The sequence below is a fragment of the Oreochromis aureus genome, linkage group 11 (assembly GCF_013358895.1).
Source record: "Oreochromis aureus strain Israel breed Guangdong linkage group 11, ZZ_aureus, whole genome shotgun sequence".
Classification (NCBI taxonomy): Eukaryota; Metazoa; Chordata; class Actinopteri; order Cichliformes; family Cichlidae; genus Oreochromis; species Oreochromis aureus.
Window position 1 is genome coordinate 5,176,032 of NC_052952.1, and position 144,179 is coordinate 5,320,210.

A 144,179-nucleotide genomic window follows, 5' to 3' on the forward strand; every position below is an offset into this window, starting at 1 on the left:
TGAAAATCTTGTTTGTGATCCATTTCAAAGGATATGCTACATCTCGAGCATGGATTCCTTTTTTTTTTTTAAGGAGATGCCAAATAACTTTAAAAGAAAATCGTTGGTATCATGCTGTTTTTCAAAATCCTTCTCAAGTTGTTGTAGAGGCGATCAGACTGAAGGAAAAAAAAATGAGCTTGTAGCATAAAAAGAATGAACTTTTCTTGATTAATTCTGCAGCAGCATGAAAAATCTTTTCTTTCCTTTTAAAAGAACAGTTCCACAAAGAAGGAAAAGGTTGAACGTCTGATTTGTGCTATTTACATTATTTCCACTGGATAAAGTCACACGCACAACACTCGCTGCAGTCATTTGTACGTACAAAGGCGCACAGTTGAATGAGCACAACCAAGACAAAGACACACACACACAAACACACGCTCCAAAGCAGGCTGGCACTCGTCTTTGCCCGTCTCGCGCCTTTCGCTCCACCAACACAATACTGTCACATTTTGGCGTGTCACATGGACTCGGAGACAGACAAGGCTGCATTATCAACAACTGGCTGGGGATGTGTGTGTGTGTATGTGTGTGTGTGTGTGTGTATCAGAGCTCAGACTCAAGTGTGTGCGTGAGAGTGAGAAGGAGTGTTAGAGTTCAGGTTAAGGCTGAGCCGTCAGCGGCAGACAAGCCCCATCAAGTCTCCCTCCTCTGTCTAACACACACTCAGCCTCTCGCCTCAGGAGGTGAGAAGCCGCTAATTGGCAAAGGGCGAAACACACACACAGACACACAAACACGCTTGCTTTAACACTACACACACACACACAGACTGACGGTCAGCTACAGTCATACACAGACTAGTACGAACAAAGAGACAGAAATACAAAGAGACAGATGGACAAACACACACACGAGTCTGGCTCTGAAAGGCAACACTACAGTTTGTGTCTGCTGCGCACAGCTCGACCTGGTAGACGCGCGCACATTACTGTAGCTAATAATACACGCTGTCTGCCTGCTGACTTTCTCCTCAACTTTCCCACTTAGTTATTATTCCATGACTTGATGGTTTTTATTCACTTATATATTAATAGACTCTTTGAGTTGAGCCTGCGCACAGAGCTGACCTTAAAAGAGGGAACGCTCATCCTCTGTTCTTTGGTTTTCAAACAAAGCTCAATTAAACCAGAGACTCCAGAGCTTCAGCTGCCCATGAAATCAACTCTTTAGAAACAGTTTTTATGAGATTTATACAGACATGTCATTAAATGGGTCATATTAAATGGGACTAATAATAGACAAATGTATTTTTCCAAGTTGCTTGTTGTCACTTGCAACATAAACTGCACAGTTTTAGGAGCCGCTGTTGCATACATTGATGGAAAATTTGAACATCTAAAGTCTCAGAACAAACTGGGAAACTATAATGAATGACATTGTGTTGCCAACAACTTTGATCCTTCGCATTTAAAATGATTTAAGTTATTTCATAGCCATGCACAGAACACCAATGAGAGTAGGGCAGAATGGTAAAACCTTCCAACCAGCCACTAGTGGCCCATTCAAACCACTACGCCAGGAAAATACTACAACAAAAAACTACAACTACAACCAAATTACAGAAAATGTCTCCTAAAAATAACAATCTGGTAATCTAATTACCAAACCTCTGATGGCTGATATATATTTGTCTAGTCGTATATTGCAATGTTCTGGCTTCTTCCCCTCTCTCTAAGACTGAGTACAGGTAGCCTATGTGAGAAGCTCATTTCTGCTGCTTGTATCTTATTGTTTTGGTCACTACCCCACAGACTGTTTTCATTGGTAAGAGTAGGACCCAGATCCACTGGTGAAACACAGCTTTCATGCTCAGCTCTGTCTTTACCAAGGCATCTATCAGTCTTCTAAACCGCTCACCCACATCATGCACAGGACCTCAAGAGACTAGTGGAATAGACCCTATTCCAACTAACACTGCCCGAGATGTGGGATACAGTATTGGATAGGCTGGACTACCCAAAGAGAACCTACACAGGCACATGGAGAAGAAGCAAACTCTTTACAGAAAGGCCCCATTTTTCTTGTGCCGGTGACAGTACTAACCAGTGTACCAACATGCATGCAGCCACGGCTGTGAGAAGTTTAGACAGCAAACCAATAAAACCTATGTTTAAACAATATTGTGTGCATGTCTCTCACCCTATGAGAGCTGGAGTATTCTTCAGCACCCCTGCTCAACAAGCTTTACATCAACACCTCGCTTCATCACTGCTGCGACAAAAGGATAGACACGAGAGCACCCACTCCACACTGCTGCATACTGCTGCCACAGCCCAGGACTCTGACACGGCATCCAAATGCGTGAGTGTGTGTGTCAGCACTTTGTAAGGTTTGTACATGAGGGAAACAGAAGGGAGCTGGAACTTGAGAGTGTGCGTAGTGGGGAGGGTGGGGTCACAGACAGGTAAGTAGAGAGGGAGAGGGCAGAGCCAAAAAACCCCACCAGTGATAAGCAGCACTAAATAATGCTTCAAAGCTCTTCTACAGGTCTTGCACTGAGACCTTCAGGACAAGGAAAGCTGTGGTTGATTTGAATCATCTCTGACTGCTTTATGTACGATCAGCCATGCAGGCAAGGAACAAAAAAATGGCATGTGCTTGAATTCTCTCTACCAGACTCACACAGGGGGAAAAAAACACCCCTGCCCTTAATGCAGCTCACCAGAGAACAGAGCTCTGTAATAGAATTAATGTAAACCCGATCAGTGGGCTGGAATACAGTAAAGGCACAGAGCAGTGCTCTGCTCCTGCACAGCATCACATATATATAGATCAGCATGTTTAAAGACTGTATTCGGTTGAAATTTGGATCCATGGCTTTCTAAGATGTTGCAGACACTGTTTTTTATGCTACTGGACCATTTCTGCAAATCTCTGCAGCAGAGGTTTAGGTTTAGCAGAGCCTGGGTTAAGATAAAACATGACCATGCAGAGAGTGTGGGTCACTTCGGGAACACTGTAGAGCACATGCATGACGTGTGCTTATAGTTTAAGCTTCATCATCACCTTCTTAAACCTCCAGCCAGGAAGCCAGGGTGCACTACATGAAGCCTGGGAGGGAGTCATGGGGTTCCTTAAATAAGTATCGGTCTCAAACTGGGAATGATGGGGAAGATGTTTCTGTGCTCCCTTATCACCCTACTCTGTTGCACAGCTGTGGAACAACTCTTGCCTGATGGAGCTTCTCGTGAGTGGGACGAGCTTACGTGCACCGCGCACCTCATTTGCATAGGGAAAAAGTTGGAGAGCCTGTGGTCTGAAATATGAGTGACAGCTCAGGGGATCACCTTCCTAATCTAGCTTCCCGGCTAGCTTGTTCATCAAATCACAGAACATGACAGCTAACGACACAGGATGCAGGCAGGGGGGAAAGCAGACCTCTCAGTGTGTGTGTATTCAGGGCGATAAATGTTAGAGCAAGTGCGGAGGTCACGGTAAGTGGGAGAGGCGGCGGTGCCCCGCAGGGACAGAGACATAGCGGACTGCTGCTGTGGCCCCGGCAGGATGGACGGCTGCCAGAGCTAGCCTGCTCGCTGCTAACTTAGCTTAGCTGTGCTGTCTGGCGCAGCTTGGAAAAGCGGCTCCAACTCTAACCAGCAACTTAAACAGTCTGGCTCAAAGTCAGCCGCCCCTCACGCCGGCACAGCCTCGCTACCGTTTTTAGCCACATCAGCTAGCATAACCAGAACATTCCTGCAGCCGCCTACGATCACACACTGTGCATTTACCAAAATAACACATATAAATTACTCAGAAAAGGTCTCAGGCTTCCTACCTGTGAATGCAGCCGCTAACTTGCAAAGCCACCGGGTCTGCTTTTTTAAAGTCTGATGTTGTGTTGCTAGACGTCAAGTCCAACTGCACTACAGTGGTTTCCAGTCTGGGAAGCAAAATAAAGCCCAGCTGTCCTACTGTACAGTACATGCTGCTGACAGCCGGGCTCTACACAACGCTTTGGCGACACCTGCCGGGCACACGGCATTTAACAGGTGAAGTAGTAAAAGTTTGATAATTCGCTGTTCCAGAGGTCACAAGGGTCAGGAACAGATTTGCAGCAACATTCCCAGTTCACCGCTTCACTCAGGGACATTTCACAGTGATGTGAAATCTTCTCATTCAGCTGCACTTTAATACACAAGGTAGTATTGTAGCTATTTTCCCCTTAAAGCACCTTTCAAACCCAAGGTTACAAGGTGGACAAAAAAAATATTCCATTATTATTACACACAGCACTTATAAAACACATATAGTAAGGCCTAACCTACAGAAGTATGCTTTTTAGAGAGTATCTCCCTGCGTGTGGAACATTTCACTGTCAGATCAGTTGGGTCTTGGTGCAGAATTTAAAAGAGCTAGACCATGCAGTGCTTTAAAAGGAGCTGATACAATGTTAAATCCAGCATGACTGATCAAACCGAATACAAGAATGTACTCTGTTGTGCCACCAGTGTGAAGGACAGTACAGTCGTTAGGTCAGACATATGATGTAATATATGTATCCAAAACTGTATGCTGATCGTGAGTTTAAGGCTTTCCTTTATTCTCATTTGAATTTTTAAGGATTTAATGGCTTAATTCTCACCATTTTTATTCCAGCTTAGTCAGACTTTTATTTCAGGAAGTTTGCTTGAAGAAATCTGGGATTTAAATAAAGCTAACCAAAAGCTAACCAAACAACTAACCTATGACTTTAGAGTAAGAAACATTTTCACTGTTCACTTGTTATTGTTAATGAACATGATGCCCAGAAATCCACTTACTAAAGCTCATTACATGGCAGCCAATCTTAAGTTATTTATAGAGTAGTGCTTCCACCATGTGGAAGCTAGCTATGTCACTTATCCAAACCAATTAACAGAACTTGGATTTCTGAAAACGCATCACCTTCTTATAAAATAACTGGGCTTTTGTTAGATTCTTTAACAAGTCGTAGCGTTAAGTGACAGCCTTGTTGTACGTAAAGTCTGATTGAATGGACAAACAAAAAACAAGGTGAACATGAATATAAAGCTAGTGTTCAAGAATATGTTTCATAAATCATCTTTGTCCACTTTGATACCTCTCTGACAGCAATGTGGGCTAAGGAACAAAAGACACTGCACTTTCAATTGTCACAAAACTTTATTTAAACATATATTACATACAATATATTACATAATTGCTATTCAAAGCATGTGCAAATTGTAAATCAAAACATGTTGGGATGTTTAACAGTACACTGCCTTCATGTTAAAACCCGCTACACAAGTAGGAAAAACTGTACAAAAGAATAGTGTTCTTCAAAGTATTGTCACAATGTGTGGCACTAGCAGGTTAACAACACCTCCTTGATAAAGTTTCCCCATTTCCATCCCCTTCAATATCAAAACTGATTATGGAAGCAAATCCAAACCCCCCCCCGAGCAATTTTGGCCATTTGCCCCAGAGCCAAAAGAGGAAACTGGGAGCTAATTTTCTGTGACTGGAACAGTGATTAACACCAGTTTTGCCATGGCAACCATACTGAACAGACCTGGCAAGCTGCCGAATGAAAACCCCACCAGAGGAAACTCTTTTAGCATGTAATAACAATCATTAACCATCCTAATGTTGCTGTGAGCTGCCCTGAACATGACTAAATTAAGTACATCTGGGCTGTTTGGAATGAGCCTTGGAGGTTGTGGGGAAGTCAACACATGGTGCTGACAAAGGCTACTGCGCAGGTGGGCCCTGCAAGATGAAGAGCCATCTCCATAGAAACAAACACGAGTACAGAAGATTAGGAAAATGTTGTGAGATGCAGACAGAGCTAGAATAGCAGTTTTAAAATGTACTCCAGGAAAACTGAAGCTTTAAATCTATTCGGGTCCTTGTTTCAGTTAGGAGGTAATGGCAGAGATGACTCCACCGAGTTCTGAGACAAAAAGGTATCTATCCACTATGTAACACAACAAACAGGCAGAAATGTGGCTTTTCCAAAAACAAAATCCCTGCAGTGCTGTTACCAAACAGCAAACACAGGCATTCCTGCATGCCCATCTCCAAATAATTCCAAAGTATCTCAGCTGGTGCCGCTACTGTCCGACAGACCATGGCAACAGCAATGCTACTTTGTGACATGACTCAGAGAGAAAGCGAAACACCAGATCCAGAGTCAAGTGACAAAACTTATTAGCTCTCTGGAACGCCGGGACCGTGCAGACTAATTGTGAGCTGGACAGATTCAAACTATTCAGGTTCAGGCACAAACAGGCGCAATCATTTTTCATCGGCCAGCTGAGGACACCTGTGCCTTATCCACAGGCAGCTGGGGCTGTGTTGGCAGGAGTCTCAGTCAGTCCCCCTCAATCAGCTATAGCGTGCATCTCCAAACATGACAACAAGGAAGGATTTAAATCCAAATGCTGACATTATTTGATCCTTAGCCCTTATGCCTTTTATTCTGTCACTCTCATCTCTCCCACAGTGAAGAGAACAGAGAGGAGCACCACCCAAAGCCAGGCGGCACGACGAGGTGGCGTGGGATGGTTAAAAACGGTGGATTCAAGGCAATGCCTCACCAGTCAGCTGAATAACAAGACTTCCGCTTGTTTCTGACTGGATGAGCAGCAAGCCGCTGTGCCCGCCTGCGGTACTGGGCTTGAACTGGACGGGTAGCTTCAGATAGTGCTGGGATCTAAAGGGTGAGGAAGAACAAAGACGGTTACTGAACGGCTGTAACAATTTGAAATGTGTGTGTGAATGCATAATGTGAAGAAGCACAAATATAGATTCAAAATGCATTCAAATATGCACTGCACTCATCTAAAAATAAATAAAATCCTACACTGTCAACGTTTCATATTGTTTAAAGTATAATTGATATCAGTCACAACCACTTTGCACTGTTATGGAACACTTGAACCTGAAATGACTAGTCCGTCTACTATTAATGTATCTTTTAGCCATTTTGAATCAAAGTTTTAAAAAGTATTTTATTTGTAGATTAATTACTGTTTTCTAATGTTGTACAGAACAAATAATGAATCAATGGTGGAAACAATCACATGATGCAGCCATATATCAATGACTAGCACTAATAATCCATTCATAAACAGCAGAAAATGAATGCAGGGATTAACTACAGCACTTTAAGGTCCAGTTTAAATTTTAGATGAAGTTAGAGAACTACTTCAACTACACTGGTTATATATTCAAGTTGGCTTTTGGTCAGCTTTAGATACAGAGGTATTTCAGAACTAAATGCTTATACTAAGACCCATACAAGGGAAACTGGAGAAGCATTTCTTTAAACCTGTGGTCATCGTAATGAGATCCACAACATGCTGGGAACACCACAATCACAAATCCACACACAGCAGTGCTCACAGCACACCTATCACAAAGCTGGGGGAGGTTCAGGTTGTGGCATTGTTTCACATAACTGTCAAGCTTCACTATGGAATGTGTCACAGTACTTTCATTTTGTTGATGAAGCAAATGCATTTCAGTAAGTAATTCATTTCCACACTAGGCATCATTTTAGCCACTACAAAACAACAAATAATGTGCACATTCTGAACACTGTTCCTCACCAGCACAGCACAACACAACTGGTACCTGTGACCAGGCTGCCCCTCCAAACGCCTTTGTTAGGCAAAACATCCCTCGTACTCAGGCCCCAAGTATATACTCTAGATAGTAAGATCATCTTCCAGGTCCCAGCTTCTCATAGGACCTCCCACAGTGAGCATTCACAATGGGAAAATGACATTGCACAGTCTCCGAGTTAGACTACAGAACATCTTTTTGATTAAACATGATCTAACCAACTACTCAGTTGTATGATAATAATACCAGAAAACCTTCAAGAGCTCCAAATAAACCTAAACCAAGTCTAAAAGTAGCAATCAAAAGGTTTGTGTTTGGTGTAATAAACATCAGACTCACCTCAGAGAATATCTGGAATGCTTGATGTAGAAGGGCTCGCTAGGGTTTACAAATTTCAGCTGCAAGTCAATTAGAGAAGCCACACATCACATATCAAATCCATGCAAAGCACAGTGACAAGTGTTAGGGGTTGTTACTGTATTTTTCACTCAGTATAATTACATCAACTCAGGCATGCAATTTCTTTTAGTGGTACAGAGAATCACAAATATAGTCAAGGTATCTCTACTTCTGCTTCCTTAACACATTATGTCATCTCCAGAGGCAGCTCAAACTTAAAGAATGACTTCTTTTTAAACAGTCTCTCATCTTGTTTCCTTGCTTGTGTTAACCCTGTGACAACTTCACTTTTCTGACATGATCTTACTGCATTTGCATGGAAGTGAACTTCAGTTTCTGCTGCAGTAGGCAAGAAAAAAAACCTTACACTTTCATGAGAATAAATTATGCCCCACCTCATGCGTGTCGGACGAGTTGTTGCGGACGTTGACCTTTAGAGAGCTGGACTCACCCACCCGTGTGGCAGGGAAGGTGTACAGGTCCTGTGGTGAATACACACCCCTCCGCACGGCCTCCTCCTGGCTGAGGATTACAAAATGTGCCACTTTAAACAGGAGGCGTCACCATCATGAAACAACCAGGAATTCACAATGACTCAGTGTTTAAAAACAACATAACTATGGTATAAATTTAGGTTGAAAAGGGTCCTATAACGGCTTTAAAAGAAATATATATATGCTGTCAGACTCGGGGATACTCCATTTAACAATGCTCAAGTTTAAAAAAATAAAAATGTTTGTATGAGTAATCTATGCACAAGTCTCTGGCTATGACTACAGAAGCCCAAACCACCTGTAATTCAAATCTTCTGTTTGTGAGTAGCAGCCAATCAGTTGGCCTGAAGGGACCGGAGCTAAAAATCACTCCATGAACTGAGAAGCTGCATAAAGGCCGAGTACAGGATAGATAATCATGCAGAACTACTCTAGCAGGGTACTGGGATAACTGTTAGAATTCAATTCTAGCTCAGTCATTTAGTAAAAATCATCTTCCATGGTGATGTTTTGACATCTCGATATTCTTGATTTCCTCCCATCACTATAGCTAATCTAAATTTACTAAATAAACCCACATGTGCTACATAAAACAATATTCTTGTGTTTTTCCTGATTGGGATCTCCTCCATGACTAGATTTAGGTGGAGTTACCTGGTTTTGCTAGATGAGGACTCGGGTCTCTTCTTGGTCTTTACTGTGGCCTCTGTCTTCACTAGAGAGCAGTCTCCTTCCTGTGGTCCTCCCACTGGTCCAGACTTTGTTCCCTTTAGACATAGACATTTAAGATTCAGCCTGTTAGCTTTCAGTGCAACTTAAAAACTGCTTTATACAAAAACAAAAACACCTGAATACTAACACCATTCATCCCTGGGAGACATACAGCTACATGCTGGCTTACTAAATTATATGCAGAGACTTTGACTTAAGAGTGTTAGCCGTAGAACTAAATATGAGTGTTATGTTTTGCATTTTGTTTTTCCAAAGTTTTACAAACTAGAGTCACAGATTGGTATTTAACTCTACTCAAAGACTCGGCGTTCCACTTTAAACACCACATCTAAAAGACAAAGCAACAACAACAAAAGCACTAGCATCACAGCCACTTAACCTACTCATGTGGAGCCATCTCTCTGACATCCCACTTGCTGTGCATGTATGCTCTTAAGTTAACTGATTCTGTCATAACACTTCACTTTAAAGTGTTACACACAAGAAGCCCGCAGGCCCTTCTCAGCAGGGTGGCGCTCCTTCCCATCCCACAATCCACTTGTCTCATTTGTTAATTCTGTCACTTACACTACAAAGCCACAGTCAAGGTACTGCTAATGTGTGCAGCTTATTTTAAAGTAACTGAAAGTTAACATCACAATGTGCTGCTGTAGCGGAAGCACTGGCCACGTCCACATTCTTTAGACTGAATATCAAATATCTATAGTAAAGTAGATTAAAAGTTGTCTAAAAGTACAAGTTTGTTTTCTATAGCACAAACTGAACTCCGTTTTGTTTTTAATGCCATTTTTTTTAAAAAGCTGAAGGTGTACCAGGATTCCTGTGCCTCTTATGTACTACAGAAGAACAACTTTTATTGTCCCTCATTATGGTTTTGAAAAACTGCATGATTAGTGTTGCTACACAGGAAGAGGGTCCTGGGAGTGGTTTCTGTGTGTTTTTTTCTGAATGACTGAAAAATAACCTGGGAAAAACACTTTCAGAGAATAGACTCTATATTGTGAGGAGTCTGCTTCCTGGTTTAAGGGGGAGAAAAAAGAAGAAGAAAAAAAAAGGTCCTCACGGTGCCACAGAGCTGGAGGCGGATTCGGGTTTTCTGCTGGGGTTCAGACACAGGGTGGCACTCCAAGTCCCAGAACTGGGCATAGTCCCCTCTGTCCCTGGGCAGAAAAGTGATGGGTACCTAAAAAGATAACAAAAAAAACATTCTAGGACACAAATGGATTTTATTTAACCTCATAAAAACATCTTACTACAGAGTTATGCTTCTAGATGAAAAGTATAAACTTCCTAAATGTCTCCTTCAGTGTTTGATCTGACCAAACTCACAGATGTGATACATAACAGAGTAACATAGAAACATTATTTTGAGTGCGTCACTTGACTAAAAAGGGAATTCCAATGTGAACAGTAAAACTAATTGCACATTAAAACTGTATTTGGTGAAAGGAACAATAAAATTAATGAAAGTTTTAATAGAACACCAATTTTAAAATGTAAAAACAATAAAACTAGATTTTATAGGTTTTATGATTGGCAATGAGATTTTTTTTTTTTTTTTTATTAAAAAGGATCCGATGTCCCTTTATAATGACCTACTTTAAATATTACTGGCAAGTCTACTGCAAGTACCTACCTGCATCTTCTCATGGGCTCCCAGGGTTCCAGAAACCCTGGAGCATCTGAAAGCCGTGTAGGTGGCCCGGTAAACGTCTCCGCTGTTGTCAACCCCCTGAAGACAGGAAAAAAAAAAAAAAAATGAGAGAGAGAGAGAGCGAGAGCGCGAGAGAGAACCACAGTTTGTAACATAAGCTTTATGTATTAGAACAACATCAAGAGTGTGAACAAGTACAAAGTAATTACCAAAGTAGTTCATGAAACAAAACGGATTTCGCAACACTCACATACAAAAGTAACTTCAAAATAAACTACAAAGCCGTAAAAGCAGAGATCTCCAAGAGAGATATTCAAGAGGAGCAGGAGAAAACAGCTAATAGAAGAAAGAGATAATGAAGGGAGGCGAAAAAAAAAAAAAAGCACCTTGACATATGGAGGAGCAAATGATGACAGGTACCACCTCACTTCCACGTTCCCATTCTGCACCTCCAGCTGGGCCTCTGAAGTACAGGAGCAACACAGAGACGTTCAGTCTCCCACAGGAATAGATGCATCACGTGCTACCTACAGACCACGACTAAAAACTGACAGCCTGGAAAGTATTTCATGTTTAAACTGAAAGATAATTGTTGTCAAACTGTTCAGACACGAGCACAATGTAGAGCTTTAATGTTCGTCAGCGCAACTTACTTCCAGCGGTAAGCCATGTTCCTACCTGATGTCTCCCCTGAGGGCGTGGTGGGGAAGACGATGGTCTTGTTGTTGATCTCTACCATGGCCTGAGGCATCTGTGGGGTAAGCGATGGCCTCGTGGTGAGCCTGCCCACAGGCAACAAGGGGGTAGCAGCCTGAGGAGGCAGGGCTGACAAACTTGAATCTGCTGGGGCTGTAGACACATCCAGAGCAAGGTCTCGACGGATCTGAACCTTAATAAACTGAAACCAGCTCAGATTTAGCTCATGTCAGTTTCTCACAGTCTGAGTCAGTGTTGCATGGAAAAAAAACAAAAAGTTGCTAATATCCCATACCTTCTGTTGACCATCACACTGGACATAAATCTGTCCACTCCAGGGAAGCAGGGAAGATTTAGTTGCCAATGAGGGGTTGGGGCTGATCAAGATCTGCAGGTGGCACCTTGGTTTATGATAATGACAAAATTAGACGCAAACATAACATTTAGCAGATTTATGCACACATTAAATTAGGATTTGCTTGTCCGTTCACCAGCCACTGTAATGGCAAAAGTTATGGAATCAGACATGTAAAAGGGTTACCGCATTAAAATCTCCCTTATTAAAAAAATAAATAAATAATTTCTGCCAGTGTATGAAAACAGTAATACTTCAGCTTGATTTTCGGTTGCAAGGAGGAAAATCTAGTGATAGTGGTAGGTGTGCATGTTTTTTTTTTTTTCTAGGACAAAACTCCTGCATTTTCAATGTGCTCTGTGGTGAAACAGGATGACACAAGCCACAGTTCTGCAGAGACCGTCTCACCCTGAGGGATGAAATCAAGGTGCACGCTAACAGAAAACTGCTGAAGGTCATATCCTGAGAAGCAGCTCCCATGATCATTCAGGATGGTTTCAAAGAGAAGTCAATATTGTCTTTTTACTCTACACACAAACCTTATGTCACACAGAGAGAAATGCTTCAGAACAGGAGTGAATGAAGCCAGACATGGTTGAGAAGATGATCTTGTAGATCGACAAATTTTAAACCAGGTACATTTTTTGTTTTTTTTGTTTTTTTAAAGACTGATTTGTGGAATATTTTGATTACACCTCATATTACTAGAGATGGACTGATCCGATATTACGTATCGTATCGGTCCGATACGGACCTAAATTACTGGATCGGATATCGGAGAGAAATAAAAAATGTAATCCGATCCATTAAATATCAAAAAAAGCACCTCACAAAACTTGCGACAAACCGGCATTTCATCTCCGAGGAAGTTATCCCAGAGAGAAGTAAAGCAAGTGTGTAAGTTCATCTCTGAATGTTTGTAAAGCGTTCCAGCGTTAAGCTTAACAACCGATATATAGAGTGACTGCCTCTCATTCTCTCCCCCTCCCTCTCCTGTTGCTACTTCAATCGTGAAACTGATCAATGATCAGCTGATCGGCTTTTCTGTCGCGAGTCCGTCTCTCTTGTTTGTTTATTGCCCACTTCGCGCCAGAAAGAGGAAACCAGCGGCGGAACAACAGCAGCACGTTTAAGCTTGATAATCTGTTGTAGGAATTTATTTAATATTACTTTCTACACCAGGATCCTTTCTCACGTAGCTGACGGCTGGTAACTGTGCAGGGGCGGATCTAACAGCAAAGTTTAGACATACTTTTCTTTCTTATAGGGTCTAGCATGAACAGAGAAAGATGTTGAACCTATTTAATTATTCTTGAAAAATAATTGATTTCTGTGCATTTTTTTTTTTATTTTTTTTTTTCCACACTGCATCAAATTAAAGTTGATTACATCGATTAAGCATCATGAGGTGGAGGGTGGTTCCCTATTTTTTTTTTTTTTGCTGGGAGTTTGCAACCCTTATTAGTTAGGTTGCTTACTCTTTAAAATACCAGAATAGGGAGGATGGTGTAGGTTTAAGTTTAGATTAGATTGATCAGTGTTGCTGAACTATGAAATATTTTGGGTGCAGTGTATTTTTTGCATACAGGTATAACAGAATAGCTTTAGTGTTTGTTTGTTTTTTTAAACCTGAGTATGAACTTATACAAAATGCAGGAATATATTTAAAAAAAAAACAGTTTTATTGATTAAAAAAAAAACACTATATCGGATTCATATCGATATCGGCCGATATCCAAATTTATGATATCGGTATCGGTATCGGACATAAAAAAGTGGTATCGTGCCATCTCTACATATTACATATGTGGAAAAATCCACTGGACCTCATGCTAAAGTGTTCCAAATATTCAGTTGATGCGTAACGTGATGTAATCACATCAAGTGTGAGAAATGCAGAAAAAAAACAAAAAAACAAAACAGAAAACAGAGAATCTGTAACCCAAAACTCTTGACTCAAGGGTATTCTTACTGAGGCTCGATAACTCCATGCTGTGGGGTGATCGTGAGGCAGTGGGCGGGCCAGGACAAATCAAAGCTCAGCTCTCTTGAAGTATTGTTTCGGATCTGAACTTGACTGGTGGTGGATGCACCATCTAAAAACAACAACAACAAAAATTCACTGGTTGCTTCAGCCAAACTAACAATCAAGCTTGCTTAGTACTCTTGAAATCTGTATTCAACTCACTGATGGTGGGAGCTGCAAGGACGAGCTGTTCTGGGTGAATAGTCCAGGACTCGGACTGTTTGTGTAATGGCTCTGAAGCCTGAAGAGGGTAAAAAGAAGATAGTCTACAATTAAAAAAATGATACATTTTTCACATGAAATAGAGTGAAGCAAAGATCTAAATCTCAGTCAGCTTAAAAAGCCCCAAAGTAATCAATAGTCATTGAAAGAAACCATTAAAGTTGATTAAGAAGGGCTTACAGTACCTTTAAGGAAGGCTCTGCCACTCTCAGTGCTGGACCCTGGGGACCTTTCACTGGCAGCACATCCAGAGACACATTGCCATTTGAAGACCCACTGGGAATCACACAAGACCATTAAACTGTGCATTCTCATCAATGCAGAGTTATCAAATAGCAGGAATACACAAAGACAATTGATATAGTTTCATCATAATTTTGAATGTGTTTACTAATCTAAATAAACCCAATAAAATGAGTATGCTGTACTTCAACCAACAGTCTTGCGTTTTCTAACATGTACTTGGATCCCCATATTGGTGATCACACTGCTATTAAGATTGAACAGACCTGTGTATATTCCAGCAGGTTACCTGTCTGTCTCTGAGCTGGACTGTGCAGATGGCAGCAGCAGAGCATGCTCGCTCTCCTCAAAGTCTGTATTCTTAGTACTTCCAAGCAACGACACTACCACCTTACTCATGTTGCCGTAGAAGATGTGGGCTTCATTGGGCCGCTGGGGCAGGTCACAGGCTACACGGGAGGGAAATCATTCGTCAAATTTTAAGCAGCGAGTCAGATGTAAAGATGTTCAGAATCAAAATATGGATCTCTGCTGCGCTAAATTTTATGTTCGTGTTCTCTTAGGCTTTATTCAGCCATGCAACTTTGTCCTCGGCTGAGTGATTTCTGCTAAACAGTCTTTGCTCAACTTGTCCCAAAGCTTCAGAACAATTCTGCTTTACCATTAAATCTGACATTTCTAAAGCATATCTGGTATTAAGGTGCTACCTTTTAATACCACTTTCTTATCACTGCTAAAAAGAAAAACACCAGTGGTATTCTTCAGCCTCCTAGTAGCTACACTTATGGTATTAATTTGAAGGTCCTACATCTGCTTGTTCCAGTTATCGCATTCACAAACTCGGGTGTCCATCCCACCCGCCCAACATCCCTCAGTCTTTTAAAAGCTGAGGGGTAACAAGGATGTTGGTTTGTGCACAATTTTTCCTCAATGTCAATATGTAGATATTCTACTACGCCCAAACTAGTAGGGTTTTTTTGTTTGTTTGTTTTTTTTAAATAAAAGGGTAAAAGGCTGTTTATTTCCATATGAGACACTTAAGTTAAATTGTTCTAAGTTAACAAAATGGAACGTGAAATGTGCAGATTATTACCATCATCTATGGAAAGTTCTCAACTGCTTTAACCTTGAGATCAGAAAGGAATTCCCCTACCCAGCATGGTATCTTACCCTCTGCAACATTTTCTTCTCCCAAGAACTTCTCATTAAAATCGATGTTTTTCAGCAGACTGTTGTCAGACAGGGCCTTCCGTGCAACTTCTGGCTTGCTCTGAAGCAACCTGAAAGAAAAAAATAAAAGATGCACAGGACTGAAAAAGTCCTGCCAAAAGCAACTGGAAAAGGCTCTGCAAACATTTTAATGATTCAGAAACGATTTACGGCTTTGTTTGTGCATAAGCGTCATCAGTACTCTACTGCAAGGAAAGAAGAAAAGAAAAAGAAAGATGGACACTTAAAAAAATAACTTTAATTGCCCCCCTCTGGACTTAAAGTTTTTATTTTCTACCTTAAAGGAATTACTGATGCAACAATTTCAGTTCCTCTTCATTGCTCTTATTGCAGCATTTGTAAAATCAGTTTACAGGGCCATATATATTTTTTTCTGAACCTAATACAAACTCATATGGTGATAAAGTTAATCTATTTAAGTACTGCTCTGGCCATTACCAAACAGAACAGAAGGCCATTTTAACGCTGATGCAAAGTGACACAGATAAAATCCCTTCCTTCCACAGAGATCCATATTATTTGAAGCCATCTTTACTACAACAGAGCTTTAACTTCTCCTAATGATCGTTTAGATTTAATTAAATCACTATCAATTTGAATCCTGTGAACTATTACCATTAATATTCAACAGTCCAACTACAAAACTAAATGCTGGAAGGTCTCACCTCCTGTACTGCTGTCTGGAGACCTCATCTCCACAGAATAGATAGATTGTAGCCAGCAGTGCACTGGCTAACTGACAGAGGTTCTGCTCTCTTTGGGTGGACTTCATTAGCACAGTGATCACCTGAAAATTCAGATTGATAACAAGTTCAAGTATACACAGAGAAAATCAACACAAAAAGAAGCTATTGGTAGTGAGGATCTCTTACCTCTTGGGTTCTTTCCTTCAGTACAAACTGTGAAGGCGCGAGGCTGATGACTGAGGGCTCCATAAGTGATTGTATTTGCACATCAGAGAAGGCCACAGCTTTGATGAAAGCAGCTCTGGAGCCTGTGTTCCTCACGCACAGACACACTTTGCTCACACGGCCAACAGCGATGTCGGTCAGTGTTGCTACGTAGCCATCTGCACGTTTCCTCTGGTCTTCTAGGATGATGTTGCTGGTGCCGCCATAACCCGACAGTGGAATCTAAGGATCAGAAACACAGGAATGAAATTAATCACAGACGCAGAAAGTGAAAAGAGCGTGACAAAAGAAGAGTAAAACTGTGATAAGAGAAACTATAATGTGTTTGATGATTTCAGAGAAAGGAGTACAGAATGGTTTTAACGGTTACATCCTCACAGTGAATTTGACCCCAGGCTGTGAAGGTCGAACTCCAGATTGTTTGATCTCCAGCTTGGCCAACATGCAGGCCACTCTGGTGGGAGCAAAAAGAAGGTGGACGGTCACATCCTCTCTGGGACGGATGGACAGCTCTCCATGTCGGGTTAGACGTTCTTCAGGACTGAATAAACTCTGGAGCTGGAGAAGAAATGGATGACCAAATTAAGCAAATTCAACAAATGTTAACTACACCCACCATTCATAACATTACGACCATCTGCCTAATATTGTGTTGGTCCCCCTCCTATAGACTCCAACAGACCCCTAAAGGTATGCTGTGGTATCTGCACCAAGATGTTAGGAACAGATTTGAGTCCTGTAAAGTAGACTCAAAGGATCTGAGGCTGGGTCTCCAAGAATCACAACTGTTTGTTCAGCAGATCTCCCAGATGCTTGACTGGATTAAGATATGCGGAATTTGGAGGCCAAGTCAACTCGTTCTTGTGCTCCTCAATCCATTCCTGAATCATTTTTGCTTTGTGGCAGGATGCACTTCGTCCTGGTCGCGGAACACTGGACCAGCTCTTTATCCTCTCAAGGATACTTGAGGGTGCATGGGAGTTTGCCCAACCAGTCTACATGTGTTTTGTGGACTTGGAGAAGGCATTCGACCGTGTCCCTCGGGTGTCCTGTGGGAGGTGTTGCGGGAGTATGGGGTGTCTGGCCCATTGCTACACGGGCCATTCGATCCCTATACAACCGCTGCAAGAGTTTGGTTCGCATTGCCGGCAATAAGTCGGACTCGTTCCTCGTGGGTGATGGGCTCCGCCAGGGCTGCCCTTTGTCACCGGTTCTGTTCATAATTTTTATGGACAGGATTTCTAGGCGCAGCCAAGTGGCGGAGGGCTTTCGCCTGTGGCCTCAGAATCTCATCTCTGCTTTTGCGGATGATGTGGTTCTGTTGGCTTCATCAAGTGAAGGCCTCCAGCTCGCACTGGAACGGTTCGCAGCCGAGTGTGAAGCAGCGGAATGAGGATCAGCACCTCCAAATCTGAGGCCATGGTTCTCAGCTGGAAAAGGGTGGAGTGCCCACTCCGGTCGGGATGAGTTCCTGCCCCAAGTGGAGGAGTTCAAGTATCTCGGGTCTTGTTCGCGAGTGATGGGAGAAGGGAGCCGGAGATCGACAGACGGATTGGTGCTGCGGCTGCAGTGATGCGGACGCTGCACCGGTCCGTCGTGGTGAAGAGCGAGCTGAGTGTAAAAGCGAAGCTCTCAATTTACCGAGTCGATCTACGCCCCTACCCTCACCTATATGGCCACGAGCTGTGGGTAGTGACCGAAAGAACGAGATCATGGATACAAGCGGCAGAAATGAGCTTCCTCCGAAGGGTGGCTGGCCTCCCTTAGAGATAGGGTGAGAAGTTCGGCCATCCGGGAGGGGCTCAGAGTAGAGCCGCTGCTCCTCCACATCGAAAGGAGCCAGTTGAGGTGGTTCGGGCATCTGACAAGGATGCCTCCTGGGCGCCTCCTGGGTGAGGTGTTCGGGCATGTCCCACCGGGAGGAGGCCCCGGGCAGACCCAGGACACGCTGGAGAGATTATATCTCTCGGCTGGCCTGGGAACGCCTTGGTGTTCCCCGGATAAGCTGGAGGAGGTGGCTGGGGAGAGGGAGGTCTGGGCTTCTCTGCTTAGGCTGCTGCCCCCGCAACCCGGCCTCGGATAAAGCAGATGAAGATGGATGGATGGCAGGATGCACTATCCTGTTGAAAGAGGTCACGGCCATCAGGGCATGAAAAGGTGCATGTGGTCTGCAACAATGTTTAGGGGGTAGGTGGTACGTGTCAAAGTAACACTCAAGGTTTTCAGCAGAACGTTGCCTAAAGCATCACGCCGTCTCCACTAGCTTGCCTTTTTCCTAGTGCCAGGTGTTCCCCAGATAAGCGATGCACATACACCCGGCCATCCATGTGATGGTCAGGTGTATGAGAAAGAAAACGCGATTCATCGAGTAAACCACGTGCTTCCATTGCTCTGTCATCCAATTTTGATGCCCATTGTTGATGCTTTTGGTGGTGGACAGGGGTCTGTGGCTATGCAGCCCTATATAAAACAAACAGTGATGAACTCTGTATTCTGACAACTTTCAATGAGAACCAGCTTGAACTTGACCACATGGGCCAGCCTTTGCTCTCCATGTGCCTCAATGAGCCTCAGCTGCCCAGGACCCTGTCATTGGATCGCCACCATTCCTTCCTTGGACCACTTCGGATACATACTGACCATTGCAGACCCAACAAGACACCCCAACTCACTCAAATTGTTACACTTGCCCATTTTTCCAGTTTCTAATACATCAACTTTGAGGAGAAAATGTTTACTTCCTCCCTAATATAGCGCACCCACTAACAGGTGCCATGATGAAAAGATAATCAGTGTTCTACACTGCAGTCAGTGGTCAGAATGTTATTCCTGATCAGTGTAGATTCCACTGTGCCAGAACCCCTAATACACAAGAAAAGTAGTAAAAAAAGAAAAAAAGAAGAAGACACAGTTCCAACCAGCACATCAGGAAAAGAAAAAAAAAACAAAAAACAACCAAACAAACAGTATGCGCTACTCACAACAACACACAACAAGAATAGAGATGTGCACCTGAAAACAATCTTGGTCTTGGCCTCGAATAAGCAGGCGCAGCTGCTGTGTGGCGTCAGTCGAGTTGTTCCTAAGGACCAGCTTCTGTTGGCTAAAAAACAAGCGCTCTTGGTTACGTGACAACAGTCAGTGTACACAGTGTTCTCCGTCTAACTGGACCTTTGACAGACTTTGAACACTGACAATCATTTTCCTACTTCGTGTACGAACAGCTGGGTCAAATCTGGATCTGGCTAAAACTTTAAAGAATACTTATTGAGGGGGATTTTGCCTTCTTACTGCTGTCTCTTCTATGCCGCCCTTCAGTGAGTATAAATAAATTGTGCATTATGTTGAAATGGCTTCTGAGGAATAACACTCCCGGTAGATGCCAACTGTCCCGTCTCATGAATAACATTATACAAGTCTTAATAGAATAAGATGGACCACTGGGCCTTGAGATTTTTATTGATTACTTTCCAATGAATAATTGATACCTATAACAAGTTTTTTTCTGCAACAGTGTAGCAGTGAAATTAATGAAAAACTGAAGAAAAAAAAAAAAAAAAAAAAAAAAAATTGCTTACACAGCACGTCCCAGGGTGACTCCTCCCCAGGCTACAAACTGCTTATTAGAGAGGATTGGTGGGACGTTATTGGTCAGACCAGGGCCGCACACAGCTGCAGAGGGGAGTGCATGTTTTCCAGAGTCCTCAGGGGTTACTTCTCCTTTCAGTGTTACCTCATACTGAGGGCCGGACAGTAGCACCAAAATGGTGAGAAGGCTGGAATATAAAGTTAATTATAAGGATTGAGTTTACAATATATTACAACACTTTGGAGGGGTTTCAAAGTTACAATCCAGGACTGGTATATGAGTATAGTGCATTAAAATGAAGACTCATTAAAACAAAGATATACTTAGAGTCCTAAAAGGCACAATTATATACATTTGCTGGTAATTTCAGAGTCAGACTGGATTAAATTATATTAATACTAAAGATACAGGGTTATAAGTCATTTTAATGCACGCCTCACATCACTCAGGACTGCTGTCACAGCCATTTTTTCATTTTAAGTCTAGAAACCGGGGTAAGCATACAGATGTTATACATAGGCAAATGTCAATTACAAGCACTCTACAAGTAATCCATTTGTATTATCACAGTTATTAAAATCCTTTTCAGAATGAAATTGTGGGTTTGTGTTTAAATCTGGTTGCTACAAAAAGAACCTCTTACAATCATGAAAAAGTTATATACCTGTCTCTACATTTTCGGTTGCCCTGTGCTTTGAAAGACACAACAATGCCGTGTTCCTCTCCCACTCTCAGGGTCAGTTCATTAGGTGTGACAGAAAAACTGTCCTCGTTGTCACTGCACTGTAAACAGGGATGAAAGTAAAGGCAAAGGAAAAGTGATTCCAGTTGAATGGGCAACAAAGAGGAAGAAATGTACAGTGGAAGGGAAAAGAAAAAAAAAACAGGAGCACAAAGAAATAAAGAAGGTGAGAAAGAAAGGGAAACATTGAAGGTGGAAGTTGAGAAAGCAAAAAAAAAAAAAAAAAAAAAAATTGGCAAAATATCAATGGATCCCTGCTGTGTTTGCCACAATCTGAGCCCAAAATGTCACAGAGGCTTACCCAAACCCCAAATCCAATAAGAAAAGTAAAGGTCAGAATTACCTTGAGTTTCAGCTGCACATCAATGTTTCCTGCATTCTTTAATGGCAGCGTCTGTTGACTAGATTTACCCAGTGGAGCGGACAAGCTGACAGTCTAGACAAAGAAGCACAAGAAAGAAAAAAAACAGTTCGCTACCAACTCAAAAGGCCAGTGTACGCCAACAGAGTGATAACTTATACATGCTAACAAAAAAGTTTGATTTATTATAATAAAATAAATGAATGTGTCCACTCTTAAATGAATGAGTCATTACTACATCATGACATTTTATGAAAACAGCCTTTTTTTCTCTTTATAAATGTGGTGTTTATATGCTGTTCAGCATAAATAAAAAAGGAGGGTTGCTGGAGTCAGGCCATGTGCACTGTGTAAAAACAAACAAATAAAATCTGTCATACTGGTTCCATCTACTCCTGCGTTAATGTCTTCAACATTTAAAATGATTTAAATGTTGAAGACATTGAGTCTTGAAAAAGAGTTCTGTTAAATCTGCCAAAATCAAATTCATTCAAATCTTTTCATTCTTCCACAATGACAAAATTATTTTACAAATTTCTGAATCAGAATACTTTATTACTCCCTAGGGAAATTACGTCCTCATCTCCTCTTCATTATCTATTATGTAAAAAAACCCAAAAGAAAAAAAACCCCCATACAAATAAAATACACATTTCATTAGCTGAAAAAAAGTGTTCTTGGCATGTATCCTTGGCATGTACATGTAAAGCATGTATTCTTAAACTGGTTAAGTGCCACAGATTTTATTCAGCACATACACTTATCCAACAACAACAGATACCCCATTGTTGATTTTACTTACTAAACGATCCTTGAAAATGTTTCCTTACTTCTGAAGATGCCACAAACATATTTAAAGACATAAGATCACACAAACACCGCCATCATTCAGTGGGGGAAAGAATTTTTCGATTCCCTGGTGAATTTATAAGTTTTCTCAGTTAAATCTACTTGAGTTTGTTCTGCTTTACCCTCAAAAACGGGGGAAAATATTATTTCTTAGTGCATATTATAATTGATAGTTGCAAAAACCATATTAACAAGGGCTGTACATATTTCAATATCATATTCAGGAAGAAATGCTAAATGATGTTAAGCTAGTTCCTATTAGTTTAAGAACAGCCACACAGCAGCTTAGTTACCTGCAGATCTTTAGGAGCATGGACCCTTGCAGTTCCAGACCTGGCCCTGAGGGGAATGCTCCTGATCACACGACTGGGACCAGGGGAGTCCACTTCAATATCCACACGAGCACTGTACTCATCAGCTGGACCTAGCTCTGCTAAAAAGGACAATAACACACAGTTAACTTTAGTAGGAAACAACTTCTGTTTTATTATTTTTGTTTCACCTAAACTTCTACTGCTCACTAAGAATATCATGGGTTAAGTGATTTGTTAAATATATTCCAAAAAAACAAACAAAAAAACTTTCAGTATAATTATTGTGTCCAGACTGGTTACCAGAACAAGCTGTGTATTTCTGAGGGGCCTTGAAACGAACCCAGACCATGAAGCTTTCTGGATTCTGGAAAAAAAAATGAAGTTTTATTTATTATGATACATCATTAGGTGAACTTCAGGTGAAGACTGGGGAAGAATAAAAAGTCAGACAGGACCTCTCACACTGAAATAATCATGTTGAAATGCTCTGCTTGAGTATCAAGTGTTTAAGCAAGCCTTTGACTAACTGTGACACAAACACGTGCAGCCGTGAAATACTTTAAATGGCGGACTCTGACAAGGATTATAATCATTTTGGCAACTCAAACCTCTCCATAGTTGGCATGCATCACATGATTCATCACAGAAGGAGAGGAAACGGGGGTCATGTGTCCGGCCGGCTGTGTGCCCTCAGATGTCATGGTAACAGGGTGCTTGGAAAAGGTGAAGCATCTCCATGCTGTGGCGTTCTGTTGGAATAAAGTTTAGAATGTAAACCACTCAGATACGTTTCATTATACCAAACTGTGTTTCTGCTGAACAAAGCAATGCAGGAACTGGTTGTTATTAGTCATCTATGCTCCAGTGCAGACACTTTCTTTTTATAATATAGAAACATTCTCTGACTTTTGCTAGATCATTAGCTTTGATGTGATATTAACTTTAGATTGAGTCTTTTTGTGTTTTAACCCATCATTTGAACCTCGACCCTCTATCTCAGAGGTTCCCAAAGTGTGGGGCCCGCCCCCTAGGGGGGGCGCAGAGCCATTGCAGGGGGGGCGCGGTATGAAAATTTAAAAAAAAAAAAAAAAAAAAAAAAAAAGAGCGCTTGGACACTGTGGACAGGTTTTTGACGGGGCTCCCACACAAACGCAAAGCAGGAGATGAAGCATCGCCAAATATGTTTCAAACCAACTTCCTTCCAAGCCAAAGACTGGAAAATATGGTGAAGCATATCTTCCTTTGGCTTCACCTGCACAAGTGCCAAGGTAGGTCTCCCCTGCAAAATTAGTTTCCCTGCGTCAGGAGCACGCGCTGTGCTCTCCAAATCACGGACAAACAGGATCCCACATTCTTGATTTTTAGTTCACAAACACTTCTTATAATAACTAACTACTCCTGACATTTAATGTCAGGAGTAGTTAGTTAATACAAGAAGTGTTTATGAACTATCAAGAAACATGATGTTAGCTCTTTATGCAGTAAAATTACAGTGGGATACAAATAATATCAGGCTGATCCTGCCGTAATTTGTTCCCCCTGTTCAAATCACGGACAAACAGTATCTCACAGTTGTTTATGTGTTTAAACCTATTTTGCACAGAGAGGCATTTTTTGAAAAATGTATTGATAGCAATGTTGAATATTATTACACAGGAAAAAAAAAAAACAACTACATGTAAAATAATTACACCGTGATGCCTCTGCCTTTCTAAATGGAGGGACAGTAACTGCGTGTGTATATGTAAGCGTGTAAAACCTGAAGATAGTCAGATTAACAGTATTTTGTCTCTGCCATTCTGCAATTCATCTCATGTAAACAATAACGTGGCGCACAGCGTGACGTGAAAAAAGGCACATACCTTTGACGTTGCGTGATTTAACTCTGTAATCCTCGTCCACACGTAAACGCAAAAAGGAGTTTTAAATAATCTCCGTTTTCGGTGAATCGCAACGCCGTACGTGTTGACGAAAAGCCCAAACGCATAGAAACAGCTGAGTTTTCAAAAATACCCGTGTAGTTGTGGACGTGGCGTAAAAGAGTTAGTAGTATATTTTATTACTACCTGTAATTTATTGCCGTTTACTTGTATTTGCTTAATTGTTTACTAAATGTTTGAGGTGTGAAATAAACCGCAATGGAGTTTGTAAACAAAATATGGGTGTGTGTGTTTGGAGGATGTGTTTGTGCAGGGGGTTAGGTGGTGGGGGGGCGCGAACATTTTTCTTGTAAAAAACGGGGGCCTGGCAAAAAAAGTTTGGGAACCACTGCTCTATTTGATTCTTTACACAAATACATCATCTTGAAACTGGACAGCTACCAAGCATGGTCATTGCAAAACTACTATGGATCAGCACATGTGTTTTTGAGTGATTTAAAAAGATACATAATCATTTTTATAGTTTCATTATAGTACAGTGACTTACTGCACTGATGACCAGTCGGATGGGTACTGTGGCATGTGTCCTGTTGAGCAATTTCAGAGGAAGAGATTTAGCACCGCCTCCAGGCAGGTCTCCAAAATCCAAACAGCCAGATTTGCCCACTTCAACCTGAGAACCAAAATGAATTTGAGTCTAGTTAAATACTGTGAAATGCATTTCATAGCAAGTCACTAAAGAAGAGAAAAAAGAAAGTGTCTAAGAATATTAGCTCAGCTAATACTTTTAGCTTTTTTCTTCCCCCTGATTTTCATTTTCATGAATTTTCTTTTAACAAAACACTGGGGAACCTCACCTCCAGAGCCGGGTTCTCCGCTATGGCAACAAGCACCACCCTTCTAGCAAATATGTTAGCCCTGGCAGCCACCTCTGTCTCAGCAGATGCTGGCCAGGAGCTAACACTGAGGACACACTGGTAGACACCAGCATGGGGAGGTATGAACAACACCTTCTGCTCCTCTGTACTCTTTGGGCCAATGATTGTCTTGTTCTTCACCATTAGCCACTGGTAAGGCAAGCTGTCCACCTGTACGGAAAGAATGAAGCACATGTAAAAAATAAAATACTGAGTCATGGCAACTCAAGAGATTTAAAAAAAAAAAAATTTAAATAACATGCTGTGACACAGGGGATTCACCTTTTCTCCATCAATGGCCAGACTATTAACGGTAATTGAAACTTGTTGCCATCTCTCAGACGGGTTGAAAAGGCTGAGGGAGGTCTGTGAGGCTATGCCCACACAGCAGGCATGAGGGAACCGTAGCTCCTCTGGCACCACCACTTGGCCTGAGGATGACAGTGGAACAGTAATACATGACAGAGAAACACAAGTCCTCACTGCAGGAAAGATAAGGCATATACTTATTACAAGTATAGACAATGAACTCGGTGATTTATGACTCTTGCCAACAGGCATGACGAATGTCGGTATGAAGCGCATTAATAGCCTTATCTAAAAAAATAAAAATAAACAAATTAATTAATTAATTTAAAAAAAAATTGAGTTATGCAAGTTTTTATAACTTCTAGAGTGTGTACTGATATTTCTTCTACTATTACTGATCACTGATAATGATGATAAAAACACTGCTACCTCTCAGTTCTTCAAGACCGCTTGTCACCAGAGGATCTACAGTATACTGACTGAAGGGTTTCCCCATCATTCCAATGTCCTGCTGGCTCTGATGTGGTCTGGGAAGGAGATGGGATCCAGCAGCACCAGAAATCCCCAGAGGACCAGATGTTGTGTGGATGTGTCTAACCGGTAGATCACTGTTTGGTATGCCTGCCAAAAAGGAGGAAGGATTATTTTAAGCTTATATTGTCTGGGTTTAACCGTCATGATGTACCAACACCTCAGCATGTTTACTTAGGAAAGTGAATGATGGCAGACCTGCTGAGGCCACAGTATAGAGACCGCTTCCTGTTGTTCCCACATAAGCAGCTGGATGTAGCGGAGCTTCAGGTCCCAGATACTGCTGAGCCAGCTGAGAGTTGAAGAGAGCACGTCCAGTGAGGAGGGACTGCACATCTCCTTGGTGGGGAAGGTCAATCATGCCAGGACACTGAGGCTTAAAGCTGGGGATGGGCACATAGTGAAGTCCGTCCGATGAAAATGTTGGAGGCATACCGAGGCCTCCGGTGTACACAGACGATGAAACTGAGCTAGCAGTACCCCACTGCTGGGAGCTCTGAGGAGCTGTGGAGCTGCTAGTCTGTTGAATGTTCAGATTGCTACAATATCCCGAGTCCACTTTAGTGAGCTGCCTTACATTAGACTCAGAGAGGTGCTTGTGATTCCTGCAGCTGGTGGAAATGTCACCGCTTCTGTTCCCAGGACAGTGGTAGTTACATTCACTCTGGCTGCGGGTGCAGCTCAAAGCAGAACCACTACGCGAGGGCTCTGGGCTTTTATGTGGCCGGGGTGGGAGTGGGTCTAAACTTCTGGAATGCTGTGGCTGCACCTGATCGAGGCTTTTGGGAAGGCCTGGAATCTCCATGCAAGACTGTGCATCTGGATCCACAGGTGGGGTAGGACTGAATCTGATGATGGTGGTGCTCAGTGCCATGCTAGAATTATTCTGTTCAGTGCAAACAGCCCAGCACGGAAAAAAACAAAAACAAAAAAACCCACAAAAATTAAGACAAATACAGTACGACACTCTTTTCACCAAGAGCACAACCAGGAAAAAAAATCTAAATTAATCATTTCATGTATTTAAGCTGGATCAAATTTTCAATGCTGTTATAACCCAAGTCAGGCACAATTGACTTTTTCATGGTGTACCTTTGGTTTCTCAGGTGTAGGTACGACAGTGCCATCATTCAGTGAGATGTAGGTGAGCCTGCTGAGACTAGGGCTGGAGCAGTTACTCTGAGGAGAAAGGTCGTGACCTGGATGTCTGTTTGCCAGACGTCCGGCAGATGAAGGTGGTGACAACATACTGGGAAGGCAAGACAACATGGATAAAGTAACAAATGAATAATGGCTAGTAATAAAGACATATATTAAGTGTCCGTAGTGATGAGTTTTGACTAAATAATAAAAAGATGAATGACATACAAGAGAACAGGGTAGACATTTGAAGACTTGAGCTAAATTTAAAATGAGGTCATGCTAACAGCACTGCCAACCAAAAACGAACATTGAAAACATTTATTTTATAGAAACAATATGTGACACAATACCCATCTGCACTGGGAACAGAGGTCTGACTTGGAGAGGAGTGGGTAAGAGGAGAAGTGGATGGTCTGAAGTTACACTGAGTCTCCTCTATACATGGCTCAGAAAAACCTTTCGTTCAGAAGGAGAAAAAACAAAAAAACAACAACAACGACAAGAAAAAAAAAAACCTTGTAAATATTCCAACTGCAGCAATCCTTACCAAAAATCAACATTATGGTGGATACCAATGCTTTTAATGTACCATGCACATTATTTATGTTTGTTTTTGTGGATTTCACGCACCAGATGAAGGGTCTACAGAAGACTGAACATTTCTGCCAACATGCTTCTCCAGTGGGGCCGGAGCAGCAGAGATATTCCTGGGCGGTGGTCTCTCACAATTTCTGGATGTGTCCGCATGCTTCTGCGTCACGGGAGAGGAACCTTTACGGCAAGGGAGGACTGACTGCCCTTTCATCCAGCCAGGGGAGGTTCTGGGCAAGCCAGGTGAAGCAGCAGAGCTTTTATTCGTTTGGTGTGGGGATTTAAAAGGGCTACCGTTGGATGCTTCTATGTTCACTTCTGCTGGTTTGACTCCACCTAATGAAGTACAGGTAGTGGCTGAGGAAGCAGCATGAGATAACACTGTGTCTGCAGGAGGCTTGTGTGTGGAAGAGCCCACAGATCTCCTGGCAGAGCTCAGTGACTGTTGAGGGATAGAGCTACCGGGCGCTATCGTTGACTCTCCCCTGCTGTCTTTCTCCATCACGCTTGTCTTACCGTCCACGTGCTGAGCTGCATTCCCCCATTTTTCAGGATGTCCTGCCTGAGGCTTCCTCTGAGAGCTGCTGAGATTGTTAGTCCAGCTGCTCAAGTCAAGGGTGGTATGAGCCCCCAAGGAATCACTGCTGCCAGACACATCAACCTTTTTCAAGTATTTCTCCATATCAAAGCCAGTCATCTCTCCTACACAGGTGCTTCTCTGCAGTGTGTCTACAATGCCACTGTGATCTGGCTCAGGGAGGATCTAGATAGAGACCAAAACAGTGTTTCAATTTTTTAATTTTCATTTTTTAAGTTAAACACTGAAAGAACATGTTTAGAACTTTAACCATTCCTTAATCTGATATACAAGTCATAGATATAACTAACACCCTTAAACATATTGTTAAATAAACAATCAACGCTTACATGCAGAGCTGAGGTAGGTTCCTCAGTGCTGCTGACAGCAGGTCCAACTTTTGCAGACTCTGCACGATTCCTCGCCCTACTCTTCTTGGACAGCTCCATGATCATGGCAGCCAGCTGTGACGGGTCGTTACTGATGGATGCATCTGCAATGGCTGAAGCAATTGTACTGATACTAAGCATCAGCGGACTGCTGTTATTGTCAGGGATCGCATAGCTCTGATTAGCCAAGCTTGAATCAGAACTGGGGCCATCACTGCTGTCTGGATGTGCAGCTCTAACACCATTTTCCTAAAGAGGAAAGTGATTTATGTCATAAAACTGTGCATGTAATCTTTAAAATATTCAAAATATCATTTAAAAAAAAAAAAAAGAAAAAAAAAAGAAAAGAAAAGGGATCTACATACCTCCTTTTTACAAGAGTCTAGATCAGTGGTCCCTTTTGGTGACATCCTTTCAACTGGAGCTTCAAGAGTTTTATCTAGTTCCTCTGCAAGAAGATGAGTGTAAGCAGAGAAGCACAATGTGGATCACTGCAAAATGAACAAGACACAGAAAAGATTCTGTTCTGTTCTATAAGCCTTTAAAATAATGCTCCAGCAACAGCAATGCTACAAACACACCTGGGTTGAGAGTTTTGTCTGCTTCACTGAGATCCGTGGTGTCACTGGAAGGAGAGCCATCTCTATTTGAGAACTCTGAAGGGTGAATCAAGGGAAATGGTTCCCTTTTTTCTGGAGAGGTAATGATGTAGCCAAAGGATGGCTAGAGGAACAAAAAGTATCTTTTTAATAATTTCACACTTTTTGCATTCCTTCTCCTCCTCTCAGAATTTGTGTAATCTTCAAGCAAACAAAAACTCTTTGGCAGCTGCTTCTGTCCATGCCCACCTTTATGTAGTCTTAGTAGTCTCCCAACTTTGTTGAGTTGGGGAAAAGAACAATTTTAATTTCTGCAAAGTAGCTTTTACTGACCCTTTTAACTAAATCACTGAAGCTTCCCAAACAGCCCAGAGCTTCAGAACGCTGTCCAAAAAACTGCCCCAAAGAAAGTCGCAGGTAGCTTTCATCTCCTTGCATAAATTCTGATGAGACCTGGGAGGCCCTCATTAGGATGTGGCTGTTGAAGGGCAATTTCCAGGACGAGTCGCTGTTAAAGGTGCCGTTGCTGCTGGCTGGTTCGATCTGTTCCTCCTGAATGATACATTACACCACCAGAGATCATTCTTTACACCAAAACAGTGCAGCAGAAACTTCAAGTTACCTGCTAATACCTTCATTTATTGTATGGCAGTAGAAAACTGCTCTAAATAGTATGTCAGCAAAAAATCTGGCGAGGCAGTCATATGTACCTGCATGAACTGGTGCTCCTTTTCAAATTGTTCTTGATCCTTCACTATCTTGTCCATAGCGTCACCTGCAAGAGAAGGAAACATCATCCAAAAACTCAGTGTATATTACATACAAATGAAACAGTGTAGTATATAAATCTAATATTATAATAAGGTTGTGGACCATACTTGCAGGAACAAAGTCCTCTGTCTCAAACTGGGCAGCACTCTCTGAGGCCTTTCCAGCAACCTCTTTTTCAAAGGACGAGTAATATGCCAGGTCTGTCACCCACTGCCCCTCTTCATTCTGATACACTACATTATGAGTGGCATTGGCTCCTGAGGGGAGCAGCAGTGTTCTTAACATGTTACATCAGTCTCAGATTTTTACATCAGAATTAAGATTCTGTATTTATTCAAGAATAACAACCACCTACCTCGTTGAAATTCCTGCTCTAGGTTGTCTGGGCAATGGTTCCAGCCATCATCTGAATCATCCTGCTCCTGGTGGAAACTTTGAGAGAAGTACTTAGCTTCCAGGGATGTAGAGAGGGGATTGTTGTCATCCTCGCTGGTACTGTCTGAAACCTCAGCAGTAGTAACATCACCGCAGGGTCCTCCTCTTAAGCCCAAGGAGGGCCTGGCACCATCAGGCTCATCTATTCCATCATCATCATCGTCATTCTTGTCATCACAATCTGGAACCAGCACCTGAGGCATAGGTATTGTAAAAATATATAAAATCAATCAAAATTTGTATGGTCATTTGCAAGTTAATTTTTAATTTTATTTACAAAATGTAAATAAATAAATGCTCAAAAATAGGACTAGCACAGTTGGCTTTAAACGGGCACTTAGGTCTACAAGAGATTTTTACCCCTAACCTCCATTTACCTGGGAGAGGTGGAAGCTCCCTTGGGTTCCTTGAAGGTGAGACACAGTAAGGTTCGTTGAATCTTGAGGTCTTCTCAGTGCAGCTCCGCTCCTCAGGTAGACCGAGTCCAACAGTCTGTCAACTGCAGGCCCAGAGTCTGTGCTCTCCATGGCATCCTGACATTCATAATTAGAAAAAACATGAGCAAATATAGCCTTTAAAGCTCATTACAACTACAGGTACCTCCAACGTTTTGATTGATTACCAAATCATTCAATTTAGTTTGAAGCACTATTTGTTATGTGTACGGAAAAGCCAATATTTAAATGTCATAAGTGAAGTAAAAATACAGGATTCATAACTAAGAGAATAAAAACAGCAATTTAATGTTCTTGAGAATCAGATGACACATAACTTTGCTTTTTGAATACCTGAGCATCCTGAGCATGAGCTCAAACCAAACACTGAATGAAAGCTCTGTTGAATATTTTGTTTCAGTTGTTGGGGTTACCCATCTTTCAATTATTAAATCACCTAAAATTCATTGTTAGGTTTCCTTATGTTTTACTTTTGTTTTTTGCTAAAATAGAAGCCAAATACAAAATGGTCCCATTCAACTTTTGATTCTGCAATCCTAATAATAATAATAATATTGCAATATTAATACTGCTACTCTGACTACCAAACAAGCACATTTTAATAAATAACATCCTTGCTTTGTCAGTACATGACATATAGTGTCAAGTACTCAAGGAGAAAGCACCAACAATTCAGTTCAACAATATAAGATAAATGTGCAAAACACTATTACAGTGTTAACAGCATAGTATGTACAATATATAATAAGTATAGCCATGCGTGACTGAAATGACCACGAGCTGGTCAACTGCAGTTACATACAGCACCTGTACTTACCAGTGCCTCCTGTCTGTCCAGGGCCTTGCTCCAGCTGACATGAGAAAGCCTCTGAGATGCCCCAGACATCCCCAGAGAGGAGCTGGTCTCTCCTGTTCCAACAGGACCCACACGGTCTCCCATCTGAAAATAAAAAAAAAAAATACAATTTTTAATTAAAATTAAAGCAAAAAGACAAAAAACAAACACACCGTCAAGGCCAAGTCATATTCTCCATCTATCAGGGGTCCAAACGGTGAAAGACTTGATCGTGAACTTCATGAACAAATGAATGTGTTTTTTTGCTCATAGCTATTGCAAAGGCTTTTATGGACTATCAAAAAGGTAAGACTTACATTTGGCATTGATAAATAGATTTCACAACTTCTACAGCAAAAAGAAAAATATTGGCGTTTACCACTACTACCCCAAAGCTTCCTAGTAGATGCACCTATGGTATCAATTTGAAAATCCTAGGTGCCTTTCAGAAAACTTGACCTCTAACCTTGAGGTCAAGGTCAGTGGGATTCAAACTCACCTGAGATTTCTAGTAGACACACCTATGGCATCAATTTGAAAGTCCTACATAGCCTCGTTCTCGAGTCATCTTATTCACAAGAGTTTCAGAAAACTTGACCTCTGATCTTGAGGTCACCCTCAAGATCAGAGGTCAATAACCCATCAACCTTTTATAGCTGAGGAGTAATAACTATCAAGCTTAATTCAATTAACCTGTCGTTTTCAGAAAGCCGGGTTCATAAAGATCTGCATAAGGGAATTATTCTTAACACTATATGGATTTGAAATCAAGCAATCAAGATATGTTTTAAGTGTTAACTTTCACTTTTACTTCAAGGACAACTAAAAAAGAAAAAAAAAATGGCATCAAACATTTAGGAATGACAGAAATTGTTAAGGGCTTAAACATTTCATGTCTTAAAACCACAGTCACGTTAACCATGACATAGAAATAATTATTTGCCACCAACTACCGAGTACAGAGCCCCATTCGTACCTTTGTATGTCTGGGAAGGCTGATTCTTCCATGTACTGGAAGACTGTTCAGATTATGGTCCTCATCTTCACCAACAGCACTGCTACCCACAATCCCCAACCCACGCAGGGCATCGTAGGTGGTCTGGACATTAGTTGCTGGTGGAAGAGGGATGGTCGACACTCCTCCATCGTTTCCACTTTCTTCACTGCCACTGCTCCCATCCCCACCTCCTCCATCTCCTGATGTTACACAGCACCAAACAAAAAACTGGGTTATACAAGAGGCTCGGGAAATTTGTTTCTCATTTTCACATAATCTACTGCTGGTTTAACAATATGATGGGATTGTGGAATGACAGTTTTGTCACTACTACTACTACTACTACTACTACTACTACTACTACTACTACTACTACTACTACTACTACTACAGCAAACATTGAAGATGGGTGTTATACCTGTGACAGGAGGGTTGATGACTTGCCCTTCAGCAGATCGCCTGTGTCCAATCCCAGACGAGGATGCACCACCCCGACCACTGGAAGCCTCATCCTCAGAACTGCCTCCTTCTAGACCTGGCCTGAACGTGGGACGGTTGCTTTGTCCAACCTGTCGATTCACACAGAGAAAAACACATGCAGTAAGTAAAACAATATTGAGAATGCTATTCACTTTGATTGAAAATAAAACAGTGGATCTACTGGTGACCAATATAGACATGAAAATGTAAAAATATCTGATAATATTTCTTTTTGTATTTCTGACCAGCTGTCTGGATGTGCTTGGCAGCAGCCGAGTCCTGGCAGCATCACTGCTCCTTCTTGCAGATTCCAGCTCATCCTCAGTGTCCTCATCACTGGCTGGACAGGAGTCCATACCTGTGGCAGCCAGGCGCACATCGGGCATCTGGAAATCCTCCTGATTTTTTTTTTTTTTTTTTCCAAAATTGAGAGAAAGTAAACATGTGGCTTTCAATATCCAGCCCAAATATGATTAAGAAAAGTACAAGCAAACCAAAAGTCAAGTAAACAAGGTTCTTGCTAAACCCTTATTTTTAAGGTCAGCTGTCTAAACTGACCTGTAGTTTCAAACACAAGTTATCATTCTCTGCCTAAGCCAGGGGTCGGCAACCCGTGGCTCCGGAGCCGCATGCGGTTCTTTAGTTCTTATTTTGCGGCTCCGGGTGGTTTGGGAAAATAAATTAGAAGTATTTCGCTGAAGTGCCTTTTATTTGTGTTTAGTTCTTTTTTTTAACTTGTAGTTCTAAATTGGAAGATTGTGATTTTGAAATATAAAAATAAAATTATATCTTATTATTTTTTTCATCGCTCAAAATAAGCGTTACACTCGGGGAAGCCGGTGTACCCGCAGAAACGCCGTGCATTTATCGAGACTTTCAACCCCAGATAGGCCAATTATGGATCTTCGGATCCACATTACGTCGGCAGCTGTTCTCAACCGTGAACTATGTTAAAAACAAACACCGCTCCTGCCTCACAGATGACAGCTTACAGTCCTGCGTAAAGATGAATGCCCCGATTTGCAGACGCTGTGCGCAGAGGTTCGGGACCAGAAGTCTCATTGTAAACATATCACGGCAGACCTGACGATGTTTTACATGGACATGCTTTTCAGCATCTCTTTATTGACTACTTTTCACACACGGTTGCTGTACGCATAAAGCCGGCTGTAGCTTTTCAGCTCACAGCCCGACACACACCAACAACAGCAGAGAGAGCACAGACTTTAAGTCGGCGAGGCGTGATTGCGGGTGCCGCTCAGGTGCGTCCGACTCCCATGCAGCGGCACTGCAGACCACGCCCCGCCACACACATTAACAAGGTAAAATAGATATTTAGGCAGAATTTTGCATCTATTTTTTTTTTTTTTTTAGCGGCATAGTGCTTTTTTTCCCCAATTACTTTTTAAAAGTCAGGTCAAGGCTCCAAAAGCCCAAAGGCGATATAAGGGTGGCGGCTCACAACAGTTTTTGTTTGCTACATGGATCATTTTAGTTCAGCTGGGTGTCTTTCCTTTTGTTATATTTCTTTAAGATTTTAAAATGTGTTAATTACATAAATAAAATGTAATTTTCTCTGTAGCACTTCATGGATTTCATAAGCAAGACACCTTAGTTGCTCTGTGGATTCTTTTAAAAAGCAGTGAAAAACTTTTCTGTTCAAACAAGCCTTTTGTTGATCTACGTATTTTATATTCTTTACATTATTTACATTTGATCTTTTACATTGTGTATAATGTCTATTGATTGTATTGTTTATTTTAATATTTATGTACAGCGCTTTGTGACTGCCTGTCTGTGAAAAGCGCTTAATAAATAAACTTTACTTACTTTAGTTGTTCACACAAAGCACAAAGGTAAAAAACAATATATACAGTGTTATCTTCATTTTAGATTTCAAAAAGTATTTGCGGCTCCCAGTGTTTTCTTTTGCGTGGAAACCGGGTCCAAGTGGCTCTTTGGGTGTTAAAGGTTGCAGACCCCTGGCCTAAGCTGACATCAGCACACAGTCACAAAGCAATGTATCAACATGCTCACCTGATCAGACTGATCAAGGAATTGATCTCTGTACTGTTCAGGCTCTGTAGAACTTGGGTTGGACAGGACATCAGCAGCACCTGGCACTCCCTATGAAAGATGTACTGTGTTAGTGAGAACTCTGAAACAAATATTTTAGCTTACATCTTTTTAAAAGTGGTACTGGTAAAATGTATAAGTCAGTAAAGTCAGCAAAGTAGAGCAGAAAGAGCCTTACTGTTGCAGGAATCTCCTGGCCCTCCACTCTGCCTCTCTGCATAGCAGGAGGGACCAGCTTATTGAAATACAGCTCCAGCTCATCATCAGGCATGTTGTTTACATCAATGTCATCATCTGGTGACCAAACACCAAGTATGTGTGTGACTGAATCACAAATATCACACCTGCTCGGTGTTAAATTTATCCAACTGAAATAGGAACGATGTACAAAGCGTGATTCTAAGGACTTAAAGGTCTGACTTACCTGTTAGGTCGCTATTCATACTATCCACAGACATGAGCTTCTCATTCGCCAGGAAGCTTGAGTTGCTGTCACTAAAATGGTCACTGCCCACTCCTTCACTCAGCGCCTGGTTGTCTTCAACTGTAGCTGGTAAGGCCTGAACCTGTATGGACTGAACAACAGAGGAATGCAATGAAAGCAACTTTACAGAAATGTTGTTAGCAAATAAAAAAGGTGAGTTTGATTACAAAAAAACCCAAAAAAACCCCACTTGTAACAAAAATACTGCATTGTAGAAAGAGCTAGATATCAAGACATTCATAAGTTTAAAACAAGTGAAATAATGGCTTTTAAACAGTGAGTCTAACTCTGTATTTTGTACATTACGACAGAAAATAGAGAACACAGAAAATGAGTAGGGAAAGAAATAGTCCAAATCTTTGGACAGCAGTCGCATGACACATCATATAGATATAAATCAACAGGAAACTGATCAGCATGTATGGAAAGGTGGTACCTTTTTGTCTGTGACATCTTTATGTCCAAAATGAGCAAATGTCAGAAGCCCTGTTGACAGATCTGTTAGAAGAGACACAAACAAGTTCATCAGTACCACTTTCGTACAGGTGGATCAAATGAGCATGTACACATTGCTCCCTCCCCAAAAAGCCTCAAGCAAACAAAAAACAAAACAACTTTAGGCAAAAACGCTTACATAACAGATCAGTATGAAGTGGTTGATTTATAAGAACACGCAAACTTCCAGTTATTAGCTACATTTAAGAGCCCTAACTCATGTGTACCATGGTTCTTTGCATTACCACAACAGCAACAGAAAGAACCATGGTACACATTCAAGTAGTACATGGCTCAATTTTACATTGTGTGCCAAGTCTGAATGGAGAATGGTCACTTAAATAGACTGATGAAGCCAGAAATATTATTTAATGTGTGCCTGAAAAAGTCAATAGAGCCAGGGGCACAAGAATTTACCTTCTGTGGGACGGCCACAGACTGAGCCTGTCTGCGTAGTACCAAGGCCCAGCATGGAGCCTTGATTTCTGGATGCACTCTCATCCAGATTAATCTTCAGAAGCTTGTCTGAAAGACGATGGGCTGCAATGAAGTCATCTGCATTATCCCTGTAACAATGACAGGGATGTAAATAATTCAGAACACATTAGTAAAACACGCCAAAGGAGAGTTAAAGTAATTACTTATCTATTAGTCAGTTTTATACTGTGTGTTTGTGTGTGTAAAACATTAAATTCATACTAACAACAATAGCTGTATATCCACTTCACTGCATTTGAAACATTTTAAAGAAAAAGGGCATTTATTTTCACCGAGATGACAAAGGTACACACCTCAAGTAAAATCGACACTAAAGATCAGAGTTACTACATTTCAGTATTCGGTTTCTCATCCTTCAAACTTCAAAACATCTATCCTGACTGTTGATCCAACAATTGGAAGTTGGCTGCAGTATTACACACTACAGTTTTTTGGGTTTTTGTTTTTTTTTTTTTTTAAACAGATTTCACAGGCAACAATGAGCAGCGTGAACTACATGTATTTATATACTCACATGTCATCTTTGAAGCTGAGGGCAAACTTGGGCTGTTCTACTCCAGATAACTGTAGACCAGCCTGCTGCAGCACTCTGCCATCCAGGTATGAAGCCTCAATGGGATCGTCTCTATAAAATGAGCAAATAACGCAAAAAGCAGCTTGTTAACACAAAAATCAACTTTAAATAATTATTAGTACCTTTAATTACATTTGGCATCTATATGCTCACCCAGAATTAATATATTACCTATAAACTTTTTTTGAATATGTCAGAGACCACAAAGAGCTGCTTTCATTGACAAATATACACAGTTGTTTGTTTTTTTAGCAGGCATTTTTGCAATACTGCCATCCTTGCATTGCAAACAAAGAACCTGAGATCTATTTTTAGCCTCAGAGCATTTCTACACAAGTCACATCTGTCCAAAGCCAACAGCATACTCCCACCTGTTGTCAGATTCGGGTCTAATTTTAGCCACAGTAGAGGCAGCCACCGGCAGTCCTGGGCCTGAACCCAATGTCACATTTCCCAGTGTGGGGCGGCCACTGGTGCTGTCCAGAGACTTGCAGAGGAAACTTGGAAAGGCTTCATCTTCCAGTTTGTAAAAACTGTCTGCCATTGCTTTTGAAGGGAGCAGGGTGAGTGCCAAATGTGGCTTAGATTCCGTTCAGGTGATGACCATCTGTAATGTCTAGGAAAAATGAACGGTAGCAATAGAGGACAAGTTAAAACACATCTTGTGAACATTTGTGTGCTTATATAGCAATCATCAGCTTCTTAATACCACCTTTCAATCGTGAAAACTATTGACTTAAGTATTTTCTTTGGGGAACGTCATCATACATGTTGTTTCGCAGGTATACGGTTCAAGTCTATTGAATAAACAAATTAGAGAACTTAACTAGCCAACTACACTAGGTGGGCTAACTTCTAAGCTAACTGGCTACTTGCTAAAAACAAGAGGGTCTGTGGAACTCGCCAGCACGCTGCAAATTTAAGCTACCCCATTGTTTTTGGTTATTTAAGTTAGAGTGTGTAAAAAGACATTTTGCAAACAGCACATATAAGTGAACAAGCTTCACCTGCTCGATAAATATTTCTTCTTAGACTGTTATACTCCAGCAAGGGAATTCAATTAAAAACGTTTGTCGGACTTCAACTCACATTCAACACTCCAGAAGTAAGCGGGCCCAGGGATAAATAGTTTTTCTCCAACTCGAAATTTGTCCTTATAAACGGGTTCAAATGCGATACCAAGTGTAGCTAAGTGCCAAATGTAACTTCGAAATAACTTAGACTCATCATTATTACTTAAAATCTGACATATCAAACAAACCGTACAATAGTTCGCAGGACCAAACAGCGCCCAGAAGCCACAGGAAGCCCGCGTGAGCGTCATATCACAAAGGTGGGACTTAATCAGTTTTAGACGACGCGGATTGGACAGCAAACCTATGAGGGAGGAAATTGCCAGAGATGATTGGTTACGATTTATGTCATTCCAATGGATTTGGCAGCTTGGGACCAATGACTGTATGCTTGGGGCGGTTAAGAAAAGTGCTCATTCATTTATCAGTAAAGCGCTTGTCCTCAGATGAATGAAAGACAGAATGTGCTCTTTTGAACTCCAGCCATAACGTATCTGATCATACGTATACCACTAAATTATCTGCAATATAACAATAGGTTGTTATATTTATTTTGAATTAGCGCCTAGATATTAAGCAAAGCGTGTCTTAACACAATTAGTTAATGGCCAAGTGAGGATTTTATTGTATCGTATGTCCTGCCAAACAGCTGCAAGAGTGCCGAGGCTCGCAAACAGCTGACTGCTGAAAGAGTTGTCATCCCATGCGTTCCGTTTATTAGGAGTGCCACGATATGAAATGTCCTCCCTGTCAATGTTATCCTTCTGTGACAATACTAATGGCATATATCGTCAGTTTTGCCTAATTTTGGAGTGACATTGGCAGGAGAATTCCCCATTGCTGACACGTGATAGCACAGCCAAAAGACAGCTCTTCACACTAAAAAGGAAAGAGTTGTATAACGCAATAGGCAACTAATGGCTAGGCTCTAAAGAAGCACATCAGTGTCCAGGAGCTACCAGGTATCACCAAGTTTTATAAATGGCTAGGACAAACATAGATTCAAGAGCTTGGAAAAAAAAATTAAAAACTTCCTGGCCCAAGATGACCATCCTGGCCCAAGATGATTCCATCATAGCCATCCCAGCTGTCATAGGGCGAGAGGCGGGTACGCCCTGGACAGGTCGCCAGTCTGTCGCAGGGCCAACACAGGGACAGACAACCATTCGCACAGATTCAACATTTACACCTAGTGGTAATTTGGATTATCCAATTAACCTATCCCCACAAGCTGCATGTCTTTGGACGGTGGATTCCAGTCATCCATCCATCCATCCATTCGCAGTCAGTCATGTGAAATCACTATGCCTTTCTTCTTCTTTGATTGTAAAGGAGAAGTAGTCAAAAATAACACCCACTTTATATCATTTATTTCTGAGTCTTACTTCCACCCAGGCTAATTATAGACTTCCATAAGCAGAAAGACAAACATCTCCTCCTTTCAGACACAACTGACTGAAGTTTTCCAATTTACCAGCCAACAATACCCGATGATCGTCCCCCCCCCCAAAAAAAGATATCAGCTTAGTTTAAAAATGCTGAGTTTATTATTCACACAACACCATATACATTATTTAAATGACTCTCTTTACCAATGCATTCGTTCTTCCAAAGGTGTTTTTTTAATAATATGCAGAGGGGAAAAAAAACCCATAACAAACCTTTAGAAAAGTGAAAAAAAATCTTTATTAGAAATTAAAGGAAATTTTATTGTTCATTCAAAACTCTTTGAAAAAACGATACCATGTCTTATTTAACTAAAACACACAGGGGAAGAGGAAAAAAAAAATAAAAATCATTGCCCTTCAGCTTCTGGTAAGGGCAGCAGTGCCCTGGAGGACAGCCTGTGGGGAAGAGGCTGCTGCTGAGGCTGAATGGGCTCAGTATCACAGTGCTCTATTAGGGAGGAAGGAGGCAGCAGGTGACCATACACAATACCTGCTCTAGGGGGGTCCAGAGGAGGAAAGAAATACCTGAAGTAAGAAAAAGGAGGAGGAGACAAAGACGACAAATACGTGGACGGGGAGAAGAGACAACAAAGGGAATATACAGAGGGTGAACAAATAAAAGGAAGCAAAAAAGGAGAAATTAAAAGGAGAAGGATGCATGTTTGGTCCAGACACTAAAAAGGTAAGAGGGAAGCAGACAGTGACATTAAAAAAAATAAAAATTAAAAAAAGGTTTAAGCACAAAAAGAAAGGAATCACAATTTTTTGCAAGGTTCACGCCAGGTTTCTTGCCAAAAATGAAAGTTTCAATCAGTAATACCCAAGTATCCATTTGTGAAACGTGTTACAGAGTCTTACATTTTAAATACGGGCAAGTGGGATCTGATGCACAAGACACGTTAGTAATATGCGGGTGGCTGGTATATCTTTGGAGAGGTCAGCTGCCGCAGGGGAGGAGCAAAGGGAGCTCTCTTGCCAATCCTGCATGCAATAAGCAGTACAACAGCACATTACTTCAAACAAAGCTCACTTCACACTTGTTTCTGATACATGAAAAACTCTACACGCTGCTCTGCAAACGCCTTAATTCAACTGAACTGAGTTAATTGGCTTACAATACACAGATATTGTGTTACTCAGGTTAGAGGGGAATCACAAGTTGAGTCAAAAACATGTACGTACAAGTTTTTGTTAGTTCTGTGGTTATGGAGTTGAACATAAATACAGCCACACTCTGACGCTTAGACACAATTTATTTATCGTTCAAGTTTTTCTCATGCGACAACTGCTGAGGCTTCATGTGCGAATGAGGGGGGAACAATGAATGCTAAAAACAAGAACAGCTGCTGAGCCAGCAGACCAAATATGGTTTCAATAGGAAGTAATAACAGGTGTGGATACATTTCATTTGTATAAAACGAGGAATGTGTTATCATTCCATTCAAGGCTCGCAGTGGCTGTATTCATACTCGTTCTGTGTGCGTTTACACTCTGTTAATAGGGCTCATTCAAGCTGTCCTTTCTGCTCAGCAAAGAGTTTGGCACTACTTGTTCAAGGATACATTCAAACCCAAAGGAGAAAAATAAGGAGAAAATATTCAGGATGCATTCATATATTGGTCAAATGTCTGTATCAGGTGATATCGGCATGTCTGTTAATATAAGATGGTACTTATCCACATCAGCAGCCGATATTCATTTTGTGTTGGCTAAAAAGACCAAGCAGAACTAATGGGAGGAACAAATAACAAAAACAGTCAGTCATGTCAGTCAAAAGACTGACATTTGCTATCGGCTCAGAATCTAATGATCACAGAATTTCTGCTCCGCTTCAGTTTAATCACGATATCAAATGTTGAGATGCTGTTGACTGAAGCTGATCAAATTCATTTACAGAATACAACCTAAGAGCACAATGTTTCTGTTCTGTATCTGTAAAATAGCTCTAGAAAATGAAATAACGGCCATGTATCAAATTCATATAAACACATTTATTTTCCTTTTATATATTAAGAAAACAGTTAGCCCTTGCACTCACAGTGCAAAGTGGAACCATTCTTATTACATGCATCAGTATAAATTGAGAGGAAGTCACTTAGAAAACACCACCACAACACATCCGGCTCCACAGGCACAATGTAGATAACCTGTGTGGTGAAAACCAGAAGCCAAGCTCTTTGCATGAGTGCAGCACGGGATCAGTGCGAGTCCAACACGCTTGTCAGTAAGCAGCTGTACTCCCAGTCAGGGTGAGGCATTAAAAAAAACCAAAGTTGTCAGTTCTGACTGGCTTGGGTAGGGCTGGGTGAGTGGCATCGGATGCGCCACGCTGCCTACCTTCCTGCAGACATCCCGTTCAAGGCATTCTGGGAGGACTGAACAGAGGAGCCCAACACAGTACTCATGGCTGAGGGCTGACCGGATGAACCTGTAAGTGGACTTCCATCTCCTTTCAGGATGCCGGTGCACTTCCAGTTGTCCATGTAGTTAGCTGCACAGAGACAGAAGGAAAAGTCGGCATTTATTTCCCACACGAAGGAGAAAGGGGACAATCTGACAGCTGAACTTTTCACCGTCATAGGCTTTACTTAGCTGTTCTTCTACCCTACTTTAAATCTATGACTTTGCATGTGTTCAAGTGGGGCTCTTTTCTCCACTTGAATATCTGGTGTTCCTCCAGACCAGTGCATTTTGCTGAAGCACACGAATCATTTAACAATCTACTAGTTGCTATGAACACAGTTACTGCACAACCATTTATTGTGAGGGGACTTATCAGCTTTAGCGCTTTGAGCTCATTCCTTTCAGATTTTTGAAGCCCTCTCTCATCTGTGTCAGTGTAAAAACTATCACAAAACCTTTGTGTAATTCTGGTTCAGCAACAAACACCATTTAACAGACATGGACTCGAAGGTAGCACTTAACAGCTTTAAAAACATATTTCTAAGAAAAAGAGAGCAGGATGTAGAGAACAAAGCAGAGATAAATTCTCTAATGCTGACAGACTGTGTGACCATACTTGCGTATCACCAGATGTACTATATGCACAGAGTTTGTAAAAATTGACACTTCTATTAAGCCCAACTTTTAAGACATACATTTCATAACAAAACAAAAAGAAATATCTTAACCTGGAAAAGAGAAGCTATGGTTTTTCCTGCTGCTGATACAAACAAATAAATGTGAATCACACAAATAAAGAGGTAAGCTCAGTCAGGATGCTTGGTTATGAATATAGAAACAAAGTCTGCTACAGCGCAAACAAACTGTTAAGATCTTTTAACATTGGTTTCTAAAACCAAATAAAAAATAAAATAATCGTTCCCTGACTCCACCAGCCTGAATACTCGGGAGTGTGAGTGTGTATGCAGATGTTAGAAAAAAAAGATAGAAGCACTGTATGAATGTGTGTTTTGGTGAAGCACTTTGAGTTATAAACCAAGTAGAAAGATACTATACAAGTAGCAGTCCACTTACCAGTATATAGACACCGCCTGAATAAGACCAAACTATGGATCAAGGTAGATCAAACAGACCCATCCAGGTAACGCCCAAAGTTACAGACACTATAGCATCCCATCTATCCAATATTTTTCAAACAAGAAGAAACTTCATATAAACTTATGGACCAATTCCAAATGATCTGGTGTGGAATGACTTGAATAACTGGACAATTTAACCTATGACTAAATCATTATTCCTAGTATTAACAGCAGCAACTGCTGCTACACAGCTACAAAGCCTGAAGCTTGGTAGGAGGGCAAAGGTTTCCTAACTGGAGGACATAATGGTTGCCAATATCAGTCTGCTTGATTACTGGGATCAATACTCTGAAAACAAACACGCTGGTTAACCTGATTACAACATATTCACAAGTAGGTATTTGCACCTCAGTCAGTAGAGAAAAAAAAAAGCTGTTGTGGTTTGATGAGAACCTGTGCAAAAATGTCAGCTTTCTTTACACAGCTGAACCAACAAATCCTTTATTCTGGAAATGACCAATGGCAACTATGAGTGAACAAAAGTCATTCAATGCCTAGTGAAAAGTACTATTCACTGAATATCCACATTAAATAGCTTTTACTAAAGCTGTCACTGAAGTAAAAGGAAGACAAACAAGCAGTTGTTAAGAGCCCCCTCACCTTTCCAGAGGCGCACACAGCCATCATCCCCAGAGGAGGCCAGCAGGGTGCTGGTGATATTCCAGCTCACACGCCACACCTGAGAGTTATGGTTGTCAAACTGAGCCACAATCTGCACCTCAAATTTGGTGGGTCCTGTGGACGTGCTCTCCTTCCTGTCAGGAGGACACAGGAAACAGGAAATTGAATTTTTATTTTTCATTATCTTAAAAAGAGAACATCTGCTCAGGAACTGCATGCAGGGCTTCAGTGCAGTATTTGTGTGACTCCACCAGTTTCTGTGCGTTGTGACCTTCCATAAGACAGAGTGCAAACACTCACCTCATCGGAACTAGCTTAAATATTCGAACATCTTTTGTTGCAATGGCGAGCACATGGAAAGATCTTCCCAGGTTTGGAGCAAACGCGATGTCATGAACCGCATCAGTGACCGTCATAAGTGTCTCTGCTTTGCCATATTTCCTTTTAAACAGATAAATATTAAAATCTATCATTTATTTTGGTATATCTTCATAATGCGATGGTTAGTGCATCACTGATAATGAATACCCACCGTGTGTTTTCGTTGTACTCGTAGATCTGAACCTTCCCACCGTATGTTACATTGCTGTCGTCACTCCCCACAGCAAACATGGGAGGATGGGCACGTGAGCTGTTGGTAGGAGACAACGCATGGTTACACCAGCAGACTGTTAACAGCATGGTGTTACATACACATGAAAAGGTCAAGTGATACTTGCACAGCATTATTCATTATGTTGTTATACCTGCATGTCTATAAGTCACATTAAGTCTAGCTGTAAGCTGTTTTATTGAAAGAATTAGTGGTAGTAATTGTGTCATTTCATAAGCACATTAACTGAAAACATGGTCTAACATATGCAAGCAAATAATATAAAAGCACTACACCTGCTCTCTACATTTGAATCCCATCTTGGTTTCCTACACAAAGTAAACCAGCAGTCTAACCTGGAGGGGTTCCAAGAGATGCAGCTGCAGCTGAGCTTGCAGGAGATCTCATGCTGCAGGGACCACTGACTCAGGTTCATCACATCAGGAGCCTCGTAGATCCTCACCACCCCATCCGCAGAGCAGGTGGTCAGCATCAGACCCATGTGTTTAGGAGCAAACTTCACATCGGTCACTGAAGTTCTACTGTCCACTAGCGTGGTTCTCTTAATCTAGAAAAGCCCAACATGAAACACTCAGGTGAAATCTAACAAACAGTTATATTAAATGGGAAATGCAATGCAAGCGTACTAACCCAGTGGCTAAGTCCCCTCTGCTTGTCATTGGACTCTCCTACAATCTCCTCCCAAACAGCAGCTGTTCTGTCAAAGGAGCAAGAAGCTAGAACCTGTCCAAATTCTGGATGCGCCCAGGTCACTCGCCACACTGATCCACTGTGTGTCTGGACATAACAACATTCATCTATTAACTCCATCGATACTTTGAATGTAATGCTGTGTCCATACTCAAAAAGACAAACATAAAGTAATAAATAAAAAAGAAAAGGAAATTATGGTGGTTTACCTTCCAGCTGGCTGTGCAGTGCCACTCTCCGTTCTCACTTTTGTCCCAGACCTGAGTGGAATAAAATCAGTCTTGAATACTGCTCATGTGTCTGTGCACAATTATCACCGATTTTGCACTGACTTTTGTATGTACGTCCTTTATTATGTCGTCACATAATAAAAAATACACCGATAGCTCTGTCGGAAAACTCGGCAGTGCTTAACTACACTACTGTGGTATAGAGCTTATCTGTAGCCAGCCTAGCTCGTGTGCTACAAGCACCAGAGCTAACAGACTAGCATTTTAAACTGAGATAACTTCCCTCGAGTGTAATAACCAGAGGAAGATTTTTCAAACAACCTCATGCCATGTCTGTCAGGAAAACGAGTCAGTAATTTCAGTATGAAAGGTGAGAGTGTCGGTAATGTGGGCAAGGGTATCCTGCTAGCTGTAACGGCTAATGCTAACATTAGCAAACTATGATGTAAAGCTTACCTTGACACTTTGGTCACTGGAGCAAGTCGCCATCCTCCGGCCGTGAAAATCATACGATACGTCATGAATTAGATCTTTATGATCTGCTGCGATACTACGCGCAACAAACATGATAACAACTATGTACCGGCAACTCTAGCTGGGACGATTAGCTGGCAGGCCTGTCATGTGTCTACTTATGCTGTGTGTTTATTTGGCGGTAATGTGATTGTGTGTAGTACAAGTTATTGACCACACGGCGGCGCATGCACACAAATTTTAAGCAGCTCAAAGCGACTTTGGGATTCTTTATAAGAAGATAAAATATATCGAAAGCTATTCCGTGAAAAACTGCTACAGCTAGAGTTACTTTGAAGATACGTAGTCAGATAAACAGACAGATTAATAGGTTTATTAATACATAACTGCCAAAGTAAATATAGTAAGTAATATATTGTCAAAATTTATTGCCGCCTCTTGCGCGGTTGCCAGGTTTGATCCAACTGACAGTTTTTTTCTTCGCTAACTTTATTAATAAAAGTTAATTTCAAGTAACAATATTTAAACAGATTTGTGCAAAGGAATTTTGTAAAGGCATAAAATAATAGTACTTAAAAACATTCAGTAAAGAGATTGTGAAAGAACTTTTATGCGTTCAATAAGAGTATTGCATTAATTAATTAAATTAATGCATTAATTGAAATACTGCAACATATCTTGTTTTTTTGTTTTTCGTGTTTTAAGTAAGGCCAGAAGAATCTGCCAGTTAGAAACAACTGAATAAAACACTGAGCTAAGTGTCAATATCCTTGCGTATGTTTTTTTTAAATATTAATGTTAATATCAGATTTTTGTAGTTTAGTGTCCAGAGGATTTGTTTTTTGTATTTTTTTGTGTGTGTGTGTGTGTGTGTGTGTGTGTGTGTGTGTGTGTGTGTGTGTGTGTTTGCGGAAGGCTGTGATGAACGCATATCTGGCAACCCGGGTCAGTCAGCGTGCAGGCAGCAAGCAAGCAAGCAGTATTGTGCCGGAGCAGCAGACTCCCCGCAGGGATTCCTAGGGTTACACACACTGCTGTTTAGATGGCTGACAGAAAGGAGTAAGTTGGTGAACGGTGCTGAAAACACTCTGAGATTATTCCGGCAAGTGTCTGGGTTCACTAACTACAACACAATGGAGGAAGAATTTCAAGACATTGATTCGTCGGGGAGATGGCAAAACCTTTACAATGTAAGTCGGGACACTGACCGGGCCTCTCTTGTTTCTATGACGATCAGTTGCTAACTAACTTAGCTAGCTAATTTGATAGCTATCAAGTTAGACACCACTTCGAGTTTTTGGTCACTTTCCCGTCCACGCTTTTAATTGTGTAAATTTCTACACTTCGTGACATGACTTCCAAGTTCTTTATACATATTGGAGTGCACTTGGTAAAGACGAATGAGTAACTAGCATTTCGCGCTAGCTGACTTCCGTAGCTGGAAAACGTGCATCGGCACGATCTTCACTTCGGTTAGCTGGCTGACGCTAGCAGACGTCAGCCGCAGTTTCTGAGAACTCATCAGGACTTCCACAGAAAAGCGTGTTGTGTTTTACCACGCAGCACAGCATTTCGTTTATAATATGTCTGTTCCGGTTAAACTTTGGCTATGACCCTGCAATGTGCAGCTGCGAACTACAAAGATGCCATGTAACTAGAGCTGTTTGTTCACACATGAGTGTTAATAAATTAAGAAGAAATGAACGTGCACACTTTATACATTTTTAAAAAATGTTTTTAAAAAAACCTTTCAAAACCTTTTTTGACAGGGAGCGGGGGTATTTATAAAAAGTGTATGGATAAGTAATTTCATAAAAGATCAAATTTCTTTCATGCAGTCCAGTCCTACTGAGAATTTAAATGGGACTGAACAGACATGAGAATACTAACACTTAATTTAATTTCTTACCTATTTTAAGGATAATGTCGTTAGCATGATAATCTATTTAAACCAATAGTGCTCATTGTACATAATGATGCTTTTCAGTTCCATATGTTATGGGATTATCTCTGTCAGTTTACTTCTAATATGAGTCCCAAGCTTGAATAAATGGGGAGGTTTAAATCAGGAAGTCAAATATGCAGACCAAGAATACAGCATCATGTCTTAGTACATCTATGCACTGAAACTGTACTTTGTGTACTACTAAAAATTACTTTTGCCACTAGTCTTATCCATGGTGCTGTAGCTCAGTGGCAGTGAGGGGACACGCCCCTGCTCACGACAGTATTCTTGGGAGTGTCAAAAATAATTTTTGTTCTCTTTTATTCTTTTCTTGTGTCCAGTAAAACTGCTTCTGTTTCTCTAGAATGAAATAATAATAATAGAACTGAGTTCGCCCTTTGGCCTTGCCCATGCAGACTGTGTTGTAAAAGGAAAACAACAGCCTGAGGCATTGCAGTACATTAAGTTTGACAAATGACAATGAAAACAAAGCAGACCAGTTGTAATGAATTGAGTACAAAGGATTGAGGACCTTTGATCTCTGCGTATGGTTTTTCTTTTAATGTCATTACTGGTCACCACTCCAGTAAAACTGGAGGTACATGAATTGAACAGGTTGTGTCACAGTTTCCTGTCGCTGTTGTCTACTGAATCAACTCAAAGTGATGCTTCTGAGTTCCTGTTTGGTTTCTCATCTGCAACAGGAGATCCGTAACCAAGCCAGTGAATATTCCTACAAAGTGGCAAAGCTTCCAGTGAACCGGAATCTGAACCGCTACAGAGATGTCAGCCCATGTGAGTGTTACGATGGTTAAGGCTCTCATTGATGATATGTGCTGCCGAGAATGATGTCATCATAATTGCTCTGTGATCTCTTGCTTGGTTTCAGACGATCACAGTCGGGTAAAACTTGAAAACTCTGAAAATGACTACATCAATGCAAGTTTAGTCGATGTGGAAGAAGCCCAAAGAGCTTACATTCTTTCTCAGGTATGTAGATTGTAGGACAAGCAGTGTACACTGAACTGTCTGCACGGATATCTGTTGAACACATCTGCGTGCCACTCAAAGGAAAATACACAGGATTTGAGTTTGACATTTTGGGAGTTGTTGATGATCTCTGGATGTTATTCATTTATGTGGATTTTCTACTTTTGCTTTGACAGGGCCCCTTGAGGAATACATGCGGCCATTTCTGGCTGATGATTTGGGAACAGAGTTGCAAAGCTGTTATAATGCTCAACAGAGTGATTGAAAAAGGATCTGTGAGTACACTAGAGCACCTGCTAATCATTACGTTCTGAAGTCCCCCTGCTGGCTAGGTTGTTTGAAAGTTTGAGGAGACAAATCTTTATTAATAGATGTAGATACATTTGCTCATCCCAAAAGGTTTGAGATCCAATGCCTGTTTCCACTGATGCTAAAATTCTGTGCATTTACAAGATGAAATAGAATCCAAGATACGTTTTATTGTGTTTTCTTTCTAGTCTATCCACTTTTATCTGGTAGACTAGAAAGGCTTTCAGCCCTGTCTTGGAGTTTTCAAAAAGATGACCAGATTTACTATAAAATTTAATTGGCTTGTTTTTCGTGCATGTACCATCTCTTCACCACGTTTCATGAATTTCACCCTGGTAGGTGTAATCATGCTGACAGACAGATTGAGAATGCCACAATTTTGAAAAAGTGAATTGAAATACTGAAGAGCTGCACATGTTTAAATTCGTTATGGATCAAAGCCTAATTGAGATATTTTGGGCAGGAATCATGACTCAAATTCCTTTACTTGACAATGGAAAAAATTTATTTCCTTACATTTAAAAAAAAAAAAAAAAAAAAAATCCAGTTTAAAATGTCTTTTTCTTGCTCTGTGGTGTTGTACTTCATCAGAACTCTGTGTTTCACAAGATTGTCTTAAGCTCTGTGGTCATGTTTTAAGCTGTACTGTATGTAAAGTTTCAGTTCTGTTGTTTCCATTTATTTGAACTTTTAACCACAGTTCCAGGAAAGTTAATGATTACTTAGTTTCTTTTTGCATTTAGTTTTGAATGTGTTTTTTTTTTTTTTTTTTTTTTTTTTAGTTTCACTTGTATTTGGTTTTCATGTTTCAGTTTAGGTTTTACTCTGAAAAGGTTTCATTTTCAGTGAGGTTTCATTGTTGTGTATTTCATTGTTTTTTGGGGGGGGGGGGGTTAAGTTTTTTTTTCTCTCTCTCTCCACACTTTGGTTTTTAGTTGAGTTTAGTGTAGCTAACTATAATGGCCTTGGTTCCAAGAACAACCTATGGAAACTGGAAACAAGCTGTCAGATACTTCGGTGTACACGAACGTAATTAGTTGTGCTCTTCGTACACGGTTTATTTTCTGAATCGGAGAAATGGTGTACATATGTGCAGCTGTGCCCAGTATTTAAGTCAGAAGTTCTTCAAATGGCTCGATGCACATGACAGCCTATCCATGAATAACTGAACGTATTTGTCTCAACAGGAAAAGTGCGCGCAATACTGGCCTACCACCGAGGAGCTACAGATGTCTTTCACAGACACAGGGTTTGTTGTGAGGCTACTGTCAGAGGAGGACCAATCCTATTTCACAATCAGATTGCTGGAACTGCAAAATACAAAGGTGAGTATGCAAGGGCACCTATTGGTTAATGACATCTCTCTCTTTCAGCATGGTTTTAAGCACTGCTTAACCAGTCTCTTACCATTTAAGTGTAATGGCATGTAGCTGAAAAAAGACTGTGATTTCAGAGTGTGTAATGTTTTCCTAGTGACAGTCAGCTCAGTCATGCAGAACTGTGTCTATACAATGCTCCAGTCTTGACCAAACATTATGCCTACTACAGACAGGGGAGTCGAGAGAGATCTATCACTTTCACTACACCACATGGCCTGACTTCGGTGTTCCAGAATCCCCTGCCTCCTTCCTCAACTTCCTCTTCAAGGTTCGGGAGTCTGGCTCGCTGGACCCAGAGCATGGGCCCTCAGTGGTGCACTGCAGCGCTGGGATTGGTCGCTCAGGGACCTTTGCCTTGGTGGATACCTGTCTAGTTTTGGTGAGAAGGGGAGTGGGGAAATGTCACTGAAAGCCTGCCACTGTTAAAGAGAATTGTTTCGCAAGAGGTTCACATTACAATGACTAAAGTCTGATGATGGTAAGATGAGGCGTTCATGCTCTGATTGTACTTGCATGCTGATAACATGCTTACAGAGGAGTGTCGGCGTGTAGGTATTCAGCGTGAGTGTGTAAAGTCTGGAGTTTTTTAACTGGAGCAGAGAAGAGGCCCTTAACTGATTATTTCTTGGGAAATGTTTCTCTTCCTGTATGTCAAGAATAACTTTTAAATTACCACAATTCCACATGTGTCTGCAACTATATGGAACTAAATTCCTGATTCTTATCATGGCTTGATGAGTTTTAAAGCTCTAAAAGTAAAAAAAAAAAATGATGAATCTTATTTCACTAGAAAGTTTTGCAAATTTCCTGTGGCCATTTGACTTGTCTGTCAACCTTGTTAACATGATTTTGTTTGGCCAGCTGTTAGGTTAACCAGACCTTAAGTGCTGTAGGTCTTTGATTATTGTTCAACACTACACCACAAGTAAGTAGCGAGTTGATCAGAATGAGATTTTTGGCCTCTTCTATTAATCAAACACAGCATATGCAGGATGTCTCTCCGTTATCTGATTTCAATTACCTAAAGATGATTATGATCATTATCACCTGCAGGGCATTATCACCTTGATAATACAGCCCAGAATGCTAAACTAACACAGGCAGAAAGCAACACCACTACAAATCCGTGATGTGTGAGTGTGATAGGAAAATCCCTGTACAGTAGTGCAATATTAAAAGCGCTGCATGAATGTATATGCACTTTTAAGTGCTTTGGTCAGTAAGACTGGATAAGTGCTATATTAATAAAGTCTAGCCTAAAAGGAGCCAGGAGAAAGGAAGGTGGCTAGAATGCACATAGAGTTACCAGGATTACAGTATTGTATTAAGACTTGGAAGAATTCTCTAATCTGCATAGGGTCAAAGGTATACATACACACAAATCTACTAGTCATAAAGATTCTGTAATATCTTTTAACTCTACAAGGCCAAGGGTTATAGACATCTTCTTAGTGATCATGATTCCAGACAACTGGCAGTTTCTCTTTGGTGCGATTAAAATGATTTGTTTGACAGCACTCATTGGACTGACCAGAACAATGGGAAATTTAGAGGAACTCAGTGAAGCTCTAAGAAGGAGAATTGTAGATTTAGACAAATTGGGAAGGTCTCTCGGCCTCTTGCCAATTTTAAGTTCATCAGTTCAAACAGTTATATGTAAGATCAAGTTACTTGGATGTGTCACAACTTTTCCAAGAACTGCCATGAACTGGAAATTGCTGGAACACCAGCATAACTATCCACAGTGAAGTCAGTTTTACAGAATCATGGACTAAGAGGATGCTGCTCATGAACGTAGCTCCTGCTTCAAATTCAACACCTTCAAGCTTATCTGAAATTTATAAAAGTCCATATGGCCAAGGCAAATGCCTTCTGGAGAAAAGTTTTATGGGGCTGGTTTTGGAAACTTACCCACAAGCAAGAATTCCTTCAGAGCCTTGCCCTGCTTTTTAAACCCCAAATAAAAAATTAAACAAATTAGCCTTCTGGCCCATCACCTCAAATAACCTTTGAATGTCACCCTGTGCATAAACAAACAAAGCTATCTGTCAAATGTTTTGTGCCGCTCCTTCCTAATAAAGCAACAAGCAAAAACAGCCTCTTTGCTCTTGTGGCTTTTAAAAGTTGTACAACAATGGTGCTGTCAGAAAACAGCAATCAGCCTTCAATGCTCCGAGCCCCACCTCAAAGGTTCCTGAACACTTAGAAAGTATGGGTGACCTGTGCACACCTCGGTGCAAATGAACACCTTCATACTGTGGATAGAATCATGCCAGAGGAAAGTGAATCTGTCCCTGCTTGCAATATTTTTACTGGTCAAATTGACCATTCTATACAGGCTTTTTATATAACCATTGTACGTTAGGACATTATCACATTTATTCTATGTCAGATATTGATTAGAAAGCTTAAAGTGTAAAGCTGTCACAATGTAGGAGGCAGAACCCACAAAAGAAACAAAAACAAGTGGATTCTAGTGGGAACTTCTTTCTGTTCTCACTTCCTAGTAGCACAGGTTTAAAGAGCCTGAAATTTCTGCCACGTATCAGAATCAATAAAGTATTCTGATTCTGATACGTGGTAAAAGCTCCCATAAATAAAAACGGATTTTGTACACATCATTTGCACTGCTGTGTATTTTAACTCGCCTGTTAAATACGCAGTTTGAGTTGCGAGTTAAGATTTGGAACAGCTAAAACTTATTTCTTCCCAGCACTCACATCTTTAGCAGCATTAGACTCTGAGACAGATTGGTAAGTTGTTTGGACATGTGCCTTAAATCAAACCACTCCCTCACAGTTATATTAGAAAGATTACCTTTCTCAAATGTAATACATCTTTTATAACTTCTCAATATTATAGCTCATGACTTCCTAAAGGAAAACAAAGGTGTGATATCCTGTGCAACTGATGTGATTCTCTATTAAGTGGTTATTCCACAGTATTCCATAAATGGGAAAATCTGTGTTTGCAGATGGAGAAGAGGAAAAACCGGTCATCAGTGGACGTACAAAAGGTGCTACTTGGCATGAGGGAATACCGCATGGGCCTGATCCAGACCCCCGACCAGCTCCGCTTTTCATACATGGCTGTCATTGAGGGAGCCAAGCTCATCCTGACAGACAACTCAGAAACACAGGTAGTCACAAGGCTGATTGAAAGCTTGTAAAAGTCTGGCTCTAAATAAGCTTTTGCACCAACACCAGAGTTATCTGAATTTCAGTAACCACCCGAAGAGCAGTGTTACTCCAATAAAAGACAGAGGCATTGTTGTGGTTTGAAGTTTTACTTTCAGTTTTGCTCAAAAGCCGGCATCAGAGGCTGAAAGAGGTGGTGATGACTGATTTTGATTGTTTCTTTGACATTTTCCGGGAAAGTGAAGCTAATAATTTGGAAGCGTTAAAGGGAAATGAGAAATTTCAAATATAGATATGTAGCACTTAGGTTGAGAAACATTGCCTTGTATATAAGTATATTACAATCATTCTGTTTTACTCCAGAGAAGTGAAAATAAATATAACAGTAAAGTTTAAGGTGACATATGGGCTCTCTTGGTTTTCTACCATCCTTTCACGGTCTGGTTAGCTTGGAAACGGGTCTTGAATTGCATTCTTTAAGGCATTAAAGTCTTAAGTTTTCAACTGTACATGCTGAAACCTGCAGCAATCCTGTCTAAATGTTCTCTTGCTGCATCAACACAAAATTGCCTTTGGCGCAGACTGCATAAAACACAATCTCACAATAAAATGAAGTGATTACCAGAGTTTCAAGCCCTGCCAGCTGTAATTTTAAATGTTACAAACTTCCTAATTCCATTTCATTGTATCGGTTTGAATTTAGCTAATCTTAGACTCAGACTTTAAGGTGTGATTATTATTATTATTATTATTATTATTATTATTATTATTATTATTATTGTTTTTTTTGGGGGGGGGGGGTTTAATAGAATACTCCTGATGACACTTTAAGCTGTTGTGAGTGATGAAAGCTGATGATGACTGTTCTTTCCAAATGTCTCAGTGTGACGATGAGCCAGTACCAGTAATAGTTACAGTACCAAGGAGCTAAAGTGAGTCTTTATTCACCAGATGTACAATCAGATCATTGGAAGGGATAATTGTTTTTGAGTGCCCAAATGATCACTTCTATTTTTATTTTAGAATTAAAATAATAATGGGGGAGGGGGGTGCTTTTAGTCAAACCATTTTCACACATGCAGTGCAGCTTTAAACTTTTCATTACTCACCGGAGGAGGTTCATATGAGAACACAAATGTCCAAAACCTGCTAGCTCCTTACATCATCATGTACCACAGCTAATATTCAGGCCTGTTCAACACTAGCGAGTGGGTGTCACAAAAGGTTCCTGAAGTAGAATGGGGGAAACTAGAAAATATCCCAAACAGATTTTCCTGTCTGTTCACTCTTCCTGAAAGTAAATTTAAAGCTGCTGAAGCTGCTGGGTTCCAGATGTTTGTTTGGTGTTTTTTTTTTTTGGGAGTCTTTCTTCAGAGCCATCCGAAAGTGTCTAATTAAAGTGGTGTGTGGGTGCTTTCCCATAACAACGAATAGGGCCTCTTTAATTTATAAGGTAACTGTCAAAAATAATGGCCAACTCACTTGACAAACTAACTAGATCCTCACACTTGTTATGTAATGACTATACAGACGCTCTTTGATCATTCGCGTCTTGCAGGTGCCCTTTCTTTACCAGAATTTTAGTTTTGCCACTTGCAAACTAAATGATGAGAATGTGAGCCAACATATTTAAAAATCATGAATTTAAGCTTTTATTTTGGAAAAGGATCACTATTCTCTTCCTCTCTGTCATAAGCTGACAGTACACTGAAATTTTCCTTCTTGGTTGTCTCTACATGTCATCCTCTTTGTTAGAACAAGCTGACACAGCTGTCCAGAGATGACCTGGAGCCAGATCTACCCCCTCCACCACCTCCACCTAGACCCCACCTTAACGACAGCAGACCCAACGGACCCCACCTAGAGTCTCAGGCCCCCTCAGGAGACGGGCTTCCAGGAGAGCCAGATGCCCAAGATCACAATAAGGCAGAAAACTCTGGGCAGTAAGTAACAGAACTGAAGTTTGGCAGATTAAAAATTAAGCGTTGAAATCTGCTGACTTGTTTCCATCCATGCGCTGAGATTCAGTTGATCTTTTAGAGCACATAGAAATCAGGCTTCACCCTTTTGTCTATCTTTGTAGTAAAGCTTTGGTACAGCAGTGGCACAGTGTGTTGGATTAAAGTGAGTATTACCCTGTTGTTTATTGTTGGACTGCTGTACACTCTGTCTATTTCAGGGTCCGAAAGCGACACCGTGAGGAAAGGATTGCCAGCACAGCACAGAGGGTCCAACAAATGAAACAGAGACTGACAGAGTCTGAGAGGAAACAGGAGAAGTGGCAGTACTGGAGACCCATCCTGTTCAACGTCGGCGCCGGCGCCGGGGCTGTCTTGGCCGTAGGCCTGCTGTACTGGATGTATTCCCAGTGAAGCACTGCGGGTCATTTAAAACTGACTCCTATTTTGCACCGGTACCTGGGATTAGGTACTTCTTCTCGACATAGATTTAGACAGTAATATGTGCAGAATTGAGGGTATTTATTTCTCAAGGTCAAAATGTGGGAGCGCTAGATCAAACGAGCGTCTGTATATTTTTCATGTAAGATCGAAACAAAAAAATAGTAACATCTCAGGATCTCGGTGCCAGCACGATGATTTAATTTCCTTTCCTTCTTGTCACTGCTCATGAATGTACTGTATCATAGCAAAAATGGCTTTGCAGAAACTTACTAAAGGTGCAGTACAAAGAAAAATATATAGTGACAGGTTTATTTTTACATTCTTTATTTGTAATAGTCAGATATGTGTCGATCAACACGTTTTACATTTTGCATTTCAGAATGACTTGTTCATCCTACTGTAGACTTGTAGGAAAACTCCAGAGCCAAGAGGTCAGCTGTAGGGTTTTACTTTTCTTTAGTTTTAATGTAATATAATGAAATGCATGCGTTCTGTGGTTTTCCAGACCACCACTTGTTCTTCCATTCACATTTAGCAGGGCATCCCAACACGGCCAGAAGAATATTTTTGTGTGACTGGACACTTCATAGGGAGCTTCCTTGCCAATGTTTCACACTCTGCTAGAATGTTCATTTTCTGTTATGTGCACACTTTTTTTTTTTTTTTTTTTTTTTTTTTCTTTCTTTTGCCTGCATTTGTTAGCTGCCACATGGATCATAAACGTTGCCCCCTAGCAAGTTATTTACCCACTGGATGGGTTGGTCTGTGTATGTTCAGGTGATCACGCTTTTTTTTTTTTTTTTTTTTTTTGTTGTTTATTTTAAGAAACCAAACCTGTTTTTAGGAAGGTAACAGTCAGACAAGCTCCTAATGATGAACCCTCGTATACTCCCCTCATGTCGAATGTATATTCTGTTGAATCCCTCTGTCATAACTGACACCTGTATTACAAAATGATGCTAGTACCGTTCTACATTCTGTCCGTGTTTTGAACCCACATGATCGCCGATTCGGTTTTCAATTGACTGGGACCAATCCAAAGCTACAATAGTGCAATTTAGAAGCTGAAGGAGAGCACCTTGGATTAAATTTAGAAGAGAGTGATGTCCTTGTGGGCTGGTTGATAAAGCGTTTAATGTGCCTTGAAATGTGTTAAATAGGGAAAGGAGGAAAAAAAAAAAGTGCGCTCCCAGAATTTTTTTTTTTTTTTTTTTTTTTGGGTGTGTGAGCAGTACAGAAAATTGTCATGTCGCACATAATGTGAGTAACATGTTTGCACTGCAATGACCAGATTAGAGGTGGTGTACAGTAACATGTGTTTGAGTTGATTGAACATTGAATGTGTCATTAGCATGTATTGACTCCTGAAGTGAAATTTTTGATTGGCTACAGTAGAACATGGCTTTTATTTTATTATTATTAATATTGTTATTTTCTTATTTAACCCCAGAGAAGTGTAACATTCCATTCATTTATTGTTTTCTGTGTACAGTTTTCAGGGGAGTTTTGTACACTGAGCTGCAGTGTGGAACATGACAGAAGAGTTTTGATGAGAAAAATGACAAAACCAAACAAAAACATTAAATACTTCATAAAAAATAAAATTTTCTTTTTTTCTTTTCTTTTTTTTATAAACCAAACTTTGCTTGCCTGTTCTTTAATTCTGTATCCGTAAAGCAGCTTTACCCACAGCTCTTCCCATCTCACCCACTTTCTGTGCTGTTACTCATAATTTCATTCTGACCATGAGCTAAATCAATGCAGACAGACTGGAGACCTCTCACTGTGGATTCCAGGAATTGATTCAATATTTCAAGAAGAGGCCATGCTCACATTGACTGCTGTAGTAATTTCATTTTCTCTTGTCTGGGACTGTGTGTGTATTTTGTGTTGAATGTATTTTGTGCCTTTGTACTTATTTCAGCTTGTCTGTTTGATGCTGGCTCGATCTCTGCTTTGTCGTTATGTCGTACAGCTCCTCCTAATTCTTTCAGCCGGTCCTTTTAGAGGTCGCCACAGCGAATCATCTGCCTCCATCTCACACTGTCCCTAGCATCATCCTGCTCTGTCACACCAATCCTCTGCATGTCCTCCTTCCCTACACCCATGAACCTCCTCGGAGATCTTCCGCTCTAGCTTGGTCACTTCTAGCTCAGTTTCCTTTTTGTCGGTGCCACCATCTCAAAGAGACGATATGTAAACCTTCCCTTTCAGTGTTTCTACCCTGCCTCTACTCTGTTCCTCACCTCTCCTCTGCACTGTCTGCTTTTGGATGGTTGACCCCAGGTATTTAAACTCTATCTTCACTCTCTCTAATTATTGTATGGTCGTCTTATCACCTGTCTCCCTCTCATTCACACTTGTATTTTGTATTACTAATACTGACTTTAATCCTCTACAGTCCATACCACCACCTCTATGGGCTCTCATCCACCTACTCCCCAATCACACTACAGATCAGTGTCATCTGCAAACATCATAGTCCTGCCTGACCTCAACTGTCAATATACGCCCTGCCCTTCTGCAAACAAGAAAGGGCACAGAGCAGATCCTTGATTGTAACTCCTACTGCATGCATCACCACTGTCTCATTGGCCTCATACATGTCCTGCACTACACTCGCACACTTCTCTGGGCCTCTTGACTTCCTCATAAAGTACCACAGTTCCTCTCTTGGCGCTTTCTCTAGATCCACAATGGCACAGTGAAGCACCTTCTGACCTCTATACTTCTCAATGATTACTCTTAAATATAACATCACATCTGTAGTGTTCTTTCTCTGCATGAGGCCATACTGATGCTCAATGATCATAACCTATATTAATTTAGCTTCAACTCTTTCACATATCTTTATGGGCTGACCCAGCAGCTTTATCCCTCTGTAGTTACTACAGCTCTGCACATTACCCTTGTTCTTCCCCATACCTCAGGCATCTCTCACTTTCCACGGTTGTGTTAAACAATCTGGTTAAAAAGTCCACTGTCCTCTCTCCTAGACATCTCCATACCTCTACAGGTATGGTGTCTGGACCAGCTGCCTTTCCACTCTGGATCCCATTGTAGCTGCCCTCCCTTCCTCCTTACTAATCCTTGGCTCTTCCTGATTCACTAACTGTCCTCCATCCATCCTCCTCTCTCTCTTATTTTCTTCATTCATCAGCTCCTCAAAGTACTCCTTCAGTCTTCTCAACTCCATTTCTTCACTTCATATCTATATCTGTCCTGAATCACTCTAACCTGCTACACGTGCTTTCCAGCTCGATCTCTCTGCCTAGCCAATCTGTCCCTTTCTCATCCATTAGTATTTGGTCTCACATACAACTTAAGACTTTACCGACCCACCACCTCTTTGTAACATCTGTTTTCCTCACCATTCTTCATCCATTGAACCCCGCCCCTCCCTGAATGACGACACTCTCTACTCATTAACAGAATTTAAACAATAGGTCAGTTATAATGCAACCATATTCACCATAAGTGTCTTTTTCTTAAAACACTTGACTGATATTTGACACAAATCTTGCCCCCTACTGGCATAATTATAAGTACTTATAATACGTACGAGTCATTAAAGCTTACAAAGTTACGTTTAAATTTTTATTCCTTTGTCGATAGGCAGGATATGCGTAATTTGATCCATTTATGTCTTGCCATAGTATGAAAACGCCTCCACATATAAAAAATAAACATAAAAATAGTGGCTATAATTTAAACTACAATTCAAGGGTCTTTCACATGTCGTCGCAATTCGTGACGCGATTGGGGTACGTAAAAATATCCCTGAATAAAATGGGGAATATTTGGTGAGCAAAAATGAAATAAAACTACAATAAATGCACCACCAAAAACACGTATATCGTGGTTTATATGGTGATTCTTATAAATCCTGTAACTTTAGAGCAAAATTGTCGAGGTATTGATTTTTTTTCCGGAGTATGGTGTCGGGCATCAGCGGAGAAACCTTCCCGCTCGCTTTTCCGCCACTGTTTGAACTGGCAGTTGTTGCTGTCAGAAAAGAACATTTCTGCGAAAAATGGCGAATGCACACAAAGTTTCATTATAACTCAACGGCGTTATTTATTGTTTCTACCAGTACCCATGTATAAGCCTGGCTAGCTAGCTTAGCCTAAAAAGCACAAATAATAGCAATAATGTCGCTGCCTCCAGAAAAAGCTTCCGAGCTGAAGCAAATCATTCACAACCATCTGCTCAAGGTGAGAAAACTACATAGATTTTATGGCTATTCGTGTTGTAAACAATGTACAGTTGAATGCTGAAGTCCTTAAGCAGCATGGTTACACGGGTATTTTTCATGAAGGGGGGAAGCTAGCTGTTTATAGTGGGCAAATAGATTTTTTTTAATGTCACAAATTCCTATTTCCTTGCATTTGCACATCACAGAGAAATCACATATTACCACCTAGTTGGTAAGATTGGCTGCACCATCTCTTTATACAGCATTATTTAAAGCACCGTTGGGAACCCGTGCTGTTTTCCAGCCAAGCGTCTATAAGCAGATAAAGTACAAATTCACACAGCAAACAAGACCAATTTCGATCTTACATTTGTTGCTGATTTGAATGAAAAATTGATTTGTAAAATGTAATGAATGAGAAAAGATTTCGCATCAATAATGCACCGAATAGACGGTACTTATAGGTCTACTGATATAAAACATACACACACACTTCCCAAAATCAGAGTTTAAATGGGAAAGGACTGTTTTTAGAGGATGTTTAGAAAGCACAAACACAATTTTTAAGTAGGTGAAGGAATTTTGTTTTTCTGTTTGTCAGATGGATATCCATGGGAAGATCCGAGAGGTCCTGGCTGAGACTGTGAGGGATGATCAAGGCCCAGCACGTCGGTCTCTGTCTGAAGCAGATTTCCTGCGTGCTCTGCAGCGTAGAGGCATCATAGATGATATGATGAAAGATCTTCACTTTACACAGGTTTCACAGCTTTTTTGATGCAATTTCAGACCTGCATTGCTAATTGGTTTTTAATATAGAAGTATTTTTCATTCCATCCATCAATCAAACATCTACAATGTATCAATCCCCTTGATAGCTACGTTTTACTTTCACAGTTTGCCTTCAGTATGGATTAAAAATATCTGTAATACAGTGTGTCAGTTCTGTCCCATCTTTTCTGACTGTTCTGTCTTGTCATTTTGGCGTGGTAGGAAGCCGGCACAGAAGCAGAAACGGGATCACCTACAAAACCTGCTACTCATTTTGTTGATAAAGATATCACTCATCTGAAAAAAAGTAAGAAACATTATTTGCATACCAAGCAAATAATAATATGATGCACAGATTGTTTTGCCTAACGTTATTCCTCTTCTACTTTTCTCTTCTCAGCCAATATTGACCCATCAAGGCGATGCCTGTATCTCCAGGTGCTTGGAGGGAAAGCCTTTTTGGAGCATCTCCAGGAGCCGGAGCCCTTACCTGGTCAGGTGTGTTCTACCTTCACACTCTACCTGCACTTCCGCAACCAGAGGTTTCGATCAAAGCCAGTGCCCTGTGCCTGTGAACCTGACCTCAAGGAGGGCTTCCTGTTAGAGATCCACAGAGACGGTATAGGTGTGTGTTAACCACAACTGTTTGTGTCACTCGCAAATACTGTTCTCATTGTATTGCTTAATAAACCATCCATGTACAGAGTATAATTTTACAATTTTTGTATTCCAGGGGAAAGTGGTAAGATGGCAGATGCGACCTCCATGCTGTCAGTGTGTGACCCAGTGCACTTTGTGCTGATAAAAACAGACACCTCAAGTGAAACAATGCTTGTCTCATCCTACTTCCTGGACTGGAGGACTGTCCTAAGCTCGCCCAGCTGCAAGACCTGCTTTGCTGTAGAGCTGATGGGAGTTGGTGAGCAACAGACTCTCTCTGCACAAAGAGTTTCTAATGAAGAGTTTCTAATGAAGGAAGTTCTTATCTAGATTTTAATGTGTTGGTTGGAAATGAAAATGATCAACCTACAAAGTGCTGAATTCAAAGACACTCCCACAATAAAAGTGAAAAAATGATGTGGCAGTGCTCTGGGGTGAGGTGCTCTGTTGGATTTAGGTGAGCGGAGGGGTCAGTCAGTGGTATAAATTCCTTCGTCCTCCAGCCTGCATACTCTCACCCCATGAGGCCGGGCATTGTGTTGCACCAGACGGAATCCATGACCCACTGTATCAGTGTAGGGTCTGACACTGGGTCCAGTGATTTATTCCTGATATCTAATGGCAGTCAGGGTTCTGTTGCCTAGCCTGTAGAGGGCTGTGAAGATATGGCTCCCCTGACCATCACTCACTGACCACCAAACCAGTCATGCCAAATGATGTTACAGGCAGTATCATTCTCCAAACCCCTTCGCATCTGTCACATGTACTCAGGGTGAACCTGCTCTCATCTGTGAAAAACACAGAGCCATTAGAGGACATCAGGCCCTCAGGCCACTCTAATGAAGTCTGTTTCTAATTTTTTTGTTAAGAGACATTCACACCAGTGACCTGCTAAAGATAATTTTGTAGCTCTGGAGTGCTCATCCTGTTCCTCCTTGCATAAAGGAGCAGATACCGTCATGCTGATGGGTTAAGGATCTAAGGATGTCTAGCTGTCTTAGACATTCCTGTGTCCTGGAATGTCTTCCATGCTCTTGAGACTATGCTGGGAGACACAGAAATCCTGACAGGGATTATTGATGTGCCATTCTGGAGGAGTTGGACTAACTGTAACCTCTGTAAGGTCCAGGTATCACTCGTGCTACCCTCACCTATGGCCACGACACTGATCGCGGACTTCCTCCGACCAAGGTGAACAGTCAAAAACATAGATTGAGGAGGGCATCTGACAACATGTGAGGTGTTCATGTCCCACCGGATTATACCTGTAAAATAAGCTGGAGGAGGTTATTCCTATTTTGCTGGGACCCGGCCTCGGATAAAGCGGATGAAGATGGATCTGGATGGCATTCTGGAGGAGTTGCCCTAACTCCATTGCACCTGTTAATTTCAATAGCATCAAAGCAGCAAAAATGGAAGGAGGGAAAACATGTCAGTGGATTATACCTGTAAAATTATTCGGCATGAACAATCTCCTGCTACTTAACAGTGAAACTGCAGCTAACTGACAACATCAATATCCTGAAGGTTTAACTCACTTGATGCTATACTAATTAAAACGTTCCTGTAATTTTTTGAGTAGTTTATAATGGAGTGTAAGCTATATAATTCCAATTACATAGCATATAGTTAGGGTGGGACATAATATCAGTATGGTAACATTCTGTTGTTCGTCCTGTGATACATTACCCTTAGACTTGGACCCAAATATCAATATTTGCGGACACCCCAATTACTGACCTGCCAGTCTGACTTCTTCATGGCTTACTGTGGTGGAGCTATGGTGTGGAAAAAGAATAATACAGTGTAAAAGTGGCAGACAGTGCAAACAATAAAGGAAAACAAATCAGAGAGCTAAATCAATGCAATGACACATTTTAAAATTGAATAATGGTGGTGGCACACCTAGAGAAACACGATTTACATAGGGCCAATATTTAAAAGGGACTTAGAAACTGCCCCCTATGCCTGCGTCTCATGGGAGTGGTCTGTTTTGCATTCCTGTAGTGATATCTGTGTTTTCCAGTAATAATAATCTGATGTTACTATTGCCACTTAGTAACTTTTTAAGACAGCAATGTTTTTAACTGAACGCTGTATTTATTTAATCATGCTTCAAGATTTGACTCTTTTGATGGATTTTATGAATAGGTCTCTGTGCTGTGCAGGAACACAAGCCCTCCAGAATTTGCACCCCAAGTACTGTCCTAACTTGCATATATATAAGCCAGTATAGTTTGTGTACCACTCATGCTGGAAGAAAGGTCTGGAAAACACAAAAACGTTTGGAAAAACACCAAAAACTCAAAGAAAATTTGATTAGTAATGTCTGATAAAACTGACTGTACAAATTACAAACCTGGCAATTTTGCTTTTTGCTTATTTTTCTGGCAACATCTTTCAGTAAAGAGTGTGTTTGTCACCAGGAAGTGAATCCAAAGTCCCAGCTGGTGTTTTGACAGTTAGCCTGGAGCTCTACCCTCCTCTCCCAGAGATTCTGAGCGCTGACATCATCAGCACACAGGTCAGCATCTATTTATTCCTCTGTTTCATTATTCATAAATCAATCTCTGTGAACTACCAGTGACTCATTACAACAGAATCCCATTAATGCTTTTTAAGAATCAGTCGTCCTCAGAGTGGAGATAAAGAGGCTGTAAAAGAAACATCAGAGCCTTTGTTGTGAGGGAGTGATGTCACTGTGTTTTTCATTTAGCAATCACTGGAGAGGCAGAGGACGGCCGAGAAGGAGAGGCTCTTCTTGGTTTATGCCAAGCAGTGGTGGAGGGAGTTCCTGGAGATCCGTCCGTCACATCAGACCAAGCTGGTCAAGATTTTTGCACAGGTTTGTCCCACGTATTGACCCACGGCCGGCCCCTCGAGAAAAAAAACATCTTTATCACTTCATTGGTTGATCGTGTTTTTAAAAGGAAGCATCTGTGCTCATTCTATTAACATCATAACCAGTTCACCAAATATTTCATGTCACCTTCTTGGCCTTTCCTTTCCTCTGGGTGTGTGTCTGCACACTCTGCAGGATGAGAATGGCGTCAACAGGCCAGTTTGCTCCTACGTACGTGTCCTCCGGGCAGGCCGCCTCCTGGAGAGCCCTCGGCAGGCAGCCCGCTTCGTCAGCCTTCTAGCCCACGAGAAGGCTCTGGTGGTGGGAGGAGGAGGCAAGCAGGAGCAGTGGTGCACATTAATGGCTTTCCTGTGTCGAGGGAAGGTAAGGAGAGGTTCCCGGCCACTTGGCAGCCTCAGAGTAGGAATGATTCATTTTCCATTTTCCAAGACAGTGCATCCTCTGTACTGTTAGATCTCTTATTGCCACAGATCAAAACAATGGGAGATAATTACATTTGTTACCAAAGTTCCAGTAAACTGATATGTTACTTTTTTTTCTTCTAAATTAAATTTGTCATTTATCTGCCACTCACTGGGACTGTACTCAGATCTCAGAAAGTAGAAAAGCCATTAAACACTAAATAAATCCTGGGATGGGATGCGACAAGTCAAGCGAGATAGTTCCTAAAGTTCCAGCTGTACTATTATGTTTTGGGCTGTAGTTAATGTTTACTACAAGTTATCTTCAAGCAAGTCCAAGGCAAAGTCTAGATCTAAAAACAGTGCGCCGCCATGCAAATGATGGCATCACTCGGCTGCTATTCAAGAGCTTGCTGATGCAAACACAGACTGTGTTTCAGCTGATATAAATGACAAATGAATGCTTCAAAAGGGGATGCATTGTTTCATGTAAATCGTATACTGATGCGTTAAAAGAAAGAAACTCTGCATCAAAATGTCAGACTTCTTTTTCAGCACAGTGAAGGAAATCGCAAGTTTACATATCTTTGGCAGGACATGGGTTTTTATCCACATCATACTAGCTGATAATGCCCTGCATTCGTCTGTTGAACTGAGACCTCCAAAAAAACAAAAAAACCCAACAGTATAGCTCTGCAGTGACGATGTTAGATGGAATGAAATTGGCTGAACAGGAAGGAGAACAACAGTGGAGTTCACTGTAAGGCCTGATTTTAGGCTTGTGTGAGGAACCTTTATGTAACCCACAAAGTGGATGATGTTGTGCTGGTGCATTATGTGTTTTATATCCGTGGTCCTCTCACTGTATTTCATATGCAGTCCCAGCCGATAGAAACAAATAAAACGTTGGGAATTTTTTCTCTTCTGGGTCCTCACTCTTTTTTGTGGTCAGTGTAGTTGGTGTAAATCTATTTGCCCCTTATGTTATTCCCTCACGTCCACTTCCATAGTTTCAACAACGTCCCTTTAGGAGTTTCCTGACATTTGTGAGTTCCTTTGTTGATGCTATGATTATTAGTCCTGAAGTGATGATCTTTATTTTTCTCACTGACAAATCTAAAAGGTGCATAGAAAAAGTAGCTGGAAATGCACAGGAGGATTTAACGGTACTGAGCGGGCCAATCATAGTTGTCAGGCTGCGACAGCCCGATGTGTAGTTGCGTTTCTAGGAAAGTGAATGTCAGGTTATGGCGTAAGGTTTCAGAGGGGTTTTGCCGTTACGACATAGCTGCTGCGTAGATTTCCCACTGAAGCATAAATTCCAGTAAAGAAGATGATCAATGTTGAAAAAGGCACATAGAAATTGTCTTGGATAATTTTGCACTGTTTTTCACACTGTTCCACTTCACTACAAAATATCTTAGTATATTAGTTTTGTCCTAATGTATGGCATGGTGGTTACCACTGTTGCCCCACAGCAAGACGGTCCTGAGTTTGAATCCACGATCAATGGATCCTTTCTGTGTACAGTTTGCATTTTCTCCCTGATACTATGTGGGTAATCAGGCTTCTAGTTAGTGGTGTTAGGGTAGGGTGTTTGGTGATTGTTTGGATGGTTGTCTCTGTCTCTGGGTTAGACTGGCGACATGATAAGTGGAAAAAGATTGATGGACTTGTGGGCTAAGCTAAAGGACAGCAACAGTACCAAGCCAAACATAAACATTAGCTGTGTTTCAAATGTTTTTGACACTTTCACCTTGTGGCATTTGAAGCCAGTTAAGTGAAATACAAGAATTAAAATAAGGAGCTGGATTGAGCACATTCAAGTGAATAGAATTAATACAGTTGTACACACACACAACCTAGCCTCACATGACCTCAGTCATTTTCCTCTGGCTACACTGTACATTTTCAGTGAATTCACAGGTTTGCGTTGTGTTGCCCCCTAAAAGTAAAGTTTTGTTCCACAATCACAAAGCTTGATTTGGCCACGTTTACACTAACCGCATTTCCGAGTACGGCTGACTGTGTGGTTTCTGAGAAAGAAGGATTTGTGCACAGTTGACTGACTGCTGCATTCTCATTTCTCGACTAGATAGCGGGGAATTTCCCAGACCACCACAGGATAAATGTTCCCTGCCTCTCCTCTGTGTGAGCGGCTGGCAAGACAGACACAACACAACTCTCACAAAGTGGCCCTTGTCAGCTGTGATTTATGAGTTTCATTTGAGGGAAAATTAATTTAGCCTCATCAGTCCTGCTCAGCCTGTTCCGATGCTGCCGTCCATATTAGCACTTCTGGGGAACATCTATCATTCTGACTTGCCCGTAGCCCGAGCCAGCACGCAGCAGCAACAGTCCCCAGCTCAACCCAGGCTTCTTTACAGGAAAACTTGTACGAATGAAACAAGAGTTGCTTACTGTCATGGACAATTTAATGACTCCAGAGCTTATTTCCTCTCCAGGAGGCTTCTTGTTTGAATTGGGCACTTCTGAGAAAGGCTAACTGTGTAGCGAGAACAAGATATTGTGTTTTGTTTAAAGAGACTCTTGTACTGACATGAGGAATTAGGCAAGGTCGGTGTGAAAACAGAATTCTATCTGCTTAAATATCAGCATAAAATTAGCCACATGCAGCCAGCGTGAGTTTAGGCCACACCTACACTTGTTCTGCTGTAGGAGATTCCAGCAGAGTGTAAATGCTGGAGGGAATGAAGAAATCAAGCAATCACCGACCTGAATTTAAATGCATAACAAGGACTTTACAAGGCTGTATACAAGTTGGCAGCCAGAGACGCTCGTGAGATGAGCTTCAATGAACGGGAGTTTGTGGGACTTAGATTGGATTAAATAACAAATATAATTATTTGAAATGTCTTTTAGATTCCTAAAATAAACAAAAATGCATTTTATGATCCTTTTTACCAACTCTTATATGCCCAACATGCTCCGCCTCTTTGTTTTTTCTTATTTCCCAAAAATCTGAAGCATTCTGTCAGTGGATCCTGACATCATCAGTTAGGATTCACGATGTGCTGTTAACCTGAAACAGGAACTACAAGAAGCACTGAATGTGTCGTTAACTCGAAGCAGGAACTTGCATGGCAATAAATTCCCTGCAGCTGCTCGTATCATGTGGGAAATTTAAATGGCAACAAATACAACAGAAACAGAAAAATCTTAAGAAAATGAGCTATATTTATTTTTGTCTTCTATAAAAACAAAAAAATTCAAGAAGAATTATTTAAGAAGAATTAGATATTATAATATGTTGGAATCAAAGCTTCAATGATTTGGAATTAAATTAGTATTGTTTAGGGAATAAAGCCAAAATATTTTTAATGTTTTAAAATCAAGTCTGAAAGTTGTTTGACAAAATAGTTAAAATATGTTGAGAATAAAGCTGAAAGGCTGCAATGTTTTAAAGGGAAAAGGTTTTAATATTTTAATAGTAAAGGTACATTTTTGAGAATAAAATTAATGTTATGATATTCTGAGAAAACAGTTGTAACATCTCAGATTTAAAGCAGTAAAATGTTGATAGTAAAAATCATAATACTTTGAGGTTAAAGATTAAATCTTTCCAGATTCAACTCCTGTAATTGTGTGTCGTGCAGCCTTAGAGATAGAAACAGAGGCTCTGTTGAACATCATTCTCCAGCCACTCACTAGCTTTCTGTGATTTCAACTACATCTCATGATCTTCTGAGACGGGAGCGTGCTGGAGGCTCTCTGTTTAGAGAAGTCACATCAGGATTAAAAGTACTGCCAATAACTCTGCCTTAGATATATGACCTTAATTGAACCAGAAGACAAAAATGAACATTTCTCTTAAAGCACAACAAATAGCTGACTAATGTGATGAAGATATTTAGTTCACTTTAAATTCCTGAGCAGATCCCAGTATAACACTCTGTCCTCCGCAGGGGGACTGTGAGGATCACGCCACCCTGCTGTGCAGCCTCCTGCTGGGTTTTGGCCTGGATGCATACGTGTGTGTGGGCACCAAAGCCAAAGGAGTGCCACATGCCTGGGTCCTGACCCGTGGTACTGACGGGAGCATCACTTTCTGGGAAAGCCTGACAGCGCACAGGTCTGTTTTTTTTGTTAATATAGTTAACGAATAAGCAAAGTAACTCCACCCCCTTTCACGAGACCTTTGAGGGTCAGATTTAAACAGGACTTTTCTCAAAAGAAGTACAGCATAATTAACGTATCAGGAAATGAAATTAGTTACTTTGGACAGGATACCACTCTGTTATAAAAAAGGAAAAGCTTTTCTTCTCTTCTCGGTATCCCCTTTAACTAAAACCAGACTCAGTCGGAGTTACAGTGAGCTTTTTGTGTTTGCCTCACTTACTTCATTAAACGGTCTTTGTGTGTTAGTCAGCAGGATCTCTTGGAATCCCATGAGTGGATTTCTATGAAAGTTGGTGGCCAGGCTTTGAGCCAAGGAACAATTGATTACATTTTAGTGTTTCTTAAGCTCCTCCTCACCATGAAGCACTGGCCTAATGGAGCATGTTTTTCATTAGTTTGAATATCTGAGCCTAATATGATGTGAATTAAAGGATATATGAAGGGCAAGGAACTATCAATAATTTGTCACACTTATGTTACGGTATTTAAGAATCATGTACATCCTAAATATGAAAAGGTCAAGGAAGCTGCCTAAAATTTAAAAAAAAAAGAGAACAGACCATAGACATTTCTCACTGAGTAATATTAGTGTTTTGTTTCATTTCTTAATACTTTTCTTTGCATTTCTTGTGTGTGATCAGATACCTGCACCGTCCTATAGATCCAGATGCTCCACCTCTGGCTCCCCAGCCTAAACCTTCCTACCCATACCGCACTGTAGGCTGTGTCTTCAACCACCAGACCTTCCTTGCCAACTGTCAGCCCTCTGATGCTGTGGAGCTCTGTGTCTTTGACTTCCAGGTAATATAATGCACATCCGCTTTGGGGGTATGGCTGGAGGATAGCCATGTTATATTGCTTTCCATGCTCCATTGTTGTATTTATTAATAAGAAAGTTACTGTAGCTATTAAAGAGTGCCAGAGAAATATTACGCTGTTCACATTTGTTTCATTGGCAGGTGTTGTCTTAATGGTTCACATTTGGGGTTTGGCAAATGAGCCTCAATATGAAAATCCTGCCGCAATATCAGATTGGCCAGCGTAGAAAACCTAATCAAATAAGTACTGGTGATTTTTAGGCAGACAGAGGGCAAAGGTAGCCTGGAGCAGGGTCCTGTGGGCACAGAGCTCGCTGGAAGATTGCCATCTTCAATCAACAGAACAGGAGCCAGTTTGCGGGAAAGGAAATTGAATCTGTAACAGTTTCATTCATCAGCAACTCCCATTCTGTCACGCTGGCCTAAAGCAAAGCACCCAGTGGACAATGTAGTGGGTCTGTGTGAATGGGATTATCAGCTAAATGCCTCTTTTTCTTCCCCCCTACCTGATTTTCTTCAGAATCAGTCACGGTGGAAAGCAATGAGTGAAGAGGCTCTGAAGTCTGTTTGCGCTCCAGGCTCCACCACCTCTCTGCCCCCTCTGCCTCCACTCTGCTCCTCGTCTCTGGATCCAGCTGCAGCCAGCAACCAGCTGGAGCTGGAGATGCGCTACCTGGTATCTGAGCATAGGAAGGTAAAACACAGTGATGGAGTTGTTGGATGGTGGTAAACTCGCCTGCGCTCTGGAAAGAGGCCTGATTAGAGCACTGAGAGAGATGAGAACACTGATAATTCTTTAAAACATCAAAATACGAATAAGTCATGATGTATGTTGTTTAAACATCACTTATATTTACATTGAAGAGATGAAAACAATAATGCCAGATGACCATTATAACCTTATTTCACCTTTAGTATATAAGTGTAGTTGCTGTGTAGTTGACTGTAGTGGCATAACATGTAACCATTACTGAGGAATGTATCCACTCTGTGGGGTGCTCTCCTCCAGGACCTGGATCTGGTGACGGTGTGGGACGACCACCTGTCCTACCTGCTGTCCTCAGCCCTGTCAGCCTATGAGCTGGAACGCTGCACCGGTGTCTCCTGCGGCAACGAGGAGTTCCAGGACGCTGTGAGGAGGGCTGTGCCAGACGGACACACTTTCAAAGGCTTCCCTATACACTTCCTTCACCGTAACGCTCGTCGGGCCTTTGCCACCTGCCTCAGGTAATATACAACTAAACTAAATGTTAAAATATTACAACTAGAGAACAAAGCTGTATGAAAACTTCAATGACTTTTGAAAGGTTGCCAGTGATTATGTGGCCTCGAAGCCCAAACTATTGCACAGTAGTTTAGTCTCGTCTTTACCTGTGGCTTTCCTGTAGAGGATGTAAGAGAGAGAAGTGCTGCACACAGACCAACAAACATGTTAATGTCTATATGTTCTAATAGTGTCAGTATGGACAATAAATGATGCACACACCATCCACTCTAAAGCATGATGGGAAATAGGCTCAAAATAAAAAGTGACCCTGTAAGCTCCCCGGTCTTTTCCACAACATATACTGTAACAGTTTCACATGTTATACCTCCTGCCAGAGCTGAGAACACGAATATGATCATAAAAAAATTAGTCTCAAAAGTAGGAAGTAATGGCATGACTTTTGAGACTGTCATTGACAGGTTTCTAGATAACCTGTGCACATTCACAAACACTCAGCCTTCAGTTTTGTCCCTTTGTCACAAACAATCCAGAATATTAAACTGGTTTTATTCCCTGAATATTTTTCTCACACATTATTTTGCGTTCCATGCTCTGAATTTCTTATTTTTCATGCAGGTCCCCCTTCTGTGAGGAGATAGTGTGTTGTCGTGGCGATCACGTGAGGCTGGCTGTCCGCGTTCGGGTGTTCGTTTATCCCGAGAACGCGTGCGCAGTGTGGATCATGTTTGCCTGTAAATACCGTTCTGTACTCTGACCAGCAGATGGATGGCGCCCAGGAAACCCCGGCCTGTGTTGCACTTTGACCCCACACTGGATTTTAGGACACCACAGGGACACACCGGGACTCACAATGAGACTAAATTGATATTAAGCTCTAATATTGCACAGACATGTTTGTGGCTCTGCTTTGATGGTCAGGCCTTTATTTTGTAGTGGACTCATTTGTACAGACATTTACATTATTTATTTTTCCAAATAAACCCAACGTTGTTTATCCTGCTGTGCATTTTTTACATGCTTTATTAAAGCTATTTAAACCTGTGTCACAAACATGAACAGGGTTGTTTTACTGCAGTTGCATGAAGGATTTAAGTAATACAGAATTACCTGCTTTGGCAGAACCTTCATTTACAGCAATCTCATTTAATCAAAAATAATGAGATACTGAGGAAATGAGTTGCTCCAAGATTGTAAGAACTAAACTAAATGAAATAGTACAGAATATTAGAAAGATGGATAAAGATACAAATGAATGTAATGAAATTATGTCTTTGAGTTTAAAAACATTTTGCCACCATTTAATATAGACCTGTCACACAATTAAAATATAATTTTATGTTTATAAACTACATGTGACTACATGTGAGACTACAGTAATATTTAATAGCAGAAAGTATGTGAATAAACCACGCTGCATACCACTGGAACAAACCAAAAATCTTTAAGCAACCCATAAAGCCAGCACTGTCAAAAGTTTGAAATTTATGCCCATGGTGTGAAAGAAATTTATTGGATTTAGTCTAGTCCTGAGGTGCCAAACACGTGGCTGGGGGGCCAGAACCAGCCTGCCAGAGTGTCCATTGTGGCCTAGAGTCTCCCTATTGACACAGACATTACCCATAAGCTGGCATTTTACCCCATATCAGTAAAAGGTAAAGTGTTAAATGATAAAAATTGAGGCTTTTTTATTGTTAGTATCTCATTAAATAAAAGAATATTTCCTTTCTTCACTATTTACTATCTTCTCTGTTTAAGGAGATCTTTTTCTGTAAAAAAGTATTAACGTATTAAAAATCTGGGTAATAAGATGTCAGTACTTTTATCTGTAATATGAATATATTTCTTAAAATTTACTGCTGTACAGTATTTTTGTGTTTTTTTGTGGGAAAATTGAGCAATTTATATTGAAATCATCACAGGGCTGCTCATCATCAGTATTATAAGTGGCGGGTCAATTATTTTGACTGTACTTAATAATTAAACTTTGTTACAATAAAAGAAAGATGTTTTTATGGGTTGTTAGGCAGCAGCGTTACTGGTCCTGAGTTTAAATTGGGGTTTTATGCCCCACAAAGTAAAATACGTTTGACAGCCCTGGTTTTAAAGGCGAGTATGTAAGGAGAGCACCTTGTGTTTAAAGATCATTAAATTAAATCAAACTGACGTAATTAAGCTGTCAGTTTGTCTTTTTGCGAGAAGTGTACGGGCAAATTTAAACTTGTATTAAAGTTGTTGTATTGCACTTGTAATAACTGTGATCAGCACTAGATGGCGCGTTAAGACAAATATTGGGAAACTGGAAGCAGCTGCAGCTCTGTGCTCGCCACAGCAGCCCTGCACGCATAATGCTTTGTAGGTTTTTTGAATAGAAATAAGACTGGTTTAAATGTCTCGTTGATCATGCATAAGAGTAGATTATGAGTTAAACTATGGGGGTTAAAAGACACAAAATATAACTAGAAAAAAGGTAACGTTATTAGAAAAACTTTAAAGACTGACTTGATTGAATTTATGTCCAAAATCATACCGTCTGTAAAAAGCAGAAGCCACAATAACATCATTATTTCAGCTTGTTCGCCGCTGAAAAGCCACAGGCGAACACTGTCCTCCAGTTTGACACTGGCTGATTATGAAATTGCAGCGAGGACGAAGTGACAGGCGCCTGGTTGAGTGAATTATTGTGTGGTTAGGAGAAGTCAACTCGGGAAAGTTTTGCCATAATTGAAGTGCTTTATTAATTGATGCGCAGAGGGTAGTTTTGTTGTTATGGAGTGCTTTGCTTTGCTCATTTGTTTTTCTCTTTTTTTGGTCGCCCCCCTCCTCCCTGCTGTGTTCCTCTACTGTGCAGAGCTGTTCTGGAGTTGAATCGTGGAGGGGAATCGTTGACACGTCAGCCCAAACTTTGACAAGAAGCCTGTGAGGATGGCCAATTAATTCGATTTTTCCGGGAGCTAATTTGCAATTCTGCATTTGCCCCAGAGTTGTTCAACACAAGGATCAGGAGGGAGGCTGGAAGAGCAAAATAGAAAGCTAATGAATAATTCCTGCTTTTTTCTGAATGTCACACACACACACACACACACACACACACACCAACACCTCCACTCCGCGCGTTACTGTGTACCACAGGAAGACTGCAGCAAAGGAAGTGTTTGATGCTGGGAACTCAGGTATGTTTTCAGCCCATATTAAACAGGAACGCTCAGGTGTAATTGACTAATAGGTCCTGTGGGAAAGGAGCTGCTCCATTAAAAACAGGAAGGGAAGCGGTGGGAGACTGGTTTCACCTTAGATCTGGTGAGCAATGTTTGCATTCAGGTGAGACGTTCAGATGCATTTTGCACCAAGCCATGCGTGTAAGTGGAAACACAATGTAAATTTGGCTCATGAATAAGAAAAACTAATTGATTATGTGAAACGAGGATGGCATAAGTAGCCTTACAGGAGGTTTTGTAGTTATAAAGAAGAAACCTGATATGGGTGAAAAAGTCTCGCGTTGTCGTGAACGAACTGTTTTTCACACACACAAATTCATCTTCCTCAGATGGCACAAGCCAATAACGAGTGCTTTTCCTTTCTCAGACATTTCACCTACACTTAACAAGTATTGTCAATAACATCATCAGGCACTATAATGGTGTTGATTGGGAGAAATATACTGTAGCTGAGAGCCATCTTTAACACATTACTGTTTAGTTCGCCTGGCCAAACAGGAATTTGAGGGGGGAGACACTAGAAAACATTTTTGAACACATCAAGTACCACAGTGGTTTACCACATTTAATTATACTGCTAGCACATCGCACATTTTTTAAGAAATAAGGAAGAAATGTGTGCAGCTATAGAGCTGTCAGTAAATATTTTGTTCCTTTACTGAAATCTCCAGCGCAGATGCATAACTCAGGAAGTCTCCATTCCTGGGGCCCATTGGGCATAACTCAGACTTCCTCACTGGTTCTGAATCCCCAGTGTTGTAAATGTAATTATCAGTAAATAATTTTTTTTTCTGCAATTAAATCCTTTTTAAAAAATGTTATTCTAATTAATTAAACAGATCACTTGGCTGAATCATCAAAATGGAACCACTAACTTACACGTTTCTTAAACACCAAATTAAATAGTCTTTAATTTGGTGTTATAGCTGCTGTGTGTGTGTGTGTACTCGAAGAGCTGTAATAATGTGTGTGATCCCTTTCTAGAATATCTCCATTATTTGGCTTTATGACTGAAATGAGTCACACTCTCGGGTGTAAATGTGAAAATGTGCTAAAACATGACACTGCGCCAACAAATTTTCAGGTTACAGTTACAACTCTCCTGCTGTAGCAGGAGAGTTGATAAGTGACCAAAGCGCTTTGTAACGATAGCCTTCATTATGTTTTTCTATCATTAGCTAAATTTTGCTCCCATGATCTAGTGATCACCTCTGCATGTGTCAAACTGGTCCTTAAAATGTCATAAATACACATTTACTAATAATAAGGGATTACAGGTTTTCAGACATCAAGAATATATTTTCATTTTTGTTTGTGCATTTCTATTAAACTTTATTGAAATTAATTAATATAAGAAACGCAAATAAAAAAAATCCTTCTGTTCAGCTCGCTTGTACATGTGGTCAGCCTGTTTAATCTGCTGATGTTATATGTTCTTTAAGCTTTAAAATACTTATTTGCTGTAACAAGCAGAACGTGTTCATTCTTCTCTCCAATGTTATACACTCTCACTTTAAGGACTGTTCTACCAAAATCTGAATTACCAGCTGGGCACAGTGGCCACAAAAGCACCAGACTTTATGCTAATATGCACAAACCTGAAAATATTTATACTCCAACTGACAAAAACTCCAAATTTGTGTCATAAATCAGTCATCAAGCTTTGGAACTTGCTGACTGATTTCTGACTGTAACTTGATGAGAGAACTGGTTTCAGGATTACTGAATGGATAACGGTCTTGGGGGAATTCAACAACAAATGATAACATCAGAGCGCGGATGTCAAACTCATTTTACACTGTGGGACACATACAGTCCATTTTTACACTTCACTATTCATATATTCACATTTATTCCTTCATATATCTTAATATAACAAAAAACCCAACAGTATGTCTCAGTTTTTCTTCATGGTAAAAATGCTGCTGCTGTAAATATGAGCAGTTTGTCAACACAAGTCTTTGGGATTAAACTGTAATAAGTAAATATGTAAAATTATAGAAAAGATTTCGATAATCCATTTTTGAGACTGTCCCATAATTTTTGCTAATTCAAATGAAATGCCAGATTTTTAAAAATAATATATTGTTATTAATATTATTATTACAACTGCAAAAAACACCCTATGCAAAAGCAAAAAAGAGCTTTTCTTGTTTATCTATTATTTAATTACTCTGGTGTAGTATGGATGGACACGGGAGATGTCTTTATCAGTAGGAAAAGCGGTAAAACATATCAATTTAAAGTTTAGTTCAAAATTTCCTTCACATTGTTCAAAGCCATTCAGTCTTTGCTGGGCCGATTCTGGCCCCCAGGCCTTATGTTTCACCCTCCTGCTCCAGGGGATCTGCGTAACTCTCGCCAACTCACTTTGTTAATTGTAATCTAAATCCCAAAGTCCATCACACACTAAAACTCAACATTATAACAAAGAGGGATGGATCGACCGTTACTCATCTGCACAGAAAAGCCCGTCTGTGCTCACAAAGAGCAGGTGTATCTGAGCGCCGCCGTTTCCTCCGGTCATAGCAATAAGAAGTGAGTTCCCGTTGCTGGTCTCCTAGCTGCACAACCACCTCATTATTTTGTTGTCACTGAATGAACTTGATTCAATGTATAGGCCTTGGGCTCTGTTCGACTTTGTCAAGTAAATGAGAAGACTAATGGCGCATCTCCTTATCAGTTGTGTTTTTGTATTGTGGTAATATATCTGCTGACAGACACTGATGTATCAACTAATTACCGTATTGTAGCCATTAAAAAGGAGTGTTTAGACATTGGGCTCTGTAGTAATTTTCTGGTGTCTGTGTCTCTGCGTGTGCATTTCCTGATGTCATCTTTGACAGACGCTGGTGCTGATTAATTAAAAATTATTGAAATGAATGAAAGGATGTTACCTTTGTGTCAAGAACTGTAAGATCCAGCTATTCCATGCTTTACCTCCAGTTATGGTGATTACATGCTTATTAAAAAATTACATTCATATTATGTGCACTTATGTGTTTCCTTTTTTGGAGACGCCCACACTCACTCTGCTTATGCACGAATGACTCAAAGCTGATTATTAACATAGTCATTAGGGTATACCTGTAACTTTATATCAATTCAAGTACTACATTTCTCATATCTTCCTGCCACCCAGTGCTTCCCTTTTCTCTTGTCTTATTTCTATTTTTGAAATGTAAAAATTCCTGCAGGGGGTAAAAGAAGAAGAGAGACTGGGGGGAGAGAGCGAGAGAGGGGAGCACTGGGCATTGGAGAGAAATGCAATGCATGGCCTGGAGCCTAACGAGTAATAAAGTCATTAATTCAGCTGATTAAGTTAGCCTTTGGGTTAAAGAAAAATCATATCCGTCTCCCTTTGAGATGTGACTGGGGAAGCACAGAAGAGGGAGAAGCCAGCTAATTAGTGCTGAAAAACAGGAGGGGGCCAGAGAGGGAGATGGGAGAAAGTGCGTGCGTGTGTGTGTGCGTGTGCGTGCGTGTAATAGGGAAGAGGCGTAGGGGGTGCGTATAGGTGTTTCGAGTGAACTACTAATGAGGCATGTTTGGGGTGAGGGAGTGACAAGCTCATCAAAAACGCCCGCTTGCCAGGCGAGCCATTTCTCTCAAAGAGTTTGCCCGGCTACCTTTGAGCCTGACGCTGCCACTTAATGATGTGAAACCAGAGAGAGAGGGAGAAGTTAGGGTGAAATGTCAGTTTGCTTGCAGTTTAATGAGCTTGTTGTTGGATGCAGGAAAAGAAAGCACAGCGAAAAGAGCAACAGGAGATGCAGAAGCAAGATCCCAACCCCCCCACCCCACCCCAACCTCCTCGGAGCTATGAGGGGAGCTTGTTGAGTGTGTTAACTTGTAAAATTGTGCTGCTGAAATGACTTGTGCTTAAAAAATATTTAGTAATTGCAGATATCAGCATCTTCTTGGACTGCAAAAACAAACGCCTTACCTGATTTAAATGTAGCAGATCTTCTGTTCAAGATGGGATTTCAGTTCTGTTATGACCCGTTGTATTTGTGAAGTCTGTGATGGTTGCCGGATCTCTTTCATTGTGTCAAAAAGGCAAGCCTTGATTTCATTTTCAGGAAACGGGCAAACACAGGGAGGTAAATCTGGCAAATAAAGCAGGTGGAAGAGGAAGGCTGCAGGAAGGCATGCACCACCTCTCTCCTTAAAGACTCTGCAGTAGAAGTCCACAGTAGCTTTTGATCACCAGTTACTAGTAAAGGCCAGTGCCTATAAATACTTAAATGCACTCCATGTCAAAGGTAAACATAAATCAAAGGATAATAGAATTTTTTTCCTTCCTTTTACATCAACTATCAAATTGGACAATGTTCTTAAACTCAACCAAATACTTTAATCTTTGTCTTTTCTTGGAGAGAGTATATTTTCACTTTTGATGTGTATTTTTATTGTGGGTTGGTCTTTTATGCTTTTAGGTTAAACGTGGGTTTTCAGAAAGGTGGTTTCCTTCTTAAACTGCTTAGTGGGATTGCTGTTGCCATATGATAAGAAGATAGACAACGAAAGGAAATACAAGTATGTTCCAGTTTTGTTGAACTTGCTTTGCAGTACAGGGGTGACATGTTTCAGTCATTTCAAGCAGAGACCTTCAAACCCCTCAGATTTTGTCTTACTGAAATAATCAAAAAAGCCACAAGGCAAAATTAGTGGCTGTGAAATACTATCAAAGAAAGAAATTAAGAGTAATTTCCTTTCTTATTTTCCAATAATTGCCATCAACAGTATTAGCATTAGAAGAAAAGACAAGTTAAACTATATGTAGACCATAAATCATCACTCTTTAAATTCTACCCTATTGAAACCATGTAGCTAATGGGAAACCACAAAAAAAGAGACTCTGATCTAATGAATGAAGTAAATAATGAACCACTCGGAGCAAAATGCTCCTGACTGAATAGAGGCAAAGTGGAAATTTCCCCTTGGTGTGATTTACTCATCTTATATATGCCTGTAGGACCATCTCTGCACAGAAACAGTATTACCATTACACGTGTATATTGTTGCAGCATCTCATTTCACAAAGAACCATCATCATTTTCTGCTCCCTATTGGCCAGCAGAGGCAGCACATCAGTGAAAACATTCCTGCTCCTCACAAGGGAGCCGCTGACCTCTGCATGACTTCAATCTAACTCCTGGATTGTTTTCTGTTGAGTGTATCAAGCAGCGGGGAAACTGGGCTGCACTGTGTGCCAGTGGCAGGAGTCAAGCCTTTAATACTGAGCAGGATTACACTGCATGTAAGAACTGAGGAGGGAAGTGATTCCTAATAGGAGCAACGATGATGCCTTAAAAATGTGGGGCTATTCTTTGTCTTTTATCTCTGCATGACTCATTCAGCATTTGTAGCTGATTATGTACTTCGAATAGGGATGGATACTGTTACACTTTGAAAACACTGTGCGAGTATAAATAAGGGGAACTGATTGAGGAGACTAATGAGAATTTATGGATTTCCAGAATGGTGACCACATCACATGAGGGACAACTAGGTCGGCTGAAGCATGTATTTTGAATAGATGAGGCACGATCCATCATGAGCAACAATGTGTTATGCTTGCCACTTTTGAAACTCCTCAAAACATGGTCTATTGTTGTAGTTTGATTTAAAGTGAGTGTTTTTTGTGTGTAATATTTAAGGAGGCAGTTAGTCGGTAGTTTTGTCATAACAAGATAATATACAGTAGATTAGACTTTGAATTGCAAGAGTTCAGCACATTCAGTTTTTATGGTTTCTCTGGTGATTTGGAGGAACACAGGACTACAGGAGGGATAAGCTCCTGGATGGATGGATGGATGGATGGATGGATGGATGGATGGATGGATGGATGGATGGATGGATGGATGGATGGATGGATGGATGGATGGATGGATGGATGGATGGATGGATGGACGTACATCTCTCACTGGGAATCACTTCTTTCAGTTTCAGTTTTTCAGAAATCAGGTTTTTTTCTGTAAAATTACACCCATGTTATCTGCACACAACTCACAAGTCTTCCTGCCACACACAGCAGTGATAAAGATTTATTCCTGAATTTAGTCAGAGCGCAGGGCCATAAAGTACAAAGTGATACAATTGCGCTAAGAGTCTGAACTGAAATTTTGATGCATTTTCAGTGTTTGCAGAGACTTTCTGCATTCTGCTTCCAATATGGAAAGCTGCTAAGTGTAGCTTTAATGTCCTATAGCAGTAGGAACATAAGGGCTTCCAGGGGTTAGCATCCTGTCTACTGCCTGGTTACATCTGGTCCCATGGCAAACACAGAGAATCTCCTTTGTCAGTGTCTACAAAGGCAGAGAAGGAGAGAGGAAAGAGAGAAAGAGGGACTCTGCTGGCCTTCTTTATAAACCAATTCAAAGGACTCTCTTCTGGAGTCTGTTAGAATAGCAGAATGTCTTCTTCAGTTGCAGAGAGGGACAAACAAATGTGCTCTGTGGCGGCTGCCAAATAACCTTGGCTGCTGCTATTGAAATGGTGGTCAATCAAGAGAAAAGGAAAGAGATCAGAGGGAAGAGAAAGCCATGAAGCAGCAGAGAGGGGCAAATGTGATGGTGAATGAGAAATAAAGTACAGCAAAGTTAGAAGGTAATAAAAAAAGAAAAAAGGTGAAGGTAAAATAAACAGAAAATGAGGGAAAAGGTTAAGGTTAAAAAAAGTGATATGACTAAAATATTTAAAAGAAAAAATCAAATTAAGGTTTGATAAAAAAAAAATAGATGGGGATTCCAGGGGCTTTCTGTGAATACAAAAAAATTCTTTACTTGTGAAGCTAAATGGAAAAAAAGAATAACAAAAATAAGAAATCTACTTTTCAGTTATCTCTCCAAAGCTAATCAGTCCCCTCACAATTTAAAAGTTAACTGCATGTTCACTCTGTAGCTAACTGAAGGTGTTCACCAAATGCATAATAGTAAGGCACGGCGCTAAAATCCACCTGCGGTAGATAGATTGGACACATGTCATTCTCAAAAAAACTCTTGGTCTTAAACAGTGAATATAACTGGTTACTGCAATCTCTTCACTGTGGACATATTTTACAATCGTTTTATTTAAGGTAGTACAAAAATTAGCCACAATCCTGTTTTTTAAAAAAAGGTGCAACACCACAGTGATGTAAATCATTTCAAATATATATTTAACTGAAAATATGAAAAAGACAATATCACAACTGTTAAAAACTGAAAATGTTTTGTTTCATTTTTTTTTTTTTTTGACAATTCAAGCCAGAAAAACTTTTCAAAAGATTCCTTTAACTCAGTTCATGCCCACTTTATGTGGACGCTACAGTACATTTTTAAACATTTGCATTGCTCTGGCCTTGTTTTCTCCATTAGCTATTATAATTTTCTAAGAGGTGTTAATGGGAGTGAATCGGTTAAAAAACTGAACATCATATGAACAGTCCTAACAGTCGAACTAACCTCCATGTTTCTTGCACAGATTCTACTTTGTGATTTAAAAATATTAAGCCTAGTTTATGCATTATAAAAAAGATAGAGGAGTAGATGTCTTACACTGTTAACAGTTTACATTTATTTGCTACAAAAAGGGAAATTAAAATACCTTGTGTCAAAATTCAAAGTATGAGTGTTATGAAAGTTGATGAGGCGTTAAGATTCTGTAGCCTGGCATTACTTCAAACTGATATCATGGAGACCGTCACAAACTAATATAGTAACTAATCAGCTGCCACTCTTCACATGCCTGCATACGCAACCTTTTCTGTTCTTATTCCTTCCCTATGGTGGGTTCATGTTTATGGACATCAGCTAACTGCAAAATGTCAAGTGTCAGAGCTCAACACAAGTTTCAGCAATCTTCTTTCTTGCTGGCTATTATATTTATAATGTACTTTCTGCTATGAAGAAGATTATGTACATTAATGTTTGGACTTAAATAGGAGAATGTGAGGATGAGGAACACAACTACCACATAAAATCTGTGACTTATACAGTACAGCATACTGTTTTAAAATGAGGCAATTTTCCACATTATGTTTTCATGGATGTTGTACCTTTAACCACACACTGAACTCATAAAAAAACACATTTTTTAAATGGTGTAATACTGCAGCTACTAGAAGTAGGTATTTTGGAGTATTATACCATGGTTTACAGTAACTGACAAATATGTTTAAAATATTTTAAGGTGTATTCATATTCAAAGAAAATTAAGACATTTAACTTCAGCATAAAATATGTTTAACCAACAGAGATTATTTTGGCCCATTGCATCCCCGGCTGTGTTATCCATGGTCACTGTTCGGTTAGGTCCAAGGTAGCATTCTCAATTTGAATTCAGCTCGATGAGGCTTATTAGTATCCCACTCACCACTTGCAATGTTCTACTTTTCTTTTTAAAGCCGCCCTAACAGAATTACAATCTCTGTAACATCTTCTATCATTTTGCAAAATGTTGATTGCATTTTTGTCCATAAACAACAAATAAAATGGGCAACCAGAACAGGACAAATCCATTTTCAGACATCCTTTAATGTGATGAAGAAAGCACGGTGATGGATGTATGTGGACAAGAATGGAAAGTGTGATGGCACTAGGCTGATAGCAGGTGACACTGCCTGCTCTGAGCCAGAGATGTGCCAGCCTCAACAAAGGGACAAACCAGCAGGGATAGAAGAACTCCCTGTGGTCCTGTTTACTAAGCTAGAGAGGGACTCAGAAAGAGAGGGAGACAGAGATGGTCAGGCCAAAAGGATCAATAGATATCCTGAAAGAAGTTCTAACAGGCGCTGGCATCAGAGGAACATCAGTTGATTCGAAGCTCTAATGGAAGCCTTAAAAGGATTGGCTGAAGAATAAAGGAACACGGGGAGACAGAGAGACAGGAGAAATAGATGGAAAGGAGCAGCTGAGTTAAGAGAAAGAGGAGGAAAAAAGTGGGATTGTTGGGGAAAGTGGAATTTAAAAGCACTCGGCACCATCCACCAGCCCTCCGCTCGCCCTCTTCCCCGCCCCGTGGCAGAAGTGGAGAAATGGAAAAACGTTAACGGATGAAAGCTTTCCAATGAACCTGTTACAGAAAAGTTATTTTGCTTGGCCCGGTTTATATCCTCTTCACCGTCCCTGTAAGAGTTTACTATGGCAATAAGGGATTTATATTTTCAAGGGAGTTTTAATGCCATTTCAAAGGAAGAATTAATTAGCAGTCAGCTTTAGTGTTTTTACACCAATTTCACACACCTTCAGTGACAGTAATTGCTTTAGGGTTATATGAGAAATGTTCAAAGTGCAGTATCTTGTCCTAATTAAAAATGAATCTATTTGGGTGTGTATGGAAATATTTCTTTTGGACAGATGTTTGTTTTGCTGTGTTTCTTTATGAGTGTGTGTGTGTGTGTGTGTGTGTGTGTGTGTGTGTGTGTGTGTGTGTGTGTGTGTGTGTGTGTGTGTGTGTGTGTTGTTCATAAAAATATATCTTGGGAATCTGACCTGTGATAACTGATCACTGGGAAAAATCAAACCCATTTCTTGTATCTCCTCAAATAAACTAATGAATGTACACATGAAAAGATATTGAAGATTATCATCAGTGATACCTGCACTATATCAGCATTGTTTTCTTACCATAAATGTGACATTATGGAAAAGATGTACAGAATGATCATGACTTGTAAATTCATCTATGACTAAATTGAACGTTTGCAGGGTTTTTGACTGGCCCAATGCTTTTCACCCATCTCTCAACAATGAATATGATTTATCTGTTAAGACATAGGCTGTCTGAGCTCCTCTTCAGTTAGAATAAAAAGAGGTCCATGATTTGTTAAATAACACACAATATATTTCCTTATATAATATATTTCTTTAGCTTCATAATTTAGACATATAAAACATGTGGTGCTCAAAAGTCTTATGTGTCGAGCTAAAAGCTGTAGTTCTTATCATTCATACTAGGAACCTTTTCACAAAGAGATTAACAGTATAGACTGGATTCCCAGAAAACATTAAAAATGATAGAAGTTTCTGAAGAACAAGCTCTTGAAATCCCACACCTGTAATGCTGATGTTATAAAGACAACGTTGAGAGCTGCTCAGGGTAGACGTCAACCTAGCTTCTTTTTTTTTTCTTTTTTTTTAATGTGACTCTCATTGTTTGTAGATGAATGCACCAGGTGCCTAGGTCAGCTGGTAAATTGTTCCAGTACACAATACAGTTGACAAAACGGCAGGAAACTTCTTTTTACCTTTAGTCTGACTTAAAAACGAACATTTAGAATGTACATAAAACACTGTAGTTTGCTTTTTCTAGTTGGCCCGATTGAATCTGTTAATGTAAAATAATTTGTTCTGTGAATGCAGTGGAAACATATTGTACAAAGTTAGTATGATCTATGAAAACAAAATAGTCACCTTAATAGAAATGGGAGGATTGAATTACCTATGATTTTCCATACATTTCTACATAAAAGGCCAGCAGACAACATAACCTAAAGCACACCCAAGCTGTGCTGCCATGTTTTTTGTTTTTTAGAGAGAAGAGGGTTTCCCCTGGTGTGCCTACTTGTTTCACCTTTTTCTAATTATACCCGTATGAATTTTAACATGCTAACTGAGGCCTGTAGAGTCTGAGATAGAGCTATTGGGTTCTTGGAGTTTCTCTGAGCCTTGCAGTTTCTGATCTTGAGATGAATTAACTGGAAAGTCCAGAGAACATAGATACGCTTCTTTAATGTTTTCCTTACATCCATCCATTCATCCATTTATGTCAGGGTTATGATGGGTCTGGATCCCCCTGTGACACCTAGAATAGGCTAGCTGTCACAGAGTAAGTTGTAGGATACAGCATGGACAGGTTGCCAGCCTGCCACAGGGCCACCATATAGAGACACATAGCCATTGATGCTCACATTTACATCTATTTTTGAATTAGAACTAGCAGTTAACTTCACCTTACTAACTGGATGTTGTTGGACTGTGGGAGGAAGCTGGAGTACTTGGCAAGAACCCATGCAGACAAGGGAAGACCATGCAAGTGCCACACAGAAAGGCCCCAAACTGGATTCAACTCAAGGACCTTCTTGCTATGAGGTGACAGTGCTACCTACCATACCCTCACCTTGAATATTTTCCACTTATGGATAATTTCTTGGTGGTTAAGTTCTTGGATAAGTTCTTGGTGGAGTCCAACACCCACCAGGAATGAGTCCGGCTGATTGTCGCCTATGCAGACCAAGATCTTTCAACGGTTGTATATATGTATATTCAACAGCTGCTTTGGGAGTGTCCAAATTCCCATGGGGACACAGTCAGACTTTCTCCAATGAGGCTGGTTGGGCAACCGGTATCCTTGAGAAGCTAAAGAGCGGTCCAGTTTCTGACGTGGATGAAAACCACATTGTCCTCCTGAATCTGAGGTTCGACTAACAGACAGACTCTCCTTTCCAGCACCCTGGCAAGTAAAAGCGGCAGTGAAATTGGACGGTCTAGCCTTCTGATTAACGCCCCGCTGTCTCACCACCAGGAGTTTAACAACAAGACTCAGCCACACAACTGCTCCTTGCTATGTAAAATATAACGGGACACTTGTGTAAATTCTCGACCGCCCCTCTCACACTTCTGTTTAATCAGTTTTCTGTTTGACGCTTAGTCAGCTGTATAAAACCAAGGAGGAACCCACTCGGGGATTAATAAAGTTTTATTTTATCTAATCTAATCTAATAACTTTAATCTCAGCCAAGCCGATTTACTACTCAACAAACAAAACACACTGAAAAAGCCCAACAATAACATTTTTAGGTTGTCTCAGGTACTTATATACTACGTTTAACCAGAGTAGCGAAAGTCCATGGTGATCCGAAAATGATGTGCCAGGAGTTGTGCCGTTCTCGGCGGCTTCAGTGGCCCTCGAGCTCCCCGGCTCGCTATCGAGCTGGTGGGTAGCAGGCGTCTCCGAAAACGTCAAGCACTTTTCCAAATATGCGATATCTTGATAAACCGAGCAGATATTTGATGTTTACACAGCTACTTTCTCGCCTGAAAATATGTTAAAAGTTTATTTTGTGACCCAGAAAAATTAATAAGAGTAATTTTAAACGTAGTACCGCCACCATTGTTGGAAACTAGAGTTTGGCTGGGCCGCTATGAATTCTGGGATATGGTGGGCAAAGAAGGATACATCAGACCCATCCTCAAATTCGGGAAAATGAGGACCCATTTGTCGGCTGCATTCGAGCAGCCTATGAATTTGGACAGCCTTCGCTGCTGTGACGTAATCGGTCTACAAATGCGGCCTCAGGAGGATGCAGCCCATGAATTTGGACACGACCTATATGTATATTCAACAGCTGCTTTGGGAGTATGAGGTATCGGCCATGACAGCCTGAAAGCACCTCCCATAGAACAACCTGAAGGACACAGTCAGACGCTTTCTCCAATTCCACAAAACACAGGTAGGCTGGTTGGGCAAACTCCCATCCACCCTCAAGTATCCTTGAGAAGCTAAAGAGCTGGTCCAGTGTTCTGAAACCTGGATGAAAACCACATTGTTCCTCCTGAATCTGAGGTTCGACTAACAGACAGACTCTCTTGCAGGAAAGCTGAGGAGTGCGATCCCCCTATGTATAGTTGGAGCAGACCCTCTGGTGCCCCTTCTGGAAGATGGGAACCACCACCAGAGGTACTGCCCCTGACCTCTAGCAACATTGTAGAGGTGTGTCAGCCAAGACACACAACATCCAGAGTCTTTAATAACTCAAGGCAAACCTCATCCACCCCAGTGGCCCTGTCACCAAGGAGTTGTTTAACTGCCTCAGTGACCTAACCCCGGTGATGGACGAGTTGTATCCCCTCTTTCCCAGACCCCTCTACGGAAGATGTGTCAGTGGGATTAAGGAGCTCTTTGAACTATTCCTTCCACAAGTATTCCTTCCAATAATATCCTCAGCCGAAGACGAAGCACTCCACCCACACTATAGGTGCAGGTAGAGCACCGCTTCCCCCTCCTGAGTTACTTTACTTTAAGATAAGATAAGATAAGATAACCTTTATTAGTCCCACACGTGGGAAATTTGTTTTGTCACAGCAGGAAGTGGACAGTGCAAAAGTTATGAAGCAAAAATTAGAATACAATAATAATAAATACAGTACACAACTGTACAGAATAGAACAAAATAAAATAAAATACTATATACAGTAGAATACAATATACAATAAGATAAAAAATAGAATACAAATGCTATATACAACTGAGTAAAAATACAACGATGCCAGAAAAGATTATTGCACTTAGTCTTATTGCACATGTGTGGGTTTGTGTGTTTGATCAGTTAAAGTCTTTGTTGTGGAGTCTGACAGCAGTGGGGAGGAAAGACCTGCGAAATCTCTCCGTCCCACACCGTGGGTGCCGCAGCCTGCCACTGAAGGAGCTGCTCAGTGCTGTCAGAGTCTCCTGCATGGGGTGGGAGATGTTGTCCATCAGGGATGAAAGCTTAGCCACCATTCTCCTGTCACTCACCACCTCCACTGGGTCCAGAGGGCATCCTAGAACAGAGCTGGCCCTTCGGATCAGCCTGTTCAGTCTCTTCCTGTCCCCAGCAGAGATGCTGCCGCCCCAACAGACCACACCATAGAAGATGGCTGAGGCCACCACAGAGTCATAGAAGGTCTTCAGGAGTGGGCCTCCACTCCAAACGACCTGAGTCTCCGCAGCAGCAGGTACAGCCTGCTCTGCCCTTTCCTGTAGAGGGCGTCTGAGTTATGAGTCCAGTCCAGTTTGTTGTTCAGATGAACACCAAGGTACCTGTAGCTGTCCACAGCCTCGATGTCCATACCTTGGATGTTCAGTGGTTGGAGTGGAGAATGCTTGTGCCTGCGGAAGTCTACCACCAGCTCCTTGGTTTTACTGGCGTTGATCTGGAGGTAGTTCAGCTGGCACCAGTTCACAAAGTCTTGAGTCAGTCCTCTGACTCAAGACTTTACTTTATTGATTTATACATATTGATTTATATAGCACTCTTCACAGGATAAAAACCTGTTGCCTGACGTTTTCCCAGAATCTCTTCAAGGCAGTCCAAAAGTCTTTTTCCATGACCTCTCCAAACTCCTCCCATACCTGAGTTTGTGCTTCAGTCACTGGCCAAGCCGTGTTCTGCTTGGTCTGTTGGTACCTACTGGCTGCCTCTGGAGTTTCACGGGTTAACCAAGCCCAATAGGACTCTTTCTTCAGCCCAATGGTTTCCTTCAGCTCTGTTGTCCATCTTGTGGTTCAGGGGTTACCACCATGACGGGCACCAACAACCTTGCAGCCGCAGCTCAGTGCAATAGCTTCAGTAATGGAGGTGCTGAACATAGTCCATTCAGACTCAGTGTCCCCAGTCTCCCTCTGAATGCTGTTGAAGCTCTGTCGGAGGTAGGAGTTGAAGGTCTTGTGGACGGGGGCCTCTGCTAAGTGGAAGACCCAGGAAACAAAACCTCTTGAACACTGGGAAAACTCCAACATACAGGCAAGGCGAGGGGATACTAAGATACCCACCCCAGCCCACCGCTTTTCCCCAAGAGCAACTCCAGACTGAGACAGAGCCCAGCCCCTCTGCAGGAGACTGGTTCTGGATCCCAAGCTGTGTGTTGAGGTGAGCCCAACTATATGTACTTGATACCTCTCAACCTCATGCACTAGCTCAGGCTACCATGTCCCAGTCATTAGTCTCGGTAGCTGGGGATAGGTCCCGGGTCTCTACCCCCATGGCGCCACTTGTGGGTGGTGGGCCTACAGGAGGAAGTCTGACCATGACTGAATAAAGGCTTATTAGCAACAGAATGTTGGACTCTATCTAATCATTCCAAAATAATCACATTTTTCCCTCATATATCCTTGCAAGAATCCAAACCTTTCACTATCTTTTAGGTTATCTTTTTCTCGGCCCTGTGTTTGGAGAAAAAAGGAAAGCAGTTAATAGGACATTTTTTTCTGATCATCCCAGAAGATTCCAATTACAGCACTGTTTGGAGATCAGTGAGATTACAGTGTATCTAAGGAAAAACAATCAGCGCCTATCTGATTCCCGTCTCTATCAGGAGACACATCTCTGTAATAAAGTCTCTCATTTCTCCTCATTGTCTTTTCCATCTCTCTTCATCTTCCTTTATCCCCCTACCTTCATCTGAATTCTCCTTTATTTTGTCTTACTCTCTGTCATTTCTTCTGCTTTCATTTGGTAGCTTTCCTCACTCTGATTCTCATTCTTCTCAGACTTCTCTTATTCGTTACTCTCTCCATTCCTCACGTTTTCTTTAACCAGTGCACGTCTGCACACATGGAAAACCTTCCCACTTCCTTTCCCCTCCATCATGCGTGACACTACCACATAATATTACCACGGGGGATTACTGAAGCAGGCCTGAAGGTGGTGCACGTACACAAAGAGCTGAGTGCAGCAGAGCGGGGTTTTTTTTCTTCCTTTTTTTTCCCTCTCACCTCAATAATGAAAATATCACAGGAGACCCGGTGGGTGGTGATGACCTTTGGAGAGCACTGCGTTTTCGCCTCGCTTGCTTGCTCTTTCGTAAAATGCCCGGCCACCCGTCTCACCCCCACCCTCTTCCTCCGCCTCTGGGTGATGCGGCTAAGCAACTGCAACGCACTGAGAGCTTGTAGATCTATACTCTGTGTAAATAATTTATTACTGGCTGAAAAGGGGAACGGGAGGAAGAGGAGTGCTGTGAAAAGAATGACGATGACGACGGCGATGAAAGGAAGCAAATTACTACGAGTTATAATAAACTTCATTAAAGTTGCAATAATCTCACTAAACATAACTTATGCCAATATTATTGTACTGATGAACTTACATCCATTAGTAAAAAGGCCAACCGAAACATAAATCCAGCAATTTGTACTTTCACTTTTGTGTTTATCCACATGTTGAAAGTCAGATGTTTCCCATCAGCGGCAGCAGCTTGAGGTACATATCATGATATCAGTCCTGACTGCTGGTCCAGAAACAGTGAACAGATGAATGTATTATTGGCACCATTATGTTGAAATGTCAGCATGTCTCTGTGCTGTACAAAGGAAGGATCACAGCATGCCCTGTCAGCTATCCTGCAGGTAATGAATTGTCTCAACAGTTCAGATATGTCACACTGATGTGCAGAAAATGCTGTATATATGCATTTGTTTTTAGTTTCTGTCATTATTGTGTGCACCTACATGTCTTTAGCAGACAGCAGATTAAATTTCGAAGTTAAGGAAGGGATTTAGGATGAGTATTTAAAATATTGTTGTAGCAGAAACATTAGACATCCAACTGCTCGTGTATTGCTGCAAGAAATACTATCCATCAGGCTTGAACACATCAAATTTCACTTTATTTTTGATGAGGAAGACAATGGTGGGATCTATTTAAAATGAAAAGGGTTTTAAATAATATACAAATACAAGAAAATATATATTTAGGAAAAATCACACTACACAGAATAAGAAAGCAGTATTTTTCCACCTCATTGTGCATAATACCAGAAAAGACTTAAAGAAACTGCCAGGTCAAATGTACAACCTTAACTTTTGTGTATTTTTTTAAACCTGCCTTTTCTAATAATTAAAGCACTTTGTGTTCCATGACTGCTTGATTTTAGTAATAGGTTATCACTGCTGCAGTCTTTTTAACAATATTATATGTACTCTGTTTGTGCCCAACCTCAGTGACCTATGGGGATTGATTGCAGTATCGATGTGACCCTTCCTCTGCTGATCAATGTGTTGTAATGTTGATACACAGGCTCCATTGGTGGTAAAGGACAGGGGTGGAAGGCAGTCATCAATTAGAGCTGATGGAGATGAAAAAAATAAATTTCTCTTTGCTCTTAATCCATAATTTTCCTTTTTCCTATTCCTTTCTCTTCTTTCCCCCATGTTTCAAGGTTCTGCACAAAATTGTATTTTCATTACAAACGTGTGCTATTATCCTCACTTCCAGCGCCATATTTGCATGATTTGAGGTTTAGAAAAATCCTTTATTTTAACAAATTCTTTTGATTTTAAACTGGCCTTGGTGGAGCCTTTGTGTTCTGTTTTCTGAAAAAGAAAGAAAGAAACAAAATGACTCTCAAAATGCTACTGTAGCTCCTTTTTCTTTCCATTATGTTAATGTTTGCCTGATTGGCTGCCCTTCATGAAGAGAATTTTGGGTGATGCTCATAGCCAGAGCTGTTAAGTCTAAGATGACCATATCCTGCCTCTGACATCATACAGAGCCAAGACAGAAAATGCATTTAGATGTGTGTGCCTGAGGCTTTAGTTCACAGGGATCACTCTTGCGTAATCTGACCTCAATTATTTAAAACTTTGGTCACGTTTAATAGTAAGCATCAACCACTGTACCAGCTGACATATGACAGAAAATAAAAGCACAATAGGTCCCCTCAAATCTGCTTTATAACTGTAACTTTGCAGATTTGTCTGGAAAGGAGAAGAATTTTTAAATATGGAGACTCTAATCCAGTGTCCAAACAATCAGCGCTGAAAGCACCCAACTGCACAACAAAACATATTGTGTTATGGCAGGCCTTATCCCAGTGTAGTCATTACTATGTAATGATATTCATGAGCTGGGCCTGCCATACGGCTGTGAGAGTGTTGTATGTGTTTCATGCTATAGATCCAGCCAGCATCTCCTCAGGGCCATTTGGCTGAGGCCTAATGACCGAGGCCGAGCGAATCCCCTGGAGGGGCTCGCGCTGCAGTCTCATTTGTAAGGAGAAAGCTCTGATGATGGCTTTGAAGGAATGTCACACTGGTGCCTCAGTTCATGTTGCCTCTGGTTAGCCCTAACCCCATCCTCAAACACGAGCACACACACATGGCCTGCCCTGCAGAAATACAGACAAATACAAAGAGGAACATCTTACTCTCTCTCCTTCTGTGTATTTGCATCTATACACATTCATAGAGAACAACGCACACATACGCAATGGGGCCCTCACAGTAGGGGCCGCAGTAATAGGCACCCTGCCATCTGGAGACCCCGTCCAGGGAGACGTAAACAATAGAGGCCACTCAATATGGCACAAGACATCATCAGCGTACATGAATGTATGCACGCGTATGTGTTGTTAGTAGAACTGGGGAAATGACGGGATCTTCCCCACCTAAACCAATGTTTTCTCACCCCCTGCATCCACCCTGAGGCTGTTAGGTGCTGCCGCTATCCATGGGGCGATGGGCCCGAACATTCTGAATAATGTAAAACCTCATTTATTCAGTACTTAAAAGATGGACCGTGTCTCTACGTGTTTGGAGCATCTGCTGTTTATTCAGTCAACTTTCCGGAAGGATTTCTCGTTTTTTCTAAAACCAAGCCACATTCTGTTTACGTCTCCTTTCTATGTCAGTTTGTTTGCCTGTTTTGCTTTTTTTTTTTTCTCTTTTTCAAAATATAAAAAAAGGACCCGCTCAAGAGTGCTGCACTCGCAACCATGGTAGCCACTAATTGGAACAAAAGAAGCCTACTGCTGCAAAAGACCAGCACAGAAGCGAGCCAGATGCAGACTCAATCAGTTCTACATGGAAAAACAACCTGTAAATATACATCGCTCTCTGTAGTGTATTTAAGCATATTTGGCAAGTTTTATATTGTTAAAACTGCTTTTTGTAATTTTTCCCAGAATAGGATAAGAGAAGGTATTTCATACTAATTTCCTTATCAAATCTGATGTTCAATTTTCCCAAGTGGCACAATCAACCGTGCGATAATGTGGCCACGCTCTGCCACTGTCCGTGTATTCAACAAAAGCAGCGTCTCTTTGTAATTCCAGAATCAAAGTGGAATCTTTTTGGTGATTTTCTTTAAGGTGTGGAATACTAATAACCATTTATCCTTTGTCCCCGTTCCATATAGCCCTATGAAAAAATAATTGTCATAACCAAACCCCCCCTTCCTCCTTCCCCCGAGCCTTTTATGAAAATCAGATCTAGAGAGCGCCTAATTAGGCGTGATTCACGGTAAAGGAAGGGGAAAGAGAGGAATGTGAATAAATTGAGACCAGGAGGAGGAGAGAAAGGAGCGACAGACTGGTGATTAATGTGAAGGCTGTGATGCACGTCAGCGGGGAGACAAATGAAAGGATGGGGAGAGCTTTTCTTTGAAAGGGAAAAGACGATGCAGTGTAGTAACATTTGAGCCTCTTAAACACAGTTAGATTCATACACGCAACACTCTGCTATCACTGATATTAGGCTCGCATCACTAGGTATATTTTCATGTTTGCCATAACGATCATTGTTTTTAATTTACAGTTTGTAGTGACCCTTTAGTCAAATATGTCTATGATTTATTTCTGCTCTAATTGCCATAATCTTGGAAAGCCTGAAAATCTCAAGTAATTAATCAGTGTAAAAGCAAAAGATGAGAGCAACGTTTAAAGTAAAAACTCTATGCTATGTGTAAAATATACATTATTTTAAATTTTGCAAATGAAAAATACAATTTAAAAAAATACTTCTACTACTACTACTAATAATATAAATGAGCCTACACTTTATCTCTGTGTCCACACTACATTTTACTGCAGTAGTGCCGTACCTGCTGAGGTAGAGCAAATCACAGCTGGTTTTGTTAAACTAATTTTTCAACCTCCAAAATATTATGAGTGCATAGAGTAATTATTGTATTTCTACCTGTATTTACTGTTGAACAGTTTAATTTCGAATGTATCACATTATAAAAGAGTAAAAAGTAGAATAGCACTGTGAGTAAGATAAAATACATATATAACACAGTATATAAAAGACTGAATTATCCTGGGCCTGTTTGATTCATGCTTTTACTTCACAGCTGTCACACTGTCTGTGGAAACAGTCAGAGCATGCAGAGAAGGCTGTTAAAAACTGTGTGTGTTGCACTCTGCATCAGAGGACTCGCTGCTAAGTGGTTACCAAGCCAGGCTATGCGTGTTGAGACGTTCTGCCGATGACCAGTTGAATACTTAATGACTGTAAGTGCCTTGATGAGGGAAGTGAGAGAGCTGGTTTTTGCTTAATTTCCAAAGTCGTCCAGTTACCGAGCTGCTGTATCGACTGACTGAACAACTGGCTGGTTTGCGGGCTGGCTGCAGCTCCTCCAGCAATCAGCAGCACTCCTCTGGTTCGGCTGCTGTACTAATTGATGGAGGAAACGCAGGAGTCCTCGCCCTCAGCACTAATAGGAGGTTCACTCTTTCTCTGTCTGAGTCGCCTCATTAAAGAGCACAGAATGTGGGAAGGTCAGGGGAAGTGTTGCACAGGAACTACTGTTGCCTCAGTATCACTCTCAGTGGGGAACAAGTGCTTCAAATGTAGCATTTTTACAGCAAATTGTGTGTCGTAGGTTGCATGGAAATGACAGACGCTGTGCAGTTCTCGGATTAGCCCATGCTGTTACTAGGTCCCAGTGGCATGGTGGAAACTGGCAGGACTGGGAAACCTCCTTATGTGGCTGGTAATGTAAACTAACGCGGCTGGACGCAGTGGTCTGTGCTGACTGTTTCAGGCTGTTTTTGCATTCAAACACGCACACCGATCAGGCTGTAATCATGTCTGCAGCAGGAGAATAAAGCGATACAGCCCCACCTTGACCTGACCTGTTATGAGATAGAGAGTATCCTGCTGAATTCTGAGTCCTATATACACAAAATGGAGGGAAAAAAAAAGATGCAAAGCTATGGATTAAGCAAATCCTGGATGCAGCCAAGAGTATTAATGCTTCACATGGATTCTGTGGCTGGGAGCAGTGCAAGTGTAAATTAATTAGTCAGAAAAGTATTGCTGAAGCAGAAATGAATATTTTTAAACGATTGTGGAAACGATTCTGTCCACTGTAATACTACTACTACTAATAAAAGTAAGAGCTGCAGGATGCTGAAATATAAGCCAGTTTCCAAAAATACTGGGACACAATATAAATAGGAATGAAAACAGAATGCACTCATTTGCAAATCATTTAAGGCCCGTGTTTTATCAAAATAGTAAAAAACATATCAAGTCTGTTTTTTCAATTGAAGAATTTCATTTAAGAAGCTCACGCAATGCAAAAACATCACCTAGTTGAATATCTCACAGCTAATTAGCATATTCAGTGACACTGCTCGAGGCACAAAAATAAAAATGAACATTGGTATTGCACATGACACGCATAAACTATATATCTGTGCAGGCACCATGAATGCTGAACTACTGTCGGGTTTGGAGCAACATACGCTTGGATTTTCTTGTTTCACCAGAACAAAATTCCACTACATTGTACTACATAGCTCTGTACTAAAAGGATCCAGATATTTTTTAATGTATTTCTCACAATTTATGATTTTTCCCATTAAAACAATAAAAAAAATAAAAAAAATAAAAGCAAAGACAACATTTATAAACTCCAAAATATACCACTTAATTTTCTCTTTTTGCAATTCCCCCCTTGTGATTAAGCAAATTCATTATTTCAAATCAGAAATGGTACTGTTCATATATCTTCCATGCCATTAATGGCATTTAAATTACTGTGATAATGATAGCACCAAGATAGGCTTATAGATTTAATAGAGCAAGTGTCTCACTGAGTTGAAGCCATTAACGGTGGTTCTGTTATAATCATTACAGAGAGGAAAGTTAAGTCAGGCACAAACAGGCCTGGAATAGCTGCTGTGTGAGAGTCCAGGTATGATTTAAAGCTATGTTTTCAGAAGCTACATTTTATTTGTCCCTTGAGTGTTGTGTGTTGATTATAATTGATGACACCATAGTGGCATGAAGTTTTCCGTCTAGGAATTGATCTTTGGCTCAGAGCCTCATGCATTTATTCCTTTTCTGTTCTTTCAGGGTCATATTCGCTGCTCCTGTTTGTCATGCATAATACCCACAATGCCTGTAGTTTCTATGATCCACAGCAGAGCTCGGCCGAGTGCGTTCATTAAGAGTGAGGCTCTTCAGCCATCAGCTCCAGGGAGTGATCAGTGTTCCTTTTCTAGGTCACCGGTTATGCGACGCGCTGAGCCACTGGGAGCCCCCCCCCCCATATTCCTCTTCTCCCACCGCTGGAGAAGTGAGCCACATCTCCAATTAAACCGCCCTCCACCGGCACACCCATCCGCCATCGGATCTGGAGCAGTCATCTCGCATTCAGACGTCTTCCCTCACAGTCCGTACCCAGAGTCCCTGAAGATACCGGGGAGAGACAAGGAAAGATTGTTTCCTGATTGCCGGCAAGAGGAAAAGGGGGAGAAGGTTTTTGAAATATTTAACAGCGACGTGGCCCCGCTGCAATGAGGAGATTTTGTTTTGTTTTATATTTGATGCTGGTAAACTTCAGAGGTACACAGCTCTTCCATTTAAATCACAGAGATGTCACAAGCAATGAGAATTCACCATGACTCCAAGCATGACTTTTTCAATGCAGGGGAAAGACGGAGAGTGTTGACATGGCATCTGCTCATGAGGGAGCGCTCTAATTTATGTAGCAAGATTCTATTAAATTTTAGGAGCAGAGCTTTGAAACTTTTAAAAATCTGTAGATCAGGACTTGCAAATTGATGCTGTTTCCATGAGGGTCCTTGCATGGCTCACCATGCACTTTTTCCGTAAACATAACACAATTTATGGTTGATATTGAAAATAAGAATAAGCATCACTTGGTTATCACTTGGATTTTTAAATTGTTAAAATTCATGTAAATAACAGAACACACTTTGAATTCCATATATGTCATATTTTGCCACTTACAAATATCTTGTAAACAAAATACACGACCGGTCAAAAGTTGTAGAACACCCCAATTTTTCCAGTTATTTATTGCAATTTAAGTCGTTTAAGTCCAATGAATAGCTTGAAATGGTACAAAAGTAAGTGGTGAACTACCTAAAGTTAAAAAAAAAACTTACCCAAAACTGAAAAATAATGTACATTTCAGAATTATACAAAAAGGCCTTTTTTAGGGAACACAAAATGTGCTAACAACTTAAAGCTGTTGTGCAGCAATGGAGGTTGATCAAGCCTTGAAAGCTGGTGATACTAATTCCTACATCTGTTCCAACTTTTCTGCATTACTTACAACCCCCTTTGTCTGCATTTAAGCTGTGTTGGAACATATTGTGATACTATACCCTCGTGAGCATCAATTGAACAGTATTGTACTGCAGAAAGCAGTGTGTTGCTACAAAAATGGTGAGAAAAAGGCAATTAACAATGAGACAGACCATCATAACACTTAAAGAGGTAGGTCTTTGCTACAGAGAAATTGCAAAGAAAGTCAAGGTGTCAGTGAGTACAGTTTCCTTCACCATCAAAAGACACTCAGACACTGGGGCAAACTCTGACAGGAAGAGGTCTGGCAGACCCAAAGTCACAAATGAATAAGAGGACAAGTTTCTGAGAGTTAACGGCTTGTGTGGTAGGCGGCTCACAGGACAACAGCTTCAAGTAAATGGTAAATGGACTGGTTCTTATATAGCGCTTTTCTACTCTCACTGAGCACTCAAAGCGCTTAATACAACTCGTGCATTCACCCAGTCATACCCATTCACACGAGCACTTTATATAAGGTTTTCTTTTAGTGCTTCTATCTAACATCTATTCGCATTCACGCTCCGATGGATGCACCAGAGGGCAACATGGGATTAGTATCTTGCCCAAGGATATTTGGCATGCTGACTAGAGCAGACTGGGATCGAACCACCAACCTTCCGGTGAGTAGGTTCACCTCCGTGTCAATTTCAAGATCCTGCTTCTCACTTTCAAAGCGCTTCATAACCTTGCTACTCCATATCTATCCGATCTTCTCCATACATACTCACCCCTTCGTACACTCTGCTCTTCTTCAGCTTCCCTTCCGTCTGTTCCACCTGCTCGCCTGACTACCATTGGACTCAGAGCCTTTAGTTATTCTGCCCCAAGACTTTGGAATGCACTTCCACTTGCTCTCTGGACCACAGACTGTCTCACCTCTTTTAAATCACGTCTCAAAACTCATCTATTTAGAATTGCATACACCTGATCTGTCTCAGTCCATTTTTACCTTGCTCAGTTTTTATATTTGCTTTTATACTTTTATGACTGTCTATGTCTAAATTTTATTTTACCATGTTTAATATATTTTTTGCTGCTATTGCTCACGTGTTTTTGTAAGGTGACCTTGAGGGTCTGAAAGGCGCCTATAAATAAAATGTATTATTTTTATTATTATTATTATTATTATTATTATTATTATTAGGTGACCCGCTCTTCCACCTGAGCTACAGGTACAAAATAGTGGTCGCTTTAAGCAAGTCTCAGTTTCAACTGTGAGGGGAAGACTTTGAGTTGCAGGTTTGAAAGGACGAGTTGCAGCAGGAAAGTGACTGCTAAATAACGCAGTATCTTTGAACGCCTCTGATTAGGCAAAAGGATGGTTCCACAGTGTGTGTTATCAACTGCCAAACATAAAGGAGGAAGTGTGATGGTCTGGGGCTGTTTTGCTGGATCCAGGGTTGGTGACTTGTACAGAATGAGAGGCACCCTGAACCAAATCGACGACCACAGCAGCGCCATGCAATACCCTCTGGTATACACCTAGTTGGTCAGGGGTTTATCCTACAGCAAGATAATGACTAGGGTGGGTTTCAATAATCGATTTTCCAATTAAAATTGATTGAATGAAGCAATACCGATTCATTAAAAATCCAAATGGAAAGATGTTAAGTTAGGGACAACTTACTCATTTTGAGTACTGTACAGCCTTGTTAGTTCCCAGACTCAAAAAAATTTGCCTCAAAAAAACCTAAGTAAAGCTTACTTAAGATGACTGTTAGGACAACTTATACATTGCAAGAATTTTCAAGTTCAACTAAATGAAAAAACAATTTGTGGTAACCTGATTATGATTAAAATAATTAACAACAATTTTGTAATGATTTTTAAATATAAATGTATTTTGCCAGAATTGCCAGACTCTCAGGTTAAACCTTACAAAACAATTTCAACAACCACGAAACAGCTAAAACAGTAAATGAGAGCAGGTAAACGAATTCCGCACAAAGATGTAAACAGAAAGCATGGACACGACGCATCAGAATCTGTGAGATGTCGGCTTTCTCACCTGATGGCACGGACACGGACACGCTGTCAGGGCTGAAAGCCAACAGCTCACAGATTCTGAAGCTGCAGGTTTTGTCACTCTCCAAAATTGACTGAACCAGCAGCAAAAGAAGATCCAAATTATGCCTTACATTTCGATTCACATAAACATTGTCATGAATTCGCTCTTACTTTTGCTGTTTTGCTTCCACCATGATAAAATTGCACTTCCTACACAGCTCTTTCTCTCTCTGTGTACTTCAAGAACAGTTTCCTATCTCAAAAAACTTCTACCGTTGTTTACAAAGCTGTGGGTCATTGAGTTGTTCTCTTTAACATTGATGCTACATGAATGCTGAGACGTCTCCGACAACCGTGAACATTTTACAAATATGTGATGTCTTGATACCCAGAGTTGTTGTTGTTTTTTAAATGACTTCCATCAAGAAAGCCTCATTTCTGCTGTTCAATGCCAAAGAAATTTTTCAAATTATGCCAAATTGCAAAATGCTTAGCTGTCTCCAATAAAACCTCTGTAACTTTGCTCTGCTTCACTTCAGCAGGATCAGGTAATGTTCATGTGTTGATTTATGGTTTTCTTCGGTTTTTGATCTACTGCAGAATATTTTTAAGGTTATCTGCTATAAAAAGCCAGGCCAGGAAAATCTCTGTCATGTTGTTCTGTGTTTCACCCTTTGAAACAAAGGCATTTGCTGTGACGCTTACACCTCTGATGAAGTCTCACAAGTGTCAGTACTGATAACTGATCAGAATTATAATATTTCTCACTGAGTCAAAATTGAATAGAATCAAATCGATTATAGAAATCAGTGATGATACCCAGCCCTAATAATGACCCAAGCTATGCCAGAACTACCTCAAGAAAACATGGAGTGGCCAGCACAGTCTCCAGTCTTAAACTCCATCGAGCTAGTTTGGGATGAACTGGGCAGAAGAATGAAATCAAAGCAACCCACAAGTGCAGCAGATTCATGGGAACTTCTGCAACAGATATGGGAAGAATTTTCTGAACAATATTTGATTTTTATTGTAGAAAGAATGCCACGCGTGACTTCAGCTGTTATATCTGCCAAAGGTGGCTACTTTGACAACTCAGAAGTTTAGAATACATTTTGGTCTATAACTTATTTCCATGATTTCTTTTTTAACTCCAATTGCTTATTTGTACTATGCATTCATTTCAGAGTGCAATGAGACATTAAACTGCATGATTTCCAATAAAAAAACTGGAAAGACTGGGGTGTTCTAAAACTTCGGACGGTAGTGTACATATTAGCCTTGTTATATCTTTTACTTCTGTTTTGCTTTCCAAGATCTCCTTAGAAAAAGTTTTAGTTTCATAGGTACTACTTGTCTCTAACTTTGTTGCTTATGTGTTGTTTTTGTCCAGCGATCAGTGGAAGAGAATTAGAACAGAATAGAACTGTCACAGAATAGTAATGAAGGGAACTTTTACATTTCATTTAGTTGGTACTGTTAATAAAACTTTTCAAATAATCTTTTTGCTAATGCAAGAAGGCTTTTGCTACACCTCTGCCTACACACTGCTAGTCAAGGCCAAATTACCAACCAGGCAATATGGGCAACTACCCTCAATGTTTTAGCTTTTTCATTAATTATTAATGTTTTTAGTTAAATAGGAGATATTCACCCTTTAAGTACAGTCTCAAGTAAGGTTAGGTAATTACTGAGCCCTTCCTATGTAGAGTTGTAAAAGCAGATTAGCTATTGTTTCATCAGAGGAGGCTTGGCTGCAAAATGTTATGGTGGCTGAAAGGCAGCACTTGGGGAATAATGGGGATCTACAGTAAATTTTCACCTGGTGGCCCCCAAAAAGCTTAATCTAGCCATGTTGCTAGGAATCCAATTCTGGGTAGTAAATCCTTTATTTCTTCCTCTCCTTTTGGCTCCAAAAGTATTGTCAGCAAGAAATGTAACGTTAAATTGTTCACAAGGAACTGCACATTTTCCTCCAGATTGCTGTCCCAGGAAACAATACAAAGACCATGTGCTTAGAGTGACCTAAAACTCTGCGTGGTACAGACAAAAACTGAACATAAAGGCCAGAAAGTGAAGCTGAGCGCAGTCCAATCAGATCTGCTGACCTCCATGCGACACTGTATGTAGCCCGACATACAGTGCAGACAAGGTATTTATGGTTTCTTTCTTAGCTTAACCATTCAAGCCAAGAAAGGAACCATTTCTTAGCTTCTTAGCCAACTAATCTGTGAAAACAATGGGAAATATAAAAAACAGAAACAGGATGTTTAGCTATTTTTGCCTCCACTGCTCACCTGTCCCGCATATAACATGCTTTCTGAGACGCTTAGCCAACAGAGTTACATCTGCAAACCGCTTTCCAACCACAGACAGTATAAAAGATTTATGTAAGCACTATGACGTTACCCACTGGTTGTGAACTCCATGTTTTGAAGCTTCTAAGTTAGCACTTTGGCCACCATGTTGTTTTTTGAAGTCAGAAGTTATATACCTTATATGCAGCTAGCATGGTTTGCAATGCCCTCTTCCTATTGAAAAAACAAAAGTTGTATCCAAGATGGCCGACTTCTAAATGGCCACCATGGTCACCACCCATCTTGAGGAGTTTGCCCCCTCACATATACTAATGTGCCACAAACAGGACTTTAATATCACCAACCATTCCCATTTTATTACGGTGTATCCATATAAATGGCCCACCTTGTATATACCAGCTAGCCAAACTTCAGTAACCCTGCAAATGTCACTGCTGTTTAATTTCCTGTCTTCATTTATGTCGGAAATGATAGTAGAGCTCTACGTCTTAATTTGTTTCAGAAATCCCTCAGTCAGAACATGGTATATTATATTTAGATGGAAACTAGCAAGCTAACTTCCTGCTAACTTCTAACTCCGTTAAATTTCATAAATTCGGTTTTTATGGATGCCCGGATGTTAAACTTAATTGTTACACCTGGTAAAGCAGCAACACTGATCATTTTATTACAGATGAAAGGATTTAGACAGTTTTTAACTCTTAGTGATGCCGCAGTGATCGTGTGACTTGGGGACCTGCAGCGGAGTTTGGGCCCAGGCACGGCTAATGACGGCAGACTTAAAGACCAGATACAAATGCAAGACGCAGGAAATTTTAGCTTCATTTTTGTGGAATGGGAGGAAATTGAACCACGTCGTCCCTCTTTTATACAGTCACTGGGTAGAACACGCAGACACACACATCAGGTGATTAGTGTTAAGCAGCATACTTACGCGAGAACTTCGCTCACCAAAGTTGAAGTACAAACTTCCTAGACGGTCTGTATCATACATCAAGCTGTAATATTCATCAGAAAATCCATTAAAACTCTGCATATGTCTTCAACAGTGCATCCACAGTAAAGACGTCCAGTTTAATTACTCGAAATAGTCAATGAGGCTACAGCTACCCGTGTCAGGGCACATGTCAGTCAAAGTAACCACAGCCATAATTCAGTTATCTAGATAAGTTAAAAAAATCTCCCTACTCTGTGTTTTTATGAAGGGGGAAGCTATCCATAGAGGCCAAAGCTGTTTTGTGTACTCGACTCTAAATATGCTTTTTAATGCTGCGTAGTGCTCCACCCAATATGCTTTCCACTAGGGCTGTGCGATATGACCAAAGTCCAATATAAGTCATTTCTTATCCCGATAACAATATATATCACAATATAGTGCATTTCTGTAAATTCAGTGAATTGTTTATATAATCACCACATGGAAAGTATTTCCACCACATTTCTTTTTTACATTTAAATTAAATAATCAAAAGGCCCCTGGCTATAATTTCTCCTGTATGGTTGTCAGGAAAATAACCGTTCTGCAAACATGATGTTGCAGTATGTAGCTGTTAATTTATTGCATTCCACAGTTGATAGGTGATATGTGCTAGACTGAGTCATCAAACAGAGGTGTTTTAAAGTAAAGAAGATTTAAAAAACTGGTTGCACTCTGGAACCATCATCACTGAAAAATCATGCATGTTCAAAGACAATCAAACTTTGTATTAAAACAGGACTGATAGTTTGTATTTTTTCTGTAAAGAACCATCATGCTCAAAATGGATTAAAATTGAAATTGAGAACAGAGTATGGCCCTGGGAAAGTTGTGAAACAATAATGTCTACAGCTCCACTGTTGTCTCAAGAACTAGAGTCTCTAGCCTCTATTCACCTCAGCTCACCTGCAGGAACAGATGTCTCTCCTACACACCATTTGGAGTGAGCCACTTCTTCTTCTTCTTCTTTTTTTAAGTTTTAAATCACCTAATTGTTATTCATTTTAGAACGGCTTCAGATGTTTGCTAAGCTTCAATTCACTTAAACCACCTCCACTCCAAAAAGTCGACTCAACACTGTTTGACAAGGCCTGTGGCAAACTCTCTCCTTTGAATTTACATAGCATTAAAGTCACACGGGGAAACCACTGTCTGTACTGACTTCATTAGTAAACTTCTGTTTTACAGTCACACCTGCCCTTGGGTCACAGGGATGATGGAATAAATTAATTCTATTGTGTATGACTTGCCAGAAAATCATACATTGTGTTTTAACTATTCAGTTATTCAAATATGAAATACACATAAGTAATATAAAACCAAAAAATGCATAACTGAGACTGCTGTTTTACACATCTTATACATTTTTTGTGATGCAAAAAACAATAAGAAACACCAATTAACTGCACTGATCGTTTGATTAATTACCAAAACCTAAGCTTCAGAGGAAATTAACTTACATATGTGGCATGGAAATCAGATGGGGTGGCAAAATAAAGATAATTCTTTAACACTTTTCGGGTGTTACATTCTCTAATATCTACCATATATGGTTAAATCACATACATTGCAGTAGGTATACACATTTCATACAAACATAGTCTGTAACTTTCTTATTGTCATTAGCCCAATTATTAAACATTTAAGTTACATAAAAATAATGTGCATTTCATTTTATGTACTGTATAGCCTATTTAAGAAATAAACATAAAGCCTAATAAGTATAAAAGGAGGTGGCTCAATTCAAAATAAACATCCAAGCTAAGTTTCACATTCTTTGTTTATTAGAAATATATTCAAAAGTTTGTTATATGCCTAAATTTACACAAAAAGTCGGAAATCTGAACTGTCATAAATAAAATTATATATTTTTTCACGGAAAATTTAATGTAATTTTTAATGGTTTATTGGTTTCATCACACAATGCTATGTTGAAATCTGAAGTTCCTGTGTGTGTTTCTGTCACTGACATTGGTTGCAGTTGAAAACTCGAAATAAAGCAGTTTAAGGTAACGCTATGCAAAGGGGGGGGGGATTCAAATGTGTTATCGGTGCCACCAGAGTACACCTGCCCCTGCATTGAACATAATGCACATCTCCTCGAGTAAATCTGATACTAGATACATAGTCAAAACAGAACAATGATTACTTAAAATGCCAATAAGAGGATTTGAAAAAGGGAAAAACATGGTAGAAACTGAAATTACAACCTCCTCCTGCAGCTCTGGCCTCTACGTTGTAAACTCCTCCTCTGAGCAGAGAACCGGCATATGCAAGAGCTCTGCATACTATACTACAAACAGACAAGCAAAGAAGCCACCTATTCATTTGCCTTTACATGGGACTCTAACACTGGGTGAAGGTTCTCAGGTTAACGCAGCCATGACATCAGTTTTCAGGCCCCTCTTCTGTGGAACCAGCTTCCAGTTTGGATTCGGGAGACAGACACTATCTCTACTTTCAAGATTAGGATAAAACTTTCCTTTTGCTAAAGCATATAGTTAGGGCTGGACCAGGTGACCCTGAATCCTCCCTTAGTTATGCTGCAATAGACGTAGGCTGCCGGGATTCCCATGATGCATTGAGTTTTTCCTTCCAGCCACTCACTATGTGTTAATAGACCTCTCTGCATCGAATCATATCTGTTATTAATTTCTGTCTCTCTTCCACAGCATGTCTTTCATCCTGTTTTCCTTCTTCACCCCAACCGGTCGCAGCAGATGGCCGCCTCCCTGAGCCTGGTTCTGCCGGAGGTTTCTTCCTGTTAAAGGGAGTTTTTCCTTCCCACTGTCGCCAAAGTGCTTGCTCGTAGGGGGTCATATGATATGATTGTTGGGGTTTTCTCTGTATTTATTATTGTGCGATCTATTGTACAATATAAAGCGCCTTGAGGCGACTTTTGTTGTGATTTGGCGCTATATAAATAAAATTGAATTGAATTGAATCCTGCTCCCACATTAAAATTAAATATTAAACTTTTATCCGTACAAACAGTTACAGCTCCACCTTAATCAACTAGATGTTTATAATGGTCATGGTAATAAAAATTGATAGCAAGTACCATTTATTGTCTTCATTTGTCTGTATTTATTTATGTATTTATTTACTATTTATTAGCTGTAAATAATTTGAATATACACACAGATTGGGCTAGGTAGTGAATACATTATAATAATATATCACACAATATCCCTCAGGCTTTTGATGATGCAAATCTCAAAATGAATGTTTTTTTTTTCTTTTTTTCCCGCTCCAATCAAAAACTTTGCTATGTTAGAAGTATCTCAACTTGGTGTCATATCAGCTGCTTTGGGCCAATTAAGCAGAAGAATCCCCCCCTCCCCCAGCATCAACCACAAAACCCACACACTGAAAAGTGAACCTGCAAACGCAAGTGCCTTTAATAATGTAGACCTTTAAGAAAACCTGCACAGCACAACGTGTTGTAGCTGCACTCCAAACAGCCTGAATCCTCCTCTCCCCCTATTAGAGAGGCTGCATGGCTGTGGCAGCAGCAGAGATGAAGGGCCATCAGGGGAATTCATCCATCCATTCATCCATCCTGCTGCATTAGGGGGAGGCTGTTTTTTTAACCAACAGCCTCTGAGGCAAGAGCATGGGTTTCTCATCTAAATATTAATAATGCCTTACCGGTGTATCAACAAATATAAAAAAACAACAAACCAAGAGTGGACATGTGTGAATGGGGAAAATCTAATTAAAAAGCTGCGTAATAACTTCAGCATTCTGTTATCGCCCTAATGTGACAGTCTCTGCCGTGATGGCTCAGAGCAGGTCTGTAGCAGAAGAACAGTAAGCCAGGAGGAGTGCCCTGTCACAGGCTGAATGGACCGAAAGAGAGAGCAACCTGGCATTGACAACCACTTATCGTAAGCATGGCACTGTGTGAGGAGGTTCTGATTTGTTTGGGAAAAAAAATGAAAAGAAAACTTTGTCCCTAAACCTAGATAATGGCTTTTTCCATTTAGGAACCACGCATTATGCTAATATGATATGCATATATCTGGCATTCACTTGAAGTGTTTGTCTTTGTACTTGACAGTAGATGTGAGTGTGTGTCAGGTTGTGCATGTGGGTGTTTTGTGCATGTGTCAGTTGCATGCCCAGTTTCACTCTTGTTTTTGGGCCATTGATAATTCTTCCATTTACTAACTGGAAAATAGCTAATTAAAACCCACTTCAGCTAACAGGCTGTCTGGGACAACGCTAATGTCGCTGTGTGCTAATGCCTGCTTGCCATTTCCGCTCCCCTACACCGTAATCAGTTACTGTTACCCACTTTCTCTCCCTGCACATAATGATTCAGATGCAGGGAATGCTGCACTGTAAGTACATGCAGTAATGGAGAGATTATTGTTACTGTATTTTTGATTTCACCTGCTATTTCATTACATTCACAGAGTTCTTTTGCATTTAGACAAGAAGTGTTTCATTGCTTGTATAAGGAATGCATATGTGCACATTACGGAATTAACTGGTTCTTACTTGTTTGCTCTAATGAAGCTAATGAAAAGACCTCTGCAAGCACAGTATTCCCCAAAGACTGCTGCTTTATATGGCTTTTTGGCTTTAAATGTGGGGGAGGAAAAAGAGAAAGTAATATGGGGTATTGAAATAGGACCAGGTCAGTCAGTGTTAGTGTGCCTCAGATTAATTGGGATAAGGGATTTATGATTTTGTGAATGGAAAAAAATCAATGTATGTCAAGTCAAGTCACAATTTTGGGAATACTGAGGTAATTTATCCAAGTCTGTTTGCACAAAATGCAGAAAACATCTCCAGAGTCACATGATTGACAGGATAAGAAATGCATTACTGCATTTATCGTTTTTCTTTTGCCTTAATATTTCACCTTATTCTAGCCACATTAAGAAAGGACCATAGATATCTGATGATGCATACAGTTTCAGCTTGATGTATTTATATAAAAGCTCCAAACCTCTGTTTTGTAACTCATATTATATGATGATATCACAACCTGATCATTCTGTGTAAAGTCAGGTTATTAATGTACAACCGTATCCTACCTCTAATGCCTTCTTTTGCCCCAGATATCATTAATGTGCTTGTGTTTTTTATATAAATCAGGAAATGTTAATTTTTTTTCAAGTTGTTCAAAACTGCAGTCCTCAATAATCCCTTTATTGTTCCACCGATATTGTAATATTCTCCATAATTTACAGGTAAGGATTGCTGGTTTCTTAATTACACATATTGTATAGAATAAAAATACTATCACATCACCTAAACATTGAACATAGACACTGTGGTAACTGCGAACACTTTACTATGAAAAACATATGGTACGATGCTTATTTCCTTAAGCAGTGTCTGCATACAGTCGGTTTGATTTACCACAGCAAATGGAAAATGCTCATTAAAAAAGAAAGACCTGCACGAACATACATGAATGCAACAGCTAAGAGAATAGATCATTTGTTTAAAAAGTCAGGTATTGTTTTCTGGCATTTCTCTGTTATCACGTCTCGGGCCCCCAGAGGCTGTCAGAGGAAATGCACAGAGGCTGTGCCGCTTTTGTTAATTAAAGCTGTCAATCAAGGATCTCAGTATTTCTTTTTCTTTTTTTTCTCTATTTTTCTCTCTCTGGATGTGTTTGTGTCACTCAGATCAAAGCCGTGATGAAAAGAGAAGCCCATTTCTTCAAGTAAACAAGAGAATTTTTCATGTCTATTTAATGCAGCACTCTTTAAAGCAAACTTTTGGTGTGTACAAAGTTTTTTTTTCTTTCCGCTGCGATATTATTTCTTCATCTTTTATTCATCTCTTTTCTCTCAGTAGATTCAGCCACTAGCAAAAACATTTGGGTTCATTACACAGTGGTAGTAGCACAAAGGAATACTGTTTTCTTTGCCCCTAAAGACTCAAGAAGGAGGAAGTTATATGAAATCTGTGAAATACTATCCATTAAAACCCTTTTTTAATTCAAAATTAACTTTGATATGAAGGTGATTTTAAATAACTCATTTTTGGCCCAAACAACTTGCATCATCGTACTTCAAATCCTGTGTGATTATCAGGCATCTCCTCCATAATTCCTCTGCAGCGGACTAAGTGTAAGCGCACTATTACCACAGATAGAAAAATGACTAATAGACTGTACGCCAGCAAAGCAGGACTCGCCAGCCTTGACAGTGTAGTCAAGGTAATAAAGAGACCGAACGTTAGAGAACAGCAAAAAGAAAACATTTACATTTCAGTCTAATGCAAAAGGAGACGATGAAAGACCTTCAGGTGAAAAGTGGCTTTGTGTAGACACTGTATATCTATAAATGCACGTGTTTAGATTTTAGAGTAATGTTTTTAATGATTTATTAGAGACTATTGAAAAGAGTGCAGCCTCACCAAATAGTAAGGCATAGAAATACTGTAAAATAGCATATAAGTATCTCTTTTCATTGTGCACAACTTGGCAGCTTGCTGTACGTATCAAAAAAATGAATGAAATTATAATCCAAAATAAGAGAAAACTGGCATGATTTACCCAGATGTCAGGTCTGATTAAGAAGGATGTGAAGTAAAACAGGGAACAAGATCAGAGAAAAAGTGGGTTTTTATGTGTCCTACACTGGCGTGTTTTAGAATTCCCAGGTGACTGCCTGTCGGTGGAGCCCAGCAGGTTTGTGTCTGTGTGTAAGTGGAGGTATATAATTTCCATCCGCCCAGTCAGAGGCAGGGAGGGATTTGACCAGACATTCAGCTTCAGCCCACTGAAGCAGCTCCTATTGATTAGCTACAGATCTCGGTGTCTGTGTGAACCGTGCTGCATCTAACATGACCCCAAATAGAGTCAAGCTGACCCTTATGGTAGTCTGATGGATTCTGATGGTTTTATTCGCTCGATGTAGATACAACATACATGCTACATGCTAAGCGGAATTTCAGAAACCTATAAGGCAGATAAAGTGATTACAGTTAAACTATTGTCCCTGCTCTGCACTTGTTTGTTGTCGCTATATTACTCGACTGTACCTCACCGGAAAAAAAAGAAAGAAAAAAACACAAAAAAGAATCAAAAAGAGTAAAAACCCTTCCTTTGATGCCAGATTTACCGTGGATGTGTGCTGTGTGTACCAAAAAAACCCCAAAACAAACGAAAGAAAAAAAAGCCAAACTAAACTGAAAACACACAAACAGAAGAACAGGCAGATCAAATAGTCGTCAACTGCAGTTAGGGAACCTCTTAGCTGCTAACTGGACCGGCACAAATGGCGGTGATGTCAATGACCCAAAGCTTCATCAAGCCACTGGGATGTCCAACTCAGCTGAAAAAGTAATTTCAGATAAGACAAACCTTGAATTGTCAAAGTTTTTTGTTTGAAAACTGGAAAGACACTGACAAAAATCGCTTCCTTTTGAATCCTCGTCCTTTGAATCCTTGTAGGAATCTACAAATGAAATCGGTATCTAATGGACTGCGTGGAATGCTCAGGCTGTTGACAATACTGTTGCTGACCTTCCACACACTTGCAAGGCTAATCAGTTTTTTTTTTTTTTTATATATATTTATTGAGATTTTTGATATAAGAAAAAACAAACAAGCAAAACAAACGAAAAACAACAGACAACACAACAGCAAAGGGCTAAAACACACAAATAAGACAAAAGTTTACACTGCAACAACGAAAATATTGCTTCAACACTGGCAATAAACAAAATAAAAGCTAAGGTGGAAGGCTAAGTTATTGGTGATCGATCAAATCTTTGTTTTAATACATGATCTAAAAATGGTTGCCACACATCAAAGAAATACTAAGTTTGTCTTATATACCTAATTTACCATATGTAGTTCAGTCAGTTCTGTGAGCCATTTTAAATTGAGGACAATATCCGAAAGAGTCAAAATAATTTTTTAGCGTGGACCATTCCGAACAAAACTGTGGTTTGTGCAGCAGAGCTAAGGTGTAAAAGGGAAGAGGAAGATCCAAACAATGCAATTATTGGGTCCGGCTCTAATGTGCAATTATAGATATCAGAAAAACAGTTAAAAATATTCAACCAATAGTTATACAATTTGGGACAAGTCCAAAACAAATGAGTAAGAGAGCCTTCTCCAAGTTTACAACGATCGTCATATCGAACTGATAGAAGGAAAAATCCTGTGCAGTTTAGTTTTTGAATAATGAAGTCTGTGAAGCACTTTAAATTGAATTAACTGATGCCTTGCATTTATAGAGCAAGAATGGATCATACACAGACTCTCTCCCACACCTCATCTCCAATCAGCCTCCAAGCTCTTCCTCCCATGCCATCTTCAAAAGTCAGATTTAGAATTTAAATACTCAGAAAAGGCTTTCACAAAACCAGAAACCAACTTTTTAGAACTGGGAACTCAGAAGAAGTGTAAAATTGACCCCTCTTCCGAAGAGATGGAAAATTAGCAATACTCTGACGGACATAGTTTCTTATCTGTAAATAATGAAAAAATGTGACGCAGGGAGAGAGAACTTGTTCTGCAACTGAGTAAATGATGCAAACTGCCTGTCAATATATAAATCTTTGAGAGTAATAATACCTTTCTGTGTCCAGATATCAAAAGAGGCGTCTAAACATGAGGGTGGGAATGCATGATTACCGATGATATTGGAGTATGGATTGAAGTGTCTGGTAGACCACAACCTTTTTTGATCTGACTAAAGATTTTAACACAGTTCGAAACTATAAAATTATTGACCTTGGTTCGCGAATTAGAGGATGAAAAAAGAAAGAGCAGGAGGAACTATTCTCAACCCCACCACTTCTATGACCACCCACGGTGGGGTATCGGCAGACTTAATTTTTTGTACCCTTCCTGCCAATAAGCAAGAGTTCTAGCATTTGCAGCCCAGTAATAAAACTGAAACACTGGCAAAGCAAATCCACCCTTAAGTTTTGACTTACATAGATGAACTTTGATATCCTGTGAGTTTTAAAGCCCCAGACAAATGGTAATACTACTGAGTCGATCACTTTAAAAATTGCTTATTCAGAAAAATAGGTAAGTTTAAAAATAAGTATAAAAATTTAGGAAGGAAACCATTTTAATTACGTTAATGCGACCTACCATGGAGATAGGGAGAGCCCTCCATTTCTCAACATCTATTTTCAATTTTTCTACTTGTTCAAGATAATTCAACTTAAAGATCAATTTAGGATCCTTAGGCAAAGTGACACCCAAGTATTTCAATCTGTCTGTGATTTTAAAAGGCAAAACTTTTAAAAACAACATCCAAATTTGTAGTTAAAGCCACAAACTCACTCTTCTGCCAATTAATTGTATAACCTGAGATTTCCCCAAATGACCTCACCACATCTAAGAGTACAGGAACAGATCGCTCAGGATTTGACAAAACAAAACAACATCATCCGCATATAAGGAAATGTAGTGCTTGATATTCCCCAATCTGACAGGGTCAATAGAGGGCTCATTCCTAATGGCTATTGCAAGAGGTTCAATAGAAATTGCAAAGAGCAAAGGGCTCAAAGGGCAGCCTTGTCGTGTCCTTGATGTAAAAAAAAAAAGGCGCAGATCTATCTTGGTTAGTAAGAATGGAAGAAGAGGGATGCCTATATATCATATCAACCCATGATCTAAACTGTTCGCTTAAACCGAACTTCTCCAGTACCCGGAGCATATAGGCCCACTCGACCTGGTCAAACGCCTTTTCGGCATCTAAGCTCAGTACTGCGATCTTAGAAGCTCCCCAATGCCTATGATACATAATATTCATCAATCTTGAACATTAAAGAAGGAAAACCTCTGAGGAATAAACCCAGTTTGATCCGGATGGATAATTGATCCAACATGTCCATTTAATCGGTTTGCCAAAATTTTAGTGAAAATTTTCATATCCAAATTCAACAAAGCAATAGGTCGATAAGAGGAACATTCTGTTTCATCCTTTCCTTCTTTCAATAACAAAGAAATATTAGCTTCATATAGCGTACGAGGAAATACTTGAGTATGGAAAGAATGCTTAAACATTCTCAATAAAAGCGGGGCCACCTTTTCAGAGTATTTTAATCAGTTTTGATGAGCTGGAAAGAACAGTTGTTCTACACCAAAGGGAGAAGTTGGACGAATGACTCCAACTTACCAAAGAAAAGTAGGTGGAGCATCTTTTACATCCTTAAAACGCTGGGTACTGATGTTTTTTGGGGGATTTACAGGTGAGTTCCAATTCGGTAGGTAGATAACTATGATGAAAGCTAACTGACGTGGAGTGGATGTTTGTCTTGTGTATGTTACAGGGATGTCCTGATTTACCAGTATTAAACATGATACATAATAATGAAAAAATCATATTGTGCCAAAACAAGCATTAGATATTATCATAAGCAATCTCGCAGCATAAAGTCTTGCTTACAGATTCACTTTTTGGTGTTTCCTCAGGAAACCTACTCATCCTCTTCTTGTGGACAGCCTCAGCTTTGGTCCTCCAGTTGAGACGGTTGTCAGTGTGGATACCCAGGTACTTGTACTCCTCCTTCAACACCTTGTCCCAGGATAGAGATGTCCTCTTCAATCTGAACTCCATCACCCTCTCTCTGGTCTTATTCACATTCACAAGCAGATGATTTCTCCCAGACCACTCCTCCTCTTGCCAATTACGAACATATCCAACCACTGCTGTATCGAGAGAATTTCAGCAGGTGCCGTAGGTTGAACTGAAAGTGTGAGGTGTACAAGGTGAACAGGAATGGAGGCAGCACAGTGCCATGTGGATATCCTGTACTGCACATCACCAAATCAGACAGAACACTACCCTGTCTGGTCTGTAAGAGAGTCAGTGATCCATGAGATGATGGGTGTGTTTAGTGACATTTCCTGTAATGCAAATTTCTTTGAAGATGATCCTCACTGTGCAGCTGCGACTATCAATCCATATCAATCCATCATTCACTTCCAGATTTGGCCTGTTTGCAAAATGCAGGCTAGTCTCCCCAGCACCTTATTCACTTGTGATGTAGCGGCAACCGCTAAATAGTTGTTAAGCTCTAATGAAGTCATCTTCTTTGTTACAGTAACAAGACAGAACTTTTTTAAAATAACAACAATACTTTCTCCTGCTTCAGACTCATGTTATAAATGTAATGCAGGATCACAGACAGGCAGCTAACACAATTCTTTAGAAACTTGGGGCTAATGCCCCAATTTCTCCAGCTGTCACCTAAAGCCCCGATTACACTCTGTTGCTAACACGAAAACAGACATGGGCAGCTCCTAAAGGCCGAGTAGTCTTTTCTGTTATAGTTATTTGAAGTCCACTTCAAGTTTGTGGTGAATCCATAGTTGTAATGTAAATTCTCCACAGCTAAGTAACAAAACAACAGTCAGGTATGCAAATGCCTGCACAGACATAGTGCTCACTGTGTGATTACAAAATTTGTATAGAGTCTACAAGTAGACCATAGTAGACTTGTGGATGTCGCAAGTATAATCAATGCTTAACCTGGCCAGAATACACACTCAAGCTGATGTGTTTATCAGATGTGTAGGAAGTAGGGGTTTTGTGGGGTAGGGTAGGTGTCCACTGGTTGTCTGTTTGTCACCTTAAACCCAGCGATTTTTTTAATACCACCCCACACATCCTTTAGGTTATTCTGCTTGAAATAGTATTCCAGTCTAAAGACTTGCCTACTACATTGCAGCCTCAGCTTATCTTGAAATTCTGGCTGAATAACCTGAGCTGCTGTTGCTGAAGCTACTACTCTCACACACCAAGAGAGACTTACAACAACAAACCTGTTAGGTTAGACTGAGTCACAAACACTGATGCATTTAGGCTGTTGTTACACCACTGAATGAAATTCTGGACACAGTCAAACTGTTGAGGATTTCATTCTTGATTTAATTATCACCTTGCTGTCTGCTCTTGCTGCTGCCTCCCTGCTTTTCTCTCCTTTCCAAATGTTTGAGCTAACCCTAGCTGCCCCATTAAAATGTCCCACTTTGCTCTTTGCTATGACTCACTGTTTTGTCTGCAGTTTAATGGTGGCCTGACTTAGTCGCTGCAGTTTGGTGCTCTAATTTAGCTTTGTGACATTTAATCTACAAACTGACTGTTAATGATGTAGATGATATACAACCTCTGTGGTCACAACTTTTTTTTTAACATTCGTACTGGAAAAAGTGCTTCTTGAAGGGAAACTAGTGACTGGAGTGGTTAGAAATAACAAGTCTGTCCTTCTTTCTCCACAACTGACTGTGAAGAGCCAGTCAGTCAGTGAATCTGTTTGTCTTTCAAAAAGCAAAACCCTCTGGTTTCCAACACAACACAAAAGGGCTAAAACACAATTCAAATAAGTGCACTTTTCAGATCATTGACAGAAAAGAACAACAACCGGTGATCATTTCACAAGATATGTGTAGTGTCAAATGCAAGGCTATTTGTATGTTAAAAACTATGATATGTGGCAGCACAACAATCTGGAGCACAGCAGCAAATCTACACAGAATGGCTGAAAAGGAGAAGTATAAAAAACTCGGTTTCCATTAAAAATGAGTACCACCTAATGTGTGTTGGGTCATTATAGCAATGTGGCCAAAAGTCCCATAAGTATTTAAAAGTAGAATGGGAGGCAGAGCGTTTAGTTTAGAGGGACTTTAGTATGCTTTAAACTTTTTTCGAACAAACTGTTGCATTACATCCCAGTTTGAAATTAGAAAGTTTAATTCAGGACATGAGATTATATCAGGAATTTTGATCAAAAGGAAAAGAATGCTGACATTTGTAGTCCTCCAGGCAGACAATGACATTATCTGCACATCTTGTTAAGGAACGTGTGAAACAGCAGACTGATTCAAATTGCTTTAATAAATTAATTGTCAAGAAGAAACGGACAATAGACGGCACTTAATGTCCACTGCACTCAAATGCCTACAGTGAAAGTATTTTCTCAGTTTCCTGTTAAATGTGACCATTGCAGTGCGTTAGACAGAGATAAGGAAAGAAAAGAATGAGAGTGAGAATCTGGAATGAGGAAAGAAGGCCAGAGAAATGCCAACTCAGGCTTCTGTCTCCGAGCATCTGATTGTTCAGCAAGACCCCTTTCTAAGAGCTTGCCAGCGCCGATCTGAATAGATGCCAATTATCACACCCAACAATGTTCCTCAACAATACTTTAACGATGTGCCGTTTGTTGAAAAGCCACTAAGCTCTCAGGAGTTAATTGGTTTTTAAAAAGCAATATAAAATCCCATCGCAATAATCAGTTCTCATAGACTCTTTTCTCTCTCCCATCAAACAAAGACGCTAATTGTTTTAAGACCGACTGTGAGTGTTTCATGTGAAATTACCTAGAGTCTGTGTCATAATATGCACAGCTTGAGTGTTTGGCAGGATAGAAACAAGACAGATTTTTGGTGTTTCCTATGGTTTTTTTGTATTTACACAAAGAAAATTTGAACATGGAAAAATCAGAGTTACTTGGGACGGGATGAAAATTATTTGGGTGAGGAAGACAGGTAAACTTTTGTTCCAGAGAGCTGCAAACCAAAATGAAAAACAATTTCAGAGTTAGAAACACATACCTTTGAAGTCTTTGTAATGCATTTCTAAATGCTATAATGGAATTTAAATTAAAACTATGCCGTCTTGGGGCCATCTCTTTGTGTGCTGAAAAATGCAAAATTATTTAGTGTCGGCTTGACATTTGTCCAACTACATTAACAGCATAATATGATCAACTATTTATTCATCCTCATTACAGGAGTTGATATTTTAGAGACTCCCCAAGCATTAAATTTTACTGTGATTTTCCATTCTGTAATAACTCACGGGGTGTCAAACTCTACTCTTTTGCCAGAAGCCACTGGTATCTCAGAAATTTGCAAAATGTGACCTCGCTGCATAATTAGGTTTAGATACCCAAACTGCTGGGATGGGTTTTAATGCAGACTCAACATATGCGTTCATCATATCCACAACTGCACACTGAGAACACCACCATGCAGGGCAAACATGATGTTCAAATATGATGGCAAAGGGGTCCTAAGCAAGCAGTGATATATGATAATTTGGGTGTGAAACCGGACTCACTATTATAGCAAAGGATTGACCCCCAAACACATAAATGGCAGTATTTCATCCTCTGGCAATGAGAACAGTTTAAAAAAATATATTATTTTTAACATATCTGCAGGAAAACCATCTTAGTTTCATAAACATATTTAATTGAATTAATTATTTAATTAACCTGTTGTAGCCCCTCCCTGAGCCTGGTTCTGCCGGAGGTTTCTTCCTGTTAAAAGGGAGTTTTTCCTTCCCGCTGTCGCCAAGTGCCTGCTCATAGGGGCTCATCTGATTTTCTTTGTATTGTTATAGAGTCATTACCTTACAATATAAAGCACCTCGGGATGACTGTTGTTGTGATATATAAATAAATTGAATGAATTAAATTGTATTTGCATTTGTATTTTGCTCTGCTTGGCGATGAAAAAAAAAGACCTTTATCGTCTACAAAAATTCCATATAGAAAAACCGCCCTTCTTCCTTTCTGTCCCCCTACTCATTTAAGCATTGGTTATTTTTCAGTGTTACAAAAACACATTATGCTGAATGTTTTAAAAACTCTCCTCAGTTATCAAAAATCTGTAGAACTGAATAGAAATGGCCTCACACATTTTTAATTTGAAACTAGCATGCTAAAAAACAAAGCAGGCCCTGTCGTGCCGCCATTCCACGGACCACCGATAATGCACATTAAAACTGTGTTATCCCGAGCCACTGACCTCTCTAACAAGCCTTGTTCTGCCATACAATTGCAGCCTGGTGTTAATGCTCATTTCCACTTTAGGGTGAAGTAGGCTGCAACGGTGATTGTGTTCCCTGACATGTGACATACAGGGGGTTAAGGGGATACAATAGCTCCATCATGTAAGGAAGTCACAGTGACTGGCTGGGAAATATAAAGGAGAGAAGTGGGCTCTGCATTAATGCTTGGCACGTACTTTATATCTAGAGCCTGATCCTTTTTTTCTCCCCGTCCTCTGTCCTTCAACAACAACAGTGCAATTACATTTCTGATGGTAATAAAAGCCCCTGCACGAGGCCAAATGTCTGCTGTAGGGAACGGTAGCTTTGTTTTTTCACTTTCAAATCCGTGTCATTTAAAAAGGTGACATACTGAAAATGTGTTATTTTCTGCAACCCAACAAATTAAGTGAAAGTTCCAAACCAAGAAATTCTTTTTACCTATATTTGAATGTGATAATGTATGTAACAATCACATCATCTGTTTCAGAAAAGCAAAATCCAAAGTCAACAGGGTACTAAGGAGAAAGCACTTGATTGCCATATCAAATATATTTTTTCTTTTTTCCCCCCCCAAACCTTTTTTTTCTTTTCTTTGAAAAACACAGCAAGATGTATCTTTCCCAGCCTGTGGTCCTTGAAATCAATTCGTCAGATATGAGCAGAATTAGCGCTGGATCAGACCGAATTTAGCTTAATGAAAAGGCGTCCTGTGCCATCGCCACAGGAGCGTCCGTGTGTACAGGAGGAGGAGGAGGGAAACAATAGAAAATGCATAACGCTCCGAACAGTGGGATCCCTGCTCCCTCTCCACCTGGGACTCAGTATGGAGGATCCCCTCTGACCACAGCCCAATTAAGAACCACACACACACACACACACACACACACACACACACACACACACACACACACACACACACACACACACACAAACAACTTACACGCAGAAACACACACATCTCCACGTGGAGTGACCCGCTTCCATCATGAATATGGATGTGTTGGAGAAATGCAAATAAACCCGGGCTGGCTGCAGACAGACAGAGAGATGAACGGACAGACAGACTGGCAGACAGACAGTCAGCAGCACAACAAAGAGGTGGTAGCAAACGAGAACAAAGGAGCAGCCCAGGTTGAAGCTGCACGGATGCCTTCACTTCCAGCTTTGTCACAGCCAGAACCACAGAGCTCATGTCTGGATAATCTGCCACAATAAATGCCTTTATATCACTGCATTAAGAGCCTGAGTGTGCTCGACATTATTAGAGCTTTTAATACAGTGTAGTTTATGTTAAGTCTGTGTATTGTTTTCCCCCTTTTTGTCCATAATATTAACAATAATAATAATAAAAAAACAGAGCCATGAACTCACTACTCACTCAATCAACTCCCACCCCCGCCCAGTCTTTGGGTATCTCGTCATTTAGAACCAGACAGAGGCTGAAGGAAGGCAAAGCGGACAAAGAAGATGAATGAGGTGCTAAATGAATCATTCCAATATGTTTTGTAAATATCTGCTGCTCCCAGAAAGCAGATCTGCCAGTCAGTCAGTGGCATATAGACCCCATAAATATTAGATGATGATTTGGGGGGGGGCAGCTCAGAGGACACTGGTGATCTCAGCTTGCCAGCACACTTAAATGATAGCTACAAGGGTGCAGGGAGCACTCTTGTCCCTTTCACGGCTGATGTTTAAAATGTGCTTTTGTACAAAGATGTCTAAAAAAGCACCATCGTGGCTTGTTATTTAAAGATTAAAGGAGCTTTATTAAAAAGATGGGGCGGGGGGTATGGCTGGCCTTAGATATAAGGGTGGCACACGTGATGCAACAGATTTTCCATGGCACTTAAATAGAATAAGCAATAAAACGGATGGCTTCATAGATAGTGACATTTAATGCAGGAGAAGTGCCAAGCCAGACGTGGTGTACAGGGGTCTGCTTGTAAATAATTAATCTTTGCTCTTCATGTCTTCTTGTCAGTACAGACGAGGGGCTTGTATCCTGGCAACGCGCCATGGTTCCCACATGCTGCAGGGAGAGAGCGGCCCTCAGGGGGGAGACAATCTTCAACCTGCCTGCAGCAACTGCAGGCGTGCACAAATAAACAAATACACACACGGCAATCTGCTACACAGAGGCAAGCGTGTGTATATACTAGAAGTGATACTAACTAGATGTTTGCACATGTACATGCTAAATACACGCACGTGCTGGTGCAGACATTTGCCCACATGTGCACAATAATTCATGCTTCTATTTGTGCATGAGAAAACACAACCAGCAGGCGCGCCAAGTTACCTGTACGCTCAAAAACATATGCGAGGATTCATGCATGCATACTATATACACTGTTGCCACTGAGCAGACAGACGGAGATTCTCATGGCAAACACACACACACATACTCCCACACACATCCACACACACAAAGCACGTCTCTAGAGTGGGCCTATTAGAGATGCTCTGATTGGTCCCTCCAATGCCAGACAGACTTCTCTGAAGGTCTTTTTGCGCAGTCCTCCTATCCAACACAGCCACAGAGGTCAGTGCATCTGTGCAGGAGCTAAACTTTGTGTTTCAGCTACAGTATGTCCTGTAGTCCTTTTTAAAGATGAAGTCATCAGCAAAGAAAAAAAAAAAAAAAGGTTGCTGGCCATCGGCCATCATTTGAAATATCCTTGATATGAAGTTGATAATTGGGGATTTTCTTTTTACACCAAAGTTTTCCATTGGATATAAAGATGTCTCTGTCTTGCTGGGGTTTTTCATACAAAGAGAGACTAATGCTAACTGACCACTCACCTCCCACTGGAAATATGTAAAGTAAAAGCAAATAGTTTGTGAGTGTCAGTTCTGCTTTCCAGTTATTTAAATCATGCAAATGGTTGCCCTACCAAATATCACTTTTAGTCAGTGAAATGAAAGCCTGAAGACAAATCTGTTTCTGTCTGCAGCTACAATAAAAACACACCAGGATGGAACAAACCCCACTGCACAAACTCAACTCCCAGTACAGAGGGTTAGGTTTAGGGGTGAAGTTCACTTGTGCATTTCCCTCAATAGCTGTCTACAGTAACTTAGCAGAAAATTTGAATTTTCTTTTAATGCAAATAACTGTGAAGTACAGTGGTTAGCCGTGTTGCTACACAGCAAGAAGAACGTGCCTCTTTGAGTGTGGCGTTTTTGTGTTCTCCTTTGCCTGCATGGGGTTTCTCTTGGTGTTGTTTCCTCCCACAGACTAATGACAAACATGTTACGTTCATTAGTAATCTGCACGCAGTGTATATAAATGACGGCCGTAACCACGTAATTCATTTCAATTTTATTTATATAGCTCAAATCACAATATCAGCTGCCACAAAACAAAGAAAACAGAGAAAACCCCAACAATCGTATGACCGCCCCCCCGAGCAAGTGCTTTAACAGGAAGAAAGCTCCAGCAGAAACATCTGCCCCCACATCTGTGGAAAAGAGCCAGTAATAACTAATAACTGAATGCGGCGTGCAGTGAAAAAGGTGACTGAAAAAGAAACACTCAATGGATCATGGGAATCCCGCAGTAGACCTAGACCTAATGCAGTGTAACTATTCTGCCTCCCATTCTACTTTTAAAGACTAGGAACAACAAGTAAGCCTGCAGTCTAAGAGCGAAGTGCTGTAATAGGGTGATACGGGACTATAAGGTCATTAAGATAAGATGGGGCCTGATTATTTACAACCTGTATGTGAGGAGCAGGATTTTAACTTTGACTCTGGATTTAACAGGGAGCCAATGAAGGGAAATCTAGTCCTTGTCAGTACTCTTGCTGCAAGGCTTTTCAGTGAGTTTTTAGGACATCCTAACAATAATGAATTATAGTAGTCCAGCCTAGAAGTAATAAATGTATGAACTACTTTTTCATCATTAGTCTGAGGCAGGATGTTTCTAATTTTAGAGATATTACGCAAATGGATACATATTTGTTTAATTTGAAGGACATATCCTTGTCAACAACTGGAGGCCAATGTAATACCATCCAGAATAAGTATCTGGTTAGATACCACATTTCTAAGGGGAGAGTACAATAACCTCAGTTTTATCTGAATTTAGAAGCTTCCTCCCACAGGAAATTAGAGGTCATCCAGGTCTTTATGTCTTTAAGATATTCCTGCAGTTTAAATAATTGGTGTGTGTTATCTGGCTTCATGGATAGATTGTTGTGTAGTTGTGTGTCATCTGCATAGCAGTGAAAATCTATGCCATGCCTTCTAATGAAAGGGAAGCCTGTATAATGTAAACAGAATTGGTCCTAGCATGGAACCCTGTGGAACTGCATAATTAACCTCAGTGTGTGAAGAGGACTCTCCATTTACATGAACAAACTGGAGTTTATTAGATAGATATGATTCATATTTGAATGCCTACAGCATGCTCCAATTGCTGTAATGAAATACCTATTACAGTTTTAGTCCATTATAGTTTGACTAAAGCTAAACTAAAAACTAAATGTTAAAAAGGTTGGTCTAATTTGTCATCACATTCAGCATAAGCAGGCTGCAGTGTACAGAAGAAATAGCATTTCTCTGTGTAATGAAATTCTTCCTTTGCTGTCCATACACACCCAAATGCCAAGTTAGGTAGGGTTGAAGGAACAAGATAATAAGGATAAAAATAAGACAAGATCTTAAGATAAATAAGGTAAAAATAAGGATAAAAAAAATAGTGAAAGATAAATAAATAAGTACAAAATATGCAAATGAAGACAAGTGAGGTATGCAGTTGTCAATGTAAAAAATGTAAAAAAATTAATGTCTATTAAGATCTGAATTTCTACAAAACTGTGAGTCAAGTGTTCTGTAGTGAAGCCTTGAGCTTATCGTTGTCATCCTCGCCATGATGGAGTTCTAAAATCAGATCTGACTGAGAAATCGAGGGACACTGAAAATCAGGGAGAGCTGCTAGTAACATGGCAGTCCCATTCTACCACATTCCCTGCTTTTATTTAGTTTTTGACTGTAACAGCGACCATGACTTACAAAATAAAATTCATGTAATATTCAGTAAAACTTAAAACTATGATTGATGTTGATTATGAAATTGTTTGCTGCAGTCATAGGAACAGAAACCACGTTCTTCCATAGATTTTTAAAAAACTTCTTTTTGCAACCAGAGGAGTCACTCCACTAGAAAAAAAGGAAGTTTTAAGACACTTTTCAGACCCATCTTCTATAATATAGTACACCTGAAAGGCATACCTGATTACACACCTGGTTGAAATTAGGCTGATCATTGCTGGCCTATACAGGAAGCTTTTCCACATTGGCTGCTGAATCATTGTACTGGATTATACTGGTTAGTCCTTCTGTCCTTTAATTTACTGGATTTACTACTCAATGAAAATAGCAGGGACAGTTCTCTTTAAACTTAATAAGAGCACAGTGAACTTATGCATGCAGGACTTCACTAGTACATGAGAAATTATGCTGACCAGTGTGGTCATCGTACTTCACTTGGCCAGACCCTTTTTTAAAAACAACTATCCCAATAAAGTGATACTTCAGCACTGAGAGTGGTGAACTAAAAAAAACCCATTGCAGTAATGAAACTATCTGGCTGTTTTTTGGGTACCTTAACAGTACTGTACTCTCTGGGGGCTACAAATGTTTTAGGACTCTGTCTGAAATGAAGTTCATGTGAGCTGTGACTGCCATAAAACCGATCTAGTGACAAAAAAAGAGGCTTAAACAGGAGTGAATTTGGGGTATTGATGCTTCTCCACCTGAGCAGTGTAACGCAGTGTGTCTTTTGTCCTGTCTCCCCTTACCCCTAACTGGTTGTGGGAGATAGGTGTCCCTCCCTGAGCCTATTTTTGCTGGAGTTTTTTCCGTTAAAAGGGAGTTTTTCCTTCCCACTGTCGCCAAGTTCTTGTTCATAGCGAGTCATATGATTGTTGAGTTTTTCTCAGTATTTTTGTAGTAGAAAAATTTATATACTGTGGTGCTACTACAACAGGAAGGCTTTCATCTTTATTGCACACATAAACTCTAGATAGTATTGACTCAAATTTGGACATTCTCCAGTGATTCCCTTTCTTACACAAGTATGTCTACATGATTAATGCGCATGTAGTCAGACAACCTGAGACGATATTAAAAACTGGCAACTACACCTTTCTGTGGAGGTTTCTTGAGGTTTCTGCGTTGCTTGAATGAAAGCACCAGGTGAATACTGGTTATTGGAGCTCAAAAGGTTTTTTTTAGATTGAGGTAAAGACTCACCGGTTCTCTGTGACAAAGGTGTAGCTTGAGCCTGCTGTTGTTCTTGCAATACAAACAGGGTTCTACTCTCTGCGATACTCAAACACAACTAATTATCGGTGATTATTTTTGCCTTCATCGTGAAAAATCACCACCCAGGCCAGAGATTTGTACATTAATGCCATAATGAGCCTGGAAATTGGGCACATTAGCACATATCTGCTAAAAGCGTGTGATACCCATTTTTCATCCCATTTGCCAGAAGTGCATTCTGCCAGTATGGAGTACTATTAGTTCAGCGATTTTATGGAAAAAAAAAATAGAGAGAGAGAAGAGAAAAAAAATCATGCACAGTAATTTCAGAGTAATTTCAGGGTGATTTTCTGACAAGTCATGCTACATTTTCTTATATTCTCTTCAGACCCTTTTTAAACTGCAGCGTTGCCAGAGCGTTTCACGCTTTGTGTGCTTATTTTGTTTTGTTTTAGCAACACACACACAAGAAAAAGAAACAATACTCAAGCAAAAACGCTGAAGCCAGCCTGGGCATAAATGGAAAAACCCAGAAAACTTGTTTGCACAGATTGATTACGGAGACGCATTCGGTTAATGGAATTACACGTATACATTGGCCTCTCTCTCTCTCTCTCTGTCGACTGGGAAACTGAATCTGTGCCTTCAGGCTGGAGCCTGGTTTGGAGCTGACGAAGGCCTTTCCTTGCTAGTGGGTCAGGCTAATTATTATTCTAATGGCCTCTCAGTCAGATGCAAATAGCTCTAATGGCAAAGCTACAGTAGAGCTGGGGGAAGGCAGGGAAGTAGGGGTGCTGAAGTGTATGTGTGTGTATGTGTTGGTTGGTTGGGGAGGTGGGAGTGTAAAGGAGGAGAGAGGAAAGATTGGAGCGGACAAAATTAGATTTGCATTTTTGTTAGAGAAATATGCACGTGTGTGCACGAGGAAGAGAGCGTTCATATTCTGAGTGACTGTGTAGTTTCTTTGGGTGTGCTTTGGTGCTTTGTGTGTTTCACATCACTCTAAATGCTTGACTTCAGACAAATGAATATACTGAACAATCTATAATAACACTAAACAACTACTGAAATTTAGGATTTCAAAAATGCATTATCTTTGGATCAGCCACGACTTCTATTGGCTAGACTTTATTCTTCAGATTGATTCCTTTTTCCTTAAATATACTCATGTTTCTAAAAATGCGCGTCATTCTCCATTTTCATGTTGCAGCTTATGAGCCACATTCAGCTACTTAAATGCTAAGCCATGATAGAGTCATCAAATGATATGTGATTATGCATGCCATCTCTTGTTGTCTTTTATCCTGTTGGAATGAGTCCACACTTTGGATTTCCTGCTCCACATATGTATTTACAACTGATGGAAGAAGCTGTAAATGTGTCCGTCCAAGACTGAGTTTTATTTTTTTTTTCCCTCCCTGTAACTATCTAACTATTAAAAACCACAATCCAGTCAGCTAAAACTCTTTTTATCAACCGATTGTTCGCTGACTGCTACAGGAGTACAGTTTCGACTTCTACTCTGAACCATGGAAAAATCTTAAAGCCTCTTCTCGTTTTGCTTCAGATGAGCTGGATTTTATTGTAATTTTTTAAAGCGGTCTTGAGCAATACATGGTGTATCCAAAAGAGTAATCTCCTTTCAAAAGGCCAAGTAATGGACATATAAGTTTATGGTCAATTTGGACTTTTTAGGTAGGCAACAGCATCATTTTTTTCGGCATAACAAAGCAGTGTGGGATACAGCCAGTGGAGCTTTGATTGTCCTTCAAGAAGCCTGATGAACTATTCCATGAAACTTTGCCTAAGAAAGTTCAGGCTATGCTGAAGAATATGTGGGTGTACATAATTTAAATTTCTAAATTGTGTGTGGAAAAAAATTCTCAGCTTTTCCTGAAATATACTGAAACAAAGCTTTTCTCTCTTGTACGTCTCCACATTCTTGGTTCGTCGTTGTAGTAACACATAAGCTGTGATTGATCTAAACTCAAAAATAAAATGACTGATTATTGTTATTGATAGTATTCTAGGTAGCTGTAATCTTTTCTAGCAACCATTCAACCCATTTAAATAAAGACAGGTCATTTTAATGCAGTTTAGAATATGAGTGGGTAAGGGGGAAATTGCCAAACAGTGACTGAGGGAAAGGCTATATGATCAATATGATCACTGCTGCTTTATTAGGAACTTTAGGGTAGATAAAATAGTGATTTGACTCTGCCCTCTGCTGCCACCACCAACAGTACAGCCCTCACTAAAACAAAGCAGTCTTTAAAATATATTGAGAAAGGATTATGCACATTTTTTTCCACCAGCATACTCTGACACGTAGCTCATGCCTAATTATTAGTTCTATCACTCACTGACACATGCGATACGCTGTGCAATGCCCGACATACAGCAGTGTGCTGTAATTGTTGGTAGGTGGAGGGCACTGCAGGGAAGCAAGCTATTAAAGCTGTGAAAGACAATGTCACTTCAGAAGAACAGAGCAAGGCTACTCAGAGACAGATAGATGAAAACTACGTGCCGCATTGTTTCCATGCCCTCCAATTCCCTCATCTTCCCCGAGGTTTGAGAACCTCCCTGAGGGATGAGACTCTGTAGTCCTCCAAGGTCTTCTGGTTGCCAGTATATTGCTGGTCTCCTTCTGCATTGTGCTACAAAATGAGATCACTCCTGCGGAATGCGAGGGTTTGGTCATTATCATAATAAGACGGCGGGAAAGATGGAGCTGTGCAACATGAACTGCAACCAAAGCACGTGTGGTCTAGAGCAGGGTTCAGTGTTGGAATTACCAGAACACAATGGCCGAGTAAACGTTTTGAAATGATTTGATTTCAAGGCTGTTGGAAGAAAGGGACTATTTTATTTCAACAACAAGCAGGGTGTTGAATTGCTGCGATTACAGCCTCAGGCGCTTGTTTTGGACAAAAACAGCTCCTCGAATAGTCATGACGACTAAAGGGCAATTTGAGGCACTCCAAAATCTGTGTGAAAAGGGGGGAAAAAAACTGCTATTCTTTTGGGAAATTTTGAAGGGTGCAGATTTTTTTTAACCCACAATTATACCCAGGCACAATGAAAGCCTTTTAAACTGACTTTCTGACTCATTCATCATAAAAATAAATAGTCACGGGATAATAGCAAGAGTGCCGAGTCTGAACAAATGCATTTTTTATTATGTTTATTCCAACAGGTTTGAACATTTCCTAGCAGAATTCTAATCGCTTTATTTTTAAAAGGCGGATGTTTAAAAATGATTATTAATGTGGCAGACTCATAAAAGTGATTTAATTTAATTCACTTTCACTGGTGGCAATTATGTCACTGAATTGATGGTGGATTAACTCTGCACCTGCAATTTGTCCTTTCTACGAATTTTGCCTGCCATTTAAAAAACAACAACATTATTTTACTTATTCAATCAAAGGTAGAATTAAATTGAGTGAAAGCAGTGGATTAAAAACGGCACACAGATAAGCCCGTCGAGCGTTGCTGCCTATATGCACCTCTGCTTAAAATATGATCCTAGCAGATTCCCAGTAACCATGGTGAGATGGAGGATGGGAAGCAGCATTCCTTTGGCGGGATGGGAAGCTTTTGCCACAGAGAGACATTGTTTATTCAACTTTAAGCAGAGCGGGGAGTGATATAAAGCAGGCGGAAGAAAGGTGAGAATGAGGAAAAGTTTGGAGAAGTTCAGCGTAAGAGTGATGGAGAGGGGAACGATAGCGATAGTGAGTGATGGAGGACAAGAAGCTAAGAGAGAGTGCAAGTGAGGGAATATCAGAACAGCCCGTTTTGGTTTCACATCAGGTTCCCTCACAGCTTGCTATCCTTAAGTAAAAAGCATATCTCCCTCTGCCAGCTCCTTACCAATGAACTCTCTGTGGCAGAATTCAAGTCCACAGGCTGTGACAGCTGTGGGCCCTGAAGTGGCGTTTCCCAGAGAGCCGGCCAAACATTCCTCCCTGCTTTGTGACTTACAATGGGCACAATAACTTCAGCAACAGCACGGCACTCAGACGACGAGAGGAAGAGGAGAAGTGGTGGCTTGTTTTCTGAGAGCGTCAATTATCTTGCTGCCTATATGGCTCACTTTGCTTTTCCCCCCTCTCTCTTCTCCTTTCTTCTTCCTCTCCTTTCTCCCACTTTCTCTTTTCGCTTTGACTGCATCGCCTCACTTTGAGAAACATTATATGGTTTGAAATACAACACTTTCCACTTTGTCATGTGGTTGGCAGCGCTGCCCACGCATTGTGTAGGAGCTTAATTTCCATCCACTCTCTACTTAAGTGCAGCTCAATTCATCTGAGGAGGATGTTAAGGCTTGCTCTGAAAGTTGAAAGAATACTACTAAATGAGTAGAGACAAAGAAACGCAACCTGCTCTATAGAAAGAGACTTCAAACTGTTTCTCACTTTTTATTGCTTTGACTGGGTGATAGCCAATACGCTCACACATATCCTGTTCCCCCACTTCAGATCACATATCAAGCCAAAGCATTTTTCTTTTGCTCTGACTTTCTTTGAAATGTCACATCCGTCCTATCAGAGCAGGATGCATTATACTGACACACACCTCACTACGCTTTTAGGAACTGACTCCCACGGCTCCACCAGCTGTGCCACAGAAAGCCAGCAACTGATTTCTATGTCAAAACTGGGTTACTACCAAAGTCTGGCAATTTTGTGTTTAACTTAGCACATAAACATTATTATGTCATAGAAATGTATTTTTTTTTTCTATTAAAAAGAAATAGATCAGACATAAGGGGATAAGAAAAATATACTGTATACACATTGGCTGCTATTTCAAATGCAAAAATCTCCTTGAAGTCATCCAAAAAATGACCAATTATTAGTTTTTTTTCATGTGAATAATAATGTAGCGGTGTCGCTATCATTACCTGGGACTAGACTTATCACTATGGTAACCAGAGGTGAAACTGAAATTAAGAAACTTGTTGCAGGTGGGTGACTTCTGACAACCATGTGAACATAAATGGTTTTATTTTAATCTTTTTTTTTTTTCCAAAGCTAATCGAGTCATTTGGCAGGTACACCCAGCCAAACAATTACTCATCTAAAAGACTAGCATTGTAAACAAGATTTAGAAATCAGTGAGGTCCAGAATGTTTTCTCTTAATCTAAATTCAAATGAAATAAATTGCATTTTATTTATATAGCAGCAAACGCAACAACCGTTGCCTCAAGGTGCTTTATATTATAAGATAAAGGCCCTACAATATTAGAAGGAAAACCCCAGAAATTAGACAACCCCCTATGAGCAGGGACTTGGTGACAGTAGGAATGAAAACCTCCCTTTTAACAGGAAGTAAAAAACGGGCTCAGGCTTTGAATGTACCGGTATATAGATGCTCTGTAAGTACTCATCCCCAGTGTCATGTGGAGGCTGTGTGCAGGCAGGAAAAGGACCCAAAGTGCAGACTCCGGAAACAGACGTGAGCTCAAAGTAACAAACTTCATTCATGGACCCGACCTGGACCCGACCTGGACCCGACCTGGACCCGACCTGGACCCGACCTGGACCCGACCTGGACCCGACCTGGACCCGACCTGGACCCGACCTGGACCCGACCGACCACACAGCATAGTAGACGGTAGATCGTGACACGGACACAGAGAAACACAGGGCTTAAATACACAGACGGAGCAATCAGGGAATGGGTAACAGGAGGGAAACACAGCTGGGGCAACTCAGGCCTAACGAGACAAAGGAAGCACAACCAGACACATTAACATGAGACATGGACTTTCAAAGTAAAACAGGAAACATAACACAGACTGAACTTACAGACAGACTCACAGGCAGGCACTGCAACAGAGGGAACAGAGAAGTAGACTGACACAGGGATACAGCAACCATGGAACAGAACAGAAACCAGAAAGCACAACTCTGACGAAGAAACCAAAAGACTAGAAATGATAAATAAAGGCAAAAATCAAAGTACAATAAAAAATGAACTCTGGGTCGACGATCCAGGCACTCCAACACCCAGTACCGTAAGGCTATGGTAGCATAACTAAGGTAGGGTTCAGGGTGGCCCCAGCTATAAGTTTTATCAAATTTATCAAGGCAAATTTTTAATCCCAATCTTAAAAACAGAGGGTTCCACATATGAGGGTCCTGAAAGCTTCAGGGTCTCTCACCCATTCTACTTTTTAAAAACTCTACATAGAAACCACAAGTAAGCCAACAGGCTGAGAGCAGTGTACTCTACTAGGACATTAAGATACTATGAGGTTTTTAAGATATGATGTGGTGCGATTATTTAAGAATGTATATGTAAGGAGAAGGATCTACTAGGGAGTCAATGAAGAGATGCTAACATGGGAGAAATGTGCTCTCTCTTTCTAGTCCCTGTCAGAACTCCACCTTTATCATATTTAAAGTGCAGCACCTGTGCTCCAATTATCAGCAGAAAAGGCTACAGTTTTGAAAAGACTGGGTCCTAGAGTTGTAATCCAATCAAACCCAGAAATTTCAACTGTTTATATGGTTGTGTGTATAAGATAAGATAAGATAAGATAAGATAAGATAAGATAACCTTTATTAGTCCCACACGTGGGAAATTTGTTTTGTCACAGCAGGAAGTGGACAGTGCAAAAGTTATATAGCAAAATTAGAATACAATAAGAATAAAATACTGTACGGAACTGTACAGAATAGAATAAAATAAAATACTATATACAGTAGAATAAATAGAATAAAATATACAATAGGATAAAAATAGAATGCAAATGCTTTATAGAACTGAGTAAAAATACAACTATGTCAGAAAAAGAATAAAAGAGTAAAATAATAGAATGTAACAAAATACAAAATTATTATTCTTGAAATAAAAAATAGCATAAGGAAAAACACTCAAAGTGTCCAAACCACTCATTTTATTTGGTGTACTAACATTCCATTCCTATCATATTTATGCTCAGTGCATCTGAATCTGCCCAAGATCATCATCTATTAACCCTGAGTCTCTCTGTGTTCCAGGCCCTTCTGTGTTAAAATTGCTAGGAGTTTGCAAATCTTCCACAGGACCTAATGTTTCTTGATCGGTATGACATGCACATTTCTACTATATAGAAGAGTCTTGTTTTTCCATTTTACAGTCATAATTTGTAAGTGTTCAAATATTACTATATTAGAAAATTGTTATGACACAGAGGGAATCTTAGCGAGAGGATGAGCCAAGCAGTGGCAAGTTTATGTAAAAAGCAGACTTTTCTTATGCTATAACTAGTTTTGTCAAAGAGACACATGTTTATATCGGCAAAGGGACATGCTTATAAGGGGGGCATGGAGTTGCACCAGACCCCCATGAAATATGATTGGACAATTCCTGGTGCCGCCCCACCAAAGCAATCTCCACCTGCAAGCACATAAGGCAGCTAAATGAAATTACTCTTGGATTAACTCGCAACTCTCTTTTGGACCCCGCTGATTGTCCTCTCCTCTGTTTCAGTGCCCTGGCCAGCCATAGTTTCCCCCGCCCAGTCTCTGCACCCAGTGGTCACAGTGATTTTGTCTTAATTTAGTTATAGTCCTAGTCTCCTCTGCCTCAGATGTCTAGTTTATGTTTCTTCTAAATAACAGTCTGAGTTTTCAGTTGCCTCTGCAATTGAGTCCATCCCATTCCACGGGCCACTGTGCCGTGACACTGTATTCTGAATGCAATTATTGCACTTCATACTCGATGATATTTTATTCATTTGGAAGCTTTACTTACTGATAATTTGCCAAAATAATTGCATTATTATAGCTCAAGCTTCTGATAGTAGTAAGTAGTTAAAGTAGTTCAAATTAGTAGTTAAAAATTAAAGTAGTTAAAAAAAATCTGAATACTTTTTTTCCACTTTGGAAAACAATGTTGGTCACAAGGTTATGTTTAAATTCTTATGCAGCTTCACTTTTTGCATAATAAATCTGCTCTCGGTGTAGGGCTGCGTATGAGCTTAAAGTTTATGGCTGCACAGTATGCATAAGTTTTTAAACTTGTTAAACATTTCTGATTAAAAATTTCCACACTTTTCAGTTTGTTGTGCTAAAAAAAAGAGTTTTCAAACTTTCAGATGCCCTGGGGCAGACTGACAGAAGCAGGCTGCCATATCGCGCCATCAGCCCCTCTGGCCAACACCAGTAGGCAGTAGGGTAAAGTGTCTTGCCCAAGGACACAATGACCAGGACAGAGAGAGCAGGGGGATCAAACCGGCAACCTTCCGGTTACAGATGAGCTTCCCAATCCCCTGAGCCACGGTCGCCCAGTATTACCTTTCCTTTATGTAAAGTCAGCGATAGTCATCAATAATCATTACTAAAGCAACAGGGTTAGGTTTTATATCTTACTGTTACAGTTTTCCGAGGAATATTCCTAGGAACCATAAACCCCCAACTCAGCTTCTATTCTAGTTATTGCACTGTGATGCTTCTTTAATGTCTAAAAGTCTGTTTTCTTGTTTCTTATCATTCGTCCTTTCTGTTCATACGACCTCCTCAGATGACCCGCGCATCTACATTTGGCTAGTTGGGCCTCAGCTCGTAAAAACAACTTGGCCTTTTGTGCAGGATCCAGCCTTTATACCTGCAGCATGCTAATTTGTCTCTGGGTAACAAGGCTTTTAGAAAGCACGAAGCAGAGCGCTAGGCAATTTATTAGTCTAATTTAAAATGTCTGTCAGCAAAACGCTATGGGAGGCGGTAACTGGCTCCATGATGACAGCGCCTTGAATGGAGAGTGTCATGTTATAAAGGGGATACATACAGCCACTGTTTATTATGCTAGGTTTTAGAAGCTGACCTGTGGGAGTGTGGGTGTTGATGGGGGTTCATATATACAAATCCATACACATACAAAAACACACAACACCTGAGTGGATTGATCACTTGAGACTCATTTATTATTCAGTGCACACAGAGCTGACCTGAGCTTCAATTGGGCTCACACACATTTTCTCTGTGCTGTGTGTTTGTAACGCTAGCTCAGTGTCTTTCTGCGGTGACTCACTTCTTGGCAGGGATCTGCGCTGTCAGAAGCACCTCCACAAGGCGGAGGTATCACATTTCTAACCTTCACCTCTTATTTCTGAACAGCCAGGTATATTATTATTTCTCTCTCTCTTTTGCAAGCGATTCTTGAGGAAAAGGAAATCCTGATGAGATCCTAATCTTATAATTGTAATGCTTAGCTGCAGACTAACAAAGCAGGAGTGCTTCAAATGTAAAATTCTTCAGAAATTACAAAGGGGTTTAGTGACAACTTCTCGATATGTCTAAGGATATTTTTCAAAACATAACCAAATACAGGCTAAAAAAATAGGCTCTATGTTTGAATGCACTGTGCAATTTGCTCTAACCCTAAAAACATTATGATTGCCTTTTATTTAACAAATGTACAGTATTTAAAAAAACATGACACTTTCATGGCAATGAAAAGAACTAAACCTTGTTATATTAAATTTTTATCCCCATAATTATAGTACTATAATGATTGTACCATGTGTATATATAAATATATCTCTGTATGTACCCTATCTCCTCTATAACAGGTGGGTCAATCTGAATGCATAGATTTCATCACACATCAATTATTACGCACTATTCGATTCTATTATTCTATTATAGTTCTTTGTATTTTTTGTATATATGAAGTTCCCCCTGGGAATGCAACGTTACATTATCTGTTTGATGTGTCATGCTGAATGTATGTGAGCATTAACAGTCACCAAAATTTATAACTATGGCAGAATTTTATTCAAGTCAACACTTAATACAGAATGAAGACTTAGAAAAAGAGACATAGCCGGATCAATTGGGCACAGCTGGTTGCAAACACTGGATGAACTGGTGGGACTGCACCAAGGCACAGTACAGGATAAATATGGATTACTTTAAACTTTAAAGCTAATATAACAGGTTCCAAGAATAAAATATGGATTACTTTAAACTTTAAAGCTAATATAGCTTCTTCGAAGTTGACCTGTGGGAAAAGATGGGGTCATACAAAACTATACACATCCACAATATTTTTTTTCCATTTTAATTTTGAAGATGGTTCCAACCACTACAAATTCTGTGTCTGAGGCTCTGTTGCTGTGACGTGCCACTTAGACATAGACACATTAGACATAGACATAAATTTCTTCGGTAATAATCCACATGATAGTCATATGATAGATCGATCGACAAAGCTAAACTGGTAGTAAGTTTACTGCCTGCTGATGCATACGTGATATTTGGTTAGTTGGAGTAATTTATGTTAATAATTGAAATGTAATTCATATTGAAGGATTCCTTAATTAGGGTTTCAAACAATTTCTAACAGTGTTAGTTTGAATGGATTGCGTTCATTACGTGTCTGGTTTGCAAGAACTAAAAAAGTATGCATAAACAAAGCCACTTGATTAGAATCCTTTAGCTCATTTTTCCCCCTGCTGAAGAGATTAAAATCAATTTTCAAGGACAATGGTGTTATTTCACTGATTATTCTTTAGTTGTACACATAGAATTTTATACCATTTATATTGGAATTCATTTTTTCTTTACCTATGCCTACACCTTTATTTTATTATAAGCCAGGTCCCGAATATAGTAGACCCCCCACCCTCGTGAAAGCTTCTCAGAGTAGTTGTTTCTGCAGCATTGTCACAGGTATGACACAGGTATAGCATCAAGCTCCATGATTTGATGTTTCTTCACAAAATACTGTACCTTTATCACTCATATTGCAACCAGGACATTTTCTGTCTGTCGTATCTTTCAGCTGCTCCAATAAACATGAACTCTGCAACCTGCAATTAGGACTGATAACACTGAACACAGGACTCTATTCTTATTAAGAAATTAATTCAACTTTTTTTTTAATTTTCATTGTGACGTGTTTTTAAGAATCCCTTTGTTTGCTAAGTGTGCTACCAGCCTGCTCCTACTACTTCTACTGTTGTGCTTTTCACACTTGCTCAAGGATGCATCAATGCCGAAGTGGTTGTCCTGCACAGACATATCAACTGGCTGGCTTGCCAGGAGTGTGTATATGATGGTGCGTGAGTGTATGTTCACTGTATGCATGTGTGTGTGTGTAGCTCTCTGTTTCAGCTGGTGGGTGGCAAGCCTGAGCAGGACCAGCTGGCCAGCTGTACAGGGCACCATGGTGCCCTCTGACCCCCAGCCGGTGGGGGATCCGGGCCGATGGCGGCACAGCCATAAATCCATGGACACAGAGCATGTGGAGGCATTCAGGAGGCAGACACATCACCTGCTGCCTGCCGGCACACTGCCTCCCTTGCTGCCCTCCTCCACTGCAGCGCCTTTGCTCTCTGTCAAGTGCAAATTGTTCCCATGGAAATAAAGAGAAACTCAGTGCTTTTATTAAACAGAAGACTTTTAAACAATGGAGTTCACATTGCAGGAGTCAGGCAGTGTTTTCAATTGCAATTTTTTTTTCTCACACTTCAAACACACATTTCAGTCTAATGTTCTGACGTTCTTTCTGTGAAAAACTGTCATCTTTTCTCCCCCGCAGTGAAGCCCCGATGATAGAGGAACAAAATAATGAAAGACTGGCACACAATCCATAGGAAAATACCACAAAAATCAAAGGGAACAAATGAGCAAACACCCCCCATGACTCACACTTCTATTTGTCAAATGTGTCACATACAAATCCAAGACTTTGTTGATTGGATTTTGATGAAACTTTGGATAATGATGCATCTCACCACAGCATTCCTTCACTTTTCAAATGATCGTTATGTCACACACCGACTGGATTGTGATATATCTAGGAAAAGTAAGTTTTAACCATTTCAATCTAAAAACTGTATACATGTTTGTAAAAGTACAACTCTAAATACTCAAAAATGCACTGATAAGAAAAACCAAAGAAGCAAAACAACAAGAAAATTTTTTTTTCTTGGTCAAATGATACTACGAGCAATTGTCAAGCCAAACAAAACAACCTTTAATACCCAAATGTCAGGTGCCCTTTTCATTACATGACATTTTAGAAAGCACCACTCAAATGACTTGTCTAATTCTGGTATTTGGACAAGTAAACAAACACAAGCCTGTTTAATTATAGACTTAATTAATTCAAGTGCTTAACTGGAAGATTGGGACAGAGTAACCAGAGTCGGAGAGGTCCTCCTCACCACTTATTCCTATTGTGTGAGTGAGAAAGAGACAGAGGGACACATCCTGCTAAGCATTTCTGTCCTTGGTTAAAAGATATTAACCAAGAATAAAATGTATTACTTCCAGCTGCTCCCTTGCTTCCCGAGAGATTATCTTAGCTGATGGAGTCACATATTTGATTTGGCATAGATTTTATACCACCCCATTTATCCCAGTACTTGGCATACACTAACTTGTTACTGGGTTTGTTACTCCTCCTGGTCTTGAACCAGGGATCGAGTGTTAACCAATACACCACAGAGCTACTCACATTATGAAGGATGTTTATTTGAAATTACTTATTTATTCATATTGGATTTATCTTTCTTTCAGCCTGTTGTCAGATTTGTCATTTTTATTGTGTTTTGCTTCTACCGACTTTCATTCCTCGTCTCTCCAGTGAACACTCTCCTCCACCTCCTCCCTACTCTCACTACATAACACAGTGTCGTCCACAGAGACTCCTGTCTGATTTTATGGGCCCGCCTTTCCATTGTCACTGCAAGAAGGGGCTCAGGGCAGATCTCTGAGGTAATCCCGCCCCGTCTTGAACCAATCTTTCACTCCTACTGCACACCTCACCACTGTCTCACTGTCCTCATACATGTCCTGCACCACCCTCACATACTTGTCCGCCAGTCCTGACTTCCGCACACAGTACTGCAATTCCTCTCTTGGTACTCTATCATATATTTTCTCTACATTCACAAAGACACAGTGGAGCTCCTTCTGACCTTTTAAACATCATATCTGAAGTGTTCTTTCTCTGTATGAAGCTTCTCCCTGATTGTCACCTCTCTTAACTTAGCTTTGCCAACCCTTTCCCAACACATTCATGGATATTGCCCATAAAGTTTGTCCGTCTGTAGTTACTACAGCCCTGCACATTACCCTTGTTTATGTAATGTCATCTGGACCAACTACACTGCCAATCATCCTCATCTTCATATCTGCCCTGTCTTCCTCCTTACTAATCCTCGGCACTTCCTGATTCACTGACTGTCCTGCATCCATCCTCCTCTCTCCCTCATTTTCTTCATTCATCTGCTCCTCACAGTACTCTTTGATGTTCTCAACACACTCTCTTCACTTGTTAGCACATTTCCCTCTCTATGTCCTGAATTATTCTAACCTGTTGCACATCCTTTCCAGTTCGATCTCTCTGCCTAGCCAATCGGTTGTTTTCTCATCCATTAGTATTGAGTCTTACAACTCACTACAGGCCTTTTCCTTTCCATTTGCCACCTCTCTTTGCTGTACACCTATAGCTTCTTGTCTATGTTCTCCCAGACTGTCCCACATTTTCTTTGCTAACCTTTTCCTTTGAATACTTTCCAGCACTTTCTCATTCCACCACCAAGTCTCCTTGGCCTGTTTTCCCCCACCGGAGGATGCACCAAACACCTTCTTGGTTTTCCTCAGCACTTCAGCTGTACTCCCGTGGTTATCAGGTAAGACTTCCCTACCACCCGGAGTCTGTGTCATCTCCTCTATGAACCCTGCGCAAAAGTCTTCCTTCTTCCATTTCCACCATTTAATCCTTGCATCTGTTTCACTCGCTTCCTCTTCGTGATGTCCAAAGTCATTCTACAGACTACCATCCATCTGCATAAGATTATAGGTTACCTTATGTTCCTGCCTATTCTCAAGGTGTGTGTTTACCACAGCCACTTCCATCCTTTTCACAAAATCCACTTTCATCTGTCTTCGTTTGGCCAAGTTTCAACTAGCACCCTGTTGGGAAACAGCACTGGAAGCATTTTAAAAATCTCATGTTTTCTGATCCACATGTTTTATTTGGCCAAGATTTTCAACCGGATGCCCTTCCTGATGCAACCCTCCCAATTTTCCAGACTTGGGATCAGTACTAGGAGTACACTGGCTTGTGGCCTGCCATTGCTGGGTTTAATAGGACGCTGAGGAACGTCTTTAACAAATAAAACTGTATGATGTCAACACTGGCAAAATGCTCTTGGAAACAGAAAATGACAGTTTTTTATTAATCATTATTAGTACTTTTTTTAATGATGAAGGCCTTAAGGACTGAAATTCATGAATACTTTAATAATCAATGATTGCTTGGTGAATTTTCTCATGAATTGATTAATTGTTTTCTCAGGAAAAGGTCAGAGACCTGTCACAGTATCTGAGGGTAAAGGACACTGTAAATGTCCAAAGTATTTCGTTTAAATATTTACTTTAAAACTGAAACATACAGTGTGAAAAAAATCCAGAATTTTTTTTGTCAGGATTTTTGCATTAAAAAATTCTTGAAGAAACGAAACACTTTTGATCATGGAATTAATGTCGGCCTATTGCTTTGATAGTTCTTATATGCTTTCTGTGCTCAAGTTGTTTGGTAGTCACATGAAATTATGATGTTATAATGTTATGATGTTATGATGTGGAAGGCCCAAGGTTATTCAAAGGAGGTCATAAAGAAGACATACGCTAAACACTTGAATGAAGATCTCTGTTATGGTCAACAACTGATAAATGCTGATATGAGGCAAGGTGCTATAAAAGTCCTACAGAGAAGAATTAATGTGTCCTAAATTCTTACGAGATGTTAAAGAAGAAGTTCCTTGACACTTGAGACAAAATTTGTTTATATTGATTTAAAAACACACAAATATGAACAAAAAAAAGAAAACATACCTGATTTAAATTTGGCCTATCTTCCCTTCAAAGTGGTCTCCTTCAACTGTCCCACTTTCAGTTGAGATGCTTTTCATGAAATATAAAGGCCCATATTGACAAATTACTTATTATACTGTGATGAATATTGCATCTTTTTCAGTACTTTGAATTTTATTTTGGAGAAGAAAACAAATATGGATCAGTGGTGACCTATGAATGTGTTGGTGTGAAGGAAGTCACAAAAACCCGACACTGAGAGCATAGACATACTAAAAGCATAGTTTCATGTTAAATTAAATTTTGTAAACTAGTCTACAAAGAACAGAGGATGCTGTCATGTTACTATCTGACTACATGACTTTGATACTTTCAAATGGCCTGCTAGCTTATTAGTCAAATGTTTGTTTTATACGCCACAGAATGTGCAAGAAGTAGACTAAGTAAAACATTTACAGTTGCAAGTCCGATGCTGCAAGCTTGTTTCTGAAATGCAAATTTGTTCACATACTATAGAAACATCCAGTGTCTGCTGGAGGTTCTGCTAATCCAAATTGAAATAAATAAATAAAACAAAATAAAACATTTTTCATTTAAAGGTTTGTTGAAATAGTTGCTCTGCACCTCCAATAATCCATTAGCCATGCTAGTACACAATAATTTCTTTTTGCATTTCAGGTATGGTGTTTGCAGTGCACGCCATTTGAAGGGCATATATTTTAAACAGTCTTCACAGGAAACATACAGGCATAACAAATGTTGTTATTTGTGGTTTCTTTCCATATAAAGTTTACAGATTACAGCTTTGGTTTTTTGGCCACTTCTCTCAACAAGTTCCAGTTTATGCAGACTTCTTGTAGACTTTTTCATTTTCCTTTGACCGTATTTACACCTGCCTTTCAAATTTCTGCACAGCCTCACAACTCCAGGCTTTGGTCCTTATTGTCAGGCAAGCACCTGGAAGACCTCAGTATAACCACTGCTTTCTCTCAATCTTACATATATACTAATCTAAAGTCATCACTTTCAAATTAAGTGATTTAAATTATGGACGCTGTTTATATTTGTCCCTACTCAGGTAGGAGTGTGAACAGATTCATGTCCCCACAATCTGAGTAATGCACACAACAAAGACACACACGTGGGTGAAGGAATGCACAGCAGCACCCAAGAAAACAGAGTGGGTGACAGGGAGATGGGCTGTTGCCCACTAGCACAGAGTCATTCAGTCTAGACTCCAGATGTTGGCAGAACATAGCCCAGCACACACCCACCCACTCATCCACTTACACACACACACACACACACACACACACACACACACACACACACACACACTCACTCACTCACACTCTCTCTCTCTATCAAACACACACCTTTTGCTTGCTGAATCCAAGTAAGTAGTGTCTTCACCTCACTGTCAGAAATACTCAGTGATATTTGTGAGCATGGATGTGCCTTGGGCCTCCCTACATCCATCATCTTGTCTTTTTTTCTTAATCTTCCTAATGTAGTATAGTTGAACTGGCTGCTCAGCAAGACAAAGGAGAGCAGAGGATGCCATTTTCCTTGCCAATATGTTTTTAGCTCAAGTGTAAAGCAGCATCTAAAGGCAGTAGATTCCATGTCCGCTGGGCGGAGCGAGATCCTGAAGGAGGTCCACTGTTAAAAAGAAGCAGAAGTGGAGAGACACAAAAACATTCTTCATCTAATGCTGGTCCATCTTCCAGAAGAAGTCTTTCTTCCAAGATTATTTATGTCAAACACTTCAACAGTCAAGTGTGTATAAACGGAATTCAGCTTTCTGTTACCTAAGCAGCACATAGTACTGTATTTATGTACTCAGTCACTTCTGAAACTTGGACCCACAAACTGGCTTAGGGTTACAGGCCTTAGGCTGACATCCCTCCTGTACTGTAGCCTGTGTTGAAAATAAAACCTTCAACAATCTTTTTGCATTACTTGCACTGTTTTTAATACATTTGTCAATTTAGTTTTTAAAATATGCTATTAGAACTAATGGATAAATCTGTTACATAAGTGATCAACTTTATTTATTTTAAATGTATTTCTACTATCAGAGTAGAAGACTGAAACACATCATAAGATGTTTACTTGAATTCTCAGCAAAGAAAAGATATGAAGTAGAAATAGAGTAGAAATCTTTTACTAACATGAGTGTCTTACTAGCTTGTTGCCACTTACTGGAGATAACAAGCTGCCACTCAGCATGGCACCATGTAAATCAGCAAAATCTCCACAATTGTGGTCTCAGCCAACAAGACTAAATATAAATGTGGTTGAGTCTGAAACAAAATCTTTAAAATGCTTTTGAACATTTCAAAGAAGTCTATGAAAAATAACATAATAATAATAAAAATAATCAAGCAGGTGTTCAGTGATGTGTGCGACATGAAATGGAAAGTTCAGGAGTAGAATCAATGTCAATTAAAGATTATTTCAATATTAATTATAATGAGATAGGTCAGTCTTTTTAAAAACACATTCCTTACTTTTGTATTTTAACTTGTAATAATTTCTCAGTCCATCTGAATATCTGGCGTTAGAGAACAAAGGTTTACATCAGCTGCTCTTGTAGGGAACCTGCACCTCATTTTACCATAAATATTATATTATTATATATCCATATGTCTGAGCTGTGGGAGTAAGCCTGGAGAAGACCAACAGCAGGCACAGTGTGAAAATACAGTCACAGAAACCCTTAGAATTAGAAACCGGAAACTTTTACTGTGTCATAGAAAACACATGAACGTCAAGTCTGACATTGATTAGATATGATTATACGCAAACACATATATCATTATTTTCGTGTTGAGCAACGCTACGGCTTCGCTACATCTGTTTGTTCGGTACAACAAGACATGAAATCACTTAAAAATATTTAGGACGGCCGCACGTAGATAACAGTTTTCCTTCATGTAGCGCCAGTAGTTAGCAAATATAAAAAAAATCACGTCTTTCAATCGCCACAGTCGCTAGCAATTTTAAACTGCGGAAAAATACACTACTGTTTCCATGGTAACCAGATTGTGGCCGTCGGTCCATGTTCACGTGACCCTTGCGACGTCACAGAAGATTTTTTTCCCTTTGATCCCCAAAAATCCATAAATAGACCTAGGGCTCACATGAAAAAGAGCTAAAAGCTTGTTTACCTGCTATAACTGCAGTACTGCAAGAATTAAGCAAAGAAATAGAAAGAGAACTCACATCATCTGTAAATATGTCAAACTCCGTTTGGGACGCGATTTGTATTGTGGGCACTTATGCTCACCAAATCATTGGAAAAACTTTGGGATTTGATGACCAACGTTCACCCACTGCTGACCAAACTGTATACGTGGTACATGAGGTACCTCTGCCAAATCAGCATAAATCCCGCTCCAGCAGACTCACAGAACCACATAATCAGACCAGCGGGTTAAACCAAGTGTGTGAAATTCTTCACCCTGAAAATATACAGCAACAGCCTTTTGTGAGTCGAAGACATCAGCTATGGGAAAATTCAAATAGAGATGTGTTGGACATCAGGATCTCAGACCTAAGATATTGCCCCAGAGTCACAGAACACCATGATGAAATTGTGAACAGAGACAGGCCACCCTTGGTAGGGAGACAAGAACATAATGAGATTACTCCTCGTAGAGGGGTTTCTAACACCAGAAGAGTAACTGGATTTTTAGGACAGTCTCTTACCACAGTGTTTAACCTGTGCAAATCAGCAATTGTGACCATCTCTCCAGTGGTCTGGCAAAGCGTTGTAGCAGTCAGTGGCAGAATCCCAAGACAACTTGAAGCGAACTCGAGGTCACTAGATGTAGATGCTATCTGTATTAGTATCTTACTTTCAAATGTCTTGCTCTCCAGGCTAAATCAAATTCATTTTGAGCAGAGAGTAACTGGATTTTCAGAGCAATCTCTTACCACAGTGTTTAACCTGTACAAGCCAGCAATTGTGACCATTTGTCCTGTGGTCTGGCAAAGGGTCGTAGCAGTCAGTGGCAGAATCCTAAGACATCTTGAAGCAAACTCGAGGTCACTAGATGTAGATACTATTTGCATTAGTATTTTACTTTCAAATGTCTTGCTCTCCACACTAAATGTAATTAGATATTGAACTTCAATATGTTTAACACAAAACCTTTAATTTTCCTCCATGGAAATGGAAAGAATGAAAGAACTTCATGTCTACATTTTCAACTTTTGAACAACATAAGAAAATATCAGTGCCAAATTTATTTGGCTCTAACTGGACTATGACCATTTTAATTGGGACATAACTAATAATTGGGGTATAATGGTGTTAATTACCGTAGGCTCTTACCATCTCAGCCATGCAAACAACAGTTGAAAACCCAGCCAGTCCCAGCAGATGGCTGCTCCTTCCTGAGCCTGGTTCTGCTAGAGGTTTCTTCCCAAAGGGGAGTTTTTCCTCTCCACAGTTGCCAAGTGCTTGCTCATAGGGGATCATCAGATCGCTGACCTTGTCTCTAATACTGTAGGGATTACCTTACAGTATTAGAGACAGGCAGCTGTTGTTTGCATTCAAAGCCATATAAATAAACTTGAATTCTCAATTAAATGAATGGCTTTTATTTTATTCTTTTACCTACTCAGAAATTCTTTTACTTCAGTTTTGTCTTATGCTTCCTTAGTAGCAATAATAGTTTTGTCGATTAAGCTTCTTCCCCGATTCATTCCTATGCCCTCCTTTCTTCTCCTAACTGGCATGTTTGACCTGTGGGAGTGCAGAAACCACAAAGAAAAAGCCTCAGGCTTTAAAACTGGAAACATTTACAGTGACGTTACAAAACAACACACCTGCAGCCCGCACATAGATTACAGTTTTTCACTATTCAGGAATTGACAGTACTAATAAGAGCATCTGTATGCTCGCCCATCATTTGGCTCAGTCTGTAGATTTTGTGGTTCAGTCCAAGCCATGGTTAATTTTTTGCTGCTGGTTTGATTCGGTTGTCAGTCCACACAGTAGGTGAGGTATCATTTAGTCAACCAATTTAGTTAATCTTATGCTTGCCTATCAGTTATGCTTTCAGACTTGTGCTATGTTAAAAGTGATAAATTTTACAAGGGCAACAGTAGTAAAACAGCTGGCTCCATTTTTTTGAAATGAAAGTGATGAAGGTGAAGATTCACAGAGAGATGCTGTCATATTAACAGATGTTAATGTACGAAATGGGCTTTAACCCTCCCATTATGATGTGGGTCCAACTGACCAAATTTCAAGTTTAAAAATGTAAAAAAGAAAATTTGCTCTAAGTGCTTTTCAAATACAACATTTTTGCTTG

At 40.3% G+C, this 144,179-nt stretch overlaps 4 protein-coding genes across 8 annotated transcripts; 2 read left to right on the forward strand and 2 right to left on the reverse strand.

Annotated features, from left to right (window-relative positions):
- Positions 1–5,147: 5,147 nt before the first annotated feature.
- cep192 (centrosomal protein 192) lies at positions 5,148–38,774 on the reverse strand. 3 transcript variants are annotated; one of them, XM_039619555.1, is made up of 52 exons: positions 38,557–38,774; positions 37,839–38,083; positions 37,408–37,518; positions 36,813–36,961; positions 36,337–36,398; positions 35,841–35,991; positions 35,595–35,710; positions 35,378–35,467; positions 33,586–33,738; positions 33,279–33,429; positions 32,840–33,060; positions 31,846–31,968; positions 30,951–31,106; positions 30,494–30,767; positions 30,246–30,395; positions 30,078–30,142; positions 29,701–29,919; positions 29,350–29,491; positions 29,134–29,216; positions 28,730–29,017; positions 27,842–28,565; positions 27,562–27,667; positions 27,161–27,317; positions 26,267–26,954; positions 25,967–26,158; positions 25,511–25,659; positions 25,169–25,399; positions 24,859–24,984; positions 23,040–23,180; positions 22,732–22,795; positions 22,411–22,547; positions 21,251–21,343; positions 20,830–20,948; positions 20,155–20,352; positions 19,589–19,679; positions 16,955–17,134; positions 16,538–16,798; positions 16,331–16,452; positions 15,606–15,715; positions 14,725–14,884; positions 14,378–14,468; positions 14,133–14,211; positions 13,917–14,040; positions 11,885–11,990; positions 11,572–11,791; positions 11,280–11,356; positions 10,876–10,971; positions 10,303–10,422; positions 9,162–9,274; positions 8,409–8,535; positions 7,954–8,012; positions 5,148–6,700 (listed from the first exon to the last, which is right to left on the reverse strand). In XM_039619555.1, the coding sequence occupies exons 2-52, from the start codon at positions 38,009–38,011 to the stop codon at positions 6,568–6,570; spliced, it is 8,271 nt and encodes a 2,756-aa protein (XP_039475489.1). In that variant the 5' UTR covers positions 38,012–38,083; positions 38,557–38,774; the 3' UTR covers positions 5,148–6,567. The 3 variants fall into 3 exon arrangements, with proteins under 3 accessions (XP_039475489.1, XP_031606337.1, XP_031606338.1); XM_031750477.2 differs by having other exon boundaries at positions 22,411–22,550; XM_031750478.2 differs by having other exon boundaries at positions 22,411–22,550; positions 38,734–38,772.
- Positions 38,775–40,064: 1,290 nt separating this feature from the next.
- On the reverse strand, positions 40,065–46,376 carry seh1l (SEH1-like (S. cerevisiae)). 3 transcript variants are annotated; one of them, XM_031750492.2, is made up of 10 exons: positions 46,141–46,371; positions 45,664–45,714; positions 45,395–45,541; positions 45,100–45,311; positions 44,684–44,782; positions 44,452–44,592; positions 44,131–44,285; positions 42,326–42,479; positions 40,847–40,969; positions 40,399–40,513 (listed from the first exon to the last, which is right to left on the reverse strand). In XM_031750492.2, the coding sequence occupies exons 1-9, from the start codon at positions 46,249–46,251 to the stop codon at positions 40,888–40,890; spliced, it is 1,152 nt and encodes a 383-aa protein (XP_031606352.1). In that variant the 5' UTR covers positions 46,252–46,371; the 3' UTR covers positions 40,399–40,513; positions 40,847–40,887. The 3 variants fall into 3 exon arrangements, with proteins under 3 accessions (XP_031606350.1, XP_031606351.1, XP_031606352.1); XM_031750490.2 differs by lacking the exon at positions 40,847–40,969 and having other exon boundaries at positions 40,065–40,513; positions 46,141–46,376; XM_031750491.2 differs by having other exon boundaries at positions 40,375–40,969.
- Positions 46,377–47,092: 716 nt separating this feature from the next.
- Positions 47,093–58,048, forward strand: ptpn2a (protein tyrosine phosphatase non-receptor type 2a). The gene is made up of 9 exons (XM_031750498.2): positions 47,093–47,348; positions 48,808–48,898; positions 48,993–49,093; positions 49,270–49,368; positions 50,590–50,727; positions 50,951–51,160; positions 53,756–53,920; positions 55,674–55,861; positions 56,098–58,048. Exons 1-9 carry the CDS (start codon positions 47,292–47,294, stop codon positions 56,288–56,290), a joined length of 1,242 nt encoding a protein of 413 aa, XP_031606358.1. The 5' UTR covers positions 47,093–47,291; the 3' UTR covers positions 56,291–58,048.
- Positions 58,049–59,983: 1,935 nt separating this feature from the next.
- On the forward strand, positions 59,984–72,449 carry cep76 (centrosomal protein 76). Its single transcript, XM_031750476.2, has 13 exons — positions 59,984–60,534; positions 61,117–61,272; positions 61,506–61,590; positions 61,684–61,908; positions 62,017–62,202; positions 64,370–64,467; positions 64,660–64,788; positions 64,981–65,169; positions 69,134–69,300; positions 69,989–70,148; positions 70,686–70,859; positions 71,175–71,392; positions 72,009–72,449. Exons 1-13 carry the CDS (start codon positions 60,472–60,474, stop codon positions 72,145–72,147), a joined length of 1,989 nt encoding a protein of 662 aa, XP_031606336.1. The 5' UTR covers positions 59,984–60,471; the 3' UTR covers positions 72,148–72,449.
- The last annotated feature ends 71,730 nt before the right edge of the window (positions 72,450–144,179 follow it).

Bases quoted from the DNA above. Each gene is read 5' to 3' on its own strand.
- cep192 (XM_031750477.2), bottom strand. From the start codon at position 38,011: ATGGCAGACAGTTTTTACAAACTGGAAGATGAAGCCTTTCCAAGTTTC. The intron at 26,955-27,160 runs GTACACCATGAA...TGCACTGAACAG, and splicing joins CTACACCTGAGAAACCAAAG to AATAATTCTAGCATGGCACT. The intron at 8,536-9,161 runs GTAACTCCACCT...TGTAATCCTCAG, and splicing joins TCCTCATCTAGCAAAACCAG to CCAGGAGGAGGCCGTGCGGA.
- seh1l (XM_031750490.2), bottom strand. From the start codon at position 46,251: ATGTTTGTTGCGCGTAGTATCGCAGCAGATCATAAAGATCTAATTCAT. The intron at 44,783-45,099 runs GTTAGACTGCTG...TCCTACCAACAG, and splicing joins ATCTCTTGGAACCCCTCCAG to CTCACGTGCCCATCCTCCCA. The intron at 44,593-44,683 runs GTGGGTATTCAT...TCTGTTTAAAAG, and splicing joins GAGTACAACGAAAACACACG to GAAATATGGCAAAGCAGAGA.
- ptpn2a (XM_031750498.2), top strand. From the start codon at position 47,292: ATGGAGGAAGAATTTCAAGACATTGATTCGTCGGGGAGATGGCAAAAC. The intron at 50,728-50,950 runs GTGAGTATGCAA...TGCCTACTACAG, and splicing joins TGGAACTGCAAAATACAAAG to ACAGGGGAGTCGAGAGAGAT. The intron at 53,921-55,673 runs GTAGTCACAAGG...CCTCTTTGTTAG, and splicing joins CAGACAACTCAGAAACACAG to AACAAGCTGACACAGCTGTC.
- cep76 (XM_031750476.2), top strand. From the start codon at position 60,472: ATGTCGCTGCCTCCAGAAAAAGCTTCCGAGCTGAAGCAAATCATTCAC. The intron at 61,591-61,683 runs GTAAGAAACATT...TTCTCTTCTCAG, and splicing joins TATCACTCATCTGAAAAAAA to CCAATATTGACCCATCAAGG. The intron at 64,789-64,980 runs GTTTGTCCCACG...CACACTCTGCAG, and splicing joins TGGTCAAGATTTTTGCACAG to GATGAGAATGGCGTCAACAG.